The 144179-nt window shown below is 44.0% G+C and overlaps 1 protein-coding gene across 1 annotated transcript; it reads left to right on the top strand.

Moving 5' to 3' along the window:
- The first annotated feature begins 32061 nt into the window (after positions 1–32061).
- Positions 32062–89225, top strand: NUF2 (NUF2 component of NDC80 kinetochore complex). Its single transcript, XM_073593279.1, has 14 exons — positions 32062–32189; positions 44733–44896; positions 46170–46244; positions 57926–58002; positions 60160–60221; positions 60310–60407; positions 60534–60607; positions 61199–61295; positions 72017–72079; positions 79157–79294; positions 79877–80017; positions 80115–80290; positions 80769–80904; positions 89002–89225. Exons 2-14 carry the CDS (start codon positions 44765–44767, stop codon positions 89125–89127), a joined length of 1395 nt encoding a protein of 464 aa, XP_073449380.1. The 5' UTR covers positions 32062–32189; positions 44733–44764; the 3' UTR covers positions 89128–89225.
- The last annotated feature ends 54954 nt before the right edge of the window (positions 89226–144179 follow it).

Here is a 144179-nt window from a genome sequence, read left to right as displayed (position 1 = left end):
ATACCGTGTGCATCTGCAAAATTTTGACATTAGTATTTAGCAAGTTAAAACATTTGAGAAAAATAAAACTTGACAATGAAATGAAGAACATGATTGATGTTTTTAGGCAAAAAGTTATTAGATTCTGCCCAAAACATCAATCATGTTCTTCATTTCCTGTTGCATGCTTTCCAGCCGATTTCTCATGCTGTCAATTTGGTCACGCATTCGATCAATTTGGCCATTCCACACCATTATCTAGCCAATGAGTCTTTGTGCACTGTCTGTGCTAAATGGCTCCGCCGCTTGGCCTTCCACAACCAGAACATCACCTAAAATTTGTGGATAAAAAATTATTGTAAAATATGCACGCCTAAATAGATGAACTTAAGCTGGGGTGTCAGTCACTCACTTGGTGGGGTGGAAATATCGCACACTTCCTCCACCTCTCCTTCCTCCAGCTCGTCTGGTGGGCGTGGTCTTGGGCTAGGGCTTGGGGTAATTTCAGCTTCAGGCTGGTGACTTGGGGGCGTCCTGGGATCCTTGGACTGTTGTCTGAGTCTTTTCTTCCCTATGAGAATTAAACAAAAGGTATAGTTAAAACGCAGTGATATTTCAGTCTTGAAAAAGGAATATGAAACGTTCATTAGAAGTTGTGGACAATTGTCATTTTTTGGCCCCAAAACTTTTGAAGACAGGATTTACATTCACTCTTCCCAAAAATGCCAAACAATGCACATTTTCATGCAAGTTTCACAGATGCAGAGACCTCAAGTATCCCCTGGAGCCCCTATGTGTATTACCCACAACAATTTTTTCGGGTGTCACATAGTACACTAGTGCTCGTGAGTCCAGATGTGGAAACAGCTGCTGTGTCCTGTCCTTACATTACACTGAATCATTTTTGAAGAAGCATTATATTTTCCAACACATCTACACAACATCACCACATTTTTGGAATACGACAAATTATCAAGACCTAAATGTATGTCCAAACCCATCGTATTTGGCGAAAAAAAACCCGTCATTTTCTTAGTATCATGTTTTATCAAAAGAACGGTCTTTACGAACGATGCTGTATAAACGAAAAGCATATGGATCAGCATGCAAGTTAAGTATCTCATTCGGAACACACAACAAGTACTTACTTTTTTAAGCAGCTTCTTTATTCGCCAATATTGTTCAGGCTCCCTAGTTTTGAGGTCAGACCACCTCTTCCTCAATTGTTCTTTAGCCCGTTTAGTGCCAAATTTACGTTGAAGAGCGGTGACAACTGAGGACATTATTTTGTCCTTCCGCATATTGGGTCGGGTGTACGGTCCTTTTTTGCCATCGTAGTCCTCCCTTCTCAATATGGACACCATCTCCACCATCTCTTCAAAGGCCATGTTGGTGGCCTTATACCTCCTCCTGGATCTGGATGGTTGTGGCTCCGGGCTTTCCTCCGCGCTACTTGCAGATAATCTCTTCACCATCTTTCTGTATATCCTGCCACGGCGCAACAAAGAGTGAAGGGGCAGGGACAAATCCTACTAAAGAACGTCAGGGGCGGGCGACGCAAGCGTACCATGACACATGCGCACTGTATATAAAGCTATTATGCTGGCCTACGTATGTCCGAGCGGAAGTAGCGAGCGTCAGAAACGAAGGTAAGATTAAACATAGGTGTGTGTTTGGGGAATGTGTTTGGTGTGTGTGTACCCTAGATTGAGCCAAATATAATACTGGGAGTTTGGACTGACATTACAGTTTTTATCTTGTGTCTTGTTTTTCAGCAAAAATGAATCCTTTTAAGGTGCAAGAATTTTTGACACGTTTTATTGATTTGTATGAAGAAAACAGAAACCTGTGGGAGGTCAAGCACCCATTATATTCGAATAGAGAAGCAAGGAAGGCAACACTGGGCACACTTTTGGGATTTGTGAAGACTCGAGTCCCCCAGGCAGACCTTAAGTTTGTGGACACTAAAATTGGTATCTTGCGCAACATATACAGGCGGGAACACAGGAAGATCTAGGCAGGGCTGGTGCAAGGATTTTTGACACCCTAGGCGAAACCTCATTTTGCCGCCCCCCCTCACAGCCTCACCAGCGCCCATCAAATACAGCCTCGCCATCGCCTATCAATGCCGCTTCACCAGCGACCATCAAATGCAGCCTCGCCAGTGCCCATCAAATGCAGCCTCGCCAGCGACCATCAATGCTGCTTCACCAGTGACCATCAATGCCGCTTCACCAGCGACCATCAATGCCGCTTCACCAGCGACCATCAAATGCAGCCTCGCCAGTGACCATCAATGCCGCTTCACCAGCGCCCATCAAATACAGCCTCACCAGCGCCTATCAATGCCGCTTCACCAGCGACCATCAAATGCAGCCTCACCAGCGACCATCAAATGCAGCCTCGCCAGCGACCATCAAATGCAGCCTCGCCAGCGACCATCAAATGCAGCCTCGCCAGCGCCCATCAAATGCAGCCTCGCCAGCGACCATCAAATGCAGCCTCACCAGCGACCATCAATGCCGCTTCACCAGCGCCCATCAAATACAGCCTCACCAGCGCCTATTAATGCAGCCTCGCCAGCGACCATCAAATGCAGCCTCGCCAGCGACCATCAAATTCAGCCTCGCCAGCGACCATCAAATGCAGCCTCGCCAGCGACCATCAAATGCAGCCTTGCCAGCGACCATCAAATGCAGCCTTGCCAGCGACCATCAATGCCGCTTCACCAGCAACCATCAAATGCAGCCTCGCCAGCAACCATCAAATGCAGCCTCGCCAGCGACCATCAAATGCAGCCTCGCCAGCGACCATCAAATGCAGCCTCGCCAGCGACCATCAAATGCAGCCTCGCCAGCGACCATCAAATGCAGCCTTGCCAGCGACCATCAATGCCGCTTCACCAGCGACCATCAAATGCAGCCTTGCCAGCGACCATCAAATGCAGCCTCGCCAGCGACCATCAAATGCAGCTTCACCAGCAACCATCAAATGCAGCCTCGCCAGCGACCATCAAATGCAGCCTCGCCAGCGACCATCAAATGCAGCCTTGCCAGCGTCCATCAATGCCGCTTCACCAGCGACCATCAAATGCAGCCTCGCCAGCAACCATCAAATGCAGCCTCGCCAGCGACCATCAAATACAGCCTCAGGGAGGACATTTGAAGAGCAGATCAGTCAATATAATACATATACACACACATTTTAAAACTACATTTCATTGTCATCACATATACAATCTCTTTAACTCAACAGTTTTTACTTAACAGCTGTTGCTCGCTTGCACCAACTCTGCTGTACTGCCTGTGTACCTGCCTGCTGCTTCTGTTCTGTGTCGGACTGTTGGTGCGGTGCCTGGTGCCTCTTCCAGTTCCAGCCAGCCCAGGCTCCATCTGTCCCCAAGCCCAGAGAGCCACTGCCACGCCATGCTATATCCCATTCCCATGATGCATCATGCATCCTCCATCCATGTACTCCGCTCCAGTAGTGACGGCCAGGAGAACGTGGGGGTGGCGAACGTGGGGAGGGGCGAGCGTGGGGGTGGGGGGGGGGCGAGTGTGGGGGGGTGGGGGGCGGGAGCCAAGCTGGGGGGCTGTGCTGCTGGCCTGGACACACACAGAAAATGGACAGTGTTGCTGTTCAGAGCGGTCTCGTGAGACATGACATGTCACACTCACAGACTGTCTGACAGTGTCAGGAGGAGAGCAGAGAACGGAGAGCGGAGAGGGAGGGGGAAGGGGGGGCTGCTGCTGCTGCCTGACACTGTGACACTCATCGATCAGGGAGTGCCCTGGGCATTGCTGGACAGACATGTGAATCTCACTGGTTGCTCATATCATGATAGAAGAGCAGAGAGGAGGGATTACTGTCTGGAAACACTGTACACATTAGAGCGGCGAGCGGGGGGTTGGGGGGGTGGCGGCAGCGCTGCTTGACATGGCTCTGTGGAGGACAGACAGTGCAGGAGTAAAATAGCCAGTGGCCGGGCGCCCTAGGCGGCAGTGCGCCCTAGGCGGTTGCCTAATCCACCTAGTGGTAGCACCGGCCCTGGATCTAGGAGTCGCACAGATCCGGAGCAGCAGCAGACCAGGTTTATGTCCCCAAGCTGTGGTACTATCAAAAAATGCGATTTCTGGATGACCAGACAGAAGCAAGGCAATCACTTTCGAGCCTTCCCTCCAGCCTTCCCTCCACCCTTCCCTCCAGCCTTCCCTCCACCTCCACCCTTCCCTCCACCCCAGCTGAGGAGTCCCAAGAAGAACTGGGCCCTTTCATCCTTGATGAAGTGGATGCGCCCAGCTTCAGCTAGGTATACTTTTTTGGTGAATTTGGGATTGTATAAATATTAATGATGTAAACCTCAAAATTTTGGAAGTGCTCCACCAAAAATGACTTCATCACAATTATTAATATGTAGACATGTCACTAGACAGTAGTGGGCAAAAATATACTTCAAATATTGGTGAGCAGTTAGAATAATGGTGGGGTCAAAAAGATAGCCTTTACTATTTGTTTAGAATTATATTTGCAAGTCATGAGCTGAAAATTGTGTGTGATTGCGTAAGCAAAAATTACAAATACCGGTATGTCCCTTTTTTTGACCCAGGATGAGCTCAGCCAGGAGGAGTCTGTGCCCAGAGGTATAGAGGAGGAGGCCTTGCCCAGTGGGAGAAAGGAGGAGGCCGTGGCTGGGCCCAGTAGAAGCCTCACGGAGTGTCAGGTGCCTCCCCTCCGCATTACCACCAAAAGGCCCAGAAAGATGACTCGAACAGAGGAGGAATCACTAGCCCTCATTCGCAAAGCCAGCCAAATCCTCAGCACACCACCCAATGCAGAAGAAGTGTATGAAACCTATATGGCCACCAGATTGCTGGAACTAGAAAAGGGGCAACGCCTCCTCTGTGAGGGTCTGATTTTTCAAGCCTATCAGAAGGGCTTGAGAGGGGAGCTTACTGCAAAAACATATATAGCAGATGAAGCCACTCCTCCTGCTACTCCTCCTCCTCCTCCTCCTCCTCCTCCTGCCCTAAGTACACCACCAGAGGCACAGGCTCCAAGGAAGGCTGCAGCGAAGCGTGGAGGGAAGGCTGCAGGGCAGCATGCAGGGAAGGCTCCACGGAAGACTCGAAAGTGATTGGCAGGCTTCTGTCTGGTCTGACTTCTGACTTTGCTTCCTGTGCTCTCTAGGTGCAAAATACCAATTTTATTGTCCTCTAACTTGATGTGTGTCCTGGGGGACAAAAGGCTTCACACATTCCAAAAGTGTCTCCAGTGTTGCCTTCCTCATTTCTGTTTTGACCCAAATAAATGGATATTTTCGTTACCTTACATTATTGACTATGTGTTTTGATTCAAAAAGGACATTTGGTTTGTGAGTAGGCAGGTACAGGTCAAAAAGACTATATGTGGGTTATTTACAAAAGGCTAAATCATTTTGCAATTCAAGTGCAAAGTACTATTGCAAAGTGCACTTGATAAATTGCTTGCACATGTTGGAAGTGCAGTCGCTGTAAATCTGAGGGGAAGATCTGAAATGAGGGGAAGCTCTGCTGATTTTATCATACAATCATGTGCAAGAGTAATTTTGGGGGGGGGGGGGGGGTTCCTTGCATGTGCCCCTTCGGATCCTCAGCGAATGCACTTCCAAATGCTCTTTCACTGCAATTCCAAGTATAATTTGCACTTGTAGTGAAAAATTATTTGGCCTTTTTAAAATACCCCCCTATGTCTAATTAACAAGGGACACCAACCTCATTAAGGTTCATTAAAACACAAAAAAATATTAAGGTTATTGTGGTAACTTGAAACTCAAAATCCCAAAAAAAACAAAAAACATTTTGGATAATTTAGCACACATTGTAAAATCTATATTGTTGAAATCTGTAACAAATAAAGATGAGTCCAAAAAAAAAAAATGCTACTTTATTTCTGGAGATCTGGCTTTTCACAAATCTAATATTAGTCATGGCATGAGGATAAATCATGAAGAAAGTAGTTTGTGAGAACTCTGTGTGAATATAAGCAGCAAAACAACTTCCTTCTTCTCGCATTATAAAGAAAAAAAGAATGCGCTGTATTAAAAGATCACAGAAGAGGAATGTGCCAGCTTCAATACGAAGGCTAGTTTTACCAGACCTTCCGTCTTGTACTTGCTTCAGAGCATGCGTCAGTTTGAGTCCGTCGGACTAGCACACAGACGAACGGTTTGTCCGCTAGAAAGCAGAGTCCGTCGGACAGATTTGAAACATGTTTCAAATCTAAGTCCGTCAAACTTTTGAGAAAACAAAAAGTCCGCTGGAGCCCACACACGATCGAATTGTCCGACGGACTCCGGTACGCCGGACCAAGTATGCCGGAAAGTCCGATCGTGTGTACGCGGCATAAGATTGCCCTGTATTTGGCTTCATCCATCTTCACATCAACAGTGACCATCTTCCCTATTAATGCTGAAAAAAATCATCCCCACCACACAGCATGCCACCACCACCATGTTTCACACTGAGGAATGTTGTGTTCAGGGTGATGTGCAATGTTAGTTTTCCACCACACATAGCGTTTTGCTTTTAGGCCAAAAAGTTCAATTTTGGTCTCATCTGACCAGAGCACCTTCTTCCACATGTTTGTTCCACACATGGCTTCTCACAAACTGCAAACAGGACTTCTTATGGCTTTCTTTCAACAATGACATTCTTCTTGCCACTCTTCCATAAAGGCCAGATTTGTGGAGAGCACGTCTAATAGTTGTCCTGTGGACAGATTCTCCCACCTGAGCTGTGGATCTTTGCAGCTCCTCCAGAGTTACCATGGGCATCTTGGCTGCTTCTCTGATTAATGCTCTCTATGCCCGACCTGTCAGTTTAGGTGGGCGGCCATGTCTTGGTAGGTTTGCAGTTGTGCCATACGCTTTCCATTTTTGGATAATGGATTGAACAGTGCTCTGTGAGATGTTCAAAGCTAGGGATATTTTTTTATAACTTAACCCTACTTTAAAATTCTCCACAACTTTATCCCTGACCTGTCTGGTGTGTTTCTTGGCTTTCATGATGCTGTTTGTTCACTGAGGTTCTCTAACAAACCTCTGAGGATTCAGCATTTCTACTGAGATTAAATTACACACAGGTGGACTCTACTTACTAATTAGGTGACTTCTGAATGCAATTGGTTCCACTAGATTTTAGTTAGGGGTATCATAGTAAAAGGGGCTGAATACAAATGCATGCCACACTTTTCAAATATTAATTTGTAAAAAAATTGAAAACCATTTATCATTTTCCTTCCGCTTCACAATTATATGCCGCTTTGTGTTGGCCTATCACATAAAATCCCAATAAAATACATTTACGTTTTTGGTTGTAACATGACAAAATGTGGAAAAATGTCAAGGGGTTTGAATACTTTTTCAAGGCATTGTATTTCCTCCAATGGGCCACATGAATGGTATATTAAAACAAGTGTCGTGCATGCTTCCACCAATCCACGTTTGCCTCAGTATTCAATGATATATGTGAAAAAATAAAACGGTATAGTACCTCATCCTTATAAAACCGCAGTAATTCAGATGAATGCCTTTCACATGCGTGCATATACACCATGTATTTATACAGTACAGCCAGTGTGCCACCTTCATCAGATGTGCCCTCACCTTTTTTTTTTTTTTTTTTTTCTTTTAAGGTGTCAGCTTTATAGGTCAGCTATGATGGATCTTCACTCAGTTTGGATGCCTACTCCCATAGTTGGAATAAATCAGTACTTTCTCTTTACATCCTTCTTTCTCTCTCTTGTTCATTCCACATGCAGAAGAAAAATTGTGTACATAGTGCCTTATCCTTAATTTCAATCAGTTGTTATTATTATTATCATTATTATTATACAGGATTTATATAGCGCCAACATTTTCGCATCGCTTTACAACATGAGGGCAGACAGTACACTTACAATACAAATCAATACAGGAGGGATCAGAGGGCCCTGCTAGTTAGAGCTTACAATCTAGAAGATCTTATACTACTACAAATTACTACTCACAGATATAAATAAAAGTATGATTTTTTAATTATATAATGCGCAGTTTCTGCCTGGGATTACTTCCTCTCCATCAGATGTCTCCTCACCTTAGCATTACGATTCACAGCCAATATATATCAGCAATTAGTCTTCCTTTTCTCTGGTGCTTTCTCCCACTCAGCCACTTTATTATATGGACTATTGCACTAGAAGGAAATATTTCATTTAATTTGTGTACAGAGAGATTAGCCCTGCACTGGTGTAATAATTATTTTAGGCACATTTGTGATAAGTGTTAGAGTGCTGGTTGTTTATTGAGAAAAATTATATTACACATAGCAGCTCGCAAGATATACATATTTAGAGGTCAATGAGGCGTTGTGTGGAACAGAACACACTGGGGTTGATTTACTAAAACTGGAGAGTGCAAAATCTGGTGCAGCTGTCCATAGAAGCCAATCAGCTTCTAACTTCAGCTTGTTCAATTAAGTTTTGACAAAAAAACAAACAAACCTGGAAGTTGATTGGTTTCTACGCAGAGCTACACCAGATTTTGCACTCTTAAGATTTAGTAAATCAACCCCAGTGTGACCATGTTCTGGGGCATTCGGCTGCTATCACCTTTTCTTTTTCTTCTTTCTAAGGTATGGTGGGGACTTTAAACCCTGTTGTGAGACAAGTGTATGCTGGCAGGGAACCTTGTTTTATATCAGAGATCATGGACTGTTTTGTTTGCTTTATGCTGAATATAAGCTGTTTTATTTGCCTTTTGGAAAAATAAAACTGTTTGTTTTTTACCAAGACATAGCTGGCTGGGGATCCAGACCCCCAAATATCACAATCTACTTTATTACAAATTATGCCAGAAGGGAGGAGAAGAGAAGCTAAGTAGTAGTTTAAGGTGGTTGTAAAATCTCCCGACAACTTTGTCCCATGTAAATCAGCATAAAAAACCCTAATGAACACTGCTTGTAGATATCTCCTTACTTGCTTAGTATTGTTATAATCCTTTTTGTTCTTTAGAATGACTTCACTGAGCATGCCCAGATCTCCCCTGATTTACAGCACACTCTGTGTACTTATCTGTCTATTATCAGATCTTCCTACGGCACAACTCTGAAATCCCACGAGACTGCATAATCACTCAGAGCTTCCTACTACACCCCATGTGGCCATGTGACATCACATGCAGTGTAAACTTGGGCATCGGACAGGAATACTGCAGCCTTATCAGCTGAAGCTGATAAGACTGACACAGACAAACACTAGATAATAGGCACAAGTAAATACTATGAAATAAAACAAGTCAGCTATGAGCAGTGAAACAGGGTTGCCATAGAAATGTTGGATTGAGAAGGAGGCTTGGTTTACAGTACAGGAAGTGCTCAATGTAAGGGCGGAAATACACTCTACTGTGGACTCAGAAAACAATACTTAAGATGGCGCTACCTAATCCCTGGAAACAAGTTTTTTAAAGTTTCTTTAAACAGTAAGTAATATGCAATTTGGGCTGGATTACAGTGACTATAGTTTGATAACTACTTATTATAATGGACTAAATGAAAAGCAGCATCAGAGTGGCAGAGTTTACTTCCTCTTTAAAGCGGTATTAACCCCAAAACGAAAAAATTAAATATTTTGCAGTTTACCATACCTTAAATTTGGTGGCTGTATTCATTTTCTCTTTTAGGCTGATCTGTCAAGTAACACATGTCCTTCTTAAAGTGGAACAATACTTACTTTTACTCCAGTTTTGCACTGTCCCAGAGCTCCCTGCCGGCCACGGCCGGTCTGCTTCTTGGTACTAATCTTCAACCATTTTCATTGACTGTGCCGAAATGCATGTGTGGGAGTTTGTTCATCTCAGCATTGCAGAAATTGTACACTGAGGCTCACGTGCACCTCTCAGTGAACAGGGTGAACAGGCAGGTAAGAAGCTTTAATGCAGAAGAGACATAGGGGGTTATTTATGAAAGGCAAATCCACTTTGCACTACAAGTGCACTTTCAAGTGCAGTCACTGTAGATCTGAGGGGGACATACAAGGAAAATAAAAAACAGCATTTTAGCTTACACATGATTGGATGATAAAATCAGCAGAGCTTCCCCTCATTTCAGCTCTACCCCTCAGATCTACAGCCACTGCACTTCCAAGTGCACTTGTAGTGCAAAGTGGATTTGCCTTTCATAAATAACCCCCATAGTATGTTTCTCCTGTATTAAAAGGTAACTCTACCTTCAAAGGGGGGGGGGGGATAATATGGCATATACAATTAAATCACAAGCCATGCTGTAATTAAATGTTGTTTAAAATTACTTTTCCTTTTTAATTTTCAGCATTGTCATTTTCTGTAAAATTCAATGCAATATGGCAGCCTGGAGGCATTCTGTACACACTTGGTGTACAGAACTTCCCCGGAAATATTGTTTCCTGCTTGTGTGAGTGTCTTGCTGATTTTCCCAGAGATCTTCAATGAGATACAAATTTTAGGCATCCTGTCCAACAAAAATGTCATTTTTGATGAGATACCCCAAAAGGGTTAATTACTTCTAAAGGGATGCAGACAATGCATCTTTCTTCATTAGAACACTGCAAGTGCATCAACTGATTAATAATTAAAAAGTCACTCTCATTCTTATTCACTTGGCACATTGAATTTCCTCAGAGCAGAAACAGGTAGGAATCTGCAACAAAGTTTGTTAAAATCCTTGCAATGTACATTGATCGCCCGGTGAGGATTGTTTTTTTCTCAACAAAAGTGGAGTTACTCTTTAACCCTTTCCCCCCTCTTCTCCTTTATAACTAATCTTCATATTGCCTCTGCGGTGACCTGTATATCAACCCCTTCACCTCTCTTATACTGCATCCTTGTATGCCTGGCACCTCCCTGAAACAGGCATTGCCACAATCTATTCAGGGGAGGGGGCATGTCACCTCCAGTGCCCATAAAACAAAAAACAAAGTAAGCAAGACAGGCATACTCACAGTATAGCTCTGCCTGCTCTCCTACTCATGTGTCGTCAGGATGAGGCTCCTGTACTGTGCTGAGGTAAAGCTTCCGGAAATGGTGCTGGACTGATGATTGCCAATGACGTCAGCACGAGAGTGAAAGGCACGCCCCACATGCATGTTTACTTCACAAAGGGGTTGTGGCAACTGAGCATTGTCACCACCCAACAGCTGACACAGCCACAATTAAGACTTTGATAGGAGGAGGAGCCTAGGAGCTGAAAGGTAGTAATTGCAGAAGGGAGTTTCTGTAGAATACAGTAGAGCAAGGGTGTCTAACTTAATTTAATCGCAGACTGCATCAGCATTATGGTTGTCGGTTGTATCTGTAAGGCTAGATCACCCCATCCCCCCTTGCATCAAATGTTAAGAGCCCCCCACCATCAAGAGTCCCCCGCCATCCCTTACATCACAATGCACCGCCCTTACCTTGTGCTGCTGCAGGGAAGAAGCTGGGGGCAGAGCTGGGAAACAAAAAGTGCAGGGTCTGGAGAAGGACACGTGTCACACGTGCCGTAGAGAATCATTGGAGAGGCAAACAGAGGTGTAAAGTCCACACAAAATAGCCTAGTGGACCGCATTTGGCCCGCGGGCCTTGTGTTTGACACATGTGCAAACACGTGTTCTCTACGAATCATTGGAGGGGCAAACAGAGGTAATAATTAATTAATTAATTAATTAATTAATATACTGCCATGTATTTGGACTGTGCAAGTAAATCTGCCACAATGAGAAAATATACTGTGCATATGTGTACATTATGGCAAAAACCCTGAGCGCCTGCAGCGGAGCTTAAAGGAGAAGTCCAGCCTGAGCTTTTTAGGCTGGACTTCTCCTCTTGGTCACAGGAGTGCAATTTGTTTTGCACTCCTGTGACCCGTTTTCAGTGGAGAGCGGTCTGAAGTCCGCTCTCCGCTGACGTCACTGCCATCAGTTGAGGCACCGCATCATCCCGACTTCCAAGTCTGGATCTGCCAGCTGCCTTGATTATTGATGGCATTCTCAGCAAGCCACTGAGACGGCTGGTCGCCTCCCCTCCACAAGTCATCACTCCAATGAGTGTGGAGGATCAGAGCAGGAGAGATGCTGACTGACAGGCAGTAGCTCTCCGCTCAGGGAGGAGTGAGAACCGAGCCACCGGCGGTGTTCTATGGCTCGGTTCTCAGTGCAGAGATGCCGGGGGACAGCTGCAGCATCGGTCTGATGCTCCATCCACCTAGGTATGATTATATAAAATAAAAAATAAACTTTTTATTTTGTTTTGGATAGGGTATAGAGAGGGGTTATAACCCCTGTCGGGTTTTTTTTCGCCATCTGTGTCCCATTGGGGAGATTTCCCTTCACTTCCTGTCCCATAGTCACAACAGGAAGTGAACTAGTGTGTTTCTTTCAGAACTGAGTCTAGTCTTAGGCCTCATGCACACAGGACAGCCGGGGGTGGGGGGGTGGGGGAGACGCAATTTGCAAGCGCATTTAGGTGCATTTATTGCTTGGGTGTTTATTCATTCTATTGGCTAGAATGGGGAAATAAAGGGGTGGCCATATTTGGCCGCCCTTTCCTCATGGGATTGTGGCATCGGCATTTAGGAATCAATTTAAGGTTCTCTCAGGTAATTTTAAATTTGATAGGCTATTTAGGGTCAGGTGATTCAAAGAGTTATAGAAAGTTAATAGACTAATTAGGGATTGGTCAGTTAAGGTCAGGTGTCATAGAAGATTCTAGAAGGTTAGCAAATTAGATAATGATTGGTCAATTTAAGTCAGGTGTTTTAGAAGGTTCTGGAAGGTCAAGAGGTCAGTTAGGATTGGTCAGTAAAGGTCATATGACCTTTTAGAATATTCTAGAAGGTCTCTTATGGCCTATTTAAGGGAGATTTTCAGTCAGGAGTTTGCCAGGCACCAGAGAGATTACAGCGCAAAGAGCTCAGGCAAAAGAAGCTATTAATACTACTGGATCCGGTATTTCTCTGGCGGTATGAAGACCCTAATTCGTCAGCTCTTAGAATGAGCAGAGGCAGCTGGAGGAGAAGAATGGATCCGGAATTGCCTTGCTTTACCTGCGGGTCAAGATTCTGGTGGAGCTGAGAGAAGATCAGAAACAGCGCAGAGACAGAGTGGTGAAGATGGATCTCGTCAGCGTCCATGTCGGGTCACTGTAGAAGAGGTGTTTACGGCGCCTGTAGTTCCGGAGGTCGAGAGGCAGGAAGACGTCACGCAAGCCGAAGAAGAGGGGCATAGAGCGAACAAGAGGAAGCGGCTTCCAAGGAGGAGCTTCAGTCCGGCTCCGCCCGTGCAAGTCATCGAAAGGCGAGAGAGGCCGGTTTCTTTATCGGGTAGTCGGCGCGCATGTGCGACTACGTCGAATAACAACAGAGATGGGCAAACGAGTCAGGTGACGTCTGAGGCCATCGTACGGTCGCCTGAGCAACAGTATCCATCGGAACATCAGCAGGGGCTCCTCAGTCACGGCAGGGGAACACTCGGGGAACCTAGCTTGGTTCCTCCTACTCTTCAAGCAGCCAGCATTCCAATTCCTGTGCGGTGTGCTTCGCCAATGACTTCTAATGAAGTCAGTAGTGCTATAGGTAATGATGGTGAGTGTACAGCTTTCTTCCAACTTTCTGAATTATCTTCTTCTTTGCAGCAGCTTATTGCGGTTATGCGTGCACAATCCTTTTCTCAGGCAGGAGTGTCCGGGAGTATGGATGATAGTGCAGCAGGGGTTTGGTCGGCTGTTCTAGCTGAACCAAGGCCTATACCTCAGAAGTCTATTGTATCCTCACAAGAGGCTAACAGCCCAGTGGGCACTGGGCATGAAAAGGGGTTTAGAGAATGCATGCCTTGTTTTATTTCTCTTCTGGGTTTTCATTTGCCTTCATCTTTACGGGAGAAAATCTGGAGAGAGGAATTTGTTGATCTAAATTTGATTCTCCCCCTTTCTAGAGAATTTCCTAAATATGAGGGGAGGGATGATAAGCCAGAGGAGGATCGGCGGAAGCCGTTGATTAAATCATTTTACAGTTGGTTACAAGCCTTTTGTATATATGCAAGCGTTTTATGTGAAAAATTCCCATCACGAAGCTCTTTATTATTTCAACATATTGACATTATTTTGGAAGCTTACAAAAGTTTCAGCGGTTTTTCTTGGTTGGCTTATGATGAGGCTTTCAGACAGACATTGGCGGTCCAACCCTCTTTACAATGGAGGTCTAAGGACGTCGGTCTCTGGTTAAATTTATTTTCACCTCAAAAACAGCATTTTTTGCGCTCAATACTGTTTCTACTTCTGCTACAGGTACTAACTATAAGAAGGGTTTATACATAATGATAGCCATTGTAAATGGTTATCTGCATGCAAATATAAGCACGAGTGTGCTTTTTGCTCAGGCAACCACCCGATCTCTAAGTGTTTTCGGAAGCTGCAAGCAAGTCAAAAGGAAGGTTTTTCCAAAAGCAGTTACGCCGGTGATGTTTCAAAGAATTCTTCCATGGTTACAAATTTATCCAAACCTGCAGATGGCATCTCTGTTAATTGAGGGCTTCTCTGTAGGTTTTTCGTTACCTGAATATCAAGGTACTGGTTGTAAGCAGGTAAAAAATTTGAAGTCGGTAGATGATTACCCTCATTTAGTGCGTAAAAAATTATTAAAAGAGGTGGCAGCAGGAAGAATGGAGGGACCTTTCGATTGCCCCCCTTTTGTTAATTTTCAGATTTCCCCATTGGGTTTGATTCCTAAAAAAGAGCCGAATGAATTTCGGCTCATCCATCACTTATCATTCCCATTTGGCAGCTCCTTAAATGATCAAATTGATACTGATTCCTTGTCAGTTTCTTATACATTTTTTGATACTGCAGTATCTAAGCTGCGTTCGTTAGGGACTAATGCATTAATGGCGAAGGCAGATATACAATCTGCTTTTCGGCTTCTTCCTTTAAATCCTGATTGCTTTAACTCCTTGGGTATTAATTTCGAGGATAAATTTTATTTTGATAAGGCTCTGCCAATGGGGTGTTCTATTTCTTGTTTTTATTTTGAGGCTTTCTCCACTTTTTTAGAATGGGTGTTAAGTAAAGTAACTGCCTCTGACTGCTTTATCCACTATCTTGATGATGTTTTATTTATGGGTTCGGGAGGTTCAAACGATTGTTTGCAGTTACTAAAATCTTTTCAATTAGTATGCAATTATTTTGGGATTCCATTGGCGGAAGAAAAAACTATTTTCCCAACTAATTGCATTGAATTTTTGGGAATAACTTTAGACACTATCGCCATGGAATTTAGATTGCCCACTGATAACATTTATAAACTTACTCAGTTTCTGCGGTTATTCCTTAGAAGACATAAAGTAACTTTAAAAGAGATGCAATCGTTGTTAGGTCAATTGGCATTCGCAACAAGAATTCTACCTATGGGTAGGGTCTTTTCCAGACGGTTATACACATCTATTTCAGGATTGAAAAATCCGTCATCACATATTAGACTTATGCCCCGTACACACGGTCGGATTTTCCGACGGAAAATGTGTGATAGGACCTTGTTGTCGGAAATTCCGACCGTGTGTAGGCTCCATCACACATTTTCCATCGGATTTTCCGACACACAAAGTTTGAGAGCTTGCTATAAAATTTTCCGACAACAAAATCCGTTGTCGGAAATTCCGATCGTGTGTACACAAATCCGATGGACAAAGTGCCACGCATGGTCAGAATAAATAAAGAGATGAAAGCTATTGGCCACTGCCCCGTTTATAGTCCCGACGTACGTGTTTTACGTCACCGCGTTTAGAACGGTCGGATTTTCCGACAACTTTGTGTGACCGTGTGTATGCAAGACAAGTTTGAGCCAACATCCGTCGGAAAAAATCCTAGGATTTTGTTGTCGGAATGTCCGAACAAAGTCCGATCATGTGTACGGGGCATAACTCTGGATATGAAGCAAGACTTGATGGTTTGGTTACAATTTTTGGAACAATTTAACAGGAGAACTTTGTGGCAACAGGACTTTATTATCGATAGTGACTTTCAGCTTTCAACTGATGCCGCTGGCTCGATTGGTTTCGGTGCAATTTGGGGAAATCATTGGTGTTCACCTACTTGGCCTTTCAGGTGGATCGCAAATGGTTTTTGCAAAAACATAGTTCTTTTAGAGCTCTTTCCTATTATTGTCTCTTTGGAACTCTGGGCTTCTTTCTTTATGAATAAGAGGTTGTTATTTAGTACTGACAATAAAGGTGTTGCTTTTGCGGTTAACAGCCTTTCATCCAAATCTCCTCCAGTGGTTTCCTATTTGCGTCATTTAGTTTTTCTATGCCTGCAGTGGAACATTTGGATAAAGGCTAAGTATATCCCAGGTAAGACTAACATAATTGCTGATGCTCTCTCGCCTACAGATGGACCGGTTTTTCAAATTAATGCCAGAGGCGGATGTTGTGGGGGCACCTTGCCCGTCACATCTATGGGATCTAAATTGGTCTTTCAGCATATTAAGAATTCTGTAGCCCCTTCTACTTGGAAGAATTATACTTCTTCGTGGCTGTTATGGTCTAATTTCTTGTTAGCATTGAACATTCCTGTTTATTCTTATTCGGAAAGTATTGTACTTCTATTTCTTCACTCGTTAATTCAGAAGAAATATTCCTGGTCTCATATTAGTAAAACTTTGTCAGGGATTTCCTTTTTTCTTCGCCTTTACAGCCTGCCTCCGTGTCATAGTTTTTTCTCTGTGAGACAGGTTCTAAAGGGATATAACAGGATCAGTTTTTGGAAAGATGTCAGGTCTCCAATTACACCCAATATTTTTTCAAGACTTTGTATGGCAACATATCAGGTATGCTGTTCGAAATACGAAGCCATCCTTTTTTCTTCGGTTTTTACAATGACATTTTTTGCTGCGTTCCGAATTTCAGAAGTTTTACCTTATTCTCGGGCAAGTACATTAGGAATTTTATCATCAAATGTTCAGTTACTGTCTGATGGTTTACGTATTTTCCTGCGTTTTAGTAAAACAGACCCTCTCGGTTTAGGGTCCTGGATAAATTTGAAAGAATGTACGGATGTTAATATTTGCCCGGTAAAAGCTTTCCGTTCTTATTTTGATTTGCGTCCCGATATTTAAACTTTTTTATTTATTCACAAGGATGGTTCTCCACTAACTATTTATCAATTTTCGGCAGTCTTGAAAAAATGTTTGGTGTATCTACAATTGAGTCATTTAAAGCTTACATGTCATTCCTTTCGAATCGGAGTGGCTACTGAGGCCGCTCGGATTGGATTGCAAGACAATATCATCAAGAAAATAGGGAGATGGAGTTCGAATTCTTTTCAATTGTACATTCGTCCTTATTAAATTGTTATTCTGTTTCAGGTTCTCACTGCACAGTTTGGATTGTGGGTCATTCTTTTATTTTTTGGGCGCAACAGAGAGCAGCAAATAGAATATATTCTGAAAATTTGGGACTGGATCCTTCATCTTTTCGCATTCATTGGTATGGACAGAGGGGTATGTTGTGGGAAGATTTGGTTTTCGAATTAGGTAGATTGTATGCTTTATATGCTTACCTGGATATAATTATAATACATCTTGGTGGTAATGACATTGGTAAGATAAAAACTTTAGATTTGATTTCTTCTATGAAAGATACCTTTAGATTTTTACGTCTAACTTCGCCAGACACGGTTTTGGTTTTTTCAGAAATTATACCACGTTTATATTGGTCAAATTCTTTAGTTTTCAAACCTTTGAACAAAGTTCGTAAAAGGATAAATAAGGCTATGGAAAAATTTCTAGTCCCTGATTTAGGTTTGTCGTTTCATCATCTGGAACTTGAAGGTAATTTGCCAGATTTGTATAGATTTGACGGCATACATTTATCTGACGTAGGTTTAGATATTTTTAATTTGGATTTACAAACATGCATAGAGTCGGCCGCGGTCTGGGGTTGTGTTGACAGAAGAGTTGATGTTTTCAACTCTCCTGTCGATTGGGAGATTTAAGAAAAAGATTTGATGATAGATGCTGAGTCAGCTCGAGTCTCAGTGGCTGGGTTGAGTATGGTTTATTGATAAATAAAATTTTGGTTGAGAATATGTTTTATGGGAATGGATTTGATGTTATAAATAAAAAAAATAATTTGGTATTAAAAAACCAATAAATCAGGCCGTGGCCAATTTTATCCAAGAAATAATAGAATAAAAGAAATCTTATTATACTTAGATTTGTGTGTTGTCTATTTATTTATTTTACTATGCATGTTTGTGGATTTGCATGATGCCTTCTATCCCATGGGGAAATAAAGGGGTGGCCATATCACCAGTTTTTGTCAGATTCAACCTATAGCCTGAAAGTTCGGGAAAAAACTGTCAATACTTTAAATAAATTTGGTTTAGAGATGAGCAGCCTATCAGTAAAACTTTGTCAGCAGAAAAGAATATTTAAATTGACGATAAGCAAGCCATGAGCGTCCTGTGATGGGGGGGGGGGCTTTTCTTTTGAAGATTTGATTGTGATGGTGGCAACTCTCACACTTCTGCAGCGGACTGGTCTTCACAGGTCAACTTCCTACACTCAATGCTTGGCTTAACAGTGATGTCTGCAGCTTTCCCAGCCTAACTCGATCTGGTCCAAGCCCACACAGCTCAACATAACTCTCTTCAACTCCTCATCCGTGTTCCTGGGTTTTGGTTTTATATGCTTCTACACCCTGGTAATTTCTCCTGGAAAAACCTAAAAACTATATAATATCCAGTTTTTAGGTAAAATATAAAGGATGATGTGAATATTTAGGCCCGTTTACACATGTTTATGCACATCAGGATTTTTTTGCTCTCCTGAACGCGCTGGCAATGGATTTTGTTTTGCCTCTAAATACTCATGCCTCTAAATGTCTGTAAATGCTTATGTGTGCAAGGATACATAGGCCAACATAGAGACATAACAGTGTTGAGTTGTTAGTCTTATTTCCATGTTTCATGCATTAAAACATAGGAACTAGGGGGCAGAAAGATGGCAGCAGGTGCTCTAGACTGATGAGTCAAAACTTGAAATATATGGCTGTAAAAAAAGTCAGTTTGTTCACAAAGGGCTGGTATAAATAATGACTGTCTGCAGGCAACAGTGAAGCATGTTGGAGGTTCCTTGCAAGTTTGGGGCTGCATTTCTGCAAATGGAGTTGGAGATTTGGTCAGGATCAATGGTGTCCTCAAGGAAAAAAAGGCAGATACTTAACCATCATGCCATATTATCAGGGAGGTGTGTGATTGGCCCCAAATGTATTCTGCAGCAGGACAATGATCCCAAACATACCACCAATGTCATTAAGATCTATCTTCAGAGTAAAAGAGAGCAAGGAGTCCTGGAATACAGGTATAACGTGCAACATTTTGCTGAACCTATTCTTTAAGCATCCCATATAGGACAAAAAATGCTGCTTTTACAGGCGTTTGATATTCTCTCATAATGATATATTCTCATTCATGTGTTATATTAAATAAAACATAAAAAAATGTAAAAAAATAAAATAGAATTCATTTACTGTACTATACATAGTTTTGTAATGATCAGTTTGAGAAGGCGGTAATTACTGTTTCCATTTTAGTGCTATTAAACATCTGGCTGCAGCTGACTTAGTTGTGTTCGGCAAGGGAAGCCCTGAAGGTTAATTCAGTGGATTCAGAGAGATTAAAGAGCCAAAAAGAGATTCCAAAAGAGTACCAGTTGATAGCCAAAAGGAATGTCTTTTAGGGCATTCTCAATAAATATGGTACAGTAAAACCTTAAATTGCGTGCATAATTTGTTCCGGAAACATGCTTGTATTCCAAAGCACTCATATATCAAAGTGAATTTCCCCATAAGAAATAATGGAAACTCAGATGATTTGTTCCACAACCATTTATTTATAAGTCCTTCAGTTTATGGTCCATATAAAATGATTACAGCAATGTGATAGATTGTGTAGCCATAAAATGTCCATCCACAAATTGCAGCCTCCACAAGGGGATTAGAAGCAAAATCCAGCAGGCGAGAAGAGAGTCACCTCTAAGTGTAGCAATATGGTTACATTTAATGAAGGTACAACATTTAGTAACTCGCATGGTTGATGATTAAAAGAGGCACATCTAAGTATGCAGGCATCCGGGGTAAAGCTGTCCACATAGACCGTCCTCAGCACCACCGGCTCTCACCGCTGTCATTCTGCAATTGTGACCGGGAAGACTACCCTGCAGTAGAGAAATCTGAAAGCGAGGCTTGAAGTGCTTGTGGAGCGCAGCGTGGAAGGGATGGCGTCGATGGCGGTGCGGAGGACAGTCTATGTGGACAGCTTTACCCCGGATGCCTGCATACTTAGTTGCCTGTTTTAATCATTAACCATGTGATTTGCTAAATGTACTTTTATTAAATGTAACCATATTGCTACACTTAGAGGCGCCTCTCTTTTATACTCAGTTGTGGTGGGGTGCTACTTGTATATGAAAACATCCCCTGTATATCAAGTCAAAATTTATTAAAAAAAAATTGCTTTTCTTGCAAAACACTCTCAAACCAAGTTACTCTCAATCCAAGGTTTTACTGTATAATGTTCCTAAAGACTCATTACATTGCCAAAAAGTAGAGGGTGATATTGGATTAACAGCATGTAAAATTTCAGATGTAAGGTACCAATGAAACAAAATCTTGTAGTGATTTTCCTTATAAAGCATGCATATGGATGTTTTATTGGCACTATCTCAGATATCTTCTCACTCCTCCCACTTTAACATAGAAGTGTGTTTGGGAAATGGAGCAGTGTCAGTGGTGGTAAGAAGTCTGTAAATGTTTGTGATAAAATGGTAGGCACATGGGACCGCCAAGACATATTCTTTCAAATGGGGATAGTTTGAAAAACACGAGTAATGACTGTGTGTAATGTTTGATTTGGAGATAGCTGCATAGTGCTCTAGATGACACAGAATGCTTGGATTGTATTTCAGCAAAAGATAATAATTTCCCAGTCTTAAGCCCCATACACACAATCAGAAAATTGTACAAAAAATACAGTTTATGAAGTGATCGTACGATAATTTGATCATTAGTACACAGCTTTCATCTGAAATTTTTCGAAGGGACAAACACGAAAATGTTTTACGTACGATACCAGATCGTATTATTTTCATTTATTAAAGTGCAGTTTTCATCCAAAAATACTATACAATAGATTATATCACTTTCAAATTTGTATTCTGTTGTATGAGACTTTTCGTACTTTAGTAACCTCTTACTTTTGGAATCTGGCTAGCATGCAAAAAAAAAATCTCATCATGTGTACTAGGCTTTAGAGTCTGTAATGTCTCTAAAACAAAATAGGCCCTCAGACGGCCAAGGTCGCATTGTCTGACTTTCGAGGCTGGAAGGAAGTGAGGGATTATCTATGAAGGAAGACATCTGGGAGGCCTTTGCGGAAAGAAGAAATTTAGCGTTACAATAAGACCATAGTTTTAGTGTGAATCATAGAGTTCAATAGCTACCTTATTCTATTTTCCAGTTATAAATGAAAAAGGATTGTAAAGCTGAGAGAGATGGGAAGGTATGTTTATGGGCAGGGCTTCAGTTTTTGTCAGATTCAACCTATAGCCTGAAAGTTCGGGAAAAAACTGTCAATACTTTAAATAAATTTGGTTTAGAGATGAGCAGCCTATCAGTAAAACTTTGTCAGCAAAAAAGAATATTTAAATTGATGATAAGCAAGCCATGAGCCTCCTGTGATGGGGGGGGGCTTTTCTTTTGAAGATTTGATTGTGATGGTGGCAACTCTCGCACTTCTGCAGCGGACTGGTCTTCACAGGTCAACTTCCTACACTCAATGCTTGGCTTAACAGTGATGTCTGCAGCTTTCCCAGCCTAACTCGATCTGGTCCAAGCCCACACAGCTCAACATAACTCTCTTCAACTCCTCTCCATGTTCCTGGGTTTTGGTTTTATATGCTTCTACACCCTGGTAATTTCTCCTGGAAAAACCTAAAAACTATATAATATCCAGTTTTTAGGTAAAATATAAAGGATGATGTGTTGAGTAAATGTATACCAAATATGTCAAAATTTAAAATTGCGCATGTTTGTGAAATGGCAACAAACTATGGCACCTAAAACTATCCATTGGTGATACTTTAAAAGCCTTTAAAAGTTATCAGTTTAAAGTTTGAATAAGGCTACTTTTACACTGGGGCCACCGGAGCTTTAGCGTTAAAGAGCCACTCATTTTAGTGGGGCTTTAGCGCTGTTTTTAGCGCTTTTCGGCTGCTAGCGGAGCGCTTTTAACCCCCACTAGCAGCCAAAGGGGTTAAAAGAGCCCATGTTGCGGCGCTCCCCAAATGCCATGCCCATTGAAATGAATGGGCAGCGCTTCGGAAGCGCTGCCCATTCATTTCAATGGACAGGGTGATTTGGGAGCACTGTATACAGCGCTCCCAAACCGCCTCAAAGATCCTGCTTGTGGGACTTTTTCTTATGTCCTGCAAGCGCACCACCCCAGTGTGAAAGCACTCGGGCTTTCACATTCGGGTGGCATGGGAGGCAGTTTTCAGGCCATTTACAGGCGCTATTTCTAGCGCTAAAACTCCTGAAAACTGCCTCAGTGTTAAAGGAGCCTTATGGTCCTAGAATTTTTACTCCCACACCAACGTTCATGGCAATACCTCATATGTGTAGTGAAATAACTATTTACTTATGCATACCAGGCCTACACGTGCTTTTGCGTGTATGCTTTGGAACAGGGGAGTGCTTTTCATTGTTTCAGCCAAGTTCAGCCAAAAACTAATTAACTCTAAATCTACTGTTAGCCACATTCTAAGATTAATCTATCTAACCTTGTAAAGAAGCAAAAATCGCTGTACATACCTAGCAGCTGATACGGCCTGAGTTGTCAGCGGTGGCTTTTCTGTGTTGGAGTGTGCAGGAGAGGCAGCCGACAGCGGAAGCCCCATAATAACTCTATGGGTGACGTCACTTCCCAGGCATTTCCCAGCCATTGTAAGTTGTCTCTTCAACACAATATCTGCCGTTGGAGACCAGACCGGATCAGCTGCAGAAAAAGTATGTATAGTGATTTTTTGCTTCACAGGGCTGAATTTACAATTTAACCAGTTCCCATCCGGCCTATAACAAACTGACGGCCGGGCGCTCCTTTCGTCGATCTGAGTGGATGTCATATGACATCCTCTCAGATCATGCTGTGCTACAGCGCGATCTGTCACCGGCTGTGTCCATCAGACACAACCAATCATTGATCAATGTACTGCCTCGTTGCTGGTACAATGTGACCACTGTGACCAATCACAGCAGGTCACATGACAGTTGTAATCAATAGATGGCTTCTTTTTATGCCATCCGTTGTGTACAATTATGCTGCTAGCTGTGATTGGTCAATGTGATCACATGTACAGGCAGGGCCAATCCCAGCCCATATGTACTATGTGATTCGCTCGGGCCAATCACAACTGATCACAACAAAACAAACGAAATGAATCAGTTTCATTCAGTAAAATGCTTGCTTATAACAATGAAATACCTTGCTATAAGCAATCATAATGTGTAAAAAGAAAAAAAAAATCCTGATCACTTCCCCAGAGTAGTACAATGTTACTATGATAACATTATATTACTCTGGTCACAGTGTAATAAAAAAATCTTAAAAAAAAGAAACAAAATGTACTAAAACATTTTTTGTACTGTCACCCATCAGTATACCTGATCACCACACCAGTTATATGATGACGCTGTACTACAATTGTGAATTTTTTAAATTAATTTCTTAATTTTTCAAACAATTACCGTATTTCCCGCGCGTATAAGACGACCCCCTAATTTTACATTTTTTTAAGAGTTTTTACCTGTACTTACCGTATAAGACGGCCCCCCTTCCGAGGCTTCCGACGAGCCATATCCTTCCTTCTTGCTGGAGCCAATCACAGCGAGCTATGTATTCTATTAATGAATACAAAGCCTGCTTGGATTGATAGAGGCTGTAACATCATCAGCCCGCGCCTCTCTGACTCTCAAAGCCTGCTCGGATTGGCAGAGGTTGTTACTCCAATCCGAGCAGGCTCTGTATTCATTTGAATACATCGCTCACTGGGATTGGCTCAGCGGTATATACTGTATGTAGCCGAAGCTACATACAGTATTACCACACATCCAGCAGGCATCCGAGGGGCTGACCTGGCGTATAAGACGACCCCTGCTTTTTGGCCAGTTTTTTTAAGGGTAAAAAGTCGTCTTATACGCCGGAAAATACGGTATGACAAAAAATGACAAATTCAAAAAACTCGCCATGCCTCTTACTAAATACCCTGGACTGTCTATTTTCCTAATAGTGGATACCTGTACTGTCCTGACATTTATGGGCCTCAAGAAATGAGATATATACCATAGTTTGTGGACTCTATAACTTTCCTACAGCCTAACTAATTTACACTGATTTGGAATATTTTTCCCAAAGAAATGTACCAGAATACATTTTTGGCCTAAATGTATGAAGAAAGTTTATTTATTTGCACAATTTTATAACAAAAACAAAGAAACTTTTTTTTTTTCAGTCTTTATTAGTTTATTTAGCAAAATCCCAATGGTGATTAACCGCTTGCCGCCCGCCGTGTCACTGGGCACCCGATGCGCATGCCCGGTGGCCGCAATGTCCGCCGGGCACACGCGATTGCTCGGTAACACGGCAGGACGTGGATCTGTGTGTGGATCAATGCAAAAAAAAGTGACGTCACGGGAATGCCACAGGGAAGTCCCGTCATGTCCCGTGCGTCAGAGGGGGGCGGGGTCACTGGGGGTGGCCCGCCCCCCGTTATTTAAGAACCGTCAGACGAGGAGACGCCGTCACATAGCGGGAGCCTCCCTCCATGCCAGCATGGATGCGGAGCGGCCCGGAGAAGAAAATGAAAAAGAGAAGAAGAGAAGAAGGAAGAAGAGAAGAAGATGAAGAAGATGAAGAGAAGAGCGGGAGCCTCCCCCCATGCCATGGGTGCGGAGCGGCCCGAGGAGAAGAAGATAGAAGACGCCGCAGAGGAGATGCTGGACGAGAACGCCGGAGGAAGAACCAGAAGAAGATGAAGGAAGACAGAAGAAAGAAGAAGCATTTAAATAAAGGAATTGTCAAAAACTGTCTCTTGTCATTTTTAAAATTTTTGACAGTTTTTTAGTGAAATGGTAGGGGTAAGTACCCCCTTACCATTTCACACAGGGGGGGGCCGGGATCTGGGGGTCCCCTTGTTAAAGGGGGCTTCCAGATTCCGATAAGCCCCCCGCCCGCAGACCCCCATAACCACCGGCCAGGGTTGTGGGGATGAGGCCCTTGTCCTCATCAACATGGGGACAAGGTGTTTTGGGGGGCTACCCCAAAGCACCCTCCCAATGTTGAGGGCATCTGGCCTGGTACGGTTCAGGAGGGGGGGCCGCACTCTCGTCCCCCCCCCCTCTTTTCCTGCGGGCTGCCAGGTTGTGTGCTCGGATAAGGGTCTGGTATGGATCTTTGGGGGGACCTCACGCCGTTTTTGTTTTTTTCTGGCGCGGGGTTCCCCTTAAAATCCACACCAGATTTCAGGTCTGGTATGGAATTTAGGGGGACTCCCACATCATTTTTTTTTTTTAATTTTGGTTCGGGGTTCCCCTGTGGGGAATTCCCATGCCATTTTTATCAATGAACTTCTATGTGTATTGTCTGCAATGCAATAGCCGCGAGTAGTTTTAAATGGGTACTTTCCTTCGAAATGTCATTTTGCTGTCAGACTGTTCTAAACACGGGAAACGTGCGCCCATTTACAGGCATACTATAGACACCCCCCAGCTACGAAATTTAAAGGGATATTACACTTTTATTGTTTGACTTTAAGCATTATTAAAATCACTGCTCCTGAAAAAACGGCCGTTTTTAAAACTTTTTTTTGCATTGATCCATGTCCCCTGGGGCAGGACCCAGGTCCCCAAACACTTTTTATGACAATAACTTGCATATAAGCCTTTAAAATTAGCACTTTTGATTTCTCCCATAGACTTTTAAAGGGTGTTCCGCGGCATTCAAATTTGCCGCGAACACCCCAAATTGTTCGCTGTTCGCCGAACTTGCGAACAGCCAATGTTCGAGTCGAACATGAGTTCGACTCGAACTCGAAGCTCATCCCTAGTGTTAACCCCTTCCCTGCAGTCACATTTATACAGTAATCAGTGCATTTTTATAGCACAGATCGCTGTATAAATGTGAATGGTCCCAAAATGTGTCCGATGTGTCCGCCGCAATATCGCAGTCACAATAAAAATCACAGATCGACGTCATTACTAGTAAAAAAAATTAAAATAATAAAAATGCGATAAATCTATCCCCTATTTTGTAGATGCTATAACTTTTGCGCAAACCAATCAATATACGCTTATTGCGATTTTTTTTTTTACCAAAAATATGTAGAAGAATACATATCGGCCTAAACTGAGGAAAAAATTTGTTTAAAAAAAATAAATAATTGGTTTTTTATTATAGCAAAAAGTAAAAAATATTGTGTTTTTTTCAAACTTGTCCCTCTTCTTTTGTTTATAGCACAAAAAATAAAAACCGCAGATGTGATCAAATACCACCAAAATAATGCTCTGTGCTCTGATTTGTGGGGGAAAAAATAATAAAAATTTCATTTGGGTACAGTGTTGTATGACCGCGCAATTGTCATTCAAAGTGTGACAGCGCTGAAAGCTGAAAAATAGCTTGGGCAGAAAGGGGGTGAAAATGCCCTGTATTGAGATCGTTAAATACCACCAAAAGAAAGCTTTATTTGTGTGAACAAAATGATAACAATTTAGTTTGGATACAGTGTTGTGTGACCGCGCAATGGTCATTCAAAATGGGACAGCGCTGAAAGGTAAAAATTGGGCAGGAAGGGGGTAAAAGTGCCCGGTGTTCTGTCAGAATAGTGAACCCATCAGATTAGGTCATAAAAGTGACGTTCCGTCAGCTGCACAAGTGTTCCACCACTACCAGGGTTGGTAATCTGACAGAACACCTACAGTCAGAAGGCGGCAGCAGACATCTTACTACACCCAGCTATGTCTTGAATTACAGAGTAATTTGTGAGAGTATATAAATAAATATAGTATATACGCTCACATTAATTACTCTAGGATTTAAGCCGTAGCTGAGTGTAGTGCTGTCTTCTTCATACCAGACATCCCAAGTCTCCCGCGAGGTGCGGGAGCCTCCCGCATTTCGGGGGTGGCTCCTGGACACCCACAAGTGCTGCCTGATATCCCGGCTGCGGGGCTGGATGGTCCCCTGGTTCACAGTCGGAGATGATCGGTGCAGCAGGAGGGACAGCTGTGAACACCGATCTCCCTGTATAGCTGACATCCCCTTCTCCTTCTCTCCCTCCCGCGGCTAAAAAGCTATACAGGGAGATCGGTGATCACTGCTGTCCCTCCTGCTGCACCGATCATCCCTGACTGTTCCCTGTATCCTCCTCCTCCGGCCCCCTCCGTGTCCTTCTACCCCCCGTTCTTCTCCCCCCATTCTTCTACGGCTCCCCTTCGTGTCCTTCACCCCCCCACCCCCGTTCTTCTCCGGCTCCTTGTCCTCCTCCTCCACCCCCCCTCGTCTCCCACAGCTGGCTTCCCTTCTCTCCTCTCCCACTGGCTGTGGGGATCTGTCAGGATGGAGAGTGTAGGAAGGAGCAATTGGTCATTTACCGACCCCTTCCTTTTCTGAATTGGACACAGTGAGCCAGATCGCTCCTATGTCCTGTAAAAACTGAGCAGAGTAACCTGTGTGTTACTCTGCTCAGTTTATGAATGGAGAGGAGCCTCTGTCTCCTGTCCATTCATCTTCAATGCTGAGAAAGGGACTGGGGAATCTCTGTCCTTAACCTCTTTCTCTGTCTCAAAAGGGAGATGTGAGGGTTCTGTTTAGACCCCTAATATCTTACCAAAGCCCCACCCCCCAACAGGGTTGATAAAAAAAATGCAAAAAATATAAAAAAATTAAATTGTAAACAAAAATTATAAAAATGTAAATTATAAGAAAAAATTATAAAATAAAGAAACTACAGACCTACCAACACTGTCCACTGCCCCAAACCCCTCCCCCCAAAAAGCATTAAAAAAAAATTAAATTGTTAAAAAAAAATATGTAAAATTAAAAATCTAGCATGGAAACGGATCTGGGGGTCCTAGTAGATGATAGGCTCAGAAATGGCATGCAATGCCAAGCTGCTGCTAACAAACCTAACAGAATATTGGCATGTATTAAAAAGGGGATAATTCTCCCGCTCTACAAGACTCTGGTCCGGCCGCACCTGGAGTATGCTGTCCAGTTCTGGGCACCAGTCCTCAGGAAGGATGTACTGGAAATGGAGCGAGTACAAAGAAGGGCAACAAAGCTAATAAAGGGTCTGGAGGATCTTAGTTATGAGGAAAGGTTGCAAGCACTGAACTTATTCTCTCTGGAGAAGAGACGCTTGAGAGGGGATATGATTTCAATTTACAAATACTGTACTGGTGACCCCACAATAGGGATAAAAAATGTTCGCAGAAGGGAGTTTAACAAGACTCGTGGCCACTCATTAAAATTAGAAGAAAAGAGGTTTAACCTTAAACTACGTAGAGGGTTCTTTACTGTAAGAGTGGCAAGGATGTGGAATTCCCTTCCACAGGCGGTGGCCTCAGCGGGGGGGCATTGATAGTTTCAAAAAACTATTAGATAAGCACCTGAATGACCGCAATATACACGGATATACAATGTAATACTGACATATAATCACACACGTGGGTTGGACTTAATGGACGTGTGTCTTTTTTCAACCTCACCTACTATGTAACTATATAAAAACTACCGACACCATCACCGCCACATACTCCCCACCCCTTCCCCAGAAGCACTGTGAAAAAAATATTTTTAAAAATTATTTAAAGAAAATAATAAACAACAAAATTGTAAAAAAATAATAGAGAAAATAATAAAAACAAAAAACTACTGACACACTGCTCTACTGACACTGTTCACTACCCCCACCCCCAATCATTGTGAAAAAAAAAGAATTAAACATTTAATTGTAAAAAATAATTTAAAAAATCAACTTGTAAAAAAATAAAAATAAAGAACTACTGACAGTGTCCACTGCCCTACTGACACCATCCTGCACATTATACCCACCGCCATAGACTCCGCACTCCTCTCCTGCACATTATACCCACCGCCATACACTCCGCACTCCTCTCCTGTACATACTACCCACCGCCATACACTCCGCACTCCTCTCCTGCACATTATACCCACCGCCATACACTCCGCACTCCTCTCCTGCACATTATACCCACCGCCATACACTCCGTACTCCTCTCCTGCACATTATACCCACCGCCATACACTCCGTACTCCTCTCCTGCACATTATACCCACCGCCATACACTCCGCACTCCTCTCCTGCACATTATACCCACCGCCATACACTCCGCACTCCTCTCCTGTACATACTACCCACCGCCATACACTCCGCACTCCTCTCCTGTACATACTACCCACCGCCATACACTCCGCACTCCTCTCCTGCACATTATACCCACCGCCATACACTCCGCACTCCTCTCCTGCACATACTACCCACCGCCATACACTCCGCACTCCTCTCCTGCACATTATACCCACCGCCATACACTCCGCACTCCTCTCCTGCACATTATACCCACCGCCATACACTCCGCACTCCTCTCCTGCACATTATACCTACCGCCATACACTCCGCACTCCTCTCCTGTACATACTACCCACCGCCATATACTCCGCACTCCTCTCCTGCACATACTACCCACCGCCATACACTCCGCACTCCTCTCCTGCACATACTACCCACCGCCATACACTCCGCACTCCTCTCCTGCACATACTACCCACCGCCATACACTCCGCACTCCTCTCCTGCACATTATACCCACCGCCATACACTCCGCACTCCTTTCCTGCACAATAAACCCACCGCCATACACTCCACACTCCTCTCTGCACATTATACCCACCGCCATACACTCCGCACTCCTCTCCTGCACATTATACCCACCGCCATACACTCCGCACTCCTCTCCTGCACATACTACCCACCGCCATACACTCCGCACTCCTCTCCTGTACATACTACCCACCGCCATACACTCCGCACTCCTCTCCTGTACATACTACCCACCGCCATACACTCCGCACTCCTCTCCTGCACATTATACCCACCGCCATACACTCCGCACTCCTCTCCTGCACATTATACCCACCGCCATACACCCTGCACTCCTCTCCTGCACATTATACCCACCGCCATACACTCCGCACTCCTCTCCTGCACATACTACCCACCGCCATACACTCCGCACTCCTCTCCTGCACATTATACCCACCGCCATACACTCCGCACTCCTCTCCTGCACATTATACCCACCGCCATACACTCCGCACTCCTCTCCTGCACATTATACCTACCGCCATACACTCCGCACTCCTCTCCTGTACATACTACCCACCGCCATATACTCCGCACTCCTCTCCTGCACATACTACCCACCGCCATACACTCCGCACTCCTCTCCTGCACATACTACCCACCGCCATACACTCCGCACTCCTCTCCTGCACATACTACCCACCGCCATACACTCCGCACTCCTCTCCTGCACATTATACCCACCGCCATACACTCCGCACTCCTTTCCTGCACAATAAACCCACCGCCATACACTCCACACTCCTCTCTGCACATTATACCCACCGCCATACACTCCGCACTCCTCTCCTGCACATTATACCCACCGCCATACACTCCGCACTCCTCTCCTGCACATACTACCCACCGCCATACACTCCGCACTCCTCTCCTGTACATACTACCCACCGCCATACACTCCGCACTCCTCTCCTGCACATTATACCCACCGCCATACACTCTGCACTCCTCTCCTGCACATACTACCCACCACCATACACTCCGCACTGTACATTCCATATTTAACATTACTACATTCTGCACTATGTAAGTCATCTCAGACTCTATAAAACCACACCCCATTTAAGCCACACGCAATATGTAGCACGGCTTAAGCCACGCCCACCTCCCTGAAATGAGTTTTTACAGGTTGGAATGTCTGTTCATACTGCAGATGTTCTCTCAGATAAGCAAACCTTGTAGCGGTGGAACGCATGCGCAGCTGACAGGACGTCACTTCTGTTACCTAATCTGACCGGGTTCGCTATTCTGACAGAACACCAGTATTGAAATGGATAACCTTATTTTTACACTATTTTTATTTGCTTTTATTTCCATTTAGTTTTATTGCATGGCTCCCAACTGTCCCTAATTTTGAGGGACTGTCCCTGATTTGGAGCAGTGTCGCTCTGTCCCTCATCCCCCCTCATTTTGGTCTGATCACTATTGCTGTACATAAAATGCACTTTTTATCTTTTCAAAAAGTGTTTTCCAGTGCTAAACCTTTCATCCAAATTCTAAATTGCTGCATTTGTAAATTTTAAAAGCCAATATAAAGGAATAGTAGTGGTAAAAAAAATCCCTTGTGGGTTTAATTAACCATTTTTTGGTTAATTCTCCTTTAAGGGGGTGTGGAAGGGGGCGTGTCCTATGCCTATATACGTTTGTTAGTAGGTGTCCCTCATTCCCATCTCAAAACGTTGGGAGGTATGTTATTGCTTTCACAAGAAGTCAAACAACCCCCCTTGTCATAGGTTTGAGTAGGTGACAGGTCTTCCTTGCAGAAGCATTAAGCGACTAATAAGCTGCTAATAGCTCTATTACTAACCGAAGAAGAGTGGGTCACTTTCCCATAATAAAGATGGCCGTCGGAGTGCTCGGCCCCGCCTCGCACGTTACCCAGAGGGATAAGGATGCAGCTGAGTGCGCAGGTGCAGATAGCAATTTTGCTTGACCGCCCAATTCCCGTTTATTCATTGGACCGCCCGTAATGTAAACAATATCTATAGTTACACAGCCATAGGCGCAGCAACACAATCTCTGTATTCACATGAAAAAAAACGGCGGCGAAATCCAACGTGCGACTGTCCAGCGGTGGAACGCATGTGCGTGTCAGACGCAGAGTAGTGACATCAGGGAAGGGGAGGGATTAAGTTTAAAAAGTTCCCGGTTACAACGTATTTATAGAGTATCTGTGGCTGATAGAAGCAGCGATCTAACGTGAGTACCGGAGACTGGCACCGCATATTATTGTACGGATTTGTGGGTGTAGAGTGCCGGTGTCAGGTTCGTGCAATGTGTATGTTCATTGTACAGCTGACATCATAGGAGAACAATATTACAGGAGAGACCTATAGTAAGGGCCAGTGAGCACTACACATGGGACAATCTGATTGTATGATCTGCTTTATGATGACCATACACTATACAATCACGTTGTAATGATCTGCATTGCATTTACCAACAAGTATGTAGTGCAGGGAACTGTCAGGCTGGATACAAATGGATTACACAGTTTAGGACTTGTATTCTATAGTTTTGGTAAAGCTGATTGTATGGTCAGGTTGTAATGTGTATGGTAGTGCCTCCCGCCATGTTGGAGGATGGTGTGCTCCTGGGTACAAGGACGGCCACCTCTCCATTTTTTTTTGAAAAGTCATTAGATATAAATTCTGTAGCTGCTGACTTTTGAGACCGGGCTTGAAAAATTCCAGGTTGCCATGGCGACTAGGAATTGCATCCTGGCGCCTGGGCTTTTGTCAGCCCATTCACCGTGGAGGAATGCACATTGTGTATAGCCTGGCACCCAGGACATGCAGTTCCGGGCGGTGGGCAGCTAGCTTTTTTTTTTTTTCTACATTTAGCCCTGCCGCGGGCAAGCAGCAGTACTTACTTGTCAGGTACTAGCGTTTGGGCGGCTCTACTGCCACCCGGTTACTTCCACTGTCATGGTATAGCAACCCCCCCCATGTATCCTGGGTTTCTCTTGCCCATCTGTGAGCCTGGCATCAGCATAGTAGGCACTGCAGGGATGGGCATCTAGTTCAGGACCCAGAAGCAATGTGTATGACCTCACTTCCGGGTCTCCATTGACAGCTTCCCTGGCTGGGAAAGAATGTAATGTAGTTGAGCACAGAGGAGACTTGCAGGGTCTTTTAGACCAGCAGTCCCCAAACGTTTTGGCTCCAGGGACCTGTTTCACAGCAACCAATTTTCCTGGGGGCGGTGGTGGTTGGTTAGTGGAGGATGGTGGTTGTGGTGGACAGGTTGGGGGATAGGATATTCGTGAAGTCTGTCCTCAGCCCCCTTTACAGCACAGTTCCCCTTAACTTTACAGTGCAGTCCCCTTTACATTAAAGTGGATGTAAAACCTCACATATACCCAATAAAGTGAACAGCCTCAGATGATCCAGAGATGAAACAAATCTTCCTACATAAGTTTTACTTGTATGTCTGCTGTCTTCATGTTTTATATACTGTTTAGAAAGTGTACATCATGTTAGAATTTGCACTTCCTCATTCAGCAGTAGCAGTGTATTGTTGGATTACACTGGGAGACAGCTGATTGGAGGAAAGGCGCCCCGCGCCCCCCCCCCCCTCCAGATAGGCAGAGACTTTCAGAGCTGTCCTGTGAGTAGAGCAACTTTCTGCTAATCTATTTAAAGCACCCACCCTGACACAAAAATTCAGGCTGGTTTTATCTCCTGTGTCGGAGAACTTGTCAGAAGTGCTAATAACAGAAGAACGGAGCAGGACAAAGCCACAGGACATGGTGCTTTGAAGAAAGATGAGAAAACACTGCAGATATATGCCCAGCTCAAATTTCATGAATTTGATTTACAGCCACTTTATTAATGCAACTGGGACTGCTCTGTAAAGGGGGCTGTGATATAAAGGGGACTGCACTGTAACAGTGCCCCTTTACAGTGCAGTCCCCTTTACATTACAGTGCTCCTGCAGTCTACCCCCTCCCCTCTTTTCCTCTCTAGTAAAGATGAGCTCAGGCATATTTGCAAATCCACGTGCCCACGCCCGCCAGGAAGCTGACACTCCGCATAGCTAGTCACAGGCTGTGAGACATTTCCCGATCTGTGCAGCTGCGGACCGGGAAATGTCTCACTGCCTGTGATTAGCGCTGCGGAGCTTCAGCTTCCTGGCTGGCGCGGGCACGTGGACTTGCGAAAACGCCTGGGCTTATGCTTACTCTCTAGCATCAATCTCTGCCTCCCCTGCTCAGGACTCTTACCTGTGGGGCAGAGGATGTTAACAGTCCGTGTGTCCTCTCCCAGCAGATCTTATGTCTTCCTATCAGCAGGGCAGGGGGTGGGAGAAGTGCTCCATTCTGATCTTCAGCTCCTCTCACCCCCTGCCCTGCTGATAGGAAGATATTGTCAGCTGAGTGGGTGGGAGAGGACACACAGGCATGGCCGCACAGCAGGAGATGAGCAGCGACTGTGGTCTGATAGCCTTGTGCGGACCGTGGTCACCGCTCATCTCCTGCTGTGTGGCCCTGTAAGTAACAGGCCACGTTAAGAAAGAGATGTTTGCCAGGCTAGGGATCCAGCGCTGTCCTCTTCTGGGCCGTTTCTTCGTTAGTCTTTGGGTCCCTAGTGCTGCTATCTTGGCTAAGGGAAGCGATCCGTGTTTCATCTTAGCCATAGAGTAGCTCAGGTCAAGTCCACTAGTCTGTTTTTCAGGCAGATCTAGATGAAGGCCCCATGTGAGCCTATGGTCAGGTAGAGGTCAGTGGACATGCATGCTGCTGGGAATAGACTCTGGACAGACCCTTATTTAACCACATGCTTACTGGGCACTTAAACCCCCCTCCTATCCAGACCAATTTTCAGCTTTCAGCGCTGACGCGGTTTTTATTTTCTGTTAAAAAAAATGTAAAAAAAACTGAATTTAAAAAAAAAAAAAAAAAATGTTTTTTTTTATATATTTTGTTATAAAAAATTTAAAACAGGTAATTTTTCTTCTTCATGGATGAGGCGGCACTGATGGGTGGCAATAATGGGCACTATCAGTTACAATGATAGGCAGCACTGCTAGGTGGTACTGATTGGCACTAGTGGTGGGCACTGATAGGTGGCACTGTTATATGGGCACAGATGAGGCAGATGTGCCTCTTCCACTTCGGGACCGATGTCCCTCGCATCCGAGCCGGTGATCGGCTTTTTTTTTCTACTCACACTGTCGGCGTGAGTAGAAAAAAAAGCCGATTACCGATCTTTTGTTTACATCATGTGATCAGCTGTCATTGGCTGACAGCTGATCACATGGTAAGGGGCCGGGACCTTACTTAGATTGGTGATCACCTGAGTCTCAGTGACTCGGTGATCACAGCGCGTGCCCTGCAGGGCGCGTGCACAGGGGAGGCCGTCATATGACGGCCTCCCGGGAATTCAGGTCCGCGCTGTGGCCGTCATTCGGCCATATCGCGGATGTCAAGTAGTTAAGTCATTAGTTGGCAATGACAGGATTTACTCCTCTCATCCAGCACACTCAGTCCTTGTCCTGCTGATTTTAATCTGAATGGAATAAAGGAGCTGTCGTTACTTTTGGGGTGGTGGGAAGAGAATTTCTGGAGTGAAGGTCTATTCCAAAGCTATTCCCAGTCCACAACCTCTGGAACACGTGACTTGTCCCAGAAGGTTGCTGAACCATTCGCAAAGCGCAGTGGGGAACTGGCTGTGAAGCTGCAAGGAGTCACTGCCGGCTTCCAACAGTAAACGGGGTGGTGTAAGGAACCTAGAGTTCAGCAATATACCACCCCGAGTGAGAACAGCCCTGGATCCTCGGACAGGTAAGTGTTCTTTTATTAAAAGTTAGCAGTTACAGCATTTGTAGCTGCTGACTTTTATTTTTTCAGACTTAATCTATTCTGTTCTAGTAAAAATAAAGTTGGAGTTCAGCTTTAAGATCACTTCAAAGACCCATGTCAATGGGAACATTCTTTTGACATCAGTTTAAACACTTCAGCCCCGGAAGGTTTGGCTGCTCAATGACCAGAGCACTTTTTGCGATATGGCACTGCGTCGCTTTAACTGACAATTGCGTGGTTGTGCGACGTTGTACCCATACAAAAGTGATGTCCTCCATTTGTGGGGAAAAAAGCTTTCTTTTGGTGGTATTTTATCATCTCAACGGTTTTTATTTTTTGGGCTATAAACAAAAAAAGCGCACCAATTTTGAAAAAAAACACAATATTTTGTCCTTTTTTACTATAATAAATATCCCCATTTTTTTTTTTTTTTCTCAGTTTAGGCCGATATGTATTCTTCTACATATTTTTGGTAATAAAAATTGCAATAAGCGTATATTGATTGGTTTGCGCAAAATTTATAGCATCTACAAAATAGGGGTTAGATTTATGACATTTTTATTATTTTTTTTTTTTTTACTAGTAATGGCGGCGATCTGCGATTTTTATATTGTGACTGCAACATTATGGCGAACACATCAGACACTTTTGACACATTTTTGGGACGATTGACAATTATACAGCGATCAGTGCTATAAAAATGCACTGATTACTGTATAAATCTCACTGGCAGGGAATGGGTTAACTGTGTTCCCTGACTGTGTGTTCTAACTGTAGGGGATTGACTATAGGAGATGACAGATCGTGGTCCCTAGCTATTAGGAACTCACGATCTGCAATCTCCTCTCAGAACAGGGATGTGTGTGTGTTTACACACACATCCCTGTTCTGAGAGGAGATTGCAGATCGTGAATTGTCAAGTCCCCCCCCCCCCCCCCATCTCATTGGTACCCTCGTTCAGCAGTCCCCCCCCCCCCCCCCCCAATCTCATTGGTACCCTCGTTCAGCAGATTCCCCCCCCCCCCATCTCATTGGTACCCTCGTTCAGCAGATTTCCCCCCCCCCCCCCCCATGTTATTGGTACCCTCGTTCAGCAGATTCCCCATCTCATTGGTACCCTCGTTCAGCAGATCCCCCCCCCCCCCCATCTCATTGGTACCCTCGTTCAGCAGATCCCCCCCCTTCTCATTGGTACCCTCATTCAGCAGATCCTCCCCCCCCACCTCATTGGTACCTTCGTTCAGCAGATCCCCCCCCCCCACCTCATTGGTACCCTCGTTCAGCAGATTCCCCCCCCCCCAACTCATTGGTACCCTCGTTCAGCAGATTCCCCCCCCCCCCACCTCATTGGTACCATCGTTCAGCAGATTCCCCCCCCCCCACCTCATTGGTACCCTCATTCAGCAGATTCCCCCCCCCCACCTCATTGGTACCCTCGTTCAGCAGACCCCCCCCACCTCATTGGTACCCACGTTCAGCAGACCCCCCCCACCTCATTGGTACCCACGTTCAGCAGACCCCCCCCCACCTCATTGGTACCCACGTTCAGCAGACCCCCCCCACCTCATTGGTACCCACGTTCAGCAGACCCCCCCCCCACCTCATTGGTACCCACGTTCAGCAGACCCCCCCTCACCTCATTGGTACCCACGTTCAGCAGACCCCCCCCCCCTCCATCTCATTGGTACCCACGTTCAGCAGACCCCCCCCCCCACCTCATTGGTACCCACGTTCAGCAGACCCCCCCCCCACCTCATTGGTACCCACGTTCAGCAGACCCCCCCCCCACCTCATTGGTACCCACGTTCAGCAGAACCCCCCCCCACCTCATTGGTACCCATGTTCAGCAGACCCCCCCCCCCCCCCACCTCATTGGTACCCACGTTCAGCAGACCCCCCCCCCACCTCATTGGTACCCACGTTCAGCAGACCCCCCCCCCACCTCATTGGTACCCACGTTCAGCAGACCCCCCCCCACCTCATTGGTACCCACGTTCAGCAGACCCCCCCCCCCCCACCTCATTGGTACCCACGTTCAGCAGACCCCCCCCACCTCATTGGTACCCACGTTCAGCAGACCCCCCCTCACCTCATTGGTACCCACGTTCAGCAGACCCCCCCCCCTCCATCTCATTGGTACCCACGTTCAGCAGACCCCCCCCCCACCTCATTGGTACCCACGTTCAGCAGACCCCCCCCCCCCCACCTCATTGGTACCCACGTTCAGCAGACCCCCCCCCCACCTCATTGGTACCCACGTTCAGCAGACCCCCCCCCCCACCTCATTGGTACCCACGTTCAGCAGACCCCCCCCCCGCACCTCATTGGTACCCATGTTCAGCAGACCCCCCCCCCCCACCTCATTGGTACCCACGTTCAGCAGACCCCCCACCTCATTGGTACCCACGTTCAGCAGACCCCCCCCCCCACCTCATTGGTACCCACGTTCAGCAGACCCCCCCACCTCATTGGTACCCACGTTCAGCAGACCCCCCCCTCCATCTCATTGGTACCCACGTTCAGCAGACCCCCCCCCTCCATCTCATTGGTACCCACGTTCAGCAGACCCCCCCCTCCATCTCATTGGTACCCACGTTCAGCAGACCCCCCCCCTCCATCTCATTGGTACCCACGTTCAGCAGACCCCCCCCTCCATCTCATTGGTACCCACGTTCAGCAGACCCCCCCCTCCATCTCATTGGTACCCACGTTCAGCAGACCCCCCCCCCCCTCCATCTCATTGGTACCCACGTTCAGCAGACCCCCCCCCCTCCATCTCATTGGTATTCACGTTCAGCAGATTTCCCCCCCTCCATGTCATTGGTATTCACGTTCAGCAGATTTCCCCCCCCCCATGTCATTGGTACCCTCCTTCAGCAGATTCCCCCCCATCTCATTGGCATTGATACCCCCGTTCAGCAGATTACCCCCTCCCCCCCCCCACCCAGCGTGCTCTGTGATTGGCTATCACAGATCCAGGTAAAGGGCCTTTACCACATGATAAGCTGTTGGCCAGTAAAAGCTGATCACAGGATGTAAACACAAGCTGGTTAGTGGGTTTTCTTATCGTATGTCATGGGACACAGAGCCATAGTAGTTACTATGTGGGTTATAGGCCACCTTCAGGTGATGGACACTGGCACACCTTAAGACAGGAAGTCCACTCCCTATATAACCCCTCCCACTACTGGGAGTACCTCAGTTTTTTCGCCAGTGTCTAAGGTGTTGGTCATGAGTAGAGATGTATGGTGCTGAGTTCCACTGGAGCAATCCTTGCTGGGGCCAGCTATGCAGCCGGATCCATTCAAAGAGTCTTTTCAGGCCGAATTGAATGGTACCAGGGCCTTGTGGTGGAAGAAACAAGGTTTTGCATGTAACGCTTCTCTTTTTAAGAGAGCTGTACCCCGGGATCCAGAGCTTTGGTTTTTTTAAGCCATAAAGTTTTTTTTTTTTCTGGCGGGGTGTTTTACGGGTCCAGGAGTGTGGATTCCACGAGGTTTCCCGGTTCCTGAAGGTTTTGTAATAGAGCCCATCGTGAGAGGTGAAGATTGGGTCTGTTGGTTTTTACCACAGACAACCCTGCGGCGGGAAAGGTAAGTGGAGGTTTCTAAGGAATTTTTAAAAATTTTTTTTTTTTTTTTATGAAATGTCTCCTTTTAAAAAAGTAAATGTTGTCATGCCTAAGAGTCACCACTGGGGGCTGTATAGAGCACATACCTTGTCATGCTTTCCTTAAACATCACGCTGTATCACAGAAGCAGCAGGCTTCCCTCTGGCGAGCAGCTCAGACCTCTGGTGAGATTGGGGGGGATTTTCTTCCACGAAACACCCCCCACCTGGACAAAGCTCTCCCCCTCTCCCTGCAAGGGGGAAGCCAAAAACGATCTTCGATGCCGCTCCATTATTTAACCACCCCTGCACGACGGCTTGTTACAGGTCTCCTCCTCACCGCCCTCCCCCCAGCGCGGGAGTATTTTTAAAAGCTCCATTTTTGCTGGCTGCAAAAGTCGGAGGGGCACAAGAGCAAAAAAGGGGCATATAAGACGTTGGTGACACAGGTATTCCCTAACGCAGTTACTAAAAGCATCAGGCTGAGCGTTAATAGCAGTGGCTGGACTATTGCTCAAGCAGTGGATGCGATTTCTTCTGATCGTACCTCTGCTTTTGTGCATTGGGCTAAGGTCAAAAGGGGGGGTTGAAACACCCCCAAAAAAGGGCTAAAACGGTCTCCCTCAAGCTCTGGAAAGCCTACTCGTTTCTACAATGGCATCTTCCCCTGAGAGGGGGTGGCTGGTCTGAGTGAGCATCGGGGCCATGAAATGTTTGCAACTGTTTTCAACACCGCAGCCCCTGTTTATGTTACTAAAAAGGGTTTTTTTTTTGGTTTTTTTTTTCCTCAGCCATGATAGGATTGAAAAAAAAAAAAAAAATTAGCGGCTTTAATCGCATCCCAGTGTGGGACTAAAAGGCAACAGGTTCTCTTCCGTTCACAATCTGTAAGATTGGTGCAATTTCTTGCTGAATGGTCCTCTCCACATTTATTTACCCTTAACTGAGTGTTTGGGTTCGCTAAAGCCTCAAGCTGTGCATGCCTTTCCTGTCCATTCATTGCTGGAAAAGCTTTTTGTATCTGAGTGGGATCACCCAGATAAGCAATTTTTTTTCACACTTTATCCTATGGAGGAGAAAATTCACTAAAAGTGGGGTTTACCAGCAATTAACGCTGCTATATCCTCTGTGAATAAGAGCTTGACTTGTCTGGCAGACAATGCTCAAATGCTTAGGGATCCAACGGATAAAAAGTTGGAATTCCTATTTAAAAAAAAAAAAAACACTTTTTTTTTTTTTTTTTCTCTCTGGTAGATTGAGTGTCTCAGCCTGCGCTGGCAGTAATTGGTTAATCGTTGAGAGACCAGTTTAAAAAGGTGTTCAAGGTTATCCTGTTCAGCAAGCCCAGGGTCTGGCAAGCTACTAGAAGCCTTATGTTTGCAATAGTTGCTATGAGAGAGTCTATCCTTCAGGCCTTGCACCCTTTGCTAAGCGCCATGTAAGAAGCTCCTGGCTAGTCTTCCTTTTTGCGGTGAAATGGCTAATTGGGGATGATTTGGGTAATACATCCAAAGAAATTCTAGTGGAAAGTACACCTTTGCCATTTAAGAAAAGGAGTAAATGTATTTTCATTTTAACAAGCTCCTTCTCCTGTGCCAGGGGCATCAGCCTCCAGGCAGTTCAACCCCAGGGAAAAAGAGGTCTTGGGGGGGGGGGGGGGACCTACAAAATACTGAAGCCTCCTTATGAGGTTGTGCCCCCGCTCGCTCAAATAGGGGAATACTTCTGCAGTTCTCAAGGATCTGGCAGGAAGAGTGTCAAGGATGGGGGACTTTATCAATCGCTCCAGGATACAAACTGGAGTTCCAAGAGTTCCCGTCTCCTCGTTTTCTCAGATCAAACATTCCTAAGGATCCAGAGAAAAAGAAGTCTTTCTGTTAAGCATTGGACCATCTTTTGGCAAAAGGTGATCATGGCGGTCCCCATGTAAGAGCAGGGGTTGGGGTTTGGTTGAAACCTTTTTCATGGTGCCAAAACCGAATGGATATTCTGGATCTCAAAAATCGAATTCAATTCCTGAATATAACCGCTCTTTTTTTCGCATGGAGTCAATCAGTTGTCTCCATCCTACAAGGAGGAGAACTTCTGGCATCAATCGACATCAAAGATGCATACCTCCATGTGCCTATTTCCTCGCTCACTAGTAATATCTACTTTTCAAGGTAGAAAATCTTCATTTTCAGTGGGTAGCTCTAGTTTTCGGTCTAGCTACTGCACCTTGTGTGTTTACAAAGGTTATGGCCCCTCCTCTAGCCAGATTAAGGGCCCAAGGTATAACTATTATAGTTTACCTAGACGTTCTGTTCTTGATAGACCGTTCGGTAGCCCGCTTAGACCAAAGTATGGTCACCACATTCAACTACCTGGAATACCTAGGTTGGATTCTCCACCTAGAAGAAATCTTCTTTAAAACCATGAAGAAGGCTAAAATACTTGGGTCTGATCATAGATACACCCAGAAAAGGGTATTCTTGCCCCAGGCAAAGATCAACGCCATAAAGGAACTGATTCAGGTGGTCGAAGCTAGATGAATTCTTCTATTCAGCTTTGCATGAGGTTGTTGGAAAAGATGGTGGCTTCATTCGAGGCCGTTCCTTATGCTCAGTTTCATTCGAGACTGCTGCAAAACAGTATCCTATCAACTTGGAACAAAAGGGTTCAAGTTCTAGATTTCCCAATGTGTCTGACTCCAAAGGTGTGCCGGAGCCTCAGTTTATGGTTAATAACCAAAAATCTGCAAAGGGGGAAAATCCTTCCTTCAGTTACCTGGGAAGTGGTAACAACATATGCCAACCTTTTTTGGGTTGGGGAGCAGTCCTGGAAGAGGCAACTGTCCAAGAGAAGTGGCCCAGATCAGAAATGGCCTTGCCCATTAACATTCTAGAAATTCAGGCAGAGCACTTGGACCTGAACGTTCAATTTACAGGATTTGTCCTGCCAGGATTCAATCCGACAATGCCACAGTAATGACCTATATTAATCACCAAGGGGGCACAAGAAGTTGTGCGGCCCAGAGAATAGAAAATTGGCAGGCGGACTGCTTGAGTTGCGAGCAGTTGTTCCCGGGAGAATGGTTCCCCCCCCCCCGATATCTTCCTGTCAATATGTCAAAGAAGGGGGATCTCAGGAGTAGATCTGTTTGCGTCCAGGTTCAGCAAAGAAATCGACAACTTTGTGTCAAGAACAAAGGATCCGTTAGCATACGGAACAGATACCTTGCTATTCCCGTGGAATCGGTTCTCACTGATTTATGCATTCCCTCCTATTTTTGCCTGCGTCCACGACTTCTTTGCATGATCAAGCAGGAAGGGAAGTTTGTGATTCTTGTGGCCCAGGAGATCTTGGTATGCAGAGATCGTAAAGATGGCGGTAGGGGACCCATGGATACTACCGCCACGGCAAGACCTTCTCTCGCAAGGTCCAGTATTCCATCCTATTTTACAAGCGCTAAATTTAACGGTTTGGCTATTGAGACCCACATTCTGAAGAAGCGTGGGCTGTCAGGTTCAGCGGAGTCTCTGGTTAATGCAAGGAACCCGGCCTCCAGAGTCATATATTATAGAGTCTGGAAGGCATATGTCTCTCCTGGTGTGAATCCAGGGGTTGGCACCCCAGGAAGTATATCATAGGTAGAATCCTTGACTTTCTACAGATGGAATTAGAAATAAAGCTGGTCTTGAGTACTAGCAAGGACCAGGTTATTGGTATTATTTCAGCGACCACTTGCTTCACACTGTTTGGTTCGTAGCTTTATTTAGGGGGTAACGCGGCTTAATCCTCCGTTTAGGTCACCCCTGAACCCTTGGGACTTGAATTTTAGTCCTGTCGGCATTACAGAAACAGTCTTTTGAGCCGAGACGACATATTCCCTTGGTCCTTTTGACAAGGAAACTAGTTTTTCTGGTAGCCATATCTTCTGCAAGAAGGGTATCAGAGTTGGCTGCTCTTTCTTGTAAAGAGCCATATTTAATCACAAGGATAAGGTTGTATGCGTCCTAATTTTCTACCAAAGTTAGTGTCAGGTTTTCATTTAAACCAGGATATTGTTCTACCTTCATTTTTCCCAGAGCCCTGTTCTGCGGAAGAAAAGTCACTACATTCTCTTGATGTGGTGAGAGCAGTCAAAATCTATTTAAGGACGACTGCTCATATTCAAAAAAACGGATGTTTTGTTTGTGTTGCCTGAAGGTCCTAAAAGAGGACAGGCAGCATCGAAATCTACTATTTCTAAATGGATTGGACAAGTGATTGTTCAAGCTTATGGATTAAAGAGGAAAGTTCCACCTTTTCATATTTAAAGTGCACTCCACCAGGGCTGTTAGTACTTCCTGGGCAGTGCATCACCAAGCCTCCATGGCTCAAATCTGCAACGCTGCAACTTGGTCTTCAGTCCATACATTTACCAGATTCTATCAAGCAGATGTAAAAGATAATGAGTATATCGCCTTTGGGCGCAGTGTGCTGCAGGCAGCAGTATAAGTCCTCTGGTCTCATGGTGCCCTACTTTTGTTGTGTCTCCCTCCCTTCAGTTGGCATTGCTATGGGACATCCCACATAGTAACTACAATGGCTCTGGCCCGTGATGTACGATAAGAAAATAGGATTTTTATAACAGCTTACCTGTAAAATCCTTTTCTTTGAAGTACATCACGGGACACAGAGGTCCCTCCCTTCTTGGTATACACGTGTATTGCTTTGCTACAAAAACTGAGGTACTCCTAGTTGTGGGAGGGGTTATATAGGGAGTGGACTTCCTGTCTTAGGGTGTGCCATTTAACCATTCGTCCATCACCTGAAGGTGGCCTATAACCCACATAGTAACTACTATGGCTCTGTGTCCCGTGATGTACTTCAAAGAAAAGGGTAAGCTGTTATAAAAATCCTATTTTCTTTCCTTATGCTGATAGCGTGAGGAGAGAAGAAAAAAGCTGATAACCAGCTTCTGTTAAAGGGATATCGGTCCCATCAGATCCCACTGGTGTCACCCATCAGTGCAGCCTCATCCGTGCACATCAGTGAAGGAGAAATTACCTGTAAAATTTTATAACTATGAAAAATTTTTTTTTTGTTTTGCAAAAAATAATCTAGTGGTGAATAAATACCACCAAAAGAATGCTCTATTTGTGTAACAAAAAGATAACCATTTAATGTGGGTAGTGTTGCATGACTGCGCAATTGTCATTCAAAGTGTGACAGCACTGAAAGCTGAAAATTGGCCTGGGCAGGAAGGGGGTGAAAGTGCCCAGTAGACAAGGGGTTAATATGACACATGATGTTTTGATGTACATTTTCCAGAGATGGTTTGATGTTGATGTTCCTGTCTCTTCTAGGTATCTCCCAGGCTTTCTTGCCTTAACACACCATGTCTAATCCGGACAAGTTGACATTTCCAAGGTTTTCAGTTGTAGATCTGGTTAATTTTTTCCGACAAAATATTCTTACTGCCGCTGAAGCTAAAAATTTCACCAAGGCTGACATCTATCCAAACCCCAAGGTAATATGCTGCCCAGCCTGTTTGATTTCATCTTTTTTTATTTTTAAAAGTTTTCTTCTTTTGGATAGAAGTTCGAGCCCAAGAAGTATATTATCAGTACCAGTCCCAGTTAAAATGACACTCACAATAGGAATCCTGCCCATCAATGCACCATATAAGCTACAGCATCAGAACCACCTGTACCTTCGTCCTTACGACTTTGTCAAAGGTTTATATGCTATGTTTACTCGAGTGTCACAGGTTCAGCAGATTTTTTTTCTGAATTTGCAGTATTTTTAATAGTACACAAGTGAAAATGCATTGCAGAAACATTCTGATTTTTTTTTTTTTTTTTTATTTCTTTGCACAGAGATGTATCTTTTAAAAAGGAACTAAAATAGTTTTTGTTGCATTTTATTTTAAAAGTAATCTACCTTGAGAACAAAATGGGACTTGCCATTGTAGACAATGCTAGTTTGCATGGCTGTTCAGCAATTATTATGGCCTTTGGTGTTCTTTTTTGGGGAAAATGTGATTAAGCCCTGGTTCACATTGATGCAGGATTGAAATTGTGGGAGTTTGGGGGGGGGGGGGTGTCAAGACTAATCTGATCATTGGAAGAGAGCGATGTCACTGGCTAGGGCAATGTACGAGGACCGCTGTGGGGGGTTTGATCTAAAGTATGGTAAGTAAGTATGTGCATACTAGCTCATTATGCCTTTTGTCTTGCAGGTTTGTTTGTGTTTTTTTTTGTAACCACTTAAAGTTAGAAGTTAATTGGTTACCAATACTGCACAGCACCAGATTCTGTGTGCATCCGTTTTAGTAAATCTACCCCCCCCCCCCCCCCCCCCCCCCATATGGTTTCTGCAATAAAGGAGTCTTGCCCTCATCTTAGACTTAAATGTTCATATGCAGCTCGGTATACAATTGTGGCATGTGCTGGGTTAAATGAACTCAACGTGAGTGTGCAGGATTTGTATCATCCTGGCCTGGCTATCGGGTTCATAGAAAATTCTGAATGCGGAAGGAGCTAACAGGTAGAGATGATCAGCGCCAGCAAGGAAGCTTGCAGAGATTAGATCAGGAGAAGTGAGTGTAGTTCTGCTTTAGATTGGGTCACTGACATGGGATAAGTGCAAATAAGGAAAGCTGGAGAGAAGTTAGAAATCTTTTCTTCTGTTACAGGTACAGGGTTACACAAAGAGTATTTTATACAGATTTCAGTTTATTCCCTTATTTTTTGAAATGTTTTAAAAGAATCCCTATCTAATAGATGGCTTCTTAATTACAGCTAGAATGGGTTCAGAAGATCTACATGAGAATACTGCAGCAAGTGTTCAACCTTCGAGTGGAACACTTTTATATGGTATGGCTCGGTCTGTTGCTTTTTATCTTTTTCTTAAAGTACTCTATATGTAAACCCTAACAATTTAAATTTTCTTGTGTGTTTGTTTTTTTTTTTTTTTTTTTCCCTTTTGATTTGCTTAATATTCCATTAAAAGCATTTTGTTATCTGTTAGATATTTTTTGCAATCATCAGTCGATCCTGCTGGGAAATCCTGTGAGCTGTAAACTTTCTGTATGCACTACTTTGGATGCACTGAAATCTCAAGCAGTGTTATTGGCCCTACCCAGTTTATCTCTACAGACTACAGAACAATTCACATAACATGAGATCTGTAGTCCAAATAAGGGGATGGCAGCCTAGGGGGACCATGCCACTCCTCCCATAGATGCAGTACAGTGAGTGAGCCTTGTTAGCCTAAGCCTAAGTTTTTTTTTTTTTTTTTTTTTTTTTTTTTTTTTTTTTTTTAGCAGAGTATGAGTGCCTATACCTATTTTTAGTGTCACGTGACAGTTTTTTTTTTCTTTATTGTACATCATGGTACACAGAGCAACCATAATAATGACTATATGGGTTATATGCCACCTATAGGTGGATGGACACTGGCAGATAGTCAAACAGGAAGTCCACCCCTTTATAACCCCTCCTACACAGGAAGGACCTCAGTTTTTTCGCCAGTGTTTGTAAGGTGGAATGGTCACTAATGTGATACATGTGCTCTTGGAGCATACTTGGCTGTCTGGACGGTTCTATTTAGGATCATGGACTTCATTTGTATCCATTCGAAAAAGCTATCGGCCAAAATGCATGGTGCCTGAGCCTCATTGGAAGGAGAGAAGAGTCCTTGAGATTTTGCCTGTAATGCAGCCTTATGACGCAGGACCCTGCGTAATTGAGCCCTGTGCAGTGTTTGTTCTGACCAAGGTGCTTTCCTGCAGGGTGCTATACAGGTCCAGGGGAGTGGACCTCAAATTAAGGGGGACCCAGTCCTCGAAGGTCTTTTATGACAAAGTTCGCCGTCAAGATTGGACTCCTGTTATGTTCAGAGTCCTGCAGCAGGAATGGTAGATCTGCATTTTTTGCAGTTTCTCTTTTTTTTAAAAAAAAATAGAGAGAACTGACTGTCTGTTCTCCCAGTGCCCACTGGGGGCAGTGTGCTGTGTAATCATGCAGGCTCGCTCGGTATAGCCTATTTTTATATAGGCAAAAAGTGGAAGAGCGGCCATGTTGCCATGAGGTCCACAGCTTCAGCAGGGCCTCTTGAGACATAACACCAGCCTATGGATACTAATGAAGTGTGAGTACTTGCTATGTGAGAACTGTATGGCCAGACAAGTCAGGATTATATATTGCTTACTTACTGCTTAATTTGGGGGGGCCTGTACAACTGAAAGTCGATATACCCCTAGCAGTGCACTTTAAAGTGTTGGGTCTCCAGAATACTGTGCATTTGGCACAAAAATTGTATGGGGCCTGGTGCAGTTTGAATAGGTGCTTACTTGCAAAACTTCAGAATAATGAGCATTTGGTCTGCAGGAGCTTACTTTTACGCTGAAGCAGGAAAGGGCTGCATGACATGCATATGTGCTAAACTAGTATGGGCCAAGTGCAGTTGGGCAGGTGCAGCATAGTATACATGCTTGCAAACTTGTTGCCTAAACGCATGCTTGATTAAACACGTTTTGCATAGATGTTACATTCAATCATGCATACATTTATACATACATGCATACATGTGGCATAAGCACATGTTTGGAAGAGAAAGCACTTGTGTCCTCTTTCACACTTGTGTGACTTGAAAGTCGCACATTTTGGCCGCACCTTTGATGCGATTATGCGGCGATGTGAAGCAGTGCCTGTGTAATCTTGAGGTCTATGGACCTCAAGTCACGCCAAGTTCGGACTGGAGTAGTGCAGGGGCTGCTTTTGGGTCGCTGCGACTTGAAGACGCACTGATGTGAGGGGCACTCAATGGAAATCATGGAGTGCGACTTGTCAGGCGACCTTGCAGTCCCAAGTCACAGGACTGGTCACACAGGTGTGGAAGAGGCCTTAGGCTGTTGAAACAGCATAGAGGCTGCATTGAATGCTTATGTACTTGGCTATTCCTGACTATAGCTAGTATGGGCCCAGGTGCAGTTGAGCAGGTACAGCTTAGTATATATGCTTGTTTACTTGCATAGAACACAAGCCTGCATAGGCACATGTTTGCAGAGGGCCCCGCCCCGTGGCCCCCACGGCCGGCAAGCGGGTGGTGCCCAGCATTAACCCCCTAAGGCTGGCCGCGACGGCGCGTTTGCGTGGACGTTGTGTAGACACAGGTTTTTATAAGCATATGTTTTTATAGATGTGTGGGCATAAGTGTGTATGCATGTTGCATAAACACATTGTGCATAGACACTTGTTTGCATAGATGCGTGTTGCGTAATATATGTTGCATAAACACATGCTTTCTTACGTAAATTCAGGTCTCCATGTACACTAATTGCGTAAGTGCATGTTTGCATGGACACACGCTTTCGTGTTTTGCCTAAACGCATATTTACTTAAAGTGGAGGGCCACCCTAAAAAAAAAAAAAAAAAAAAAAAAATTACATCAAAATGTTCCTAAAAATCTGGAAAAAAAAAATAACTTGCCAGAGATGGCTGTTGCTAGGCAGATTGGCCTAATCTGGCTAATCTTCCACTTCCTACATCGAGGTGATCTTCAGTCCTCTCCTCCTCACGGGAATGGGGCGTGCTGTGTTCTGGGAACTGTGTGTGTCCCACAACACAGCGCGCCCCATTCACAAAGCGCTGTGCGACTCGCGCATGAGCAGTAGGAAACGGGCAGTGAAGCCACAAGGCTCCACTGCCTGTTTCTGTTAGTTCGAATGGCAGCGCCGGCACCCGAGAGCCGAGGGACGAGTCGGCCTCAGGCGGCCGACATCGCGGACACCAGGGACAGGTAAGTGTGCTTATTAAAAGTCAGCAGCTACAGTGTTTGTAGCTGCTGACTTTTAAAACTTTTTTTTTTTTCAGCTGGCCCAACGCTTTAAGCACATACCTACATGCTTTCATAAATGCATGCCTCCATAAATAACGCATGCTAGCATGTTTTCATTTGTACTGCATACGTATATGCTTAGTTTAAACTGTATACATATGTGCTCCGTTGCATTAAACTGTAATACATATGTGCTGCTTTACTTTTTGCAAATTTGCCATACATGTGTGCTTATTGCCTTGAGCTGCATACATAGATGCAAGAATACTTGTATACCTGCATGTTTGCGTACCTGCATACCTACGGGGTTGTAAAGCGGTAGGCCAACATTGCTAGGCCTGCATCCTTGTGGAACTGCGTATTAGTTTTTCTAATACAGTCACTTTATTATGTATCTGTTAGACTAGCTAAAGGACTTAGAAGGGTGAGGTAGGTACACTACCCTCAGGTTCAGTGGTCTCGCGATGTTCATGTCTCCTGTTGGACCAATGGCATCAGGGTGATCTGAGCCACTGTGGCGCCTGATCTCGGATCAAGTCTGGTTAGTTCTTGAATGGGAGACTGCCCAGGTTTCCCTCCTAAGTGAGGGAGGCATCTGAGGTTGCTGTGTAGAGAGTATCTCAGACCATAAGATTTTAGAGCAGTCTCTGAGGTGGTTTACTCCTTAGTCGGGTCAGTCTTGGCCTTGTGTTTGGGTCTTGGAGCAAAAGTTATGGGCTCATTATTGTAAAACCATTAGGTAGCTAATTAGTAGTTAATAGTAGCTTCAATACTGAATAGGGACATGAGGTCTATCTTAAGATCTCAATCCGCTGGGCACCCTTCTGTTTCAGATAGGCTCGGTCTGTTCAGCGATGACCTCTCTGCAAGAGGTAGTTTGCGGGGCCCATTATCAGGAAGCGTACGGCTTCATGTGACGGGTTGTTTCCAGCCCCATCAAAGATTTCTGTAATTGCAGTGCAAAGTCGTTCGGTTTTCTTTTTTGTGACCATCCTTCGGGCTGGCCACAGCTTCTGAGGTCATAAAGCTTCTCGCTCCGGTGGTGGACTTGCTAAAGATGCAGGGGGTGTCAATCTCGGTATACCTCAATAACCTTTGCTCAGGAAGCAGTTGGTTCAGATTTTCCTTTGATACATTTTGCAGTAGGAAGCTGCATCTAGGTTGAAGCACATTCTTTATGTACAGTCCTATTCCAGGTCTTGGTAAAGGATCATTCTCTCTCTGTCGGGAACTTGAAGATCCAGGCATTGGATTGCCAAAGGGCTCTGTTCTCAGGGTGTTGCACAGCTAAAGTTTGGTGGTTGATGGTTCGGAATCTAGAAAGGTGGAATTCTTCCTTTCAGGTATTGGAAGATAATAAGCACTGATGCCGGTTTCTCTGTCTGGTTTGAGGGTGGCTAAAGTTCAGTGGACCTAGTCTCCACAGGAGATTATACTGCCCATAAATATCTTGGAGCTTTTGGCCAGTACGCCTTGCTCTGGATTATGGTACAAACCATAAAAGCTTCTGCAGGGGCATATATATCAACCACCAGGACGGCACCAGAAGTCATGCGGCTCAGGAAGGTAAACCACATTCTGTCTGGGACAGCACAAGTGCTGTCTCTATCGTCAGTGCATATTCCAGGTATAGAATAGTCGCAGGGGGACCTCTGCAGGTAAATCTACTAGATTCTAAGTTCACCTTAGGGACCAGTTCTCCCTTTGAGGCTTTCCCTCTGTTTGGACTTCTGCCACATCTTTTGTAAAGAATCCAGAAGGGGATAATGCTGATAATGTTAGCTGAATTAGCCCAGGAGGGCTTGGTACACTGACATAGCGAGTTTTGCGGGGGTCGCTCCTGGGACACTCCCAGTCCAGCGAGACCTAGTGGTCTTGAGTTGGGTATCGCAGCACTGATGAACCCCTGGAAGCCAGCTTCAGGGATCTTCAGTTACAGGACTTGGAAATATTTTTTTGCCTGGGGTGAAGCCAGGAAGTGGCACCCGCAGAAATATGTGAGTGGGAGATTTTCTTTTTCTTTCTCCAATCAGTATGGGAAAGGAGATTGGCCTTAAGTACCGTTAACGGTCAGGTTTTGTCCCTATAAATTTTTTTTTCCAGAGTCTGTTGTTTCTCACTCCATGATTCATACTTCTTCCTACAGTGTGTAACATACAGTCCTGCCTGTCAGGCCATTCTTGTGTCCTTGGGGACTTGAATTTGATCTTGACTGTCCTTGCAGAGGCCAGTTTTGGTACCAATCGGGGGATTCTGTTGGTCCTTTATCTTGTAGTGGCTACTTTGGCTATCACTTCACTAAGTGGAGCGTCAGAGTTTCTGGCTCTTTCATGCAAGGAGCCGTTCTTGGTCTCAGATCATAAGGTGATGTTGCGTCCTCATCCAGATTGGTGTCTAGTTTTCACTTAAAGACAATGTCTTGCCTTATTTCTGATCCTCAGTTGGCAGGAGTTAGATCACTGCATACTCTGGAGGTAGTTCTGGTGGTCAGAATTACTTGATTTGTCAGTACAGGTCAGGAATCCTGGTTTGTGCTGCCAGGATGGGCAGTAGGCATCCAAGTTAGCTGTTTTCATTGGATTTTCCAGTTAATCACTTGAGCCTATGGCTTGAAAGGGGCAAGGTCCCCCACCCCTTTTTTTTTTTTTTTTTTTTTTTTTTTTGGTAAAAGCGCTCGCTACCAGGTGTGTGGGGGCGTCTTGAGCCATCCGCCATCAGGTGTCAGTGGCTCAGGATTTAAGGCCATTACATGGTTCGTTGGTTCATACTTTCACATAATTTTACCAGATAGACTTCAAAGCCATGGAGGATACTGCTTTGGCCACAGTATGTTTTGGGCGGCAGAAGGAGTCCTTCTCAGGTGGCAGTTTCTGTGATTGTGTCTCCTTCCCCCTTGAGGACATCCCATATAGTCATTATTATGGTTGCTCTGTGTCCTGTGATGTACAATAAAGAAAATAGGATTTTTCCATTATACTTACCCGTAAAATCCTTTTCTTGGAGTACATCACGGGATGCAGAGGTCCCTCCCATCTTTTTTGGGATATTTATTGCTGTGTTACAAAACTGAGGTCCTTCCTGTGTAGGAGGGGTTATATAGGGGTGGACTTCCTGTTTGACTATCTGCCAGTGTCCATCCACCTATAGGTGGCATATAACCCATATAGTCATTATTATGGTTGCTCTGTGTCCCGTGATGTACTCCAAGAAAAGGATTTTACAGGTAAGTATGATGGAAAAATCCCTTTTTAAATGTGTGTGTGTGTGGGTTTTTTTTTTTTTGGGCTAACTGCACAGATGTCACTTGCAGAGACATCAGTTTCACATCAATTTTCATGTGCGTTTTCAGTGAATCTTTACAGCTTGTTCACTTATGTGTTGGCCAGCTGCGGTTTGACGTGAAAAAAGGAGTCCTGTCTAATCTCTCACTACTATTCGCACTGGATTTACACCTGAACCGCTGAATGAAATTGCACTGCAAACAGGCCTGCACACATGTGAACCAAGCTATCTGTTTTAGTATCAAGGCATTTGCAAATATTGTTCGAAGAAATATTATTTTCCAAATGCTACAAGGATGACAGAACACATCCTTGCATGCCAGAGGTGCCCTAAAAACATTAAAAAATACTTTATGAAGTGATGAGGACCAGAATGAAAGTGCCAGTAGCTTTTCCCTCCAGAGTTCTCATTCCAAAAATTTCTGCTGCTTCTGGATCATCACAAAGTGTTTCTTCACCAGCAGGCTCTTCAAGTAAGGAAGTGTTTACAAACCATGGCCTCCCAAAAATACACAACCCCTAATTTTATAGATAAAATGACACCTGAAAATAACATTGATCAAGCTCTTGCAAGAGCAATACAGAATGCGTATTGGCAGGAAGCTTCCAAATTATTATTGGGGGGGGTTACCTGTTCTCATGTATAGTTGAAATGTTCTTAACATGTCTTCGAAATTTCTGGAAATTCTCCAGTTAGGGTTCAAGACTTCCATCTTGCCTAAGGTAGTTTCTGTCCACTTGACTGGCCTCCAGGTAATCAAAAGGACATTTCTCGCCACTGTCTGGATGTAGTTCAGCTGTGTCAGTATCTTAGCCACTGATTCATTTAGAAAGACTGATTCCCCTTCTGTCTAGGATGGGCGCCAGAAGAGCACCCTGGCTTCGTGTTCCACCATTTCTAGGTGGCTTAGACAGGTTCCCCATTTTCTGTTAAGGCTCACTCTACTAGATCTGTGAGAGCATCTTAAGATTTTTTTTTTTTAAATTGGGCTACTTTATCTGAATTTGTAGGGCCTCTACCCAGTCATCAGGTAATACATTCTGTAAGTTTTTACCAGGTGAGAATTTCTGCCTCTTCAATCATAAGGTCCTTCTGGTAGCCAGGCAGTTCTTTGTGCTGCAGGCAGTCCCCCAGTACTCTGTTGTGGTGTCTGTCTCCCTACCTGCTCCTCCCCCTCTCGCACCTAATATCAGCTGGACTGCTTTTGAACTTCCTTCAATGGATGAGAGAAAAATAGAACTTTTGTACTCGCCATATCCTTTTTCTTAGAGTCCATTGAAGGACACAGGTGCTACCCATCTGTGTTTTAGGATCATGGTCTTGATACTGCTTTGCTACAAGACTGAGGCATGCTGATAGCAGTCGGGGTTATCCTGTGCTGGCCTACATTGCTTTTGTTTGCCAGTGCCCAATCCTCCTGTAGATGGCAGAATAACCTGGGCATTTAAAGTGATACTATGAGCAAAGATAAAGGGTTGGGACTTTATATGAGGCCTAGGACAGTTACACCACAATTGCCTCATCCCTATCAAAAATGAAAAAAAAAAGAGGAGAAGTTGGGACTTTGCATGAAGCATGTGGATTTGGAAGTAAAAATGAGCTAATGAGTCCGATAATAAATTTATTGAATATTACATGGTAAAATACATCAAAAGCAGTGATTCATATTGTATCATCCATCATGACATACATTAACATATTACACATAGAAGGTAATGTTCAAGTAAATTGGGTAAAACAATATATACAGAATATATTACAGAACTGCATGATTGTTGGGTTTATGGCATCTGAAGCTTGACGTGTTTCATGGCTATCTTGCCACTCATCAGGAGCTGATATAAATTGGATGTCTATAAAATGAAAGTATTATACCAAACAGTAAGTCAGGCTTGTATATATAAAGAGTAAAGGTAAAAGGAATATGCTTGAATCAACCACCCATACTTACCGGTAAAGTGATGGGAAGTGCGTGACAGTGGTTGTGTAGGCAGCCGGAGACTGGATCTGGTAAAGGTAAAAAAGGAATATGCTTGAATCAACCACCCATACTTACAGGTAAAGTGATGGGAAGGGCGTGACAGTGGTTGGTAGGCAGCCGGGGACTGGATCTGGCACGGGAGCTGAGGCGGCACAACATGCGGCAAAGCAGGAACCATGAATGTGAACTAAGTGAATGATCCTCACCATAAGGTCGATGGTAACACGTGAGTCAGGCTTGTATGTAAAGGTAAAAGGAATATGCTTGAATCAACCACCCATACTTACCGGTAAAGTGATGGGAAGGGCGTGACAGTGGTTGCGTAGGCAGCCAGGGACTGGCTCTGGCACGGGAGCTGAGGCGGCACAACATGCAGGGAAGCAGGAATGTGAACTAGGTGAATGATCCTTACCATGCGGTCGATGGTAACACGTGTACAGACACTCTTGTACCATCTGGGGCTAGGCGTAAGAAACAAAAAACAAAATTAAAAAAAACAAAAAAAGGGTTGATGTCAAGGGGGTGATGAGCACTGAATTAGAACAGTGAAGGAATAGATGGTCAGTGAGAAGTGAAAAAAAATGTGTAGTAGCAATGTGACGGGAATCTGTGATAGTGAGACTGTGTTGGAAGCAATGAGGATGCTCCAATGTAGTCAACACCAACATTAAAAAGTTAAAGAGAAAAAGAGAGGAGAAAAGAGGAAAAGGAATGTGTGACAGTGAAAACGTGTTGGAAGCAAAGAAAATGCTCCAACATAGTGAACGCTATCGTTTAGAGATAAGACTCGAATGTGTGATAGTGGAGTTGTGTTACAAACCATAAAGATGCTCCAACATAGTAAACACTATCACTGAAAGTAAGACAGCTGTGAGCCAAAAGAATGTGAAAAGGGAAAAAAAGGAGAAAAAAATGATATGTGCTGAATATGTTACCTGGATGTATTGAATAGAGTTCACTCCACTTGGTGCATGGTATTTCCCAATTCAGCAACCCCTGTGTACGTGTGTTGATATCTGTGCTGCGGAAAAATGTTTGCCTCGCTGGAGCCGCATGTGGCTGCCAACGTCACGCTGGCGACTCTGTAGAAGGAGGCGACGGGTGGTTGGCGAGTGGCGCCAAACTACTCTCCCTCATGTCAAGCGCCCCCGATGGATTCACGGCACCCACGTAATGACAGTAGTCGACGTCAGACGTGTAGCGACGGATGCGCGGCGTCGATGCGGGGCGACCGCCCGATCACCCGAAAGGGGGAGGACCCCCGATGTGCATCGCAGCTCCCTAAGCCAGACAAAGCCCCAACTAGCACCACCGAACCCACAAAGTTCATGCCCCCCACATCGCACCGAACCCATGGAAAACAATGGGAATGTAAAAATAATTCAAATGTTGCATAGACAATATCAGGACAAAGGACATTTCCCAATCTTAACCTACAGTATGGTAGGAAAAGAAACTAATTCTGACACTGGGGTATTGTGTCAGAAATGCTCTAGCAGCCTACCCTGAATCTTATCCCGCAGTATTGCAGGGACCAGAGGAAAGTAACAAAGCTTGACCTATAATTATCTGTGTCAGCTAAATGCTATAGCAAAACCGCATGCTTCCATTTCTGATTGTATGAACAAGGAAAAAGGGTTGGACTTTATATGAGGCCTAGGACAGTTATGTCACAATTGCCTCCAACCCTATTAAAAACTATTTCTTACGCTCAATGATAGTGTTTACTATGTTGGAGCATCTTTATTGTTTGTAACACAACTGCACAATCACACATTTGAGTCGTCTTATCGCTAAACGATAGTGTTCACTACGTTGGAGCATTTTCTTTGCTTCTAACACATTTTCACTGTCACTCATTCCTTTTCCATATCCTTTTTTCTTTTTTCTTTTTCTTCTTTTTTTTTTTTTTTTTTTTTAACTTTTTAATGTTCGTGTTCACTACGTTTGAGCATCCTCATTGCTTCCAACACAGTCTCACTATCAGATTCCTGCCGCATTGCTACTACACATTTTTTATTTATTTTTTTTTCACTTCTCACTGACCATCTATTCCTTCACTGTTCTCAGTGCTTATCACCCCCTTAACATCAACACTTCCTTTTTTTTTTTTTTTTTTTTTCTTGCTTTTGTTTTGGTTTTTGTTTTTCACGCCTAACCCCAGATGGTACAAGAGTCTCTGTACACGTGTTACCATCGACCTTATGGTGAGGATCATTCACTTAGTTCACATTCATGGTTCCTGCTTTGCCACATGTTGTGCCGCCTCAGCTCCCGTGCCAGATCCAGTCCCCGGCTGCCTACGCAACCACTGTCACGCCCTTCCCATCACTTTACCTGTAAGTATGGGTGGTTGATTCAAGCATATTCCTTTTTTTACCTTTACTCTTTATATACAAGCCTGACTTACTGTTTGGTATAATACTTTCGTTTTATAGACATCCAATTTATTTCAGCTCCTGGTGAGTGGCAAGATGGCTACGAAACGCGTCGAGCTTCAGATGCCATAAACCCAACAATCATGCAGTTCTGTAATATATTCTGTATATATTGTTTTACCCAATTTACTTGAACATTACCTTCTATGTGTAATATGTTAATGTATGCCATGATGGATGATACAATATGAATCACTGCTTTTGATGCATTTTACCATTTAATAAATTTTAACATTATCAGACTCGTTAGCTCATTTTTGCTTCCAAATGCGCATGCTTCATGCAAAGTCCCAACTTCTCCTCCCCTTTTTTTTTTTTTTTTTTTTTCTTTAAAGTGATACTACACCCAGGACCCTGCATTCATTCACTATATCTGGTCTCCCACAGTACACAGAATATGGAACTGCAATTATTTTAGTAAATATAAACTGCTAAATGCTTTTTCTCATCAGCAGTGTATAGCAGTCTATCGTTGTCTGGCCGAGCACTGGTTAAAGCTTGTAGAAGTTTTTATTCTCCTCTGACTGTCTTATAAGGCTGCATGACTCCTGACCCTCTGTCTGGACAGTGCTGATTGGCCTTGTGCCAATCACTGCACCCTTCCCCAAAAAAAACTCTAGCAGTACACACCAAACTGAGCATGTGCAGAGTGCCCCCAAGGCTCTGTACTTTCGGGAGATGGATTGGGACAGTAAAAGAAGGGGAGATTTAGAGAAGATGGGATCAAATAGCCTTTTTTACACAATGTGGAGGATTAACCCCTTAGGTTCCACAGTGAGTATAACAAGCACGCTTTACTGCATATACAGACTGATTTTACTGTTGTGGGTTTAGTAACACTTTAAGGCTTCCTGTGTTCCTCAATGGACTCAAAGAAAGGGCTTTTATGGTGAGTACAAAAATATTTTTTTTTAAATTGGGCACATATTCTCTATGGCACACTGTTCAGTATACATAACCATATTTACTAGTAGTTGCAAATTGTTTCCTAGCTGATGACTACATATGTTTTCAGGTACCTGTGGATTTGGAAATTCCATACCCTCATCTTGTTGAAGGCTTTGCACCACTGGGCTATATTGTATCTTACATGTATGTATTTTTGCTTGTTACATTTTCCATGATGGTAGCTTTGCACTTTTGTGGTCAAATTAATGCAAAAAAAAATAAATAATAAATATAGATGGATATAGATCTAGATCTGTTTTCAGCAATGTTGTTTTATAACCCAGACCACAGAAATGCTTGATTAGTGGCATGGAGGCCGTCTGTCACTGTGATGGGCCAACAGTGAGCCACAGGAGAGGAATAGAAAACCTCTTGGACAGTGATTTCCCAAATAGGTGTTTCCACTGGAAAGTGTCCCATTGCCTCCTGTTTTTCATTTTGGATAGCGTAAGGGAGGGTTATAACCTCTGGTCAGACTTTTTTTTTTTTTTTTTTTTTTCGTTTTCTGTGTCCAATTTATGGAGATTTCCCTTCACTACCTGTCCCATAGCCAAACAGGAAGTGAGAAGAAATCACTGCAAATTAAGGGAATTTCTTGGGGGGGCCCCCCCAGGTCAGCAGAACTAGTGTCCCTATTAGAACGATTTCCCCTTTTTCGGGGGTAAACCAAAATGTTGGATGTTCTTTTATTTTCAGTGATAATGGTAAATGAGACAAATAGAGGGTGAATCTTTATAACAGGGGCACGGACAGTAATAAAAACTGACAGGAGCTCTAATCCCTCTGAACTCTATCCAAAACAAACAAAAAAAAAAAGTTTAGTTTGTGTTCAGTTCTACTTTAACTTTGCATTTCCTGTCGCTTTCTTCTGTGGTGATGGGAATGCGGGTAGAGAGGTTGAATGTCCTTGGCAGAGATGCAGACATTGATAAAAGTGCAATAGAGGGTCTAACCCTTCCCTGCACTATTCTATTCTTTGTTAATACTTTTAAGTCCTCATGCACATTGGGGCTTTTTTGGGCTCCTCTCCTGGCAGGGAAAAAAGCAGTCTCAAAAACATGCCTAAGCAGCGTTTTTACAAACTCGTTTAGGCACATCAATCGCTTGGGCGTTTTGTTGCATTGGCCATTGGACTGAAAAAAATGCTCAAGCCGTAAGTGCACCGAGCACTCAGGTGAGTTTAGGGGGTCTGTGTGTGGTTTTTTGTTTTGTTTTGTTTTTTTTTGGGGGGGGGGTTTCTGACTCTAAACTCTAGTAAACACCTATGCGTGCATGGATACATAGGCTAACCTGTGGGGACATTTAGAGGTAGGAAAAAAAAAACGATCACGCTTTTAAAACAGGCGTTTTTGAGCTCAAGTGTGCATGAGGCCTGTATGTCTGTATGTCAAACTTCCGTTTTATTTTGTTTTTTGTGAGGAAGGATTAGAACATCTGTTGGGGCCATTAAATTTAATGCTGAATTTCAAACTTTCTGAATGATCATACCTCTGTACCATGTTGCTCTGTTGTCTGCAGATCCCCTGATATTTTGGGTTTAGTTGTGGCTTTGTATCCTGTGACACTTCCATACATCCCAATCTGCATTCAGTCCCACCCAGCCACACCTACAAGAAGAGTTCAAACCTTCCAAGTCCTGCCCCACAGATCACAGCTTTATTTAAGAAGGAAACTCCTTCTTACACAGCCTGTTCTGAAAGCTAGCTGTGCTGCTGCTGGGCAGGATTACATGGATCACAATTACAATTCAATCTTGCCCAGTTAAATATACCGACCAGTGTGAACAGGGAGAGTCCCACTGCTCAGATCCCACCCTCCCAGAGCCCTGCTCTCTGTGAACCTCCCATAGCCTTCCTCTGTAGTCTTGCACTAAGCCATTGTTGTTTGGCATGCTGCAAGACTGAAATGACACAGGAGGATGTATGACACTTTTCACCACCTACACGAAGGCCAAGAAACACCCACAGTAACCCTAGGACCCACCCACATCCACTCCCACTGGTACAAGTGACTCCCATACCCTGCCCTGAAACTAGAGGCTCAAAGGATCATGGGTGATGTAGTATTCAGACTGGAAAAGGAAAGAAACAGGAAGTCAGAACTTTGAAACTCAGCCAGGAGTGACCTCACAGAAACCTGTTTTATACAGCTAAAGGAGGGAAGTTGCACACAAAGTGGGGTTGTGATTCATTTACATGCACAATGCACCTTTTTTTTGGGGGGGGGGGGTGCTAGGATTCTTCTTTAGGCTCATTTTTGCCTGGAGTTCTGCTTTAAAGAAATTCTTCTCTTTTCATTAAGGGCACGTCTGCTGCCGATATGTCGAGTATATGAGTTTCTACCATCTGATGTTCTGAATCCCAGTAAGTATATTGTGGTAGTAAACATTCTGACCAAATCTAAATCGTGTGTTTCTGTGACCTTCCTTTTTTTTTTTTTCTCCACCTTTAGAAGGGAAACATATTATCACCTTGCTTAGTGGGATTGTCAACTTCCTCCACTTCAGGAATACCCGAATGGACACCTACAATGAATTCTGTTTGAGATATGTAAGAAGAAACTAATTCTTCGTGTTTTCACTGCAGGGGTTTTTTTTTTTTTTTTTTTTTTTTTTTGGGCAAGTCCTATTGCTACAGCTTTCATTCATGCTGGAATGTTTAATTTATTGCTTGCAGAAATCTGCCTTGGATATCATGAACCAGCAGCAAAAGGTCCTTCGGGAGTTGGAAGCTAAAAAAGAGAAACTTACGTAAGTTTTGCTGAATACCATTTCTGTTATAATTTGAATGTTAGGATGAGACTTTTAATCTAATGAGCAAAAAGAAAGGGTAACGGTGTAAATAAGGTGCCCCAGATTGACTCTTGCAGGGAGACTGAATGTCCACTAATCATTGTGAAACAATCTTGTACATCAAGCATATCGCCACCTCCTCTCAGGCACATCACCACCTTGTGGATGAATGGCTTGTGTCTCCCTGCCCCATAGTGCTGAAGACGTGTGCTTCCAGTAAGACTATCATTGAAAGGGATGTCAAAAGGCAGAGATGAGAAGGTGTTCTACTAGGTTTGAGGGTTTAACATTCTTGATTGAAAAAATGGTATGGAAAGAGCAGAAGAATCTTCCTCAACTGCACTACATTCTTCCCTAGCCTTATTCAGAGACTTGTATGACTGGTGGTAAAAAGCCAGTGAGGAAGTCAGATGTTATCTTTTTTTTTTTTTCCTGCTCTTTAAAAATAAGCTCTGGCATTTGGTTGTCGTGCAGTCAAGATCCATACAGGAGTAATATATTGCGTCTGTTCTGACTGGAAGTCTTAATGATTAATACATATTGTTTTAGGACTATCCCACCTGAACAACAAGCAGAATTCAAAGCGCTTTCCAGTGATATCCAAGACTTGCAGCAGATTATAAGTCAGGAATATCACACAAAGGATGTAAGTAATCAGAATTTCTTTATTTTCTTTTCTTTTTTTCCTTTTCTTTTCTGTGCTATAGGGTGTCAATAGACATCCTGCCAGAACCCCACCACCTGGGCTTGCCCTGTGACTACTGTAGCCAAAGGACATGGCTGATCACAGATGCAAGGTAAAGGGCCAATCACAGCAGCCCTTTATCACGTGTAATCAATGTAAACAAACCTGGCAGTCCTTTTCCTTGCGCACTGTCTGTGTGAGGGAAGGAGTGCCAATAACTGGCAAGGCTGTCAACACACTGGTAATCAGGGCATTGATTGTCAGAGCAGCTTATCAGTACACATCTGGCAGACTCTTCTGGGAGCTACTGCACCATTTACATCCTCTGGTCTGGGATTTATGCCATTATGCCCCACACATGCAGCGTTCATTTCCATAGGAAATGAATAAAATCAAGAGTTCTCCATTTCCTGGGAACAGCCCCATTATTTTTCATAGTGCATGGGGCACAGTGAAAGAATAAGAATTACTTGAAAACCCCAGTGATTTTAATAGCACTAAAAAAGCTCCATCTGTATCAAAAAATGATAAAAGTTCCATATGGGTACAGTGTTGCATGACCGGGCAATTGTCATTCAAAGTGCAACAGCTCTGAAAGCTGAAAATCGTCCTGGGCAGGAAGGGGATAAAAATGCCAAGTATTGAAGTGCTTAATATCCTGGTTCAAACAAAGACCCCAAAAAGTGCCAATTTATAGATCTCAGATGAGTGATTACCTGGACCTGGGAGCTGCTGCTCTGTTTACCTTTTGTGCTCCTGAATTTCTTTCACTGTGCCCCATGCACTATGAAAAATAATGGGGCTGTTCCCAGGAAATGGAGAACTCTTGATTTTATTCATTTCCTATGGAAATGAACGCTGCATGTGTGGGGCATAATGGCATAAATCCCAGACCAGAGGATGTAAATGGTGCAGTAGCTCCCAGAAGAGTCTGCCAGCCAGCTTTAGAGGAGAATCTGTCTGAGATCTGTGAATGACAACTTATTTACGCTAAAGGAACTAGGCAAAGGCGTTATTTAAAACCTCTTACATTTTAAAGAGACCCTGTCTCCAGATTATTCGTTTGAACAGAATTTTTTTTTTTTTTTCTATAAAATTTGATATATGCATTTTGGCATATTTTTATAATTACCTGTTAAAGCCAACCAAAAACATATATACTGTGTGTACACACACACTCACACTATATTGTCAAAAGTATTGTGACTCCTGCCTTTACATGAACTTTAATGGCATCCCAATCTTAGTCTGTATGGTTCAATATTGAGTTGGTCCACCCTTTGCAGCTATAACAGCTTCAACACTTCTGGGAAGGCTGTCCACAAGGAGTGTGTCTATGGGAATGTTTGATCATTCTTCCAGATGCACATTTATAAGGACAGGCACTGATGTTGGGGGAGAAGGCCTGGGGGGGTCAGTCTCCGCTCTAATTCATCCCAAAGGTGTTCTATCTGAGTTTAGGATTCTGTGCTGGCCAGTCAAGTTCCTCCACCCCAAATTTTCTCATCCTTTTTCTTATGGATCTTGTTTGTGCACTGGTGCGCAGTCATGTTGGAACAGGAAGGGGCCATCCCCAAACTGTTCCCACCAAGCTGGGAGCATGAAATTGTCCAAAATGTCTTGGTATGCTAACTCCTTAAGAGTTCCCTTCACTGGAACTAAGGGGCCAAGCCGAACCCCTGAAAAACAACCCCACGCCATAATTCCACCCCCCCCCCCTTGTGGACAGCCTTCCCAGAAGAGTTGAAGCTGCTATAGCTGCAAAGGGTGGGCCAACTCAACCCTACGGACTAAGACTGGGATGCCATTAAACTTCATGTGCATGAAAAGGCAGGCGTCCTAATATTTTTGACAATGTAGTGTGTATATAGTAACTAGTGATGGCACCCTGAAGGTGAAATGAGAAAAATGTGTGACTGCCCTTTTTAAGAAAATGGGAAAAAATCACTTCTGAAATAAAAACAATGGGTAAAGGTGTTGGCGCTCGCAATGTAGAATACTATTCGAACATGCGTTACTCTTGTGCAACGATGCAAATGATGAACAAGTGATAAATATTACACATTGTATGTCAAAAAATAAATGCATATCTTTTGTGCAATAGTGAAAATGATGACAATTTTACACAAGGTTTATAAGAAATTGAATTATATAATAATAAAAAATAAGTCCAATGTGACAATGCACAACACTAAAAAAAGCTTCTGGACACGTGTCTTCTTCAAAAAGCTTCACCACGAGTGCTCATATGGTAGGTAGATGGCAATTCACCAGAGGTATTTGACCTCTTTTTACAGAAGGTCAAAATACGCTTTTAGAAAACCTGATTGGTTCCTGGGTTTGCACCCCTCCACTCTGATACTCCCTCAGGATAAGGCTGGAGATGTAGGGATGGAATCCACCAGAGACACGAAGGAGTGTAGTATATTTTTATTAAATGTTTAAAAGTAGATAGATAAAAGTTGCATTTACATGTATCTGTGCCTTTCCTGGCACTAGGTGTCTACAGCATGTGCGGATTGAATCTGTCAAGCTGGCGTGCGGTCCACGCCTTGCTCTCGAGAATAAACCTGGGTGGGTAGTCACAAAGGGACCCTGTTTTCTGGGTCCAAGGGCAGCACAGCCCTAATAATTTTCTGAGATACAGAATTTTGGGTTTTCAATAGCTGTAAGTCATCGTCAAAATTAAAAACGATGCTTGAAATATATCACACTGCGTGTGCTTTCTTTTTCCAATTCTTTACACGGGGAGGGGATTGTGTTCTTACTGCTGACTACGGAACTGAGAGGGAGGGGGGAGATGGAGAGACACACAGGGGAGAGCTGTTATGATGGAGGCACGTAAACTGACCACGCTTACATGGCTCAGCAGCCATAATAAACATAGTTAGCTCACAGTGTAAAAAGCTGTAAAAAAAAACAGCTCATACTCACTGATCACCAGCTGGCTTCAGCGATCCGCTCTCCTCACTGACAACTTCCGTGTGAGGAGAGCCGATCGCCTAGCAACCGGCTCACTATTTACATCAGATGACAGCTGTGATTGTAAACAGCCGTCATGTGATGAGGAGGGCCAGTCACAAAGCCCCCCCTGCCGATCGGAGATGCGCCGTGTCCGGGTGACACAAGCGCATTCGGATCTCGCGGCTGCACGCGCACGACCCCCCTCCTTCTGAGGGACGTTCCTGAACGTCCGCTCAGAAGCGCCCACCCGGCCGTAAATGTGCAGTGGCCGGGTAGGAGGTTGGTTAAAAGCACAAAAATATATATTTTTTTTCTTATCTTTTGTGTTAAGAAAATCCTGGCTCGAGAACCAGAAGTGACATGAGAGATGGCCATTTAGCCATCACTCATCTCTATGCAAAAAATACAGCCGACGCCGGATGGTTCCCGGGCTTAGCGAACAGTAACGTGAGGGAGGGGGGCACCTCTCCCGCCGCTTATAAAAGTGATCTTGCGGCGAATCCCCCACTGGGATTACTTTAATCAGAAAGCCGGCCGCCTAACTTAAAAAAAAAAAAAAAAAAAAAGATACTGGGGTTATGGCATATAGCTGTAGCCATAACCCTGGTATTTAAAGAAAAAATCATGACATTTTACAGTTAGGCGGTCGGCAAGTGGTTAAGGGGGATATGATCAACATGTAACAAAGATTTAATCTCAAAATATGGAATATGGAAACGTTTCTTCACAAGAAGAGATGTGGAATAGACTCCCTCCAGAGGTGGTTCTGGCCAGCTCAGTAGATTGTTTTAAGAAAGGTATGGATGGATTCTTTCCTATATTAACTTGATACTAATACTTCTAGGTACAGTTGACCCAGGGAATATGCGATTTGCCTCTTGGGGGATCAGGAAGGAATTTTCCATACTTTGTCATGTTACAACCGAAAACCTAAATGTATTTTATGCGATAGACCAACACAAAGTGGTACATAATTGTGGCGTAGAAGATACATTTTTTTTTTTCAAAATCTTTTACAAATATGTGAAAAGTGTGGCGTGCATTTGTATTCAGCCCCGAGTCATTACTTTGTAGAACCAGCTTTCGCTGCAATTACAGCTGCAATTCTTTTTGGGGATGTCTCTACCAGCTTTGCACATCTAGAGTGACATTTTTGCCCATTCTTCTTTGCAAAATAGCTCAAGCTCTGTCAGATTGGATGGAGAGCGTCTGTGAACAGCAATTTTCAAGTCTTGCCGCAGATTCTCAATTAGATTTAGGTCTGGACTTTGACTGGGCCATTCTAACACATGAATATGTTTTGATCTAAAACATTCTATTGTAGCTCTGGCTGTAAATTTGTATGTTAGGGTTGTTGTCCTGCAGGAAGGTGAACCTCCGTCCCTGGCTCCATTCATCTTCCCATGAACTCTGACCAGCTTCCCTGTTCCTGCTGAAGAAATGCATCCCCACAACATCATGTATCCACGGTGGGGATGGTGTATTCAGAGTGATGTGCAGTGTTTAGTTTTCCGCCACACATAGCATTTTGCTTTTAGGACAAAGTTCAGTTTTGGTCTCATCTGACCAGAGCACCTTCTTCCACATGTTTGTCCCCCACATGGTTTCTCGCAAACAGGTCTTCTTATGGCTTTCTTTCAACAATGGCTTTCTTCTTACCACTCTTCCATAAAGGCCAGTTTTGTGGAGTGCACGACTAATGGTTGTCCTGTGGACAGATTCTCCCACCTGAGCTGTGGATCTCTGCAGCTCCTCCAGAGTTACCATGGGCCTCTTGGCTGCTTCTCTGATTAATATTCTCCTTGCCTGGCCTGTCAGTTTAGTTGGATGGCCATGTCTTGGTAGGTTTGCAGTTGTGCCATACTCTTTCCATTTTCGGATGATAGATTGAACAGTGCTCTGTAAGATGTTCAAAGCTTGGGATATATTTTTTTTTTTTTTTATAAACTAATGCCGCGTACACACGAGCAGACTTTTCGACTGGACTGGTCCGATGGACTTTCGGCGGACATCCCTACACACGATCACACCAAAGTCCAACGGATTCGTACATGATGATGTACGACCAGACTAAAATAAGGAAGTTGATAGCCAGTAGCCAATGACTGCCCTAGCATCGGTTTTAGTCTGTCGGACTAGCGTACAGACGAGCGGATTTTTCGACCAGACTCGAGTCCGTCGGAAAGATTTGAAACAACATGTTTTATTTCTTTCTCGAACATCATGGGACACAGAGCCACAGTAATTACTGATGGGTTATATAGGGTATCACTGGTGATTGGACACTAGCACACCCTATCAGGAAGTTCAACCCCCTATATAATCCCTTTCCTTGCAGGGATACCTCAGTTTTTACGCCAGTGTCTTAGGTGATGGACGTGTAAAGATGTCCTGTGCTGAGCTCCAAAGGGAATATCCTATATCCTATACTGGGGCAAGCCAGGCAGACCGGATCCATTCAAAGTGTCCTTTCTAGGCCAAATTGGATGGTACCCGGGCCTCCTGTCCGAAGAAACAAGGTTTTCCCTGTAATGCTTCTCTTTTTAGAGAGCTGGACCCCGCATATTAGAAAATGGTTTTCTAGCCGGGTGCTTTACGGGCCCAGAACTGCAGGATCCCCCTATTCGTAGGGGGCCCCAGTCTGACGTTTTTTTCAAACGGAGCCCACTGTGAGAGGTGAAGATTGGGTCTGTGTAAACTGAACCCTGTGGCTGGATAAGGTAAGAGGAGATTCCACAGAATTTTCTAATTCTAGTAGGTTTCTCCTTTAAGAGCCCTTGCACACTGGGGCGGTTTGTAGGCGCTATTGCGCTAATAATAGCGCCTGCAAACCGCCCCGAAAGTGCCGCTGCTTTCATTCCAGCGTGAAAGCCCCGAGGGCTTGCACACTGGAGCGATGCGCTGGCAGGACGGTAAAAAAAGTCCTGCTAGCAGCATCTTCGGAGCGGTGAAGGAGCGGTGTGTATACCGCTCCTGCCCATTGAAATCAATGGGACGGCGCGGCTATACCGCCGGCAAAGCGCCTCTGCAGAGGCGCTTTGCGGTGGTATTTAACCCTTTCTCGGTCGCTAGCGGGGGGTAAAACCGCCCCGCTAGCGGCCGCATACCGACGGTATAACGCCGCTAATAATAGCGGCGTTTTACCGCCGACGCCGCCCCCCGCCCCAGTGTGCAAGGGCTCTAAGGTAAATGCATGCTATGCCTATTGTGACCACCGGGGGCTGCCAAGAGCACAAACCTTGTCATGCTGGATTGTCTGTCTCAGTGTTCATGCTGCACAAGTTTCACAGCGTCTCCGGCCGGCTCACGGTAGGATGGATGGGGGGATTTCTCATGTCTGAATGTGTCTCCCCCCCTGAGTCCGGCGGAAAGATTTAAAACATGTTTCAAATCTAGGTCCGGCGGGCTTTTGGGAAAAAGTCAGCCGGAAAAGTCCGCCGGAGCCTACACACGGTCGGATTGTCCGGCAGACTCTGGTCCGCCGGACCAAGTATGCCGGAAAGTCCGCTCGTGTGTACGCGCGGCATAAGACCTCGGCATGAGGGGGCGCCCCCGCTCACTCGAGTGGGGGGGGAGACTGCAACAGTTTTCAGAGCTCTGGCAGGAGGATTTCCAGGACAGATGGGTAATCTCCACGGTAACCTTAGGGTACAAGCTGGATTTTCAGGAATTTCCCTCTCGGTTATTCAGATCAAGTGTCCCCAGAGACCCAGAGAAGAAGCAGTCGCTCCTTCTAGCGTTAGAGCGACTTTTGTCGCAGGAGGTCATTATGATGGTTCCCGCAAAGGACCAAGGATTGGGCTTCTATTCCAACCTTTTTACGGTCCAAAAACCAAATAGGATGTCAGACCCATTCTGGATTTAAGGGATCTGAACCGATTCCTAAGGATTCAGTCCTTCCGCATGGAATCAGTCCGGACAGTAGTCTCTACCCTGGAGGGAGGAGAATTTCTGGCATCGATATGCATCTCTGATGTCTATCTGCATGTGCCCATTTTTCCTGCTCATCAGAAGTTTCTGCGCTTCGAGGTAGGAGGGCGCCATTTCCAGTTTGTGGCTCTGCCTTTTGGGATAGCCACTGCACCTCGGGTGTTCACAAAGGTCTTGGCCCCTCCTCTGGCCAGACTAAGTTCTCAGGGTATAGCTGCCATAGCATACCTAGACGACCTGCTATTGATAGAAAGGTCGGTAGCCTCCTTGAACGGGAACTTGAGATCCACAGTCAAGTATCTGGAACACCTAGGTTGGATCCTCAACCTAGAAAAATCTTTCCTAAAACCAGTAAAAAGACTGGAGTATTTAGGTCTGATCATAGATACAAGCCAGGAGAAAGTATTTCTACCTCAGGCAAAGATCACTGCTTTAAGGGAGCTGATTCTGGCAGTCAGGACCAAGAAGGGTCCTTCTGTCCGCCTTTGTATGAGGCTGCTAGGGAAGATGGTGTCTTCATTCGAAGCAGTTCCCTATGCTCAGTTTCATTCAAGAATGCTGCAACACCGTATTCTGTCAACCTGGAACAAGAAGGTTCAGGCACTTTCTGATGTACCTGTCGCATGCGGTGCGTCAGAGCCTCAATTGGTGGCTCATACCCGAAAACCTGCAGAAGGGTAAATCCTTTCTACCGGTTACCTGGACGGTGGTAACAGATGCCAGTCTATCAGGTTGGGGAGCAGTTCTGGAACAGTCTGCGGTTCAGGGGATATGGTCCAAGACAAAGAGGACCTTACCCATCAACATTTCTGGAGATCCGGGCGGTATATCTAGCCCTAAAAGCCTGGACTCTCAGGTTACAGGGCTGCCTGGTCAGGATCCAGTCCGACAATGCCACAGCAGTGGCTTATGTCAATCATCAGGGAGGCACCCGGAGCCAAGCTGCTCAAAAGGAGGTGAACCAGATATTAGTCTGGGCAGAGAGGCATGTGCCATGCATATCGGCAGTTTTTATTCCAGGGATAGAGAACTGGCAGGCGGACTATCTAAGTCGCCAGCAGTTACTCCCAGGGGAATGGTCTCTACACCCCAACGTCTTTTGGGCCATATGCCAAAGATGGGGGGTCCCAGATGTATATCTCTTTGCATCCCGATTCAACAAAAAGATAGACAGATTTGTGGCAAGGACGAGGGATCCTCTTGCATGCGGGACGGATGCATTGGTGATTCCGTGGCATCAGTTCTCACTGATTTACGCATTCCCGCCTATTCTGCTACTGCCACGACTCCTTCGCAGGATCAGGCAGGAAAGGAAGTCGGTACTTCTAGTGGCCCCCGCTTGGCCCAGAAGGACTTGGTATGCAGAAATAGTAAGGATGACGGTGGGTTCCCCGTGGACCCTACCGGTATGCCCAGACCTGTTATCTCAAGGTCCAGTGTTCCATCCTGCCTTACAAATGCTAAATTTGATGGTTTGGCTATTGAGACCCACGTTCTGAAGAGTCGTGGGCTTTCAGGTCCTGTCATATCTACCTTGATTGATGCAAGGAAGCCAGCTTCCAGAGTGATTTATCATAGAGTCTGGAAAGCTTATGTATCCTGGTGTGAATCCAGAGGTTGGCATCCCAGGAAATATGTCATAGGTAGAATTCTTGATTTTCTACAGTTAGGATTAGAGATGAAGCTGGCCTTGAGTACCATCAAGGGCCAGGTCTCGGCTTTATCGGTATTATTTCAACGGCCACTTGCTTAGCATTCTTTGGTCCAAAACTTTATACAGGGGGTGATACGTCTTAATCCTCCGGTTAAAGCACCCCTAAACCCCTGGGACTTGAACTTGGTCCTGGCTGTGTTACAGAAACAGCCTTTTGAACCAATAAGTCAGATTCCTTTGGTCTTGTTGACAAGGAAGTTAATTTTTCTGGTGGCCATCTCTTCTGCTAGAAGAGTTTCAGAATTAGCAGCCCTTTCCTGTAAGGAGTCTTATTTGATTATACACAAGGATAGAGTGGTACTGCGCCCTCATCCTAGTTTTTTACCGAAGGTGGTTTCTGATTTTCATTTAAACCAAGACATCGTTCTGCCTTCCTTTTTTCCAGATCCCTGTTCTCCGGAAGAGAGATCTCTACATTCATTGGATGTAGTAAGAGCAGTTAAGGCCCATCTCGGGGCAACTGCTCAGATCCGCAAGACGGATGTTTTGTTTGTGCTGCCAGAGGGTCCCAATAGAGGACAGGCAGCGTCAAAAGCTACCATTTCTAAATGGATTCGACAATTGATCATTCAAGCTTACGGTTTGAAACAGAAGATTCCTCCGTTTCAGATCAGGGCACATTCCACAAGGGCTATTGGTGCTTCTTGGGCAGTGCATCACCGGGCCTCTATGGCTCAAATCTGCAAGGCCGCAACCTGGTCTTCAGTTCATACATTCACCAGATTCTATCAGGTAGATGTGAGAAGGCATGAGGATATCGCCTTTGGGCGTACTGTGCTGCCGGCAGCGGTACAGGGTCCTCAGGTCTGATTGCACCCTACTTGGTCGTGGTTCCCCCCCTCAGGTAGCATTGCTCTGGGACATCCCATCAGTAATTACTGTGGCTCTGTGTCCCGTGATGTTCGAGAAAGAAAATAGGATTTTTTAAAGCGGCTTACCTGTAAAATCCTTTTCTTTCAAAGGACATCACGGGACACAGAGGTCCCGCCCCTCTTCTAATACACTATATTGCTTGGCTACAAAACTGAGGTATCCCTGCAAGGGGAGGGATTATATAGGGGGTTGAACTTCCTGATAGGGTGTGCCAGTGTCCAATCACCAGTGATACCCTATATAACCCATCAGTAATTACTGTGGCTCTGTGTCCCGTGATGTCCTTCGAAAGAAAAGGATTTTACAGGTAAGTTGTTTTAAAAAATCATATTTTCTAGGTCCGTCTGACTTTTGGGGAAAAAAGTCAGCCGGAGCCCACACACGATCGAATTTCCGCCGGACCAAGTCTGCCGGAAAGTCCGTTCGTGTGTACGTGGCATAACCCTGCTTTAAACTTCTCCACAACTTTATCCATGACCTGTCTGGTGTGTTCCTTTGCCTTCATGATGCTGTTTGTTTACTAAGGTTCTCTGACAAACCTCTGAGGACTTCACAGAACAGCTGTATTTATACTGTAATTAAAGTGCACACAGGTATACTTTATTTACTAATTGGGTGTCTTCTGAAGGCAATTGGTTCCGCTGTATTTTAGTTGGGGGTATCGGAGTAAAGGGGGCTGAATACAAATGCACTCCACACTTTTCCGATATTGATTTGTAAAAAATGTTGAAAACCATTTATCATTTTCCTTCCACGTCACAATTATGTGCCACTTTGTGTTGGTCTATCACAAAAAATCCCAATAAAATACATTTACGTTTTTGGTTGTAACATGACAAAATGTGGAAAACATGAAGGGGTATGAATACATTTTCAAGGCACTGTATATGGAGGTTTTCTATTTGAGTGTGCTTGGTTTTTTGTTTTTTTGTTTTTTTGTTTTTTTTCCTTTGGTTGAACTGGATGGACTTGTCTTTTTGGATTAGTACTTAATTTCCTCTGGTCATCCAAAGAGCATGTTCTTAGCATTACTTTACTAGTACATTTTTTCTGTCAGTGGAATCATAATTTTTCTGTGTGGAATAATCTTTTGGTTGCAGTAACAAATCTGAACGTTTTTCTCATGTTTTTTGTTTCACTATATAATCCTTGTTCATTTTTTGCAGTGTTTTGAACAATATTTTCCCTCCTTTATTTTTAGAGCGCTTTCCAGGAAAAATTAGTACAGAAAAAATTGGTCATTGCAGAAACAGGGAAAAAACTGGTAAGTTAAAGCAGAACTGCAGGCAAACCTGACAATAAACCCCAAATCCAACACTTAGCGCTTAGCAAAACACCTTCTTACCTATTGTTATTTTTCACCATTTAAATGCTATGATGCCTTGTACTGATGCAACCAGCTGGGTCCTCTCTTGGCCACCTGAAACTGCAATATTAAACTTATTTCCAAGCTAGGTCTTGTAGTTTAGCCAGAACTATATTGCAGGTCACTGTATCTGAACCGTTTTTGAGTGTGTGTGGTGGTGGTGTGTTTTTTTTTTTTTTTTTTTTTTTTTTTTTTGCTTTTGTTAAAGCTTATAATGCTGGATCTGCCTTTTTGGCTTGTTAAATATACAAATGAAAGTGTTTTTGTTGTCTGTGCCAGTGCAACATACTACTTGTTTGTGTCAGAATTTCAGAGCAGTCCTTTGCACTGTTTTCTCAAGGAATCGAATTGGTTCTCCTAGCTCTTAACTTGGACTAAATCTACAACTATTCTGTTCATGTTGTGGGGAGGAGGATGGATTCATTCATTTAGCAAAAGATAATGTTCAATTTCTGTCCACAAAATACTGTGTTATTAGCTCCTGCAAATATACTGCTGCTAGAGCTGCACGATCCTGGCTAAAATGAGAATCGCAATTTTTTTGTTTGAGCTCTCTGGTCCCACAAACTGTTCTTAAATGAATCAACGGGTGGACCGATTGGATCCTTTTGACACGGGTGTTGTATGCTTAGATAAATGGTACCCGAGCCTCACAAAGAAGACTCAAGATCCTGCGAGGTTTTGCTTGTAATGTGGCCTCCGGGCGATGGACCCTGCAAAGTGGAATCCTGGACACCACAGCACTAAGGCATTTGTGCAGGGTGCTGTACAGGTCCAAGGGAGTGGGCCCTAAACATGAAAAGGGTACCCAGTCCTTGAAGGTCCTCAAGTGACAGGAACCCGCCGTGCTGGGTGAAGTTTGGGCTCTTAGTTTCTAAGCTGCCCTGTGCCTGGACGGGTAAGTGAAACCCCTTTACATATTATCGTGGGGTGTCCCAGTGATTGTAACAATCAGTCAAGCTAGCTAGAGGTTGGACACTTGTGTGCGGTGACCATACGGGGGAGTTTTGGGCTAGCTGTGGGTGTCTGCAAAGTGTACCTTTTTTGCTTGTCTGGCTGTTTTGTTTACCTGTATGATGGTTCACGACGGTGCGCCATTTACCCCCTTGGTTCACCATGGCACACATGCGTTCGTAAAAGCACTGCTGGACTTAGCAGTTTGGCAGCCATTGCGCACGTGCATTCGCAAAATCGCCGCTGGACTTGGCAGTTTGGCGGCCATGGCAAACGTGGCTTTGCCACACAAGCGCAGTAGCCTTTGTCTGAGCGCACGAATATTTGCGTCATTCTCGATTACAGCCACGCCCATTTGCTGGGACCACGCACGTACATGTGCGTGCATGCATGCACAGAACGTTCCGGCGCACAGCCAGCTTATTTTAAGCTGTATATGTCAAGCATGCGCTGCTTCCAGAAGGCAGCTGTGGGACACAGAGCCGACTCTGAACAGGCACTTGCAGCAGTTAATTTCTCCTTACCCGGTCCACGTGAGTCACCAAGTGTTGCTTGGCAGGCTAAGGTGCTTAGCAGGATTGTTGCATAGGGGCTTGGTGAGCCCTATAAAAGGGTCTCCCTTCTGAGGTGTTTTAATACCACACCCAAGAACTCTTTTTGTGGCTAGTAAATGTCTTCATAAGAGGAGTGGGGCTAACACTACAGGGAAGGGCACACCTATGTCAGTCAGTAGTTCCTGATGAACCTAGTCATATCCCTAGTGTTGTATCCCCTGAAGGACCAGAGGCTTCTGGACAATCTGAGCCGCTGCATCTATCTGGTATTGTGCCTATAGTCAACGCTGCTTCTTCACCCTTTTTATTACCAAGGATGAACTGTCCTCGGCTCTAGCTGGAGCTTCCTAGTTTGGAGCAGGAACAGGTTAAGAATGGGGAAGAGTTAAAATCTCAGGATTCTGTGGAGGGCCTGGCGGATGAGTCTGCTTCCAAGCAATCTGGACAAAAAGATATCCAGTTGATGTCTGCCTCTCAGTCGCAGAAGCTTTTCATCCTGACTGACCAAATGGTTTGTTCTGCCTTTTAAGTTGCCTCTTGCAGAGGTTACTGAGCCCCCCTGGTCCTCTTGGGATCCCTGAGGCCTCACAGGCTTTCCCCCTACACCCCCTGCTGGAACAGGCGGTGTATGCTGATTGGGAACATCCTAACAGGATTTTGTTCCTCTTAAGAGGTTTTCCCTTTTTATAACCCATGAATGAAAAGTTAATTAGAAAAGGGGAGCGCAGCCGTAGATGCAGCAGTCTCTTCCTTTTAAACAAGAACTTAACTTGTCCAGTAGATAACGCACAGGGCTTGAAAGACCCCGTTGACAAGAAATTAGAGTCATTATTAAAGGCTTCCTCTAAAAAAATAAGACAGATATTCCTCGAGCTGTGTGTTTTGCTGTTGACACCTTAAAAGGATTTAATACAGCAGGTTTCTCGTTTGGCTCTCTTGTCTGTACGTATGCACAAACTTTTGTGGCTTAAGAACTGGTCAGCCGAGCTTCATTGTGAAAAGTTATTGGCATGTCCCCATTTCATGGGGAACGTTTTTTTGGTAATCATTTGGACGCATATATCCAAAAGATTTCCGAAGGGAAGAGTTCTCTACTTCCTGTGAAGAAAAGCACCAGGCATTCCTCATTTAAAACTTCAGGGACTGCTTCCTCAAATGTCTCGGCGCCAAGGCAGTTCTGCCACCAACAGGGCGCTAGGGCCAGGGGCAAGTCACAAGGCCAGGACCAGAAAAAGCCATGGGTCTAAAATTCTTCTAAACCCAGCACCAAGCCCTCCTTTTGAGGGGACGCCCCCACTCCATCGGGTGGGGGGGAAGGCTGCTGCATTCTGTGGACAATTGGAGAACGATAATTCAGGACGAGTGGGTCACCTCAATTATATCCCGCGGTTACAAGCTGCAGTTGTGGGGGGGATCCCCCTCAGGTTTTTAAGATCCAGCTTTCCCTTGGATCCTCCAAAAAGAGACTTATTGCTTCAGGCACTACATCATTTTAGTGCATCAAGGAGTGATTGTACAGGTTCCTGTATCCGAAAGAGCGAACCTGTTTTACGGTTTAAAAACCAAATGGAGTCACGAGGCCCATTTTTGGACATAAGATCCCTGAACCAGTATCTACTAATCCAGTCCTTTCGGATAGAGTCTGTCCGCTCAGTTGTAGCCTCACTCCAGATGGAAGACCTTTTAGCCTTCATCGATAAAAGACGCATTTTTACACGTACCTATCTTTCAGCCTCATCAGAGGTTCCTGCGATTTTGTTCACAAAGGTCCTAGCACCAGTACTGGGTCTTTTAAGGGCCCAAGGGCTGTTGGTGCTTGGGTATCTGGACGACCTCCTGCTCTACAACAAAGTCATTACAGGCTCTAGAACAGAGTATAATATGCACAGTGCGTTATTTGAAGAGCTTAGGCTGGATCAGAAATACCGAAAAGTCAGCCTTAAAACCAGCGCAAGGTATAAAGTATTTAGGTCTGATCCTAGATACGGTCCAAGCAAGAGTATTCTTGCCACCCGCAAGGATCTGTGCCCTGAAGAATCGGGTGCTTCAGATAAGGGGCACCAGACAAACCTCCATTCGGCTCTGTATGAGTCTTCTAGGGAGGATGGTATCCTCCTTCGAGGCTGTAGCCCTATGCCCAGTTCCATTCCAGGCCTCTACAACAAGACATCTTGTTGGCTTGAAACAGCAGGGGACAAGCCCTGCATTATCCATTGTCCTTATCTCCTCAGGCGCGCTTAAGCCTAAACTGGTGTTTCCAGGATCAGAACCTGCGAAAGGGAAGATCCTTCCTCCCGGTAACTTGGAGAGTACTGACTACAGATGCCAGTCTCTCAGGCTGGGGAGCGACCCTAGAGGGGCTCACAGCTCAAGGGAAATGGTCAAGGACAGAACAGATCCTGCCCATCAACGTCCTGGAATTACGGGCAGTATGACTGGCCCTACGGTCATGGACAGTGGAGCTTCAAGACTACCTTATCAGGGTTCAGTCCGACAATGCCACTGCAGTGGCCTATTAAAGCCACCAAGGCGGTACCAGGAGTCATTCCGCTCTGAAGGAGGTTAACCACATACTAGCCTGGGCAGAGGGAAATGTGCCAATTCTATCGGCAGTCCATATCCCGGGAGTGGAGAACTGGAAGGCAGATTATCTCAGCCGCCAGCAGATCTGCCCGGGGGAATGGTCCCTACACCCAGGGGTGTTCCAGGAAATTTGCCAACGTTTGGGATAGCCAGAGGTCAACCCACTGGCATCCAGGTTCAAGAACAAGCTACAGCAGTGTATCCCGAACAGATCATCTGGCAATTGGAGCAGATGCTCTGGTAATTCCATGGAGCCAGTACTCCCTGGTTTATGCTTTCCCTCCGATCCCTCTCCTTTCGCATTTCTTGCGCAGGATTTGGAGAGAGGGGTTTCCAGTGATTCTGGTGGCACCAGCCTGGCCCAGAAGGCACTGGTTCCCAGAGATTGTGAGACTGACAATAGATGGGCCATGGACGCTTCCGCGTCGCCCCGATCTGTCTCAAGGTCCTATATTCCACCACAATTTACAGTCTCTAAATTTGACGGCATGGCTATTGAATCCTGGGTGTTAAAGGACTTGGGACCAGTGGTGTCTACCCTAGTGAATACTAGAAAAGCTGTCACTAGGAAGAGCTATCATAAGGTCTGGAAGACTTATATTGCTTAGTGTAAAGCCAAAAAAAGGCATCCTCGGAAATATGTGATTGGGAGAATTCTCTTTTCTACAGTCAGCTGTGGAATTCAAATTTGGCTTGGAGTACAGTCGGAGGTCAAGTTTTGTCCCTATCAGAACCTTTATACAGGGGGCAACTCGCTTGCTCCCCCCCCCCCCCCCCCCCATTAGGTCACCTATGTGCCCTTGGGACTAGAACTTGGTGCTGTCTGTCTTACAGAAACATACATTTGAACCTATCGGAAAATTTCACTGGACTTACTGTCACGCAAGATAGCCTTCCTGATGGCTATTACTGATGGCTATTACCATGAAAGGGTGGCCCTTTCATGCAGGGAACCATACTTGATCCTTCACCACGACAGGGTCGTGTTACGACCTGTTCCATCCTTTTTGCCATAAGTGTTGGTGTCGGACTTTCATTTTAAATTGGGACATTAATTCGCTCTCTATTTTCCCTCAGCCTTGCTCGGCGTAAGAGAGACGACTGCATTCATTGAACGTTGTCCAGGCAGTCAAAGTTCGTCTAGATCTGCGGAGATCCGAGGATCAGACTCCTTTTTTGTTTTACCGAAAGGACCCAAGAAGGGGCAGGCAGTTTCCAAGGCTTCCATTGCCAATTCGGTCCGTCAATTGATCATTCAGGCCTACGGTCTGAAACATAAAGCTCCTACCTTTTAGGATGAGAGCTCATTCTACCAGGGGTGTAGGAACCTCCTGGCTTTTCGCCATCCGGTATCTGTCGGTCAGATTTGTAAGGCTGCTACATGGTCTTCAGTGCATACGTTCACAATATTTTATCAAGTAGATGTTCTAGCAGCCGAGGAATCGGCTTACGGCCGCAGTGTACTGCGGGCTGCCATATAAGTTCTGATGGCTATTGTTTGGCAGGGTGTCTCCCTCCCCTCAAGGCTATTGCTCTGGGACGTCCCAGCAGGTAATGAATATTAGCCTAACTCTGTGTCCTATGATGTTTGAAAAAGAAAATTAGGATTTTTTCGTCATACTTGCCTGTAAAAATCCTTTTCTTGGTACATCATGGGACACAGAGATCCCTCCCCTCTTTTTTGAGGATTCAGTGCTTGCTACAAAACTGAAGTGCTTCCTGTGTGGGAGGGGTTATATAGGGGATCACTTCTTGTCTAAAGACCTTTTGGTCTACCAGTGTCCATTCACCTGGAGATGGCGTATAACACAGCAGGTAATGAATATTGGCCTTGCTGCTGCTATCAATCTGCCCATTGAGGAGGGAGACAGCAGTGAGAGCTGCTGCTGTCATGCACATCGCTGGATTGAATCGGGCTCAGGTAAGTATGGGGGGGGGGGGGGGGCAGGAGGGCTCCCGCAGCACAAAAGGATTTTACTTTAATGCATAAATGTAAAAAACCTTGAGGCTTTGGAACAACAGGCTGAGTGCACAGAAGTCGATCCATTGAATGGCTTGGGTACAACCAGCATGTCGGATTTCTAGCATGCAATTTTTGCCAGTGGCTAGTCCCTCCCCCACATTTCCATGCTGGGAGAACACAATAGCTCTGAGGGAGGGATTCCCTTAACAATACTAACTGTGTTGATGGAATTAAGCGTGTGTGTGTGTGTGTGTGTGTGTGTGTGTGTGTGTGTGTGTGTGTGAAATCACATAAGCTATGGCCTGCCTTGATTATAAAACTGGCCTAACGTTAAAAACGGTCGCACTTGCCTGCTTAGAAATACGTTGCACAGGTCTGTAGACTTTGCTAAATGCGACACAGTGTAATTTGCGACCAATTGTGTTCCTAGTTTGCTTAAAGTGGTGTTCTGCCCACCACTGCAAAAATTAAAAGCCAGCAGCTACACATACTGCAGCTGCTGGCTTTTAATAATAGGTCACTATGTCGAAACCGCAGCTGATGTTTCCATCAGCTTTCGGGTGCAAACCGCCGCCATTGTGGGTAAGGGAACCCGGCAGTGTAGCCTTACGACTTCACAACGGGAACCCTACTGCGCATGCGCGAGGCCTGGCTCCCCTCTCCTACTGGCCCGGCGGCAGGGGGAAGAGGAGGGAGCCAAGCGGTGATGCCATGGGTCGCGGCCCGGACTCCCGGAAGTGGGAGCAGGATACCTGTCAGGTATCTGCACCCCCCCCCCCCAAGGTGCCAAATGTTTCACCTTAGGGGGTGGGAGACAAATCAGCGGAAGTTCCACTTTTGGCTTTAATGTCCCCTATTGTCATTTGTGCAGCCTGTGAATAAGCAATTTAAAATTGATTAAAGCAATTTCTTGTGGCACAGAACCAGTTAAAGCTTGCTATTGCTACAATGAAGGAGGATCAGGAGCTCATGAAATCCCAAATTGTGGAATCGCCAGAACAACGTAAAGATAAGACTGAGAGGATGAAGGAAAATGTCCACAAAGTCAAGCGAGCCAAGGTAAGATTGTTCAGATTCACTAACTGTGTATTAAGTAGGAAGGATATATATATTTTCATGGCGATAGATTGTACCCAGTGCAATTGAAAGGATAAACTTTATTTAAAGAGATTGTGAAACCATTCTGTATACATGTACCTACAGGTAAGCCTATAATAAAGCTTACCTGTAGGTACTATGAGTGTCTCGTTAACTTGCACGGTTTAGGAGATATTCACACTTCATGCAGCCGGTGATGTCACCGGCACAATATTCTCTGAAGGAACGGTATACCCGTGCCGTCCTTTCAGAGCTCCATGCCACGGTCTGTGACTCCTGTGCGCGGGAGTGACGTCCAATCGGAAGGCCAGAGGACTCGAAACCAGAAGGAAGAGCGGGTGAAGATGGAAGCATCTGTCAGAGCTGACAGCGTGGTGGTGCTGTTATCTCTTTTTATACAAAAGTGCTCCCACAATCTGTTTCTACCACAACTCAGGCGTGTGACTGTAGAACCATCTATTTCCTCTTCTACCTATGGGGGCATAGATGATTTACTAGATGTTACAATAAGCTCTGAACAAGATTTGTTTTCCTCATATACAGCTAGAGACACTAGAAAAGTATGAACATTACCGGGAGAGGGTGACCCTGGCTGCTTTGTGGCTACCAGACATACAAGCTTATAACAAGAAGTTGCATAGCATGGAGGCCAACCTGGAAATGTTTAAGAAGATTCGGGAAGAGGTACCTTATACTTGTGAATCTTGTTTGTCTTTGGTTTATAAACTGGCTGTATTCCCTTTCGTTATAGCTTACAGCAGTCCTTGTTCATATATTCCAGATTAGACAAGAGGAAGAACAAAATTTAAAAGAAAAGCTTGATCTGAAGTCTGTAACCTCAGAAGAGACACAATTAAAAAGGACTATTCTCGTGAAAAAAGAGAAGCTTGCAAAAACGGATATTAAAAACCAAAAGAATCAAGAGAACTTTGAGCAGAGAAAGAAGGACATTTCGGAGTAAGTTTTTGGCTTTTATCCAGTGAGCTGAAAACAAAGCCTAAAATATTATTCATTTTAATGGCTTTCATGTGTCTTCAAAGCGCACCTAGGCATTACTAATACATATACTGCTGTGAATCAGGACGTTGGGAGCTAGACGCTGCCCTTTGTTCCTCTAGCGATAAGGGTTTTAGTATATTTTTGATGTGTCATGTTTAAAGGGATATGCTAATGGTTTTGGGTCTGTTTTTATTCTGGTTTGTTAAAGGTATAGTTGTGTTATCTGTTATAGATGGAGGGTTTGAGTCACTACTTAGGCTTGTGCGTGCACTTTTTTTTTTTTGAGTTATTGAGATATGTAAACAGGCTTTTTAAAACTGGGTAACAGCAGACTGGAAAATGTTCCACCTCTTTGGTTTTTAGCTGTTTCCTGGAGTTCAGCTTAGTTTGCCCTTGTATAAAAATGCCGGACCTGTTTGTCTCCTTTTTAATACAGAACCTGTAGTCGCATTCAAGAAAAGAGACAGGCTATGGGTGGACGTGTGTCACATGTTCTTCAAGAAATACAGCAAATTAACAGTAAGAAAGAACAGATCCTTGAAAGAGCAGAAAAAGTAAAGAGGACCTGTGAGGTACGTTCTAGCATTGCTGTGCATGTCATCGCCCTTCTGGGGTGGCAATGTTGACTCCAGTTTTTAGGCACCTCTGGAAGTTGGCTTTATTCAATAAGGCATGCATATTCTTAAATGTAGTTTACTTCTACAGCTTTATTGACTTATTGTACCAGTAATGACCCACGCTGTGCAGACTGCTGGATTCTGTAGAAATCTTCTTTGCAGGGATGCCAGCACTGAGATGGGTAATGGCTTCTGCATAGAACTGCAGTAAAGAAGCTCCTGATGGGGGACCCCCCCCCCCCCCTTAGCATTGAGAAAAGTTTTTTTCATTGTTGACACTGCATGTAACATCATCTGTGAATGGGAGAGAGACCCTTGTCATTCATCAGACTCTTCTTCATTCACAGACCATGTTACATGAATTATAAACAATGAGAGAATTTTTCTCAATGGAAGGAGGGGGTGGGGTCTCCATTGGGAGCTACTACACTGCAGTTTTGTCCAAGGATCTGAAGCCGTTAACCAGCACTACAGCACTTTAAGTTCCGCACCAGATGGAGCACTAGCATCCCTGCCAGAAGATTACTGTAGGATTCAAAAGCTTGTCACTAAAGCCTTCACCTTCCTCTTCCCCCCCCCCCCCCCCCTTTTTTTTTTTTTTTTACATAAACGTTCGCTTTTAAAGCGGAACCAAACCCATCAATTTAACAGTTTCAAAAAACATTACTTTCCGGCATGTGCCTGGATCGTAACTGTCATTTGCTTGAGCTCTCAAACTGTCAAACCTTCATTGGCTGGTGTCCTAACTGATCACACGTGCAGCATTATGGCAGTTGAAGATCAAAAGAGCTAAGATTCCAGCTTCCTTGGCTGAAAATGATAGGAGGGTTTAGTTCTGCTTTAAAGCTGAACTTTACTCACAACAATTGATGATAAAAAGCAATGTAGTTTAGTGAGGAACATCCATTCCACGTTAATTATGCTACCAAAATTTGTGTGTGCTGTAAATTGCCTCCAGAATTGCCCGTTTCTTCTTGCTGGAGGCTGCCATTTTGCTAAAGCCCGGAGCCATGAGCAGCCATTAAAGCAGGACTTAACCCCCTATGCTTTTCAGCCAAGGAAGCTGTCATCTGTTTGATCTGCAACTGCCATGGTGCTGCACATGTTAAGTTATGACACCAGCCATTGGATGGTTTTACAGTTTGGTTGAGGACAAGCAAATGTGACGGTTAGCAATCCTGGCATGTGGGGAATCTTTTTTTGAAACTGTTAAATTGGTGGGTTTAGTTTCTCTTTAATCTTTAGGCTGTCAGCAGATCAGCCACTACAGTGTTGAGAAAAAAAAGGGAGCAACTGAGCATGTGCAGATCAGAGTGAGACAGTGTATTACTGGATTCAGGGTCAGTTCACACCAGATGCAATTTTAATGTTTTTTTTTTTCATATCTATACCTGTAAGAGGGGCCAGAATGAAGTGATCTAGCCTGACTTAAATTTCTGACTAAAGCTCTACTTAAAGTGCAGCAACTGAGAGTCACTATTGTAATTTATTCTGCACTGGTCACATTGTTGTTGAACATAAATATTAACACTTAAAATAGGGTTGAACGTTGAAAGTTGTGCCCAAAAAAACATAGAGAACAAAGTATTACCAGTTTAGCATGTAGGCTTCCAAAAGCCGATGCCTTAACAAAGTGTTAATTCATATCTGAAATGAAATGTTTTTACATAAAAAGTCAGGTTATGTCCCTTCTCAGCTCTGTATGTGTTGGTTGCATGTCATAAAGACTATTGTGCAATGGTCCTAAGACTTTATAAAAGTCTCCTCGTTCCCCTCTGGTGCCAACGGTAAGTGGTAGGGATGCACCAATATTGTTTTTGATCATTGGGTGCAAGGATTGATACTTTCAATCAAGTACTCGCCGATACCTTTTGCGGTCAATTTGAGTCCGTACAAAATGAATGAGCTCAAATCACACTGCAAAGAATCGCATGCAATTTGAACAGGAATGCGGTGCGATTCCTTGCAAATAGCATGCGGATTCCCGCACCTCTCCTCTGTGAACCCAGGCTGAAGTCACTATGACCATGAGGAGCAGTGTGGGAAACTGCATGCGATTCGGACAGGAATCGCACCGCATTCCTGTTCAAATCTCATACGTGTTTTAAGCCCTTCATTTTTGTATGGGCTCAAATTGCACCACAAAGGTATCTGTTTCAAGTATCAAAGCATTTGCACGAGTAGGAGTACTCGTGCAAATGCTCAGTATCGTCATCTATATTGGTGCAACCCTAGTAAGTGGTGGTTTGCATTCTTTTCTGGCTCATGGTTAATTACTGAGAACTGGCACTGCTTATACCCTGCACCGGCATGGAGCAATTTTAGAGGGTTGCAGCATCCCATCCATTTTTCTTAGTTCTGTCATCCATAGAAACCATCCAAAATCTTTTTTTCCTATCTAGCCTGTCTCTTCCAGACAACATGTGTAAGTGTAAAAGAAGAGGTGGAAGGTGCAAGCTGGAACAGAGAACCTGGATTTGTAGCCCAGCATAATTTCTATCATTACTACCAGCTTTTCAATACATCTATTGATTAGTTAGCAGTTCATGAATGATAAACACAACCTAGCTGGAGCCATTGATATGGGATAACCTTAATAATCAGTTTTAAGCCTGCAGCACATTTAAGAAACATATTTGACATCTCAAATATAAATGAACAGCTTAATGAAATCCTAAAGAGGTAAGAACAGTGAGAAAGCTTGCTGTGCTATAGAAAGTGAACACCAAGGGAAGCAGATCATCAAGCTGTACATAAGAGCCGTTCAGGTCCAAAAGTGACAAGAGGTAAACAAGAGTGCCTGTGGGAAATATGAAAGGAGCAGGGAAGTTGAAGTCCTTGCCAAATGCTGACTGAGGCTTCTAGGACTTCATGTATACGGGATGTTTTTACAACCTCTCCTGAACGATTTAATTTGACAGATGGTAACCCAAGTTTAAAACATCCATTTTGGCGCGTATACATGCCTGATTTGCGCTTAGAAGCGGTTTAATAAAATATATAATTTTTTTTTAAATATATAATTTTTTTCTTCCTCCAAAATGGCCAAAAATGAAAAACGCCTGTAAAAGAAACGTGCGCTACCGCGTTTAGAAGCATTTGGAGCTTGAAATGCCTCTAAACTCAGCATCTGAACCCATTTTTTTTGCATTCCAAAAAAAGCCTTGTGTACATGTACTGATAAGATAACATAGAGAAGAGTTCAGGAGCAGTTGAAAAAAATGCCCAACTGCTCCTAAGACCCCTTTCACACTGAGACCCCTTTCACACTGGGGCGTTTTTCAGGCGCTTTAGCGTTAAAAAAAGCGCCTGAAAGAAGCCTCATCTGCAATCCCAATGTGAAAGCCCGAGTGTTTTCACACTGGGGCGCTGCGCTGGCAGGGCATCAAAAAAGTCCTGCAAGCAGCTTCTTTGAGCGCTTTTCTGTTCTTGCCACTAGGCTGGGTGTGCCGATGGCCTGAGCCCTTTCACACTGCCAGCACCTGAAAAACGCCCCAGTGTGAAAGGGGTCTTAAGCGGCGCTTTACCAGCATTTTTCGGGCGCTGACAGTGTGAAAGGGCTCGGGCTTTCTCATTGGGATTGCAGATGAGGCTACTTTCAGACGCTTTACAGGCGCTTTTTTTTTTTTTTTTTACGCTAAAGCACCTGAAAAAACGCCTCAGTGTGAAAGGGGTCTAAACGTCCATTTACCAGCAGCAGTGTACATGAGGCTTTAAGGGGAACACGAATAATGAGAACATGATTTTCATTCTAGTTATCCTTTAAACCTCTGCAATTTCTGCTATCCTTATCTTCCCGGATGAATCTCATTGTAAACCTGTAGACATTCTTGTCAGTGGCTTCAAGCACATCATCTATAGTTATCACAGAGGGAGGTTCTCTGGATCCCATGGCAAGTAATCATAGAAGACACTTGCTGAATTTAGCTGTGATGTTTTTCTCTTCTTCTTTTTTAATTTTTTTAAAGAGCATTTATTTTCCCTTGATGGCCACTAGCAGGTCAGTGACTCGGGTGTTGCTTATTAATTACAGAGGGCAATGTAGCTAACTTTGATTTTAGCTTTTAATAGTTAAAAATGGAAATAAGTAGCATTATTTTGTAAAAAAAAAAGCATATTGGAATTCTCCCTTTATCCCCAAACCTCCCTCTCCCTTATTAGTTCATGTCCCAGCAAGAATACCTTGTTCCTGTAGGGGAAATGGCCTTTGCTCCCTGTGAGGTCATTGCATGCTTTTAAAATTTTTGCAGGGCAGCTGCTGAGCTCCCTCAATTTCTATTGGCATGTCCACCAGAACTACACATCCCAAGAGCCCTTCTTTACAGACTTGTGTGGGGAAGGCTCCTTGGAATAACAGCCGCAGCATTTATTTTTGTTGCCAAATTATTGCATGAAGACAGAGCAGACAAAGAAGGGTTGGGGCTAGGTGGAGTTCTATAGTCAGGCAGAGCTGACAACATTGCTTGGGATTATAGTCCAGCAAAAGCACTTATGCTGTCAGTTCCAAAGAGGAAGCTAGGAGCACACTGGGTTTCGGACAGAGGAACAGAAGGTTTTAATGGGGTATTTCATGAGAGAGTATTGTAGAAATGTACAGATTTTTTTTTCCCCTGATATGATTCAAAGCTCTCAAGGAACATCATTTTTAATATCTTTAGACATGCTTTTTTAGCTCCTTGCCTCTGAACTGTAGCTTTTTTTGTTTTCCTATTCTGCTTTCAAGTTCCACTGCTTCCAATCCCCCTTCCTATCGCCTTCTGCCTACACTGGATTGCACCAGATAATGGTCTTTCAGGCACATTAACCACTTCGGCAGGTTTACCCCCCCCCCCGACAAGGCAATGTTTTGTTATACGGCACTGCGTCAGTTTAACTGACAATTGCGCGGTCTTTAGACGCCGTACCCAAATAAAATTGATGTGCCCCCCCAAATAGAGCCCTTCTTTTGGTGGTATTTGATTACCTCTGCGTTTTTTATTGTTTGCGCTATAAACAAAAAAGACAAAAATTTTGAAAAAATTTTTTTTTTACTTTGGGCTATAAAATACACCCAATAAAAAAAAAAAAATTCTTCATCAGTTTAGGCCAATATGTATTCCGCTACATTTTGGTAAAGAAAAAATTCCAATAAGCATATATTGATTGGTTTGCGCAAAAGTTATAGCATCTACAAACGATGGTAAATATTTATGGGATTTATTTTTTACGAGTAATGGCGGTGATCAGCGACTTATAGCGGGACTGCGATATTGCAGGAGACAAATCTGACAGTAATGACACTTTTTGGGGACCAGTGACACCAATAAAGTGATCAGTGCTAAAAAAAAATATGCACTGTCACTGTACTGATGACACTGGCAGGGAAGGGGTTAACATCGCGATCAAAGGGTTAAAGGTGTCCCTAGGGAGTGCTTCCTAACTGTGTGGGAGGTGCTTGTACTGTGCAAAGACAGATCCGTGTTCCTGCTTAGCAGAAACACAGGATCTTTGTTTTCCCTTGTGACAGAACAGCAAAAGAACAGCCTTGTTTACATAGGCAGACCACCGTTCTGCCCCTCTTGGGAACGATCGGCGGGTCCCAGCAGACAATGGGTTCGCTAGACCAGCTGATTGGCTTCCTCTGTGTCCAATCACAGCAGGAGCTGGTTGCCGGTGGCTCACCGCAAACCCTGAAGAGGCGATCATGTACAGGTACGTGATTTTGCCTGTGGGAGCTGCCGCCCCACAGTATATGTACGTGGGGCGATTGGCGAGTGGTTAAAGGAGAAGTACAGCCAAAGCTGACAGCGGGCTGAGCCGCTAAGAGCCTGAGCCAGCCGCTCCTGTCCCCTCATCCAAGCTCTCCAGTGAGTGTGACAGTATCCAGCTCTCTGCACAGGGAGCTGTGAGAACCGAGCGATCGGCTGTGTTCGCTCTGTTCTCAGTGTTAGAGCCGGCGGGGGACAGATGCTGCATCTAGCTAGTTAAGTATGATTCTTAAAAAAAAAAAAAAAAAAAAAAAAAAAACCTATTCCTAATACTACTTTATTTAACTAACGGAATTTCAGATTTCAGCTAATTTGAATAATTCGGAATTCTGTCATTTTTATCTGCAAATTAAACTTTTTATTCTTGGATTCAGAAACCTATACTGTGAGACTTGAAGCCGACCTCTCTTATGGTGGAGAGGGGGGATCCTTGCAGTGTGAAAGGTGATGGGGCCACTGTAAGGTGTTTTTTTTTTTTTTTTTTTAATTTAATTTAAAAAATTGTCTTGATAGTCTAGGCTGGGTAGAGGAAAAGGGAGCAATACCTTATTCCTGGCTCCCCCAGCCGTTGGGACTCTTCTGTCTGGTGCTTCAGGTTGTGAGCAGGCCCTCACTTCACATCAAATGCAGGATTATTGCTTCTGCTTTTTATACGATTATATCAAGAGTGCAACCCTCTGCCAGAGCACCTTACAGTAGAGGCTTTGGGGACCGGTTAGAATTACAGAGGAAGATTGCTGGGGCATGAATAAATTATCGCTTATTTCTCTACCCCCCGAACCCTCCCCCCCAGACTTGACAAGCATTTAAGCTTTTTTTTTTTTTTCTCTCGAATGCCCTGAGTTGGACTTTGACGTGGACCTTAAGTGCCAGTTCACACAGGGGCAACTTGTCAGGCGACCTAGCCGCCTGACAAGTCGCCTCCCGTTCTGTACAATGGAACCGTTCTAATAGGAGCGACGCAAGTCGCTCCGACTTAGAAAATGGTTCCTGTACTACTTTGGGGGCGACTTGCATAGACTTCTATACAGAAGTCGTTTTGCAAGTCGCTGTGGAAGTCGTGTGCAGGTCGCCTCGGTGAGACAACCTGCAAGTCATGCCGTCCCTGTGTGAACCGGGGCTAACTCCAAAGGTAAAGATGTGCCATGTTAAAGCAAACCATTTAGGGGGATGATCTGGTGCAGCAGTGCATAGTGGCTAATCAACTTCCAAGTTTTATGCCTCGTTCACACTTGACATGGCTTTGAAATCGTGTACGTTCATCTAAACTTGAAAGACATCTGTGTGGGTTCATGCACAGATGTCTATTGAAATCGCCCCTGAAGTCGCCAAAAGTAGTGCAGGAACTACTTTTAGAAATCAGTGGGGCGCTGCAAAGTCAGTGTCGCACCGATTTGAGATGCTCCTATTGCCGGTGATGGGCTCTGATACAAATCACGCCGATGTGAACTGGGGTTAATTGTCAAGGCTTAAACAAGCTGCAGGTAGAAGCTGGCTACCATGCACAGCTGCACCAGATTATGTGTGCACCAGTGTGCCTTAAGAGTACCATGAAAATGTGTTGTGTGTTTTTTTTTTTTTTTTTTTTTTTGTCTTGAATCGCTCTGAAAAATAGCTTTGCGCTTCCTACTGTGTGAGGCATTCCTAAGCACTTCTGTGCCTACAGCCTGATGTATATGTAGCTGTATATCAGAAGTTTGAGATGTAAGGACCTGCTCCCTCTGACCTATAGTCTTCATAGAGTTCATATCAATACTGTGCTGCTTACTGTTCTTCCTGCTGTAGACTATCACATGAGGAAACAAAACCCATCCTCTACCAAAATGGCCACCTCCATATAGAGGCACACTGCTGAACAAGTCATGGCAAATCAACAGTTGGTTAATGTCAGTTGCTGGAAGACAACAAGCAGTACTGTGGATTGGTACTGCACCACCACCTTTTCATGCGTGTGTGTGTGTGTGTGTGTGTGTGTGTGTGTGTGTGTGTGTGTTCCAAACCAAATTTTTCTGTAAAGTAAGTAAACGGACTATGCATCTGCTTTCATTATGGTTTAGATAAAACCGATAGCATAACAGCTGACCACAGTTGGTCTTGGTGGGGAAGGCAACACAAGGAACCTGTTTGCTGTACGTAGTGGCTTCATCTTGGTTTTCTTCGGGTTTTAAAAAATTGCTAGTATCTTTCTTACAATGGAGTGCTGCATACCTCACTATGGCTGAAGATTTTATGGCTGTCAAACTTACATTGCTATTGGCTGTTTGCATTTAGGTTGTTTTTAATCTTTTTTTACTGGCTTCCTCAGGATGTTGTGGCAAATTTCAGAACTGCACTGGAGATATACCATGACAACCTGCAAAAGACATTCGATCGCAGTGCTGAGCGAAAACGAGAAAAGTTGGCCGAGCTGAAAAGGTTGAGCCGAAGATAAACTTGCACTAAATACACAACTTGTCTTTTTTTTATTTGTATGTGTAAATATATGTGTGTTTTTCATTACTAAGAATAAATTTGGCTGCAAAACAGTAACATGTCATATCTGAGTATACTTGTAGCTGATAGCCTCCTATGGCTTCCAATACCATCTCCACGCCGATGACCCCAAAATGTATCTCTACCCTTCAGCTTACTCTCTCCGTCTCCTCACACATCACTAATTTACTAACAGACATATTAGTCTGGATGTCACAACACTTCCTCAAACTCAATCTATCCAAAACCGAGCTCATAATCCCCCAACCTGCCCCTTGCCCTGACTACTTCTCTGTCAAGATCGATGGCACAACTATCAGCCCATACCCGCATGACAAGGTTCTAGGTGTTATCCTGGACTCTGAACTATCCTTTCGGCCCCACATCCAATCACTGTCCAAATCATGTCACCTCAACCTCTGCATTATCTCCAAAATACACCCCTTCCTAACCAATGACACCACAAAGCTCCTAATTCACTCGCTGGTCATCTCTCTCGCCTCGTCTACTGCAACTCCCTCCTCATTGGATTACCTTTTTTACATTCACTATCCCCACTTCAGTCCATTATGAACGCTGCTGCCAGACTCCACCTTACCAACCACTCCATGCCTGCTACTCCTCTCTGTCAATCTCTCCATTTGGCTTCCACTCACCCAACAAATTCAATTCAAAATACTAACAACTTACAAAGCCATCAACAACTCTTCTACCAGCTACATCACTAACCTAAAGAAAATTTTATTTGTATCATCAGAGTGGTACTGTGGATAAAAAGACCTGTATAAAAGTGCCACTTCCCGATAAATTTGCAAGACGGAATAGAGGGTGAATGATGGACTTTGTAGGCACCGCAATAACAACTTATTAAAATTCAATACATTTTTATTACAAAATATATACAAATTAACAATAGTAGAAACGTTAACTATTCATAATGCAATGATAGTGCCATTAGAATATATGAACATGCCACCTATTGAACTAATAGCATTAGGCTAACTATCAAAGGAATCATGGCTTATAAACCATTGATATTGTTACATCAAATGTAGCGTTGAGGAATAGAAGGTGTGACGTGACTCAGCTCTACATGTTGCGCGTATGAATGCTTCTTCAGGAGATTAGGCATGTTATCTTTTCCATCATGGTAGCATACAAAAGGGCAGATATCCAGGACACAGCAGAGAATACAGGGATGAAGCACCAAAAATTGTGCTGATCTGTATATAGTATAGCAAACCCAACTCAATAATGCTTTGTAGTTAATGAAATAACCAACATAAAATAAGCATAGGTAAATTAGGCTTGGGTGCTGTTAGGTCTTGACAAAACCTCCTGTAATCCCAAGTTACCAATTATACATTTCCATATGTCGTTGTGTATTCCCATACCTTCACCATGTGAAGAAGCATCCACTGCAGAGCTCCGCTTAATCTATAACAATCACAGTGGTAAATGCCACCATTTAAATGGTGGGTGTTGTCATTTTTTTTATGTCACGCTGTATTTGCACAGCAATATTTTTATTTTTTTTTTTTATTTTATTTCTGTCACAAGAAATGGTAAACCTCTGTTGTGATAGAAATCAGGCATGATCGGTCCTCTTTATGGAGACATCTGGGGTCTATAAGACCCCCGAGCCCTGATCTACCCTGGAAAGCACAAGATAAAAATTAAAAAATTACACACTTTCAGCCTCCTAGACCATAGAGATGGCCAGGGACTGCCTGGTCCACAGCCAGCTCTGATAACCCAGCGGATACTGGGCTCTCTGATTGCATGGGAGAGCCTGGTAAGGCGGTGGGAGAGGGGAGACATTCGCTGCCTGTAATTAGCCGCTAGGTTGGCTTTTTACAACAGTGTGTTTAGCGTTTGGCTTTAATTTGTTGGTTTATCTAAATCTGCTAGTACATTTAACACTCCCAGACTGAAACTGCTACTGTCCAAAGGTGTCCCTTTGCTCCTTTTATACAGAGTGGGGGGCACTCTAATCTAGGAGATGTGTTGCTGAGCAGATCACCAAGTGAGAACAAAGGGGGGAAAAAAAGCCTGCAGCCACCACTTCTAACAATTGGTAAGCTACAATATAGTACATTCTTGGTTTTTGGTTTAATACCAGGTTAATGCCTAGCGGCACTGGGGTCATTCGAATCCCAACCACAACACTACCTGCCTGGAGTTTGCATCTCCCTGTGCGGGTTTCCGCCGGGTACTATGGTTTCCTCCCACACTGCAAAGACATGCTGGTAGGTTAAATGGCTCCTATCTAAATTAGCCCTAGAATGTGTATATGTGACTGTGAGTTGGGGACCTTAGATTTTAAGCTCCTTTGAAGGCAAGGACTGATATAAATGTGTAAAGCGCTGCGTAAATTGAGGGCGCTATATAAATACCTGAAATAAATATCCTGTTCCACTCCTTGTACCCAAATAATGCTTCCAGAAATGTTGAGTCATGTTCCATGTTACAGCCACTTCCAGGAATATCAACCCTATTGCACACCTCTATCATCAGCAATAAGACCTACCTTAGGCCAGTTTCAAACTGAGGCAGTTTTCAGGCATGTTTGAGCTAGAAATAGCCTCTAAATAACGCCTGAAAACCGCCTCCCATTCATTTCAGTGTGACTTTTCACACTGGGGCGGTGCATTTGCAGGACATTGGGAAAAGTCCTGCAAGCAGCATCTTTTGGGAGTGCTGTATACAGCGATCCCAAAATGCCGTGCCTGTTGAAATGAATGGGCAGCACCTGAAATGCGCTTCAGAAGAGCTGCAACACGGGCGCTTTTAACCCCTTCTTTGGGGTTAAAATCGCCTCGTTAGTGGCCGAAAAGCATCGCAAAAATGATCAACGCTTTAGCGCTGTCTGCTGGGCGCTGCAGTGTGAAAGTAGCCTTAGACTTTAGGAATTTCTGAATTCATAGGGATTCCCTGTTCTATTGAGAGCATTTACCTGATTATGAACTTTAATAAAATGAATTGCTTTTGGGTTTAATACCACTTTATAGTGCAGCTTACCAATTCGTAGATGTAGTGGCTGCATTTTGTTTTGTTTTTCTTTTTTTAGGCTTTCTTTTATTTTCATCTGGTGATCTAGCCAGGTGAGCTAGTAAGTTTGTTTTTTTTTTTTTTTCAACAGAACAAGCTTGCAAATGTAGCAGTTAGAGGTTTGAGACTAATCATTTACCACTTCTTCTTTTTTTTTTTTTTTTTTTTTTTTTTATTTATTTAGGACCAACTGTTGCTGTAACTCAGTGGTTCTCAACTCCTGTCCTCAGGACCCACTACCAGGCCTTGGGGAGATGCAGACTAGAATACTGCAATCACTGAGCAGCAAATTGTATCACCTGTGATGTATTTCAGTTATCTTGAAAACCTGGCCTATTGGTGGGTCCTAAGGACAGGGGTTGAGAACCACTGCAAACTGCTTATGAAGTGTTAACTGAAGTTTATTTTCAACTTGCTAGTGTATCTAACCCCCCCCCCCCCCCCCCCCAGACTGACAATGCTGATGTCCAAATGTGTCTCTGCTCCTTCATCCATAGTGTAAGCAGGAGGTGTTACTGGCCGGATCACCAGGTGAAAAGGGGGGGGGGGGTGGCTTTAAAAAAGAAAACTAATGCAGCCATCAGATCTAATGATTACCTGTAAAATATCACATTTCTGGTTTGGGTTTAATACTGCTTCAAGGCTTGGGGGGGGGGGGGGGGACTTTATGCAACATATACATCATCTTTTGATGCCCTATTTTGATAGAAATAGTTTATCTCAGAGGAGTACTTGAATGTCTACCACCATTTTCTTTATAGAGAGAAAGCAAGAGAAGGCTACTTTTGGTAAGAGCTCTTTCCACAGGGGCGACCTTTAAAAACAACTGAGCTGCGGTTTTACTGCTCCCTGGCCGTCCACCAGAATCTTAACATTACAGTCTGAGCTTAACTGGGCTGTACACATGCTGTGGCCACGATGCTTTGCAGCTGCGGAATTTTAAATTTTGGGTTCCAGAGTTTGACAAGTGGCACTGCCTGTCGTACTCGCCCAGTGAGATCAATAGGGCCGCACTGCAACTGCCAGCCAAAAGCTTGGCTCGTGGTTTCAGTGTAGTCCTGCAATATAAATACAAAAGGTGGCAGTAGCCTCTCCTGAACACCAGTCAGATCGCTTTTCAGAGGGCAGTAAGCTTACTGCGAATGTGAGAATCCTAATGGCAAAGTATAACTAAAGGCAAAACCTTTTTCTTTTTTTTTAGTTTTGGATAGAGTAGAGATGGATTAGAGCACCTTGGATTGCGAGCATAATTCGTTCCGGGAACATACTTGTAATCCAAACAACTTGTATATCAAAGTGAATTTCCCCATAAGAAATAATGGAAACTCAGATGATTCCTTCCACAACCATTTATTCATTAGCCCTTCAGTTTATCGTCAATATAAAAAGATTATAGCAATGTGATAGGTTGTGTAACCATAAAATGTCCATTTACAAATGGCAGCCTCCACAAGGGGATTAGAAGAGAAGAGGCACCTCTAAGTGCCGGTTCATACAGGGGCAACTTAACTTACAGCAAGACTTTGCAAAGCGATTTGGAGGCAACTGCAGCGCGACTTAAACTTGGCTCCAGGACAGGCGACTTTGGTTGTGGCCAATCACAGAATAATCAGCTCTGTGGGAGGGAGGGGGTTGCCTGGGTAAACGTAGAGGTATCTGGGTAAATTATTTACTTTTTCCTGTAAAGTCGCTTCAATATAGACGGAGATTCAACTTGGAGGCAACTTCCATTGAAATCTATGGGTACAAGTTGCCTAGAAGTCACCTTGAAGTAGTACAGGAACCTTTTCTGAAGTTGGAGCCATGGTTGATTAAAACAGGCTAAGTCTAAGTATGCGGGCATCCGGGGTAAAGCTGTCCACATAGACCACCGCCGGCTCTTACCTCTGTCAGTCTGCATTCATGACCGGGAAGACTACCCTGCAGTAGAGCGATCTGAAAGTGAGGCGTGGAAGGGATGTCATCGATAGTGGTGCAGGGGGAATGGTCTATGTGGACAGCTTTACCCCGGGTGCCTGCATACTTTGATGTGCCTGTTTTAACCACTTCAGCCCCTGAAGGATTTGCCCCCTTCCTGACCAGGCCATTTTTTGCGATACGGCACTGCGTTGCTTTAACTGACAATTGTGCGATGTTGTACCCAAACAAAATTGATGTGTTTTTTTCCCCACAAATAGAGCTTTCTTTTGGTGGTATTTGATCACCTCTGCGGTTTTTATTTTTTGCGCTATAAACAAAAAAAGCGACAATTTTGAAAAACACAATGGGGGTTATTTACGAAAGGCAAATCCACTTTGCACTACTTGGAAGTGCAGTCGCTGTAAATCTGAGGGGTATATGCAAGGAAAATAAAAAAACGGCATTTTAGCTTGCACATGATTGGATGATAAAATCAGCAGAGCACCCCCTCATTTCGGATCTACCCCTCAGTGAGTGCAATTGTAGTGCAAAGTGGATTTGCCTTTCGTAAATAACCCCCCAATATTTTGTACTTTTTGCTATAATAAATATCCCAAAAATTTTTGAAGAAATTTGTTTTTAATCCGTTTAGGCCGATATGTATTTTTACATGTTTTTGGTAAAAAAAAATCGCAATAAGCGTATATTGATTGGTTTGTGCAAAATTGATAGCGTCTAAAAAAAAAAATAGGGGATAGATTTATGGCATTTTTATTTTAATTTTTTTTTTTTTACCTGTAATGGCGGTGATCAGTGGTGTTGCTAGGGGGTGGCTTTTGGGGCTATAGCCCCGGGTCTCTGCAGGGGTCCCCAAGGGGAGGGAAAGTTCTCTGGGGACCCTGATGCAAGGGGGAGGGCTCTCTGGGGACCCTGATGCAAGGGGGAGGGCTCTCTGGGGACCCTGATTTTAAGAGGGAGGGCTCTCTGGGGACCCTGATTTTAAGAGGGAGGGCTCTCTGGGGACCCTGATTTTAAGAGGGAGGGCTCTCTGGGGACCCTGATTTTAAGAGGGAGGGCTCTCTGGGGACCCTGATTTTAAGAGGGAGGGCTCTCTGGGGACCCTGATGTAAGTGGTGGGCTCTCTATGATCCCTGATGTAAGTGGTGGGCTCTCTGGGGACCCTGATGCAAGGGGGAGGCTCTCTGGGGACCCTGATGCAAGGGGGAGGCTCTCTGGGGACCCTAATGCAAGGGGGGCTCTCTAGGGACCCGGTTGTAAGTGGGGGGCTCTCTGGGGATATCCCCACACACATGTATATTACTGTATATGCATGTGTATGCCCGCCTAAGCGTATGACTTTCTTTACTATGCTGCTATGGGCTCTAGCCCCAGATCTCTTGTAGACCTAGCAACGCCCCTGGCGGTGATCAGCGATTCTTTTTTATATATCGAGACTGCGACATTGTGGCGGACGGATCGGAAACTTTTGACACTTTTTTTGGGACCACTGACATTTATACAGCGATCAGTGCTATAAATAGCCACTGATTACTGTATAAATGTCATTGGCAGGGAAGGAGTTAACACTAGGGGGATCAAGGGGTTAACTGTATTCCCTAGGTGTGTTCTGTGGGGGGGGGGGTGGGACTGACTAGGTGAGGAGACTGATCTATGTTCCTACTTGGTATGAGCACAAGATCTGTCTCCTCTCCCCTGAGAGAAGCAGGGGTTGTGTGTTTACACACACAGATCCCGGTTCTCGCTCTGTCACGAGCGATCGCGGGTGCCCAGTGCTCATTGCGCCCGCCGGGCACGCACATCGGCTCCAGGGACACGCTGATGGCGTCTTAAAAAGCAGACGTTCAGCTACAATGGCTGGCGCAGGGGAGCCAACCTACCTGCTGCAGTATAACTGCGGCGGCTGGTCGGGAAGGGGTTAATCCATCAACCAGGTGAGTTGCTAAATATTGTACCTTCATTAAATGGAACTATATTGCTACACTTGGAGGTGCTTCTCTTCTCTTTTATACTCAGTTGTGACGTGACGCTAACTGTGTATCAAGACATCGCCTGTTTTATCAAGTCAAAATTTATTATTATTTCTACTTTAAATAATCAGAGTATAAAGTATCTCTGGTATAAACAGTGTTTTTTTTTTTTTTAAACTATGTGGTTAGCTGCTGTTATGAAAAAGTACATAAAGTACAAGAGCGTTTATATATAGACACTTAGATAAAAAGAATCAACAAATTGCAGACACTTACAATAGGAAGTATTCTTAAATCTTCCATGCAATAGTATTTGATATCCAAATTAGTAAACCATTTAGGAAAAATGAAAAAATGTATGCAAACTGTTCACTACATGTCTTCTTAGTCAAATGTGTCCAAACCTGGATAAGTGCAAAGAAACCACCAAATATGTTGATTACCCATAACCTACAGCTTGCATGACTGTTTATTGTATGTTTCTTTTTTTGCCACTAGGGGGAGCCATGGGAGCACAAATGATTTTAGAAAAGGCCAATTGGAGTTTATGTAAAGGAGAGGTGTGAGTGCCTGTGAGCATGAGACTTAACCACCTTGGCAGCAGTTGCAATTTTTACATACTACACTTAGCAAAGGGTTAACAGTCATTTTCACTAGTAATTTACATCTTGTAGTGGAGCTTGTAGCAATAAACTAGCTTTAAAACTGAATGAAGGCCTATTTACACATAAGCATTGTGCATGTGCAATGCATTGTATAGTATAGCACTTTGAAATTTTGAAAAATGTCCATGCATGTATTTTTATCTGTTGTAATGGTGTGTTGTCAGCCATAAAAAAAAAAAAATGAGCTGCTCTTAATGCAATGCTTGTTAACGCACCACAAAGAATCACTTTTATGTGAATGTACTGCATTTTATTATTCATTATGGAGCTTGCAGCCGTGGAAACACATGACACTGTGCACCGGAATTAAGAATTTTTGCATGAAAAAAACGGCTTCCTGTTTGGGACAGTCAGTGGCTACCCTACCTGTAGGGGTAAAGCACAGGTTCACTTTAAGGTAATAGTGTTTTTACACACGCGTTGCCACCATTCTCGCATGTTTTGTCGCATAACAATCTAGGCAGAATCGTGCTCGATGAGCATGGGCAGAATTGCAGAGATTCTGCCTGTAATTCTTAATTGCCCAAGTGGAAATGGGCCCCAAACTGTGTCAAGCCACATACTTTCTCTTCTAGTTTTGGAAAGAGTGGGGAAGGATTAGAACTCCCGTCAGAAGGCTGGGGCTCTGTTACAGATTTCACCAGACAGGAAGTGAGGGGTACAGGCTCCACCTAGAGTGGGAGCAGAATTCAAGCTTTGGAACTGCAAAATAGATTGCTGGGAAAATAAAACTTTACATTTGTTAAAATTATTTTATATATAAAATTGTTATACAAGTGATTTTCTTATGTATTTAACAAAAATGCATAAAAATAGCGTCCTCCCAGTTAGGCTGCTAGCTAAATATATTTTGGCTCCTTCTGTAATCAAGGTAGCAGAGATTGTGGAAAAAGTGTCAAAAACTGCGCTAAGACAAATAAAATAAATTAAATTTGAGAGGAGTTATATCCAAAACTGTGACCCCTCAGATGTTGCAATTCTCATGTAAACATTAGTACAAGAAAGAAAATCTGGAAAATTAGAATCGCGCTAACCATAAATTGTTAACCAAAAATCAAAACTGATCTCATAAGTGCATCTAATAATAGTGAAAAATCATAAAAGTTCATTGAAATCAAAACAACTACCCAAACATTAAATGTGCATAAACACATTAATAATAAAACCAAACATTGATAAGTCTGTGATTAATTGAAAAAATACATATCATTATAAATTATATGTCCATAATATATTCAGATAGGGACTGTGAAAAAAGCAATCTGGTGAATGAATGGATAAAAAATAAAAATTAAAAATTAAAAACAAAAAACCACCCGTGCAAAAATGAAAAGTCCATATAATTCAAGTAAGCCTTCCTCAAAAGCGTTGGATCGTTGGATGAGAAACTATGTTGAATCCACCACCAAATCAGCAGAAATGAACTCTTACCAGAGTTCCATGATCCCCCATAACAGAAGATCAGGGAATGCATATAAGGAAACACTGTATGGCTCCAAGGACATCAAACACAATCACAGATACCGGCTGGTCCACTCCCAACCGTTTAGATCATCATGAAGATCCCACGGTGCATAAAAAATATAGAAACTCCATAGTGTAAACCTGATATTTATTCAATACCTTTAAAACGAAGAAAACACACTCACAGTGTTGCAGATAAAAAAGAGCCTGAAGTCTGCCGTGCCAGCCGGAGCACAAGCAGACAACCTGTCCTCTGGGTATACGAATGGAGTACGAGGTGACGTCAGTGTGTCGCTCCGCCCTATGTGTATCATAATAACTTACGTCGTCCAGGGGCCTGATCTTTTCAGGGTCTCACAGGCTGGGAGTTTGATTGCTTCCCTCTGCCTCTTGAAGAAGCTTCTAGAGCCCAGGGAGGGAGAATTCAAACCGCCAGTTTGAATATTGATCAGGGCCTAGCCAATCCCTGTGGAAGTGTGCCTAGATGGTGGTTGAGCAGCTGTTAAATAGTCTGTAACCCTGGAAAGTTTCTTTCCCCAAGAAGGGAGTCCCCAGCCTCAGGGGGGCTGTTGTCCCTGAGGCAGCTTGTGCCAGACCTAGCCGGGAAAGAGACTTTTGGAGGGGACTGAATGCTAGCCTCTTGCCGATCGATCGTGGGCCCTGGCATTTGGGGGAACGGTGCTCTTTGTGAGCTGTATGCCTGGGGACCCTTGAGGTGGTATTACTGTGGATTCGGGTCCTGGTCCCCCAGGACACACAGACCCTGGGGACCCTGGATTTGCCATATTAGAAATAGTGGCTGATTCATAATGCTGGGACAAATACTGTTAGGAGATGCTGATGTCAATTCCAGCCACCTGTCTGTCTGTTGCCTGCTAGAATGTGTATTGTAAATAAGTCTCTAGTATGGGATCTAAGAGTCATTAGATCCCCATTGTTGTTTGTGTTAATTAACTCTGCTATTGTGATAATGTTGATTGGGTTTTCTGAGCTACAAGACAGCCAGTCTGGCCTAAAGGTCATGTCTGAGTCATCTAGGCTGTCTAAAGGGATTAGGTAATTAGCCCATGTTAATTAGGTTTCTGGTCACAGGTGTATGTTCAGAGTAATATGAGCAGGAGGTATGCACCTCCTCTTTTATTGTATAAAAGAGCCTGTATTTTTCAATAAAAGAGATTCCTGGTTGAACTTACATACAGCCTGCCTGGTGTTTGTTCTGAGCTACACAACTGGATTAGAACGGCACATAGCTGTAGTTCTAATCCCAGAGCATCGGATGACTGAACCATCAGACGTGCGATCTGCAATCTGATTCTATAGCAGCAGAGGAGTGTCGGGAGAGTGGAACCGAGCGAGCAAGCAGCTTGTTACACAGCTTAAAGGATAAGTTCACCTTCGGGAACATGTTATATGTTCCACTTGTTTCTAGGGTGGAACATGTAAGATTTCCCCACACCTGCAGCTCCCCGCCCCCTTGCTTTGTGACAGCAGGCAGTGGATCTTCTCCCTGCACCTACTGTCACGGCCGTCTCATTCATTCACAGTGGTCTGTGAATAAATGGACTTCAAGCACTGACAGCCTTTGCAGCTGACAGCTTGTCATTTTGCAACGAACTACCTGGGCACTGGTGAGCATCCTCGTAGTTCATTGAATCTTCCTGAACTGGAGTAAATGCCTGCCCATATCGAAGGTATGGGCAAACCGCTACACAAAGTCTGCAGGAGCATGACCTTGCTGATTGCAGGTTCAATGCTTTACAGGCTGCAAAAAAAGTATGTGTGTGTGTGTGTGTGTATATATATATATATATATATATATATATATATATATATATATATATATATATATATATATATACTTTATATATATTATAATATATAAAAGAAGGCCAGTATAGGAGGAGCAGCCCAGTCACCCATTCTCTTTGTCGGTTACGTGACCAGGCCGACTCATCAGCTCATTGCGTGTTCATGAGTCTGTTGTTCCCGAGTAGTGCGTTGACGGTCAAGTCTTGCTCGCTGACGCAGGTAGGAGTCGTTACTTTGCATTCGCATCTTGTCCTAAATCGTTGCCATTCATTGTATTCCCCATTTCGTGTGTTCAGTTCCCGCCGCGGAACTTACGAATCGTTCATACATGGTCCCCCCCCCCCGTTACTTGCCAAAATCGAGTCATGTTGTGAGCATCATGCACAGCGCCACACCACACTCTTCGGATACATTGCATACCCGCTACAGACCAATGCGGACCCAGTCGCACGCCCACTGTCGCAGGTAGGATTTTTTACCATATTTTTCTCATGTCAATTCGTAGCCACTCGCAGTGTCACCCATACCATGTGTTTGGATCCCACAGTGTAACTTACGAATCATTCGTACGCACTTCTCATTTTACTTTCTACACCAAACTTGTTGTTGCCTCATGCACAGCACCACGCCACACCTTCTCGATACGTTGCACTTCCGCCACAGTCTGCCGCGAACCAGTCGCATGGCTCACTGTCGCAGGTAAGATTCTTCACCACTTCTCTTTATATCGTACCTATTCGTTACAAACCTCATACTCATTGAGACCCTTGCAATCACGCAATATCGTCTCAGCAGTCGGACACTCACCAAGACCCTTGCGACCATGCAATATCGTCTCAGCAGACCAGACTGAGACCCTTGCAACCACTCAATATCATCTCAAAAACTAACTTCACACACATCAAGACCCTTGCGACCACGCAATATCGTCTCGGCAAACCGGACTGAGGCCCTTGCGACCACGCAATTTCATCTCAGCAGCCTACACTCTCATAGTGACCTTTGCGACCACGCAACGTCATCTCATATCCAGTAGCGTTAAACATTCGGGGCACAAACCAACTTACAAACACACCATGGGGGCACTCAATCAGCCTCGCATACATGTAGCAACATCCAGTTATACATTTATCTCCAGTGTGTAGCAACATCCAGTTATACATTTATCTACAGTGGCATACTGGCTACTCATCTTCTGTCTCTTCCTCAGGTCAGTCGAGTTCAGGTTTTTCAAACTACACCAGGTTGGTATATATATATATATATATATATATATATATGAACATACAGTTCGCATTCCACCAGGGCCAATCGCATTACAAGGGTAGATTACTTTGCTTCTCAGCTAAAGGAACATACATGTTACTCTTATGTCACCCTCATGGCAGGTTTCCGGTCGACCCAGTCTCCATCTGTGCCAGGACCTCGCTGCTAGGGCGTCACTCAGGTCTGTAGTTCCACGGATCTTTCTCCAAAAACCCAGTCGCTGTGCCACACTTGCTTTCCGTACAATACTACATCTCTTCATAACACTTGCACCCTCTTATTTTCTTACAGTCTGAGTCATGTCGCAGGCCGACAGTGATGACCTCACACCCTCCCCTCTGTCACCCTCTACGGCCTCAGAGAGTGGTAGCCTACAGTCCCTCCGCACATGGACCATTCCCAAAATCATAGCTGAGCTTAGACGCAAGGTCATCCCCTACCCTGCTACGGCTAAAAAGGCAGAGCTCTTCAGGCTACTCTTCCCACCAACAGCTACTACAGGACCCAGCGCCCATCAGGTGCCCTTGCAGTCCATATCTGGGGCCATCTCCCAGCTGCACTCCATGGTCTCCTAACTGTCCAACAGTTACTGATGTGCAGACCAGAGTCGCAGCCCTGGAGGTTGGCCCTCCTACGACCGTCCCTGACCCAGTCGTGGTCACGGCGCTGGCATCCCCTCCTGCAGGTACGCCAGAGTCCTCTTCTAACGTCCTCCCTGCTCACCTTGTCCCTGCCAGCCTCAGGAATGACATCTTGGAGGGCAAGGATGTAAATTTAGCATCTCAGAGGATTTTGGTGCACAATGTGGCTGACAACAGAGCAAACGCCTGGGGGGATGTCTCGGTGGTCATTAAGTTGAAAGACCCCAGGCTCAGCCGAAAACGTAGTCACCAAATTCGTTTTGGCTTTCGGGATGTTTAGGGATGTTGTCTGCTCAGCCGCCCCAAGCAGGAGGGAAGAGCTGGACCTATATCTCCATTCAGTCACAGATTTAGGGTACAAGTATGGAGGGCATACCTTTTATGACTACCACCACTCATTTTCTGCCATGGCAGCCACCAAGCTCAGCCAGTTCCAGGTCAAGACAGGTTGGAGCGTTTCTGACACGGAGCTATTCTATCACCATTTCGCAGGCCTCCGCTCACCGCTGTGCAAGATTTGCTAGCCCGCTACCCACATGGCGAATTGGTGCTCTGAAGCGACCACGAGGCGCCCCTTCTACCCTCCTTCCTCCTTCGTCACCAGTCAGGGCCTCCCGGCCCCTGGTCAGCCACGACCAATGGATAGCCTAGGACGGCCTATCCTTTCTCTAGGAGGAGCCCCCATTTGCAACAATTTTAATTGCGGCAAATGATTCCATAGCCAGTGCAAGCGAGTCCATATTTGCACAACATGGCATAAAGCTCACCCGAGCACCACCTGTCAAGTCAAACAGGAGGGAAAGTTCTGACTAGGCTGTAAAGATGTCAGCTGATTGGGGTTCTATCTCTACACACCCCACTCCCTTACTGGCTATATTCCTGGTGCACGGCTTCACAGAAGGGTTCCACACCGGCCTTATCACTTTACCCCTCACTACATATAAATGCAGGAACCTCCAGTCAGCAGCCACGACACACAAGCAATTGATTCCTTACTACAGTCAGAAGTGAATAAAGGCTTTATTATTGGCCCCTTCCCACAGTCACCTTTCCCAGTCTGGAGAGTCAGCCCTATTGGGCTTGTGAAGGGCAAGTTCAGTAATGAACTCCGCTTAGTGTACGACTTGTCTGCGCCTCATTCTTCTCAAATCCCTAGCCTGAATTCCCTGATTCCCTCCGAGGAGTTTTTCCTCAAGTAGTACGCCTTAGTTGACCTGGCCATCCAAGCCATCATTGGGATAGGTCCCGGTGCCTGGCTATCCAAAGCAGACATATCTGATGCATTCAAGCTCCTCCCTATCGAACCGTCCCTCTGGCAGTGGCATGGTATTAAGTGGAGGGAGTCCTACTACTTCCCCACCCGTTTTCGCTCAGGCCCTCACAAGGATTCTGTCTCACCAGGCCCGCTGTCACATGGTCATCCACTACCTTGATGACTTTCTGCTTATCGAGCAACCAGGCACATCCCCGACAAGTTAAGAATAGTTTTCAACAACCTTCACGTGCCCATAAACGAACACAAAGTAGAAGGACCGGCACATTCCATTACCTTTTTAGGTGTCAATCTGGACACACAAGCTATGCAAGCTAGCCTGCCTCTTGACAAACTAGTTCGTATCAGGGCAACTATCCACGACTTCACCCAGTCTCAAGGGTGCACCAAGAGGCAGTTGCAGTCCTTATTAGGGATGCTGAACTTCGCGATATCACGGCTTTTAGTCTTTCTCACACCAGTACAAGACCCAGACCGGATCCTCAAACTACATCAAGCAGCAGTAGCAGACTTGGCTATGTGGGATGAGTTTCTCACCAGCTGGAACGGCATTTCAATGTTCATCCCGGCAGCCGAGTCACCACAGGTGGTCACCGATCCCACAGCCTGCACTGTCTTCGCGGCCATATTTGGCCACCACTGGTTCACCGAACCTTGTCCACCCAGAAATTCTCTTAACCCCTGGTTTCACCCAGGCTTCGTCTCTCTTCCAGCTGTATCCCATCGTGGCAGCTGCCCAGGTCTGGGGCCACACTTGGAAAAAACAGACAGTACTTTTCACCACGGACAATCAGGCCACGGCTGGCATCATTAACGAAGGTAGATCCAAGTCCGTCTCCATCATGTCCTTTCTGAGCAGGCTTGTGCAGCTGTCACTCTGTCTCCACTTTAATTTTCTCTGTAGACCTATTCCAGGCAAATGCAATATCGCAGCTGATGAGCTGTCCCATTTCAACCTTACCTTGTTTTTCCAGCAGGAACCTGGAGCCGACCCAACGACTACTCCTGTCCCACCCTGGTCGTTGCTGACGATGGATTAAAATCGTACCTCGCCAACGCAACCCAACTCATCAACCAATCCTTGGCAAGCAACACACTGAAGGCCTATCGCACTGCTTGGAACACTTAGCCGCAAGTTTTTGGCCTCTTGCCCAGGGGCAGCGATAGGCGACGTTAGACACGTCCTAGCCTTCATATCATATTGCCATATGCAGCTAGCCCTTGCTTACAACACCATCAGGCTATAATTAGCTGGTGTCCAGCATTTTCTATTGTTACAGGACCCCAGTAAACCATCAGTATTCTTGGCCCACGCAGTCAAGTCACTCCTATCGGGCATACAGAAGCACCTATCACGAGTGCCCTCTTCAGGGACATGTCCGAAATCCTTACTCATTCTCTTTTTTGGGGCTTTGCCCAGCCTAGTCATCCAAGTGACCATCTACCTGCCATTCTACGGGTTCCTACGACCTAGCGAATTTACCGTCAGCGGCTCTGGCAGTCAGACACTGCTCCGACGCCACCTGACTCCCTTTCTGAACCATTACACTCTTCATCTCACAGTCTGTAAAACGCAACAAACCGGCCCAGGGGTTGACATCAACCTGTTTCAGACTAACGAGGCCTGTGACGGTTCTTGACCGACTGCTGTCCCAGCTACCCAGCTAATCTGATGGTAACCCGTTGCTACTCTTTCTATAAATATAGTATGTCAAACTGGAGGTAATCCATAACTACTGGTTTACAGAATGCTCCCACATTTCATGCATTCCCTGCAACAAGGGCTTCATTTTTGGTGAGGTACTCTCTAAGGCTCAATAAACAGTGAGGTTTTCTTTGATTATTATAAATGCTGATCTTCCAGTTTAGGAATCTATTTTAGGACAAAAAGAAACAAACAGTAATTTCTTCACAAATGTACAAGACTGCTTAATAACAAAATGCCTGGTTCCAATTTGGTTTAGAATATTTAGGCCAACTTGCAAATAAGATTAGATGAAGATGACTCCAGTTGTATTGATCACAGGGAAAAGGTGTACTGCTTCTTTGTTTCTAACACCTATAGGCAGAGGTCTACTGTGCTTTTTTTGGCAACTGTTGGTGTTATCTATGCATGTAAACAATTTTACTTGAATAAACCATATACTGTATTTACTACTGTTATGTTTACTGGCAGAAACGGTACCCACTTCATTTAAAGTCCCAGGGCGAATCCTTCGTTTTACTACTATGCTTATTGGAAACCAAGTATACTGTTTATCCCAAAAGTACTTCAAAAAATGAGTTCTGATATTAGAAGGCAGTGCTTCAGCAAAGTTTTCAGTTTTAGATTTTGTGTCCCTTATTAAAATAAATACAAGTGTTGCAGAATTCAAAATGTACCAGATTATTAAAGAACTAAAAGTAAACAGGGAGTGTGTATAGATAATTACCATTACATTTTATCTGTGGGTCAAAGGAATCAGGATATCTAACCATAAATGACACCATGTAAAAAAAAACAGCGCTGCTCGAATGCCTCCTATTTATCCTTCAGTTGGTTTTCCCACCACAGTGGGTGCCAGCCCTTCCATGGAACATCACAATAGCAAAATTAAGGAGCATACACCACATAGTTCAACCACATCTTCTGGTAAGCTAACAGAGGCTTTAGCTACATTTCTCACATCTTGGCTACATCCCTCTGATGTGTTTTACCCTGATTGGGCTTAGCCGTAGTACCAAGTTTTCATGAAAATCGGTAATCACTGGAGGTTCACTCTCGCCACAACCTTTCCTTCTGCATCACACATACACAATAAAAGGACTGGTTGCCTTTTCTTTGGAGAAAATCCAGAATTGGCAACACATTTCAAACTTCTCCTGGAAAATATCCATACCCAGCACTGCAGTCATTTGTTGAACCATAGAGCTTTCTACCACATTTTGTAAGCCCTACACTGCCCAGTTATCATGCCAATGCTTTTTCAGGGGTATAAAAGTTAAAATGTCCATGTGATTGATGAAAGTTATTCAGTCCAGCTACAGCTAGCATATGTCTATGGATGATGGAAGTCAGCAGAGCTTATGCTCATTTACTAAGCACTGAAGCAACTGCACTTTGGAAAGTACACAGTGTGTTTGCCTTTAGTAAATCAACCCCTCAGAGTCAACAAGTACATCTGACGAGAAGGACTGTACTCTTGATCCTAATGGCACAAATAATATCGTTTTACGCACATTTCCATGTATGGACTTTTTTTCTTTTACCTCAATTATTGGTATTTACAGAATGAAATCTCGCCACAGATAACAAACAACTTTGTCAAGTGTATAGCTTTCACTTCTGCTTATGTACAGTATCGATTTGCTTATGTAATGTTACTCTGTTTCTGAGTGTCTTACAAAATAACAAATTTAAAAGAAAAACCCTCATCGGTCAATATTCAGCTTTATTATATAAGTAGCAACATCAAGGACAATTGTCCAAATGTTAGAGCAGACACCATGCTTGATACAAAATGTTTATTATACCATTGGGACAGTTATCAGAAATATACCTAGGGGTTTTCAGAACTCCCAATGCAGAACAATGTGGTGACAGGAGGATAGTGGAAATACAAGGCAGAGCAAGAACAGAAATCTATGATATGCAAACAGAAAGAGTCAGAAGCCAAGGTCAATACAGGTAAACGGTATATACAAGATATAATGGCCTAGCCCAAACGTCTCTAAGGTTTGCAGCTCTGGTTCCAAATGCCACATGTTACCCCTTTGTATTCTCTATGCATCACTTTGCAGACTCCAGTGGTGGGAGCTTTGATTTACAAAGGTGCTCCAATGGGATTCATCACTAATGGCCTCACATATAAACTAAAGCAAGCTGCCCTAGGACTTCAACCTGTGTAGCAATTAGTAGCAGCTGGCACAATACCCTAAATACATGGTATACACGAAATATAGTAAACAGTGCAGAGCTATAGAAATCCAAACGTGTAACTTGATCATAAAGAAGTGAATGCTATTCTAGTGTGGAAAATTGTGCATGGCCTCACATAGCATGTCCCCGTATTCCTGCAGCAAGTTTCTATTCTCCAACCATACATTGTATCATACCTGCAGGTTCTGATCATTTCTTTTAGTACAGTATGTTTGCTGTCTCTTCTATAGCATTTCATATACAGAATTTTATGTGTGGCTCCTTGGTGCTTTTAGGAGCTGTACCCGAGGCCACCTACAACCACTCCTCACCCCATGAAGTATTAATATTTCATTTTACAATTTTTTGATTGTTCAAATAAGCATTTTTTGTTACAGTAAAAGTGCCATATTTTCCCTACTAGAGAAGGTATATCTGTGTGTTTGTGTTTCTATAATATCTTGGTACTTTAAGTGGTAAATAATAAAGTAACTATTTGTCTTGTTTATGAATTCAGCCTTCCGTCGGCTTTTGTTAGAAAGTACATGTATGTGACATTTCCACGCCACTGCCTCCCTCCCACATAAGGGTTTATTTCTAGGCATTTAGCTGCCTTCCTTTTACATAATTTAAATCATTAACCTTCCCATTTAATGAAAAACACATCCTGAAGCGTTAGCAGTGAGAACAAGCCCAGGAGCCAGGGGGAGGATGTGTGGAGTATGTATATGTATCTGATTATATAGATAGTGATACAGAGCCATAGAAGCGGCAATGATAAGGTGCTGTCTGGTTGTGTCCTCGAGTCAATCACAAGTGTGTCTCTGCTCTATGTGTTTGGGATGTCTTGTGCCTCTAGCCACATGGCCAGCTCAATGTGGCACTTCATTTCCACTGTAGGGACATTGGGCGATGACCATGTGAAGGCTTATGTGCCCGGCAGACGTGTCCTGCTGCCTATATTTAGCCACCAACGAACATGGAACCAGGCTGAAGATAATTCACACAGACAGAGCTCCAGCAGATAACAGTAGCCACAGGGTGAGGGGAGGAGAGCGAGGAGCACTAGTTAGGGGAGAGTTATTGTAGGAACAAACAGAAATAATGGGGAGAGAAAGAAATGAGGAAGAGGGGTTAAGGAATTGATCGGGAGAAAATTTTGCTGAAAAATAAGCATTGTATTAAAATAATGACAGGAGAAATGCAAGTGAAATCGTAGGCAAACCGCTAAAACGTGGTTGAAATACATATTTGTGAACTATCTTACCTAGCAAAAAAAAAATTTTGTTCAGTAAAATTTCTAATCCAGCTTCCCTGTCATGCTTGGTATAAAATCCTGACCATGTACTTTTCTCCACAGTCAAAGCAATTCAGCTTGGTCAAGACTGTGATTGGACTCTGGGTGGAATTTCTATGATACTTCCCCAAAGCTTTTTCCAATCTTCCTTTCCTTTATACCTTTTCTTTATTCCCTCACCTCCTTGCAGGGTAAACAAGCCACTACCCCAAAACCACTCAGACGTAAAGCTTATTTATGTTACAGAATATATTAAAAATGAAGCTTACAAATACAAAAAAATAACCTTTATCAAAAGCAATCCTCAATTTAAAGCCTAAGTTTAGGAGAAAAATTATTTTTAAAAAATTGCACAAGGGACGTTACTTAAATTTAATGAGAATTTTCTCTTGTGCTGGTGCCGTCTGTATTAGTGGAAATGTTCGTTCATCCTCTGCCCCCCTCCCATATGCCGAAGAAGTAAAGCACTATGTGAACACAGGAGAGGAGGGTGAATTAAAGGTCCACCTTCTCCAGTCATAAAATTCACTTTTTAATTCATAGAAGCTATAGTACAGTCAGCATTCTTGACAAGTGCCTTTGGCAGGTTCAGCCCCAAAAGCACTGGAAGATCACAGCTATGGGAGAAGGAGGGGCAGAGGACTTCAGATTTCAAATAAGAAAGAAGCCATCAGCACAAGGGACCGGTTCTCGTTGAATGTGCAGTATTTCACAAAAGTGAGTACACCTCTCACATTTTTTGTAAATATTTTATTATATCTTTTCATGTAACTACACTGAAGAAATGACACTTTGCTACAATGCAAAGTATTGAGTGTACAGCTTGTATAACAGTGTAAATTTGGTTTCCCCTCAAAATCTCTCAACACCCAGCCATTCATGTCTAAACCGGTGGCAACAAAAGTGAGTACACAGTGAAAATGTCCGAATTGGACCCAAATTGTCAATATTTTCTGTGGCCACCATTATTTTCCAGTACTGCCTTAACCCTCTTGGGCATGGAGTTCACCAGAGCTTCACAGGTTGCCACTGGAGTCCTCTTCAACTCCTCCATGACATCATGGAGCTGGCGGATGTTAGAGACCTTGTGCTCCTTTACCCTGTGTTTGAGGATGCCCCACAGATGCTCAATAGGGTTTAGGTCTGGAGAAATGCTTGGCCAGTCCATCACCTTTACCCTCAGCTTCTTTAGCAAGGCAGGGGTCATCTTGGAGGTGTGTTTGGGGTCATTATTATGTTGGAATGCTGCCCTGCGGCCCAGTCTCCGAAGGGAGGGCATCATGCTTTCTTGTGCATCATCCTTAGAATAGTCTTCCTTCTGGGACAACAGCCATGCAGACCAGTTTGATGCAGTGTGCGGTGTATGGTCTGAGCACTGACAGGCTAACCCCCCACCCCTTCAACCTCTGCAGCAATGCAGGTAACACTTGTATATATATTTCCTAAAGACAACCTCTGGATATGACGCTGAGCATGTGCTCTCAACTTCTTTGGTCGTCTATGGTGAGGCCTGTTCTGAGTGGAACCTGTCCTGTTAAACCCCTGTATGGTCTTGGCCACCGAGCTGCAGCTCAGTTTCAGGGTCTTGGCAATCTTCTTATAGCCTAGCCCATCTTTATGTAGAGCAACTTGAAATACAGCAATAGGTTTCTCTAAGCCATTTCATTTTGCTCTTATTCAGTGCTACAAAAATAGATGAGCATACCAGAAAAGCCATAAGAAATCTTGTAATAGGAATTTCATTTTATAGCTCTTAGGGTGAAAACATAAACAGTTTAAGTCTTGGAATCCAGCTGACATTAAGGGTGCCCATACATAACCAGATCTTTTTAAGAGACAAGGATCCCTTTATGAGGATCAGGTTCTCCGGCGTTTCACTGCACAGAGAGATTTTCCAACTTGAATATTTCTGTGCATATTGGTACTAAACATTAAAAGGAAACAAGAATATCACCTTGCATGAGTCACCAACAGTCGTCATGTTGTAGAGAAGATTCTAATGGGACTTGGCAGTGCACACATGTAATCAAAGACAGCCAAAAGTATGGTAGACTGAATCTGATATATATATTATATAAAATAAATATATCTTCAGAATTAACAGCATACATGGATTTGTTTGTTCAGGTTATTAACCACTTGCCAATTGGCTCACACCGATATACGTCAGCAGAAGGGCACACACAGGCATACTAAAGTACCTGTACGTTGCCCTTTAAGAAGCGGCTTGCGGGAGCGCGCCGCAACCTCCGTGAGTGTGATCGCAGGTCCCGCCGACTCTTTGTCCACGGGGATACCCACGATCGTCTCACGGAGAGGAAGAACAGGGAAATACTAATGTAAACAAGCATTTTCTCGTTCTGCCTAGTGCCACTGACCCTGATCACTGCTCCCTGTAATCGAAAGTGGTGATCAGTGTCGTGTCACACATAGACCACCCCCCCCACAGTTAGAATCACTCCCTAGCACACACTTAACCCCTACAACGCCCCCCTAGTGGTTAAGCCCTTCACTGCCAGTTACATTTACACAGTAATCCATGCAGCAATCGCACTCATCGCTGTATAAATGTGAATGGTCCCAAAATAGCATCAAAAGTTTCCGATTTGTCCGCCATAATGTCACGATAAAAATCGCTGATAGCCGCTATTACTAGTAAAAAAAATTATTAATAAAAATGCCATAAAACTATCCCCTATTTTGTAGACGCTATAACTTTTGCGCAAACCAATCAATAAACGCTTATTGCAAATTTTTTTTTTTTTTACCAAAAATATGTAGAGGAATATGTATCGGCCTAAACTGAGGAAAAAAAATGTCTTTTTATATATTTTTTGGGAATATTTATTATAGCAAAAAGTAAAAAATAATGCTTTTTTTTTCAAAATTGTCGCTATTTTTTTGTTTATAGCGCAAAAAATAAAAACCACAAAGGTGATCAAATACCACCAAAAGAAAGCTCTATTTCAGGGGGAAAAAGGAGGTTAATTTTGTTTGGGAGCCACGCCGCACGACCGGGCAATTGTCAGTTAAAGCGACGCAGTGCCGAATCGCAAAAAGTGCTCTGGTCTTTTGCCAGCCAAATGGTCCGGGGCTGAAGTGGTTAAATGACCAGATTCATATCCACAGTCAAGGATAGTAAAACTGTGTAAACACTACAAGTTGCAGCTCCAGTCGGAGATGCTGTACTAACCATCCAACATTAGTACTGAGAGCTTCCCCGTTGAGCTGTGGTGTTCTCACAGGGGGAGAGCCGCCCTGACAGAACACTATGACTGCCATTGGCTGAGAGCACTGATCGGGAGTCGGTCGGCTGCTGGTTTTCCAGCATGCACATCCAAGAGAAGGCAGCTGAATGTCGGCCTTTTTTTTTTTTAACCGGAAAATGTTTCACGGCATTCGGCCCCTGTGAACCCAACTTAGTTTGTTTTCTGGTTGCTTTTTCTTAAAAAAAAATATAGATAAAATGATATATACTGTGTGTGTGTGTGTGTGTGTATATGTATATATATATGTATATATATATATATATATATATATATATATATAAATTAATATGAGAGAGATTTGATACGTCAGCAGGCCGACTCTTCAGCTCCCTTTGTGTTCGTCTATTGTTCCCGAAACACAGTGTGTTGCGGTTGCTTATTCGTAGCTTTTCGTTCAAATCACAGTCGCTGGTAGGAGTTGTTACTTTGCATTTGTATCATGTCCTAATCGTTGCCATTCATTGTATCCCTTGTGTGTTCAGTACCCGCCGTGGAACTTAGGAATCGTTCATACACGGTTTTTCCCCCCATTACTTGCCAAATCAAGTTATTTTGTGTGCGTCAGGCGCGGCACAACACTCTTCGGACATGTTGCATACCCACTACAGACCGATGCGGACCCAGTTGCACAGCCATTGTCGCAGGTAGGATTCGTTACCATCCTTTGTCATGTCAATTCGTAGCCACTCACAGTGTCACCCATACCATGTGTTCGGATCCCGCAGTGGAACTTACGAATCGCTCATACACGGTTCTTCCCTCCATTACACGCCAAAACAAGTTATCTTGTGTGCGTCATGCACGGCACCACACCACATTCTTCGGATACGTTGCATATCCATTTTGGACCGATACGGACCCAGTCGCACGGCCATTGTCACAGGTAGGATTCGTTACTATGTTGTCGTGTCAATTCGTAGCCACTCGCAGTATCCCCCATACCATGTCTTCAGATCCCGCAGTGGAACTTGCGAATCATTCATAAGCACTTCTCTCATTCTATTTTCCACACCAAACTTAGTTGTTTTGCCTTGTGCAAAGTATCACGCCACATCTTCCCAATACGTTGCACTCCCGCCACAGTCCGCCGTGAACCACTCACATGGCTCACTGTCGCAGAAAGAGATTCGTCACCACTCTCTTTATGTTGTACCTATTCCTTACCATTCGTTGTCCCCCAGGTCATTTGTTAGTTCCCCCTACGGAACCTATGAATCGGACGGATGTTGTCCTTATTCCTTGTACTACCCGCTTAGGGGTTTGGTGAAACCGTCAAACAAGCCAGGTGTTTCTATCATTTTCTCACCAACCCAACTCCCATTCGATGAGACCCTGCACCCTCGCAAAACCGTATCAACAGCCTGCCACTCTTGTTGAGGCCCTTGCAAATGCAATATCGTCTCACCTACCCCTCATTCATAAATATATATATATATAAACTTCTCCAGGAACTCACATCAGATACAAGGCTCTCAATATAGCGATCAGCAATGAGCTCTGTAATTTTCCTTTCCTGACCCCTTCATGGCAGCACACACTGGGTTGTGACTCCGCCTCCACAACCCAGGCAGAGTCACAACCCAGTGTGTGCTGCCATGACGGCGCCAGGAAAGGAAAATTACAGAGCGCATTGCTGATCACTATATTGAGAGCCTTGCATCTGATGTGAGTTCCTGGAGAAGTTTATAGAGGGAGAGTATTATCTGGACACCGCTATTTCAAGACTTGAGGGTGAATTGTAGAGGCGAATATGCAGGATGAGCCTGTTATTATTATTACATGCCCGGTATTTTTAGCCTTCTGGTAAGCAGATCACTTTACGATGTGGTGCTTTCATAGATATGCACTATAGCTGGTGACTGGAATACTCTTCCCTTCTACTTTGGGCTCACTATTATGTTACTATTTTTAGCGCCGCTTTTTTTAGACCGAATTTGTTTTAGCTTTTGGGATGTTCAGGGATGTTATCTAATCAGCCGCCCCCAACAGGAGGGAAGAGCTGGATCTATATCGCCATTCAGTCGCAGACCTAGGGTACAAGTATGGAGGGCATGCCTTTTTTGACTACCATCGCTCATTTTCGGCCAAGGCAGCCTCCAAGCTCAGCCAGTTCCAGGTCAAGACGGACTGGAGCATTTCTGACACAGAGCTATTCTGCCGCTACCGCTCACCGCTGTGCACCATTTGCCAGTCCACTACCCACATGGTGAATTGGTGCTCTGAAGCGATTACAAGATGCCCCTTCTACCCTCCTTCCTCCTCCAGCACCAGTCAGGGCCTCCCAGCCCACGGTCAATAACGACCAGTGAATAGACTAGGACGGTCTATCCTTTCTCTAGGAGGAGCCCCCATTTGCAACAATTTTAATTGCGGCAAATGCTTCCATAGCTATGAATAAGCACTAATGTTATTGCAAAACGTCAGCTCTTCTGTCTGCTGTGATTTTCATCTTTGATTTTGATGTGAATTTTCCCAATAAATAAGGCTATTTTTCAAGAGTGTGGCTGTCCAGAATCAGTTCCTGTTTTCAGCAAATAGACTAGGACGGCCTATCTTTTCTCTAGGAGGAGCCCCCATTTGCAATGTTAATCATGGTGGATGCTTCCATAGTGAGTGCAGGCTACTCCATATTTGCACAGCATGCCATAAAGCTCATCTGAGCACCACCTGTCAAGTCATAGAGGAGGGTAAGTCCTGACTAGGCCGCATAGATGTCAGCTGGTTGGGTTTCTACCTCTCTACACACCCCACTCCCTCACTGGCCATATTTATGGTGTGCAGCTTTACAGAAGGGTTCCACACCGGCCTCATCACTTTACCCCTCACTACACATGAATGCAAGAACCTCCAGTCAGCAGCCATCGACACACAAGCAATTGACTCTTTACTACAGTCAGAACTGGATAAAGGTTTATTATCGACCCCTTCCCACATTCACCTTTCCCAGTCTGGAGAGTCAGCCCTATTGGGCTTGTCAAGGGCAAGTTCAGTAATAAACTCCACTTAGTGTATGACTTGTCTGCACCTTATTCTTCTCACATCCCCAGTCTGAACTCCTTGATTCCCTCCAAGGAGTTTTCCTTCAAGTATGCCTCAGTTGACTTGGCCATCCAAACCATCATTGGGATAGGTCCCAGTGCCTAGCTATCCAAAGCAGATATATCTGATGCGTTCAAGCTCCTCCCTATCGGACCTTCCTGTCAGGAAAGGATCCGTCCGCTGGCAAGATATATCGTTTGGCATGCAGTACTGGGGTCCACCAGCAGGTGTCTCCTGGCAGTGTTGAACTGTCAGGAGAATATTTCCTTGCTGGTGTCATTTCATCTTTTGGCCGCAGTACTGACGTCCACCAGCGGATGGATCCTGGCAGTATGGAGCAGACAACACTCCCTGCGCTCAGGTGTGACTTGAAGTCAATCACAGTCAGTCCTATAAATACCCGGCAAGCCCTCATATGCTTGCCTTGGTATCTCTCTCCTTGAGCCCTGACCTTGTTCGCCTGTTACCCGATCCTGAACCTGCATCTGACCTTGTGCCCGAGATTATCCTGACCCGATCCCTTCAGTGTTCCTGTACCCTTCTGCCCGATCCATCCCCTCTCGGTCCTGTTGGTTCCCTGTCCCTCATTTACTGATCTTCCTGTGTATGACCTTGGCTTGGCTAAACGTTTATGTCTCTGGTATATCCCTTGTTCTTGCTGACCTGCTGTGTATGACCCTGGCCTGGCTGACATCTGTGATTCCGGTACCCCTTGCTGTAGATATTGTTGTTTGTAGTGGGTTTGTTGGGTTGGTTGTTTACTGTTTGTATTTTCTAATTATCACCTATTTTAATAAATATCACTATTCACTTACATGTGTTTTGGGTTATCTCTGTGCAGTCCACACAGTCTGGTCTACTAGTCTCCTGACAGTATACCAAGGCCATCCCTGACCAGAGGTGGCTGCACTGAGGAGCCTTTTTGAAAATGCAGGCAGAAATAGTGATTTATCTTTCCTCATTGGTAACTGAGGATAATAGTTATTGCCGTCTGGTATTGAAGGAGTGGGCCAGGGATCAACTATTAGAGTGTATCCGTCTGGCCCATTCTCTGGTGGATCAGGGCGGTATGCTATTTGAAAATGTTCAGCCTCTGATTCAGCTGTGTGCAGAGCTAGCCTTGTCCAGTACTCCAGAGGGCAAGGATGATTTTTCTCCCCCCTTCAGTTTAGATCAGGTTGAGTCTCTGGTGTGGTTATTAGAGGATGATCCAGCCTTTTTTATGGAACGTTATGCCTCTTGTTCACAGCAGGTGTTGTCTGATTGCATCCATTCAGTGCAATCGCTGGTTAGTCAGGCTGTGTGCGAATCAATGTTTGTTCAACCTGTGCTACAGACATGGTCAGATCTCCTGCATTTAGCCAAACCACAACATTCCAGCCCTGCCATTAATCACCTGCCTTCCCAAGAATCTATTCCCCCATCACTCATGGCAACCTCAGCGACAGTCCAGTATACACAGCTTCCCACCAAGTATTATTACCCAGTCTCTACTCACTGCACCTATCCTGCTTTCAATCCACCTGCCTCTTCTCCCCCACCTGTAACAATCCCACAAAACCCTCCTCCAGCCACTGTTCCTTGGTCTTCCTTCGATCCAGCTACTTTCTTTTCTTACAGCCCTGCACCTACATACAAAACTGCACGGGCTAAACCAAAAAAGAAACAAAAATTCTTTCCTACCCACACGATCCTGCCAGTAACCCAACTTGCTTCCACACCAACCAACCTACCTGATTCTGCCAAACCTCTGCCTGCTGCCCAGTCTAAAGTTCCGGTACCCGCTGCCTGGTCTGATGTCTCGGTGCCGGCTTTCCAGTCCGCTTTCCAGCCTGATGTGCCAGTGTCTGCTACTCAGCCAGTTGTGCCAATGCCTGTGTCCGCTGCCCAGTTTGAGGTCCCAGTGCCTGCTGCTCAGCCCGAAATCCCAGTGTCCATGTTCCAGTCTGACGCTCCAGCGTCTACTGACCAGTCCGATGTACCTGTTCAGCCTGTTGTGCCAGTACCTGCTGTTCTGCCTGATGTGCCAGCGCCTGTCTTTGCTGTCCAGCCTGAAGTTCCAGCACCTGCTGCCCGGTCTGATGTCTTGGTACCCACTTTCCAGCCTGATGTGCCCACTGTTCAGCCTGATGAGCCTGCTTTCCGGTCTGATGTGCCCATCCTCCAGCCTGATATCCTGGTACCTGGCTTCCAGCCTGATGTCGTGATGTTGGTATCTCAGCCTGAGGTTTCGGTGCCCGTGTCTCAGCCTGAAGTTTCGGTGCCCGTGTCTCAGCCTGAAGTTTCGGTGCCCGTGTTTCAGCCTGGAGTTTCGGTGCCCGTGTCTCAGCCTGCTGAATCGGTGCCCGTTACCCTGTCTGTTGAATCGGTGCCCGTTACCCGGTCTGCTGAACTGGTGCCCGTTACCCAGTCTGCTAAACCGAAGTCCGTCACTTTGCCTGTCAAGCCAGTATCCGTTATCCGGCTTGCCGAACCAGTGCCCGGTGTCCAGCTCGCTGAGTCGGGGCCTGTTACCCAGCCCACTGGGCCGGGGTCCGTTACCCAGCTTGCTGAGCCGGTGCCTGTAATCCGGCCTGCCCTTACGGTGCTCGCTGTTCGGCCTAATGTTCCAGAGCCTGCTGTCCATCTGGATGACCAGGAGCCTGCTGTCCAGCTCGATGACCCGGAGCCTGCTGCCCAGCTCGATGACCCGGAGCCTGCTGCCCAGCTCGATGACCCGGAGCCTGCTGCCCAGCTCGATGACCCGGAGCCTGCTGCCCAGCTCGATGACCCGGAGCCTGCTGCCCAGCTCGTTGACCCGGAGCCTGCTGCCCAGCTCGTTGACCCGGAGCCTGCTGCCCAGCTCGTTGACCCGGAGCCTGCTGCCCAGCTCGTTGACCCGGAGCCTGCTGCCCAGCTCGATGACCCGGAGCCTGCTGCCCAGCTCGATGACCCGGAGCCTGCTGCCCAGCTCGATGACCCGGAGCCTGCTGCCCAGCTCGATGACCCGGAGCCTGCTGCCCAGCTCGATGACCCGGAGCCTGCTGCCCAGCTCGATGACCCGGAGCCTGCTGCCCAGCTCGATGACCCGGAGCCGGCTGCCCAGCTCGATGACCCGGAGCCGGCTGCCCAGCTCGATGAGCCGGCTGCCCAGCTCGATGACCCGGAGCCTGCTGCCCAGCTCAATGACTCTGATGTGCCAGCTGTCTGCCTGGATGGGCCTGATGACCAGCCTTCTTCCACCATTCTGCCTGATGCCATAGACTTTGGACAATTAAGACTAGTTGGAGCGTCCGGAAGCCGCTCCTTTAACAGGGGGTACTGTCAGGAAAGGATCCGTCCGCTGACAAGATATATCGTTTGGCATGCAGTACTGGGGTCCACCAGCAGGTGTCCCCTGGCAGTGTTGAACTGTCAGGAGAATATTTCCTTGCTGGTGTCATTTCATCTTTTGGCCGCAGTACTGACGTCCACCAGCGGATGGATCCTGGCAGTATGGAGCAGACAACACTCCCTGCGCTCAGGTGTGACTTGAAGTCAATCACAGTCAGTCCTATAAATACCCGGCAAGCCCTCATATGCTTGCCTTGGTATCTCTCTCCTTGAGCCCTGACCTTGTTCGCCTGTTACCCGATCCTGAACCTGCATCTGACCTTGTGCCCGAGATTATCCTGACCCGATCCCTTCAGTGTTCCTGTACCCTTCTGCCCAAACCATCCGCTCTCGGTCCTGTTGGTTCCCTGTCCCTCATTTACTGATCTTCCTGTGTATGACCTTGGCTTGGCTAAACGTTTATGTCTCTGGTATATCCCTTGTTCTTGCTGACCTGCTGTGTATGACCCTGGCCTGGCTGACATCTGTGATTCCCGTATTGCCCCTTGCTGTAGATATTGTTGTTTTTAGTGGGTTTGTTGGGTTGGTTGTTTACTGTTTGTATTTTCTAATTATCACCTATTTTAATAAATATCACTATTCACTTACATGTGTTTTGGGTTATCTCTGTGCAGTCCACACAGTCTGGTCTACTAGTCTCCTGACACTTCCCTCTGGCAGTGGCACGGTATTAAGCGGAGGGAGTCCTACTACTTCGCCACCAAGTTGACCTTCGAGTCCAAGAGCAGTCCGTGGGCTGGGCTGAGGCCCTCACATGGATTCTGTCTCACCAGGCCCACTGTCATTTGGTCATCCACTACCTTGACTACTTCCTGCTTATTGAACAACCAGGCACATCCCCGGCAGATCCAGACAAGTTAAGAATAGTTTTTAACAACCTCAACGTGTCCATAGCCGAGCACAAAGTAGAAGAACTGGCACATTCCATTTGCTTTTTAGGTGTCACTCTCGACACGCAAGCTATGCAAGCTATGGAAGCTAACCTGCTTTTTGACAAACTAGCTCGTATCAAGACAACTATCCATGACTTCACCCAGTCGCAAGGGTGTACCAGGAGGCAGTTGCAGTCCTTACTAGGGATTTTATTCCTTAAGGACAGTCCTTCATATCACGGCTTTTAGTCTTTCTCACACCAGTACAAGACCCAGACCGAATTCTCAAACTAGATTAAAGCAGCAGTAGCAGACTTGGCTATGTGGGACGGGTTTCTCACGAGCTGGAATGGCATTTCAATGTTCATTCTGGCAGTGTCAGTCACCACAGGTGGTCAATGATGCCGCAGCCTCCACCAGCTTTGCGGCCATATTTGGCCACCACTGGTTTGCCAAATCTTGGCCCCCAGATATTCTCCTAATCCCTGGTTTTACCCAGTCCTCATCTCTCTTTGAGCTATATACTATTGTGGCAGCTGCCCAGGTCTGGGGCCACACTTGGACAAAACAGACGGTGCTTTTCACCACAGACAATCAGGCCACGGCTGACATCATTAACAAAGGTAGATCCAAGTCACTCCCTATCATGTCCTTCCTGCACAGGCTATCACTCCGTCACCACTTTAAATTTTTATGTAGACATATTCCCGGCAAATACAATATCGCTGCTGATGCGCTGTCCCGTTTCAATCTTACCTTGTTTTTCCAGCAGGAGCCTGGAGCTGACCCAACGACTACTGTCCCACCCTGGTCGTTGCTGACAATGGATTAAAATCACACCTCGCCAACGCAACCCAGCTCATCAACCAATCCTTGGCACGTAACACACTGAAGGTCTATGGCACTGCTTGGAAGACCTACCGCAAGTTTTTGGCCTCTTGCCCTGGAGCAGCAATAGGCGACGTTAGACACGTCCTAGCCTTCATATCATATTAAGTACAAACAGAAAAAATATCCTACTGCGCTATCCCAAAAGCAATTGCGTATACAGGATCAAACCTTAAATAAAGTAAAAAAAAGCTGCAACTAACAATGTGAGACACGCACACTACAAATATCATAAAAAGGAAAGCTGCGCTGTGAAATAATTTGTGATCATAAGAAAAAATATTGCAAAATTTAAATCATACAATTGAAAAAGTATAAAAAGTTCATGCAATATGATATCACATCAGCATTTATATTGTCACCAGTGATAAGTGCAAAAAATTGTGAAAATAAGGTACATAGCAGGATGCACACACAATGGAATCAGTCCACTCAGATAAGCTAGTTGAAAAAAGCCCACTAGATAAATAGTTTTCTAGATGGTGGCTCTGCAATCTTCCTGCCAGCGATGACATGCAATTTCAACACTCTGGGGGATGTGATGGGGTGCAATAACAAGTCCTCCACCCACGAAAATTCTGCCGCTTACCAGCTCCTTAGATCTCTTGTTTAAGGAGATCATGCAGGCCTGTGGCTCTTAACCCCAACCTCGGGTCTTTCAAAGCTAAAGAGGCTCCTCAGACTCTCTGCGTAAGATGTCATCTCATGTGGCAGATGTGTATTCATTTACCATGAAAGGGCATGAAAACAGATCTGTTGGATCTCAAATGATAGAGATCAGAAGCGCTTGTGCATTAGCCTACAGTTTCAGACTAACAATGCCTGGTGCCCAGTGACGGTCCTTGATCGTCTACTGTCTCAGCTACACAGCCAATCTGAAGATAGCCCATTGCTACCCTTACTGACCAGCCCCCTCAGTGGCAGCCAGTTTGTCAAACATGTCGGGATCCTCCTAAGGCAACTTGGGCTTCAACCCCAGTCAGTTCTCTGGACATTCCTTCCAGATTGGAGCAGCCTCAGCTGCCTCCCAACATGGAGTACCAGACCACGTAATCAAGAAACTAGGCCGATGGAAGTCCGCTTGCTTTGCCACCTACATCCCAAATCCTCAGGAAGGAATGGCAAAGGCCTTCACCAAGCTTGCTCAATAACTACAAGAAATCAATAAGGAGCTATTTCCCTATCTAAGTCTTTTGCCCCCTTTTCTTGACATACCGACCAGACCATCAAGGCACAGGTCTATTTATGTTGTAAGTCTTGTCGCGTGTTTATGTGATTCACATCTCTCTCGGTCATAGGGCCATGACCATAAATAAGAAGGCCAGTATGGTGGCCTGAATTTATGGGAGGAGCCCAGAGGGTATTTAAGCAGCCCACTCGCCCATACTCATTGTCGGTTCCAGTGCGCCTTTCCTTTTTCAGGGCACTTCTCAGCACATCCTTCTTCACAAACTACCCATTACTTATCTCCTGTATGCCCCCTTTTCTTGGCACACTGACCAGACCATCAAGGCACACTTCAGGTCTATTTATGTTGTAAGTCGCGTGTTTATGTGATTCACATCTCTCTCGGTCATAGGGCCGCGACCATAAATGTATTTTATGTGATAGACCAACACAAAGTGGCATGGCACATAAGTGTGAAGTGGAAGGAAAATGATCAATGATTTTCAACAGACAAATGTGTGAAAAGTGTGGTGTGTATTTGTATTCAGCCCCTATGAGTCAATACCTTGTAGAACCACCTTTCACTGCAATTACAGCTGCAAGTCTTTTTGGGTATGTCTCTACCAGCTTTGCACATCTAGAGAGTGAAATTTTTGCCCATTCTTCTTTGCAAAATAGCTCAAGCTCTGTCAGTTCATATGGAGAGCGTCTGTGAACAGCAACTTTCAAGTCTTGCCACAGATTTTCAATTGGATTTAGGTCTGAATTTTGACTGGGCCATTCTAACACATGAATATGCTTTGATCTAAACCAGGGATCTTCAAACTACGGCTCTCCAGCTGTTGCAGAACTACACTTCTCACGAGGCATTGTAAAACTCTGACATTCGCAGACATGACAAGGCATGATGGGAATTGTAGTTTATGAACAACTGGAGGGCCATAGTTTGCAGACACCTGATTTAAACCATTCAATTGTAGCTTTGGCTGTATGTTTAGGGTCGTTGTCCTGCTGGAAGGTGAACCTTCGCCCCAGTCGCAAGTCTTTTGCAGACTCTAAAAGATTTTCTTCTAAGATTGCCTTGTATTTGGCTCCATCCATCTTCCTATCAACTCTGACCAGCGTCCCTGTCCCTGCTGAAGAATAGCATCCCCACAATATGATGCTGCCACCACCATGTTTCACAGTGGGGATGGTGTGTTCAGGGTGATGTGCACTGTTAGTTTTCCATCACACATAGCTTTTTGCTTTTAGGCCAAAAGTAATATTTTGGACTCATCTGACCAGAGCACCTTCTTCCACATGTTTGCTGTGTCCCCCACATGGCTTCTCTCAAACTGCAAACAGGACTTCTTATGGCTTTCTTTCAACAATGGCTTCCTTCTTGCCACTCTTCCATAAAGGCCAAATTTGTGGAGTGCACGACTAATAGTTTCCTGTGGACAGATTCTCTCACTTGAGCTGTGGGCCTCTTGGCTGCTTCTCTGATTAATGCTCTCCTTGCCCAGCCTGCCATTTTAGGTGGATGGCTATGTCTCAGTAGGTTTGCAGTTGTGCCATACTCTTTCCATTTTCGGATGATGGATTGAACAGTGCTCCGTGAGATGTTCAAAGTTTGCGATATTTTTTTATAACCTAACCCTGCTTTAAACTTCTCCACAACTTTATCTCTGACCTGTCTGGTGTGTTCCTTGGCCTTCAAGATGCCACTTGTTTACTAAGGTTCTCTAACAAACTTCTTAGGGCTTCACAGAACAGCTGTATTTATACTGACATTAAATTACACACAACTAGACTCTAGTTACTAATTGGGTGACTTCTGAAGGAAATTGGTTCCACTAGATTTTAGTTGGGGGTATCAGACTGAGGCTGGGTTCACACTATTGCCGCATGCGGATCACAAAGCTATCCTCAGGCTTACATGCATAAAGACCCTGCACACCTGTGTACTTAGACAGACTGCAGGCCCCCTAGTAAAATCCGGACACAGAATGGAAAGTACAGAATCCGGAGAAAAACAAAAACACAGCTCTCTCTGCTCAGAAACCCTTAAAACCCTTAATGCGAATCATCTGTCATTTTTTCCTCCATTTTCACAGTGGCAGGGTCTCAGCCTGTCATATATATTTATAAATATATTTTTTTGTGCATCTGTAAATTTCATTGTGATCTCCATGGAAAATGGGCTTTTTTCCATAAAGCAGTTCGGCATAGCCTGGTAACCATATTAAAAGGGACTTAGAGCTCCAGTTCCTATCTGGAAATGTTAACCACTTCCCTACCCGGCCATAGTAATATGACGTCCACAGATGGGATCTCCTATCCTGGGTGGAAGTCATATGACAGCCTGGGATTCCCGGCCGTCTAGGGGGCGCGCGCGCGCGCCCGCTGCGTTGCTCGGGACCCGGTACGTGTGCCCGGCGGCCGCGATGTCCGCCGGCACCCGCGATTGCCCGTTAACCGGGCCAGACCGTGGATCTGTGTGTGTAAACACACAGATCCACGTCCTGTCAGTTGTGAGGAGACCGATCTGTGTTCCCAGTACAGCGGAACACTGATCGGTCTCCTCCCCTTGTACGTCCCCGCCCCCTACAGTTAGAAACACTCCCTTAGGAAACATATTTAACCCCTTGAGTCCCCCTAGTGGTTAACCCCTTCACTGCCTGTCACATTTACACAGTAATCAATGCAATTTTATAGCATTGATCGCTGTATAAATGTGAATGGTCCCAAAAATGTGTCAAAAGTGTCCGATGTGTCCGCCATAATGTCGCAGTCACGAAAAAAATCGCGATCGCCGCTATTACTAGTAAAAAAAATAAATAAATATTTTTTTTTTTAAATGCCCTAAATCTATCCCGTATTTTGTAGACGCTATAACTTTTGCGCAAACCAATCAATATACGCTTATTGCGATTTTTTTTTTACCAAAAATATGTAGAAGAATACGTATCAGCCGAAACTGAGGAAAACATTTGTTTGTTTTTTTAAAAATTGGGATATTTATTATAGCAAAAAGTAAAAAATATTGTGTTTTTTTCAAAATTGTCGCTCTTCTTTTGTTTATAGCGCAAAAAATAAAAACTGCAGAGGTGATCAAATACCACCAAAAGAAAGCTCTATTTGTGGGAAAAAAAGGACGTCAATTTTGTTTGGGTACAACATTGCACGACCGCGCAATTGTCGTTTAAAGTGCAACAGCGCTGAAAACTAAAAATTGGTCTGGGAAGGAAGGGAGTGAAAATGCCCGGTATTGAACCGGTTAATAGTAATACTTTGTATACCATTTTTCATGTTTACCTGACTACAAAATATAAAAAAACATTGTAAACGTTTTATTGTTCAGTTTTAAACCTACAGTAGTACATAAAAAAAATTATGTAAGGAATTTTTCATTCTCTTTACCATGTCTATGCCACAGGAAAATCATATAGTATGTAAGATGAAAACTACAAACAGAAATATGTTTTGAAAAGGAAAAAAAAACATATCCTTCCTTTAAAATTGACCTATACCAAAAAATGGTTAGTTTGACTTCATTAGAACGGTTTAGTATAGTAAGTCAACTACTGTAGAAGCCCCACCACTGAGGTTGCATCAGACAGCATCTTAAACGGCCATCTACAGCTGTCCTAAAAATGTCATATTGTGTCAAGATAATACAGACCAAGTCATGGTCAGATCTGCCACCATTCTGATACAAATTCAATCCTGTCTACATGTTACTGAGTAAAACTCACACGAAAATCATACAGAACCATACAGATGCTACTTGAAGCCAGAAGATAGCAGACAGATAAAAATGACACTTTATAAATGTGAAGGCAAGATTGTTTTACAGTATTTCAGGCTGCAGTGCCTTTTTTTAAAGAAAGCCTGACATGAGAACTGAAGCTGTTAGCTGTTTACTGCCTGGTCTAAATGACTGACACAGAATAAGTATGCATGAAGTAGATCTAAGTGAGCTCAGAACTCCTAATCTGTATATATGTTCTAGGTCGGTGATCAGTAATGCCTGAGTCTAGGTTCACAATTCACCAATTATGGCCTATCCAGTAGTAATGAGCACAGCTTAGGCCTATTTTTATTAATTTCTACTTATCAGTAGATGTGAGCAGGGAACCAGGCTGCCCAACCCATTACATCTCATTTCAGATACCAATCATAATGTAATCATTCATAATGTCACTGTTCAGAATCATACGATATTATCATGTATGACCACCCTCGCTGAACTACCACTAACCTGTGAATACTTGCCAGACTCGTCCACCTTACCAACCGTTCAGTGTCTGCTACCCATCTCTACCAATCCCTCAACTGGCTTCTGTTCATCCAACAAATTAAATTCAAAATACTAACAACAACTTAGAAAGCCATCCACAACCCTGCCCCCAGCAACATCACTAACCTAGTCTCAAAACACCAACCAAATCGTTTTCTTCATTCCACCTAGGACCTCCTGCTCTCTAGCTCTTTTGTCACCTCTAACCATGCTCACCTCCAGGATCTTTCCCGAGCCTCTCCCATCCTCTGGAACTCCCTACCCCAATCTGTCCATATATATCCTACTCTGTCCACATTTAGATGATCCCTGAAAAACCTTCTCTACAAAGAAGCCTATCCTACCTCCTCCTAACAACTGTACTTTTTTTTTTCTCCATCAGCTCATCCCCCATAGTTGTTATCTTTTGTATCTTCTGATCCTCCTTCTTAGATTGTAAGCTTGTCTGCCCTTATGTTGTAAAGCGATGTGTAAACTGTTGGTGCTATATAAATCATGTATAGTAATAATTTGATCCTGGTGGCTTTATTAATACCTACAAATCTCCAGTTTCCTTCAGATAACAGTCGAAGCCCAGTCTAAAGGGTTTCGGATAAAAAAAGAGTGGGTTATATTTTTGAGCCATAACTAGCAACTCCTAAGTTATTAGTAGCACCAAGTGTGTACTCGGCACCCAGATATGTATGTGTATGAAGCACGCCTAGCTAGGTGCTATTTTATTGGATTCTGAAAGCACATTTGACCATCTAATTATTATGGCCAGTTTCAAGCTAACCATACAATGACTGATATTTTCAAGTGCTGTGGTCATTCAAGGATCGTTGGTTAACAATTGAGTCATGGAAGAATTAATTCCTGAACAATAATGAGCATTTGCGAGCATCAGAAATTACCTTCAGACTTTCCAGAATTTCTGGAGGAGTTGTTCAGCCATAGTTCTCTATAGAAAAAGAATCATTCCTTCACCCTACATCTATTTTTTGGCCAGATCAAGAGAAAAAACTATGGTTAATCCAGGTGGTTGGTAAATGTAGTAAGAACAGTTTTCTTGTATGTGCCAGCTGTGGCCATGCAAGGGGCAGACCAGGTCTTCTGTCATTTCTTTTTCTTGGCTTCAGGTGAGCAAATCTGAAACAGATTGACATCCAAGGTAAATGAAAAATGTGATAATGATATGAGTGTTTTCTCTGCTATACTGTGCAAAGGACAGTAGAGGCACCGCAGAACCAGTCACACAGGAAATGCACCCATCAATCAATGTATCCATCTGTCAGCCTTGGATGCGGGAGAAGGGACATTCATAGGCTCATTATCACAGAGGTGGAATAGGTTTAAAGTTGGCTATGGATGAATATTGGCTTGTATACTGGCACCTTAAAGGAGCCTGCAGACATTAAAGAACACCTGAATCAGGGAAAATTCAAATATCCCTCTAGGACCTTGGCCATTGATCCCAGACGGAGCCAGTTTTGCATAAAGTTCACTAGCCAGGATGGATTTTCCTATGCTTTTACATAAAACAGGCAGTAGCCACACTACTCCCCCATTCCTCCTTCAAAAGCACAAACTCACCTGATAAGAACATTTATGCTTTTAGAGCGATCCTTCGTTTAAAAAAAATTGTTTGGTGGTCAGCCACCATCTAATGTCTGGAGACAGTTTAAGTCCTCTTCAGCTTTCAAACTGCATCTCCTCCCTCACCGCCAGCTCTCGATACATTTCTTGTTTTATCTGTTAATCTCTGAACTGCTCTCTTTTCAGATACTGTACTCAAGTCATCATTCGATCTGACACATTAGCTCCTACCGCCATTCACTACTCTACCTTCTTCTCTCTTCTTGGTGTGCCTGAGTACAATTATGCATTCAGAAGGCTGTTGCTTCTGTGGGTGCAGATTGTCGGGTATTTGCATATAATAGCAGCAATTTATCGCTTGGCAGCAGAGAGTGGCTTTTAGATGAGGGCAGCTGTTTTATCTGTTTAACACTGACAAACAAATGGCTCCACGTCTGACAGAAATGCAAGAGGCCTTAACCATTTGCAGGCTGGATGCGAAATAGTGATCCTATGAAATGTATAGTGAAAGTAACAGCTATTATAATGCGCGTGACGTCAGGACCCTGCCACTGTGAATGTATTATTTCCTTTTATTGAAATCACTCAAGTGTAATTCAGCATTCATGGAAAAGCTACATCAGACACCCTCTCTCTGTGTTTCATAAGAACAACTCATAGCGAATATGAAAATGATCTTTGTATGTATGTAAATGAAGTGTAAGCTTATTAATGAGATGAGAAAATGAAGCCTAATTACCACCAGCTCCATGGATGAAACAAAGGCAGATCTGGTAGATAATTACTTCTACCAGATTCTATTAACATATTAAAATGTTATTAATTACTGATGCATCTGTATAATAAAAAAAAACTACTTTTAATGGTTATGAAAAATTTCCACAGCCAGAATAGGAGTGACATATTAACGTACAACAAAGGGCTCCTTAATGACAGTTCAAATAAATCCTAAATTCAGTTACATAGTTAATCTGGTTGAAAAAAGACACTAGTCCATCGAGTTCAACCAACAGTTACTATGTGATGTACAAGCCTTATAAAGTTAACAAAAACTTCCTTACATTTCCTTACTCCTGACAAATCCTTCATTTTTTATCTCACACGCTCCCCTCCATGACACTGCAGCTCACAGTGGGATGGGTTCAGCAACAGAGGCAGTACTGTCAATCCAGAAAGCAGGAGAAAGGACTATTTGTGGGCAGATGCTGATTGACAGGCTACAGACTTGTGACATAGCAGTGACAATGCTGACAGCCTCGAACCCTGCTGTATTTTTTTATCCCACTGTATTACAAGTACAGCCTACTGCAACTGTGCTCTAAACTCAGGAGCAGTTCAGCATTATTGTCACACCATTACAGGAATATGTATTAGGCGGACTGCACTGGCAGGGTCAACAAGTACACTATAATACCAAAAGTATTGGGACACCTGCCTTTACACGCACGTGAACTTTAATGGCGTCTCAGTCTTAGTTCGTAGGGTTCAATATTGAGTTGGCCCACCCTTTGCAGCTATGACAGCTTCAACTCTTCTGGGAAGGCTGTCCACAATGCTTTAGGAATGTGTCTATGGGAATGTTTGACTATTCTTCCAGAAGCGCATTTGTGAGGTCAGGCACTGATGCAGTTGAGATGGCCTGGCTTGCAGTCTCCACTCTAATTCATCCCAAAGGTGTTCTATCAGGTTGAGTTCAGGACTCTGTGCAGGCCAGTCAAGTTCCTCCACCCCAAACTCGCTCATCCATGTCTTTGTCCATGTCATTCTCTGATGGCCCCCTTTTTTTTCATAGCACTGCATTTTCATTCTAGCCGATATGTAAGTAGTCTAGGGATTTTCTTTATCTTTTTGACCTTTAGGTTTAGAATATTCAGATTTTATTGGTAAATATTTTTTACATATACATTCTTTTCAGATTTGGTATGCATTTGCTCCTGAGGAGGTGGAAAGTCCACAAAACGCGTAGAGATTACTTAATGCAGCCATACATGTAAAGATATGTTCTATGTTAATTTTACTATTACCATGAAACACCCAATCTTCATAGATTTTATGATATAGAGTACATATTGGATCCCATCATTTATTATGTGCTTTGATGTTCATTATGTATATATACTAACACTATTGTGTAACTTTGATGCTATGTACATTCAGGTGCCCAATATTTGTGTATGTATTTATCACAATTTACTGCTTTGTCTGCAAATAAATATTTTCTACAGACCGACCATTTATTCATTCATCACGTGCCTCATTCAAAGTTCCAATTCCTTTTTATTTCTCTTATCCATAGATAGCATTAAGGTAAAAAAAACCTTGAGCCTTTACAACCACTTTTAGCTCTCCGCCACTTTTTTCTGACAACTCAAACAAGCTTTATACATTCTGGACTTTGAATGGATGTATAAAAGAGAAGACTGCAGATAAACAGGTGCAACGTATGTAGGAGGATTTGTTTCATCTCTGTGTATCACATGAGGCCAGTCACTTCACTGATTATATGTAAGGGTTTACAACCACTTTAACTGCTTGCTGACCGCCGGCTGTCAATTGACGGCCAGGCGGTGCAACTCTCATTGCGGGCGGGCGTCATATGACGGCCTTGCTCTCCCGGCCCACGCGCGCGATGTCCGCCAGGCACCCGCGATTGCCGGTAACACAGCAGGACCGTGGATCTGTGTGTGTAAACACACAGATCCACAGTCCTGTCAGAGGAGAGGAGACCGATGGTATGTTCCCAGTACAGAGGAACACCGATCGGTCTCCTCCCCTAGTGAGTCCCCACCCCCTACAGTTAGAAACACTCCCTAGCAAACACAGTTAACCCCTCGATTACCACCTAGTGTTAACCCCTCTCCTGCCAGTCACATTTATACAGTAATCAGTGCATTTTTATAGCACGGATCACTGTATAAATGTGAATGGTCCCAAAAATGTGTCAAAAGTGTCCGATGTGTCCGCCGCAATATCGCAGTCACAATAAAAATCACGGATCGCCGCCATTACTAGTAAAAAAAATATATATATATAATAAAAATGTTATAAATCTATCCCCTATTTTGTAGACGCTATAACTTTTGCGCAAACCAATCAATATACGCTTATTGCGATTTTTTTTACCAAAAATATGTAGAAGAATACATATCGGTCTAAACTGAGGAAAAAATTTGTTTTAAAGAAAAAAAAATTGGATATTTATTATCGCAAAAAGTAAAAAATATTGTGTTTTTTTTTCAAACTTGTCACTCTTCTTTTGTTTATAGCACAAAAAATAAAAACCGCAGAGGTGATCAAACACCACCAAAATAAAGCTCTATTTGTGAGGAAAAAATGATAATAATTTCATCTGGGTACAGTGTTGTATGACCGCGCAATTGTCATTCAAAGTGCGACAGCGCTGAAAGCTGAAAAATGGCTTGGGCAGGAAGGGGGTGAAAATGCCCTGTATTGAAGTGGTTAATAATGTTTATTTACTTAATAGCTTTTGCAACATGCAGTTTAGCATATGTAAACTTTGTGACAAATATGCAGATCAGGAAGAGTCAGGGAAATGATTGTATCTGCATACCTGTTCCAAGTCAGGCACTCAAAGTTTCAAAGTCAGAGGTCATTATAAAAACCATACAAGTAGCATGTTCATAAGAAGAGTTTGACAATGGCAGCCTTCATGTTTCTTTCCTTTAACAGGTTGGGCATCAGAGAGGCACAAGCAGATAAATGCAGATGTGCTGTGATACCATTGTTGTCCCTTTTTAATTCTAATGTTTTTCTTCTTTATTAATGCCCCATCTTTCCTGTCAATCATACTCCCAGTTCCTTCATAAAGTGTATGATAATTTATGCAATAGCAGCAGTTGACTGTACATGTTTTACCTCCTTCAGACAGCACAGCACATGTATAACTTGGCACACCACCCATCCCCTTGGATGTACGGAATTTTATAGGGTTGAACTGTAAAACAGACAATCAGTATTCATTGAAGTACATATGAATAAGAGAGACAAAGGTTAACTTAAAGTCACATACAGCTATTACAGCTCAACCTAAAGAAACCCTGTATTACTTTAGGTTCAATTTTTTTTTACATTTAAGTTTATACATTTAAACTGAGCTTTAAACCTTTTTCACTATTTAAATAAAATCCATGTTAAACAAAATATATTGAAAAGGCAAGTGCACTTTTAGTTACCCTTAGTGGACCCTATTGCTCTCCCCAGCATTATTAACAAACCAAATACCAGTCAGTAATCGGTGGGATATCTTTGCCATGCAGCCTGCTCGGGGCCACACAGTCTTCAAACTCTTCACAATCAGGCTCTGCTTGTGAGGTTGATGTGTGTGTGTTGGGGGGGGGGGGTTGTTTTTCAATCATGTCCTTCATGTTTCCCTTCTGAGGCGCCAAGCAAGGGTCACATGAGAGGCCTACCCTGGGGTGGGTTCTTCTGGGCTATGTTAGGGTCACTTTACACACACACTTTAGGTACCTTTTTGCTTTGTGCCGCCTTCATCAATGCCCTGGGACAAGGCTGAGGTTGCCATGGTGAATACTCAACCTTAAGTCGGACCTCTACTTTTAAATATGAATGTACACGTGCACTGCAACTGTTCTCCAGTTAACTCTCGGTTCCCCGTGACAATGTACGCCTTCACAATAACTTGCATTTTGGAGGGAAACGTTGAGCCAGTGTCCACAGCCACCTGTCCAGCATATTCCACTACAATCCCCTGTAGCGGAGTGGGCCCCATCACGCACTTACCTTAACTTTCGAATCTCTGCGGTGCCATTTGCTTCCGCTGCTATGGGAGACAGACCACTGGCATGAGGGGCGCCAAAAACATCTCCCTCTCTGTTACAGGCTGTGCCGCCTATAACAGGTACACACTATCGACAGGCCGCTTGTTACACTTCTGTTACTCTTGGCAAGTACTTATGTCTTCACATTACTCCACTGTACGCTGATGTCTTCATACCCCAATGTGTTCAAGACCCACTCGGTGAACTATGTGTGTGCTGGTTACTTATGATACACCTCTGGTAACTTCAGACCAGGAAAGGACAAAGTTTTAATACTTTACTTGGAACAAGTGCAGAAATAGACATTTACAGTCCAACAGGCAAGACATGATACTTCCCTACTCCTAACTATAACTACAGGCTGATGTGGTGTCCTGGCATACCTGAAAAGCACAGTTCAGCATAGACCTTCATGGGCTCTTTCACGCAAGTACAAGTCCTTCTGAGGTGAATTCCAGTGCTGGTGTCTTCAGGGCAAATCCCAAGCTAAAAGTCTCTGTTGCGGGCCATGACAGTTGACTCTCTCCTTCTGTCTCCATCCCTTACAGGTCTCACAACCCTAGGCTTTACTGTGCTTACTTGGTGTCTCCTATGGGACCACTGACGACTCCCTAGATTCCTTGGGGGGGACGTCTGTCCCAATTTATATCTCACAGGGTGAGTGGGCTGGACCCACACAGGAAACCCGCCAAGAAAGATCAGGAGAGCGGGCAAAACATTAACCCCAATCTCCCAGCCGAGACAGCACCTAATTACCACTCCAACTTGCTTACAGGCTCCTTCTGCAAAATGTGTAATATCTAAATTAACTCCAGTGCATAGTGCAGTGCTTGTCCCAGTGAAAGTGCAAAAGATCAGAGCTGTGCTGCAGCAGCAACCTATTTATTATTCTTTATTTTGTGTGCTCTGGTATTACAGTTTTACCCTTGCTGCGTAAAGTGACTTATATAGGAATGCTTTTTCACTTTAAAAAAAATTGGGGTTGATTTAATGAAAGAGTGCAAAATCTGGTGCAGCTGTGCATAGAAACCATTCAGCTTCCAGGTTTTTTGTCAAAGCTTAAAGTAGATGTAAACCCTCACATATACCCAGTGAAGTGAATAGCCTCAGATGATACACAGGGATGAAACAAATCTCCCTACATAAGTTTTACATGTAGATCTCCTGTCTTCAGCTTTATATGCTGTTTAGAAAGTGCAAATAGTGTTAGAATTTTTACTTCCTCACTCTGCACTGTGAGAGAAGTCTTGGATTACACTGGGAGACAGCTGATTGGAGGAAAGGCACAAACCCCTTTCAGATAGGGAGAGACTTTCTGAGCTGTCCTGTGAGTAAAGCAAATTTCTGCTAATCTATTTATAGCACCCACCCTGACACAAAATTCAGCCTGGTTTTATCACATATGTTGGAGAACGTGTCAGAAGTCATCATGCTGATAACAGAAGAATGGAGCAGGAGAAAGCCAGGGGACCCGGTGCTTTGAAGAGAGATAAGAAAACACTGTAGATATATGTGCCCAGCTCAAAGTTCATGAATCATGTTTACATCCACTTTAACCACTTCAGCCCCAGAAGGATTTACCCCCTTCCTGAGTGTACCCAAACAAAATTGATGTCCCTTTTTCCCCACAAATAGAGCTTTTTTTTGGTAGTATTTGATCACTTCTGTGTTTTTAATTTTTTGCGCTATAAACAAAAAAAGGGCGACAATTTTGAAAAAAACACAATATTTTTTACTTTTTGCTATAATAAAGATCCTCTAATTTTTTTTATAAAAAAACTAATTTTTACCTCAGTTTAGGCCGATATGTAATCTTCTACATATTTTTTGGTAAAAAAAAAAAAAAATCACAATAAGCATATATTGATTGGTTTGCGCAAAAGTTATAGCGTCTACAAAATAGGGGATAGATTTATGGCATTTTTATTATTATTATTTTTTTTTTACTAGTAATGGCAGCGATCTGCGATTTTTATTGGGACTGCAACATTGCGGTGGACAGATCGGGCACTTTTGTTACTTTTTTGGGACCACTGACATTTATACAGCGATCAGAGCTAAAAATAGCCACTGATTACTGTATAAATGTCACTGGCAGGGAAGGGGTTAACACTAGGGGGTGATCAAGGGGTTAACTGTGTTCCCTCAGTGTGTTCTAACTGTGGGGGGATGGGACTGCCTGGGGGAGGAGACTGATTGGTGTTCCTATATACTAGGAACACAAAATCTGTCTCCTCTCCCCTGTCAGAACGTGGATTTGTATGTTTACACACACAGATCCTCATTCTGGCTCTGTCAGGAGCGATCACATGTGCCCAGCGGACATTGTGGCCACCGGGCATGCGCATTGGCTCCTCAGCACCTCGGCGGGGGCGCGCGCGTGCCCCTATACCCCTTGCTGTGTCCGCCATACAGTTATAGCGATTTGCGCAGGGGAGCCATTCTGCCACCGTCCAAAGAGGGGGCGGGCAGTCAGAAAGCGGTTAACCACTTAAGGACTGGGCCTATTTTTCAGACTCTATGTTTACAAATTAAAGTTAAAATCTTTTTTTTTGCTAGAAAATTACTTAGAACCCCCAAACATATATATTTTTTTCAGACACCCTAGAGAATAATGTCATAACAGATGTCAATGAAAATCGCACCCAGAAATCGCAAAAAGTAGTACAGAAACTACTGTTTGAAATCGGTGCGGCGCCACAAATGCAGAGTTGCCCCGATTAGGACAGTGCCTTTGCCGGCAATTGCCGCCAATTTGACATGTCAAATCGCACCAGTGTGAACTAGGGCAAAATGTATGATTTTATTTTTTTTGTTTGACCCTCTTCTCTTTACCCATGCGGTCCAGCTTGTTCCTTGAGCCCGGCCTACACCCTAATTTATATGCTGAACAGGGTGGAGGGCAGAACCCAAAAAGCCTGGCAAACCAGCAGACTTAGTATTAACCCTTCCCCACCTGGGCAACCCAGGCTCTCTGTCTAGCAATGACCCAACTTGTAGGCACCTGCCTACAAGGTGCCGGTTTCAGTGGCAGAGCATCATACCCTACCACTTTTTTTAAAGATGATCCTTCTGATTTGTCTTTAGTTTTTCTAGGAACCTAGCTCTGTGTCCAACTGATATCTAGTTTGGAGTCCTGATGGAGGGGAAGTGCTTAGCCCCTGAAATGCAATGGTTTCCTGGTGTTTTTTTGCCATTTGAAAAATCCAAAAAAAAAAAATACCACTTTGGGTTCTAGGAACATTTGTTTGCGGTCCTCATTGATTGAAATGCATATGGACTCCATAAATCGGATGACCTCTGCTGAACACAAGCAATTTGGCTTTTAAGAACTTCTCTCATTATGTATCAAGGATCCATATCCAGCACCTAGAAATTCTCACTCCCATCAAGGCCTTTTGATATTTGCATTACTCCTCCAAAGAGGATGCACTTTTATCAGGGCTGAGAGCTCTGGAGAGGAGTACTGAGGAAGGGTGCTGTGATATTTTCAGGAAGCCGTGTATGCAGGCAGCTGGCTCCTGATGGCTGATGAAGGAGGCGTGGTTAAGCTTCCGAAACGTGTCACGATTGGCTCACACAGCGGTTGGACTGTTAGTTCCTCTCAGTACTACAGCTAGACACATCATCTTTGGGTGTACATCCGATTTCTGGATATACCATCACGGCCACACAGGGCAGCCTGATGCTGGTCTCCCTGCATGGACTCCAGGCTCATCTTGCTCCACACCACAGCCGGCTTTCTTCTACACCAAGGACTACCACACAGCTCCCGGCTCATTACAATCCATTGCGGACTGTCATCCTCTCTCTCCCCTTCACCTGCTTGTGAGTTCCATTTGTTTTATATGGTATTTTACTTAATAAATTGTGCTACACTATGCCGGTTTGGCGCTTTCTTCCCTTCCCTAGCTGGCTCCTCCCACCTGCCGTGATCTGCCTGCATTGAAGCACAGAGTCATTGATGATGTCACTGTATCTAAAATGAGGTGTGTAATAAAAGCATTAACAATTTTTTTTATGTCATTAGCATGCTGATGAAAAAACAAACTTTAGCATTAAAAATTCTTAGCCATTTAAACCTTTTTTTTTTTTTTATATCCCAGCATTTTAACACATATTTACTTGATTTAATTTTTTCATTGCTTAATTTTGAAAAGTGATAACATTATATGCAGCACAATGCATCATATACACCAATATAAGGTGTGTGCAAATTACAAACTCTAGATAAACAGTATGCTATTCTATATTGTAAAAACTAATTACAGTCTACTATACATTCTTTTTATGTGTAGATTAATGTACATGTGGATTTGGATGTCAATTTCATGTAAATATAAAATGAATATCTGTCCTTTGAGCTCTGATTTTTTTTCAGATGAGAATGGAAATGTGTAGTAAAAGCACAGTGTAATTACCTGACTCCAGTGCCTGCGGGTGTGTTTTTACATGATAACACCCAACTAGCACATTATCATTAACACAGGATGCACATTATGCTTTATTAATATGTGTGTGAATAGAGCAGCCGACTGAGCTGTGTGATGCTCAGGGAAGGAGGTACTGAACTCCAGGGTCAGCATTAACTACAAATATTCTATTCGTCCTGCAAATTTATCTGGAGAACACACAAAATCACATAGCCAAAATCAGTTTCTATATTTAGAATACATAATGGTAGAAAAACCAGTTAAGAATTTCTGTAAGAAGCTGCCTGCGGGAACAGCGGAAGTTTAAACAACTCAGAATGTTTAAGCCTGTCATTGTAGATCCCGCAACACCTTTTCTTTTTAAACTATTGATAATTTCGAGTTTTTGATTAAAGTCTGGCTGTATATTGAATCGTATTATATACATTGTGAGATTAGGGAATCAGTCCACAGTACTTTGAAGGTCTGCAACCTGGGTCGGATCTCTCAAAGCTGACTCGTCAGTTACGTGCTGTTGCTGGTAGGATGAATCAGAAATTGGCCTCTTGAAAGGATTCTATTGAGATCTCTCAGCTGTAGTTAGAAGCTCTTTTCCCATCCACCATAGAGTCCTGTTCCTCCTGTTGCGACTGGAATTCAGGAGATCTTCTACGGAGATCTTCAGTTGCTAGAGAGGTGTAAGTCCTCAGCAGAGCAGAGTCAACTCTCATAGCTAGCAGAACAGAGTCAACAGATTGGTGGCCAGGTCAGACACAGACAGAGTCCAGGTTACAGACAGGTAACTGGAGTAATGACAGAGGTAACGGGATAATGATTAGGAAAATATCATAAAACAGAGCCCAAACAATACACATTAATAACCTGAGGCATAAAGAATTACACAGAAATTAGAAACCGAGAGATATGAGCAATCAGACAAATCTGTAAATCAGGTGCAAGCTTGAAGCTGTGGCCTTCTTTCAAAATTCCCTAATGAGGGCAGGTAAGGGCTGGCAGAGGACAAAGGTTCAAAGCTGATCACTATACTGACAAAATGTCCTTTCGATTAAGTGTTGGGGGGGGGAGTTAAGTGTTAGCTAGACTAGTAGGCATCAGCAAGCAAATGTTCTTCCAGATGAACTGATACACAGTCCAGCTCTTCCCTAGGTTGGTGATTGGTGTTGATTATTTCTTTGGTTTTCGGAACTCTATGGAAAATTCCTCTGTTCTTCAACTATACACTCATAATGAAATTAAAGCAGTAGTAAACCACTGCAATGAAAAATAAACAACTTTCCCCAGCAAAATAATAGCATAATGTGCTAGTATGCACCGCATACTAGCACATTTTGAAATACTTACCTTAGAAGTAAAATCAAAATGGAGATAGTAGCTAATTGAGTACCAACATCCCTGAATTACGTGCATAAAGAAAAACCCTCATAGTGGGACTTGTACTCAAGCTGAAATCACCAGAACAGAAAGTGAAGATGATAAACACCCAACACGTTTTGAAACAGTTTCAATACTCATTAGGTCAGATATTGTGAATTCCTTTTCTTTTTAGAGTATATATACCAACACCTTGCTCGCAGTGAATTACCTGACCCCAGTGATTCACTGGTTGGGCACCAGTTGTGACGCCCCTCGGTGATATTTAGAGGACAAAATGCAGCTAATCTTTTAACCCTGGTTCTTCTTTCAAGATGTACTCACAGTTTTTAAAGGTATCAATATATATGACAACAAACCATTAGCACAAAACGTAGATTTACACCATGCATTATGTATGGTGTCCTAATGTGATTTTTCTGTTATAGAGTAAGAAAGAAAGTAATCTCCTTTCTTTAATGTTTATTCACCCCTGAAGAATAAAAACTATTTAGAAACGCGTCGGGTGTTTATCATCTTCACTTTCTGTTCTAGTGATTCCAGCTTGAGTACATTGTAAATAATTCTATTCAACCATTTTTAATATGTATTGTACTTTTTATACCTTGTATTATTAAAAACTTGTTTAGCTTTTTAAATCATCTAGAAACACTTTCTATTCACTTAAAAATTATCCAGTACCTTTAAAGCCCCACTATGAGAAAGATGGAAGCCCTCCAGTGGAGTACTCTTACTGCTGAGAGGGCTTCTATCTTTCTCTAGTCACAATGACATCACTTGGTTATGGCATGGTGCTCTAAAGGTCCGGCACGGTATGCCTGGTTATAGGCCTACCTGTGGATAAAAATCATAAAGCGGACTTTACTACAGCTTTAAGAAAAAAGAAACATTTGGGGTTGACTAAACCCTTTTTTTTTTTTTAAATTCATAACCTATATATATATATTGGGAGCTACTGCATATATTAATGCATGAAATTTCAGTTTTGCTGGATTTGATTGAATTGCTATCTGGAGTGAAGATTGAAATGGAGAATACACAAGAACAAGATAGTGTGGACAAATGGGTACTTTCACCTTTTTTGCACCCCCCCCCCCTTGTTTGCAGGAACACAGATAGAGTTGCCATTATTTTTTAGCCAAAAGCTAATTTTTAAAGGAGTCCGAATGTTATATGAGTTCTTAAAAGGAAATTCTATTGTCAAATATCAGAACACCCTGTGATCTCTCCTTAAAAAAGGTGTCAAAGCAGGATTTATATAAATGAAAATAGGTGATGGGTTCTACCACAGCTCCCATAGGATGGTAGATTTTTACTGCACAAAGACATTGAACATCTACCATAGTGACCCATCACATTTTTTCCTATGTCCAAATTCTTGGCATTTATACTGCATTCTTGTTTAGATCAGTGCATCCCACTTCCTAAAGATACAAGTGACATATTGCAAAGTGTAGGGGATTTTCAAGCATTAGAAGACAACAAACTGTAGATGCACTGAGTTTAAATTGTTGGATCCCACATATGGATGGTATAAATGCCAAATAAAAAAAATAATACTAATATATATGTAATATTATCAGGGCTTTTTTTCTCAAACAATAGGTGCTGGAACTTAACCACGGCCCCACAAAACCCCTCCCCTTACACAGACCCTGCAAATCACATCAAATAGTGGGTGTGTTCAGTCAAATTTCACAAAAACAGTAGGAGGGTCTTAAAGGGGCATTAAATACCAGGATTGCATTACATACAGAGTGCAAAGCTGTCACTTGTAAACACAGAAACCAGACTTCTGTGTTTACAAGTGATTGTGGTGAACAGGCACCAAAGGGTCTGAGCCAGAGGTGGTGGAACTAAGTTCCACCAAGTTCCCCCTGAAAAAAAGCCCTGAATATTATACTGCTATAGTTTAACCTAATGACAATTTTTGTGAACTTGCAGCTTCCACCTAATTCAACTCCCATTCATGTTAACCAACTATAATTATAAACAAAAATGGTGTAGCGATATACATAAAACACTGCACTGTAACTTGCAACATACATAACTTGTGCCAACAAATAAATACATTTGTGTAAGAATAAAAGTCCCGTGGCCAGCAGTCTCTGAGTGACTTACTGTTTGTGCATATTATACATCCACAATTGCCTAAGTTGTAATCTTTCACATCAAGTGGTTAACCACACCAACAAGCCCTCATTAAATCAAAGCACCGGTTCCCTTTAACTGGACTCCTGTGTGCTTGGTTCTCCCGCTAATTTCCTCCACATAGCAGCATAAAAAAGAAAATACCCCAAAAAGTGTTTCAAATTTATAAAAGCTTTATTCACACACCAAAGAAATACTCACATTTGCCTGTGCATAATGGCCACCATATACAGACATCAATAGGTAAATATATTGCCGGTATTCAGCTCCAGCCAGCAATGATAAATATCACACTTCCTACATGCATGATGACATCATCCGAATAGCCTCAACCTTGCGCATTAAGTCACCAGGACATGTGACTTTCTCAGTAATATTTTGGCATGTGTGAATAAAGCTTTAATAATGGTGAAGCACTACTGGGGTGTTTTCTTTTTTATGCTGCTATGTGGAGATGAGTGGGCATACTGAGCACACATTAGTCGATTTAAAGGGAACTGGTGTTGTGATTTACTGGGGGTTTGTTGATGTGGTTAACCACTTTATGTGAGAGATTCCAATTTATGAAGACTGGTCTCAGTATTTTCAGGGCATAGAGGATCCAATTTAAAAGGGACACGTGCCTATCCTTACCTTGTTTTTTATGTGGGTCATACATACCAGGTGAGAGCACATGTGGTGTGGGTAAAGTAGTCAAGTTGGAGGAGTGGAAGTGTGACCACGGTTATTGTGGAAGTATAATTAGCACAAAAAGTAATATATAGTAAGTGACAGAGACTGATGCATGTGGGACTTTTTTTCTTGCGCACATTTATTTATACAGAATATTTGTTGGCACAAATTATGTATGTTGCACGTTACAGTGCAATATTTTATGTATGGGGCTACACCATTTTTGTTTTTAAATATAGAAACATTGTTGACTGTGAAAAGCAAATGAAAGGAGCATGTGTATAATTTATTCGTGAATGTTTTGGATTTGTGGTGAAGAGCAACTACTTTCTCGTTTGAAGTTACTTGCTCCAACAGGTTAGTGGAACTGCGATGGGAACCCCAGTGGCAAATTTTCCTTGCTGTCTGGGAGAAGGCAAGGGTTTTGAATGAACAGAACCCATGTATAAAATGTATCATGGTGTTAATCTGCTATATTTTAAATGTTTTGGTTGTCTGGTTTGGTAGTCACAAAAAATTTGAAGAATGCATGTGATATTGAAATGGTAATACCACAAAAATGATTTTTACAGCTGAGTTTGGTGGAAGTGAGGTACCCTTTTTAGATTTGAAAATCGCGATTGACAAAAATGAAATGATTACACTTGACTATAGGATAGATATATCTTTACCTACCTTCTACTTTATAATAGAGATCCCTTACATGCAAAATGAGCTATCCCTTATGGGCAGTTTATATGTTTATGGCAAAACAATACAAGAGGAAGATATTGTACAGCTAGCTAGTGACTTAAGTGTGAGGTTAGAAAGAAGAGAGTAGATGAGACTGAGAAGTAGGGATAAGCTTCGAGTTCGAGTCGAACTCATGTTCGACTCGAACATTGGCTGTTCGCAAGTTCGCCGAACAGCGAACAATTTGGGGTGTTCGTGGCAAATTCGAATGCCGCGGAACACCCTTTAAAAGTCTATGGGAGAAATCAAAAGTGCTAATTTTAAAGGCTTATATGCATGGTATTGTCATAAAAAGTGTTTGGGGACCTGGGTCCTGCCCCAGGGGACATGGATCAATGCAAAAAAAAGTTTTAAGAACGGCCGTTTTTTCAGGAGCAGTGATTTTAATAATGCTTAAAGTCAAACAATAAAAGTGTAATATCCCTTTAAATTTCGTAGCTGGGGGTGTCTATAGTATGCGTGTAAAGGTGGGCATGTTTCCCGTGTTTACAACAGTCTGACAGCAAAATGACATTTCAAAGGAAAAAAGCCATTTAAAACTACTCGCGGCTATTGCATTGCCGGTCCGACAATACACATAGAAGTTTATTGATAAAAACGGCATGGGAATTCCCCACAGGGGAACCCTGAACCAAAATTTAAAAAAAAAAATGACGTGGGGGTCCCCCTAAATTCCACACCAGGCCCTTCAGGTCTGGTATGGATATTAAGGGGAACCCCGGCCAAATTTTTTTTTTTAAAAATGACGTTGGGGTCCCCCTAAATTCCATACCAGACCTTTCAGGTCTGGATTTTAAGGGGAACCCCGTGCCAAAAAAAACAGCGTGGGGTCCCCCCAAAAATCCATACCAGACTTTTATCCGAGCACGCAACCTGGCAGGCTGCAGGAAAAGAGGGGGGTACGAGAGAGCGCCCCCATCCTGAACCGTACCAGGCCACATGCCCTCAACATTGGGAGGGTGCTTTGGGGTAGCCCCCCAAAACACCTTGTCCCCATGTTGATGAGGACAAGGGCCTCATCCCCACAACCCTGGCCGGTGGTTGTGGGGGTCTGTGGGCAGGGGGCTTATCGGAATCCGGAAGCCCCCTTTAACAAGGGGACCCCCAGATCCCGGCCCCCCCCCGTGTGAAATGGTAACCTACCATTTCACTAAAAAACTGTCAAAAATGTTAAAAATGACAAGAGACAGTTTTTGACAATTCCTTTATTTAAATGTTTCTCCTTTCTTCTTTCTTCTATCTTCCTTCATCTTCTTCTTCTTCTTCAAACTATTTCTCAGAAATATAAAAATGATAATTGGCATGTGCGTATGTATTCACCCCCTTTGTTATGAAGCCTATAAAAAGCTCTGCTGCACCCAATTACCTTCAGAAGTCACATAATTAGTGAAATGATGTCCATCTGTGTACAATCTAAGTGCCACATGATCTATCATTACATATACACACCTTTTTGAAAGGCCCCAGAGGCTGCAACACCTAAGCAAGAGGCCAACTAACCAAGGAACTCTCCAAACAAGTAAGGGACAATGTTGTTGAAAAGTACAAGTCAGGGTTAGGTTATAAAATAATATCCAAATCTTTGGTGATACCTAGGAGCACCATCAAATCTATCATAACCAAATGGAAAGAACATGGCACAACAGCAAACCTGCCAAGAGACAGCCGCACACCAAAACTCACGGACCAGGCAAGGAGGGCATTAATCAGAGAGGCAGCACAGAAACCTAAGGTAACCCTGGAGGAGCTGCAGCGTTCCACAGCAGAGACTGGAGAATCTGTACATAGGACGACAATAAGCCATACGCTCCATAGAATTGGGCTTTATGGCAGAGTGACTTTCAGCAAAAAACAAAATGTTTGCTAAAAGACATGTGGGAGACTCCCAAAATGTATGGAGGAAAGTGCTCTGGTTTAATGAGACTAAAATTGAACCTTTTGGCCAAAGAAAACGCTATCTCTGGCAGAAACCCAACACATCACATCACCCAAAGAACACCATCCCCATAGTGAAACATGGTGGTGGCAGCATGCTGTGGGCAGTCGGGACTGGTCAGAGTTATATATTATTCTTGAGCAAATCCTGTACCACTCTGTGTGTGATTTGAGCCTAGGAGGGAGGTTCACCTTCCAGCAGGACAATGACCCCAAACACACTACTAAAGCAACACTTGAGTGGTTTAAGGGGAAACATGTAAATGTGTTGGAATGGCCTAGTCAAAGCCCAGACCTCAATCCAATAGAAAATCTGTGGTCAGACTTAAAGATTGCTGTTCACAAGCGCAAACCATCCAACTTGAAGGAGCTGGAGCAGTTTTGCAAGGAGGAATGGGCAAAAATCCCAGTGGTAAGATGTGGCAAGCTCATAGAGACTTATCCAAAGCTTGGAGCTGTGATAGCCGCAAAAGGTGGCTCTACAAAGTATTGACTTTAGGGGGGTGAATAGTTATGCACATTGACTTTTTCTGTTATTATTTCCTATTTGTTGTTTGCTTCACATTAAAAAAAAACATCTTCAAATTTGTGGGCATGTTCTGTAAATTAAATGATGCAAATCCTTAAACAATCCATGTTAATTCCAGGTTGTGAGGCAACAAAACATGAAAAATGCCAAGGGGGTGAATACTTTTGCAAGGCACTGTATATATATCCACATATGATAAAAGATAAAAATATCCGACTTGGGGGATATAGATATAGATATATATATATCTATATATATATATAGATATATATATATACACACAGTATCTCACAAAAGTGAGTACATCCCTCACATTTATGTAAATATTTTTTTATATCTTTTCATGTGACCACACTGAAGAAATGGCACTTTGCTACAATGTAAAGTAGTGAATGTACAGTTTGTATAACAGTGTAAATTGGCTGCCTCCTCAAAATAACTCAACACACAGTCATTAATGTCTAAACCGCTGGCAACAAAAGTGAGTACACCCCTAAGTGAAAATCTCCAAATTGGGCCCAAAGTGTCAATATTTTGTGTGGCAACCATTATTTTCCAGCACTGCCATAATGCTCTTCGGCATGGAGTTCACCAGAGATTTACAGGTTGCCACTGGAGTCCCCTTCCACTCCTCCATGATGACATCACAGAGCTGGTGAATGTTAGAGATC

Source organism: Aquarana catesbeiana, linkage group LG07, assembly GCF_042186555.1.
Source record: "Aquarana catesbeiana isolate 2022-GZ linkage group LG07, ASM4218655v1, whole genome shotgun sequence".
Taxonomy (NCBI): domain Eukaryota; kingdom Metazoa; phylum Chordata; class Amphibia; order Anura; family Ranidae; genus Aquarana; species Aquarana catesbeiana.
Note: the sequence above shows the minus strand (reverse complement) of the source record. Positions and strands in the feature narration are given on the sequence as shown.

Excerpts from the sequence above, each read along its gene's own strand:
- NUF2 (XM_073593279.1), top strand. The coding sequence starts at position 44,765 with ATGTCTAATCCGGACAAGTTGACATTTCCAAGGTTTTCAGTTGTAGAT. Across the intron at positions 60,608-61,198 it reads GCTAAAAAAGAGAAACTTAC|GACTATCCCACCTGAACAAC; the intron begins GTAAGTTTTGCT and ends ATATTGTTTTAG. Across the intron at positions 80,018-80,114 it reads TTAAGAAGATTCGGGAAGAG|ATTAGACAAGAGGAAGAACA; the intron begins GTACCTTATACT and ends CATATATTCCAG.